At 37.3% G+C, this 144,179-nt stretch overlaps 6 protein-coding genes, 3 long non-coding RNA genes and 2 pseudogenes across 10 annotated transcripts; 5 read left to right on the forward strand and 6 right to left on the reverse strand.

Annotated features, from left to right (window-relative positions):
- Positions 1-5,121: 5,121 nt before the first annotated feature.
- LOC105373279 (uncharacterized) lies at positions 5,122-22,428 on the reverse strand. The gene is made up of 3 exons (XR_007067006.1): positions 22,294-22,428; positions 10,390-10,526; positions 5,122-9,051 (listed from the first exon to the last, which is right to left on the reverse strand). It is a non-coding gene; the product is annotated as an uncharacterized LOC105373279 (long non-coding RNA).
- Positions 13,718-14,674, forward strand: OR2T3 (olfactory receptor family 2 subfamily T member 3). Its single transcript, NM_001005495.1, has one exon. The coding sequence runs from the start codon at positions 13,718-13,720 to the stop codon at positions 14,672-14,674; it is 957 nt and encodes a 318-aa protein (NP_001005495.1).
- A 2,559-nt stretch (positions 22,429-24,987) lies between the features above and the next one.
- LOC105373277 (uncharacterized) lies at positions 24,988-77,151 on the reverse strand. Of its 2 annotated transcripts, none has more exons than XR_002958498.2 (3): positions 77,048-77,151; positions 39,598-39,680; positions 24,988-25,851 (listed from the first exon to the last, which is right to left on the reverse strand). It is a non-coding gene; the product is annotated as an uncharacterized LOC105373277 (long non-coding RNA). The 2 variants fall into 2 exon arrangements; XR_001738575.2 differs by lacking the exon at positions 77,048-77,151 and adding an exon at positions 52,833-52,892.
- OR2T5 (olfactory receptor family 2 subfamily T member 5) lies at positions 28,956-31,480 on the forward strand. Its single transcript, NM_001004697.2, has one exon. The coding sequence runs from the start codon at positions 28,956-28,958 to the stop codon at positions 29,901-29,903; it is 948 nt and encodes a 315-aa protein (NP_001004697.1). The 3' UTR covers positions 29,904-31,480.
- On the forward strand, positions 38,678-39,027 carry OR2AS2P (olfactory receptor family 2 subfamily AS member 2 pseudogene; annotated as a pseudogene).
- OR2G6 (olfactory receptor family 2 subfamily G member 6) lies at positions 48,440-67,704 on the forward strand. Its single transcript, NM_001013355.2, has 2 exons — positions 48,440-48,796; positions 61,978-67,704. Exon 2 carries the CDS (start codon positions 62,014-62,016, stop codon positions 62,962-62,964), a length of 951 nt encoding a protein of 316 aa, NP_001013373.1. The 5' UTR covers positions 48,440-48,796; positions 61,978-62,013; the 3' UTR covers positions 62,965-67,704.
- On the reverse strand, positions 89,789-90,270 carry OR2AS1P (olfactory receptor family 2 subfamily AS member 1 pseudogene; annotated as a pseudogene).
- OR2T29 (olfactory receptor family 2 subfamily T member 29) lies at positions 97,279-103,139 on the reverse strand. The gene is made up of 2 exons (NM_001004694.3): positions 103,093-103,139; positions 97,279-99,868 (listed from the first exon to the last, which is right to left on the reverse strand). The coding sequence occupies exon 2, from the start codon at positions 99,856-99,858 to the stop codon at positions 98,911-98,913; it is 948 nt and encodes a 315-aa protein (NP_001004694.2). The 5' UTR covers positions 99,859-99,868; positions 103,093-103,139; the 3' UTR covers positions 97,279-98,910.
- LOC124904576 (uncharacterized) lies at positions 102,971-105,693 on the forward strand. Its single transcript, XR_007067007.1, has 2 exons — positions 102,971-103,282; positions 103,556-105,693. It is a non-coding gene; the product is annotated as an uncharacterized LOC124904576 (long non-coding RNA).
- An 8,474-nt stretch (positions 105,694-114,167) lies between these two features.
- OR2T34 (olfactory receptor family 2 subfamily T member 34) lies at positions 114,168-115,124 on the reverse strand. The gene has a single exon (NM_001001821.1). The coding sequence runs from the start codon at positions 115,122-115,124 to the stop codon at positions 114,168-114,170; it is 957 nt and encodes a 318-aa protein (NP_001001821.1).
- A 15,729-nt stretch (positions 115,125-130,853) lies between these two features.
- OR2T10 (olfactory receptor family 2 subfamily T member 10) lies at positions 130,854-138,067 on the reverse strand. The gene is made up of 2 exons (NM_001004693.2): positions 137,859-138,067; positions 130,854-134,163 (listed from the first exon to the last, which is right to left on the reverse strand). Exon 2 carries the CDS (start codon positions 134,133-134,135, stop codon positions 133,197-133,199), a length of 939 nt encoding a protein of 312 aa, NP_001004693.1. The 5' UTR covers positions 134,136-134,163; positions 137,859-138,067; the 3' UTR covers positions 130,854-133,196.
- Positions 138,068-144,179: the final 6,112 nt, after the last annotated feature.

The following is a 144,179-nucleotide window of genomic DNA, read 5'->3' on the forward strand; positions in this document are numbered from 1 at the left end:
CATCACCATAAGAATATAAAGTCTGACTACACAGTTGGCCCTTCAAATTATCTTTTAAAAAAATCTGTCCATTAGAGGTCTTCAGTACCTAGGAAAATATAGGATACGAGGACAATTATGTTGAAAAATTATCATAATTTAACTCATTGTTTCATTGCTTTGGCTAGGACTTTCAGTACCATGTTAAATAGAACTGGTGACAATGGACATCCTCACTTTGTACCAGACCATAGGAGAAACATTTTCATTTTTTATTAACTGTGGGCTTTTCTTATATGATGTGTTGAACTAAGTTCCTTCTATACCTGTTTTTCAGAGTTTTTACATGAATTGTCAAATGTTTTTGCTGCAAATTTTTTTATTCTCTTAATGTGTTATATCACACTGATTGATTTGCCTATGTTGAAGCATTCTTGCATCCCAGAGATACATTTCAGTTGGCTATGGTTTATTCTCTTTTTAATGGGCTGTTGAATTTGGTTTGTTAGTATTTTGTTGAAGATTTTTACACCTATGTTTATCAGTGATATTGACCTGCAGTTTTATTTGCTTGTGATTATCTTTGTCTGGCTTTGATATAAGTGTATGATGGCCTCATAAAATGAGTTTGGGGCGTTCTCTCCTGGTTTTTGAAAGAGTTTAAGAAGGATTGCTATTCTTCTTTGAATGTTTAGAATTCATCCACGAAGCCATTTGGTTCTGGTCTTTTCTCTGGGAATCTTTTGTTTACTAATTTGTTCTTATTGGTCTGTTCAGGCTTCCTATTTCCTCTTTAGTTTTGGTAGGTTGTATAAATCAAGAAGTTTGATTTCTTATAGATTATCTAATTTATAAGTGCATAATTTTCATAATAGTCTTTTATGATCCTTTTCATTTTGAGGCATTTGTTCTAATGACTCCTCCTATTTCTCATTTTAGTTTAGGATACTTTTTTTCTTAGTCTAGCTAAGGTTTATCACCTTTTAATTTTTAAATAGTTTTGCTGATTTTTCTAGTTTTTCCAGTCTCCTATTTCTACTTTAATATTTTATTCTCTATGATAACTTTGGACTTAGGCTTTCTGTTTCTAGTTTCTTGAGGTAAAAAGTTGGTTAATTTGAATTTTTTCTTTCATGTGGCTATTCGTTGCAATCAACTTTTCTCTTAGTACTGGATTTGGTGCATGTCATAAGTTTTAGTATATTGTATTTTTTGTTTGTCTTGAGATTTTAATTCTCCTTTGATTTTTCCTTTTGCCCAGTCATTGCTCAATTTAATGGTATGTATGTTAACACACCAATATGTGATAGAGCACATAAACCTCCAAATTACTAAAGTTATAAAAGATTTATACAACATACTTAATGGCAACAAAACTTGTAGATATGAATGCTCACAACAATAAGAAAAGTCCACGTTATTTTCTAGTGCACATGGGATTCTCACCAAAATCAATCACAGGTGGGCCTTTGACAGAATAATATAAACACGACATAAAACGTGTAGGATGCAGCTAAACCAGTGGTTACAGAAAAATTTGTCCCCATAGATCATTAAGAAGAAAGGAAGCCTAAATATTGACTAATCTCCTAATTCAAGAAGATAGAATAAAAAAATTCAAATTATATCTATAAAATGTGAAAAAAGGATGAAGTAGACACCATCTATATATAAATGTGTGTAGAAATCATAGATTAATATTCATGTTTCTGATTTCAGTTCCAGATCAAAATGTCTATAATCATTTTTCCACTTTCATGTTCTTTTTGCATTATTTTAAAAAATATTTTTAATTGAAATATTAAAATACATATTTTATGGGGTACAATGTGATATTTTGATACATGTATATTATTTGTAATGATGGAATTAACCTAAAGAACATATCACCAATTTTCATGGTGAGACATTTAAAATGTACCCACTTAGCAATTTTGATATATACAACACATATATTACATATATAATTATAATTTTGTATTATATATAATATACATTATACACATAAACATGTATATATGATATATACAATTATAATATTTTGATACATACAACACAATATCCAACTTTGATACAAATGAACAAGATTTTCTTCTATTTAAAGGCTGAATTACATTTCACTGTGGATATATGTCTTGTTTTCTATATCTATTCACCCATTGATGGATACTTAGGTTGATTCCATATCTTGGCTATTGTGAATAATGTTGCAATGAACATGGGAGTGCAGATATCTCTTTGACATACCCATTTAAATTGGATACATCCTTATTAATGGAATTCCTGAATCATAAGGGGTTCATACTATTAAGGCCTGCATCAAAAAGTCTGAAAGAGCACAAATAGGCAATCTAAGGTCACACCTCAAGGAACTAGAAAAACAAGAACAAACCAAACCCAAACCCAGCAGAAGAAAAGAAATAGCAAAAATCAGCGCAGAACTAAATGAAATTGAAACAAAAAATACAAAAGCTACATGAAACAATGTTGGTTCTTTGAAAAAAATAAGTAAAATTGATACTGTTAGCAAGATTAATCAGGAGAATAGTCAAATAAGCTCAACTAGAAATGAAACAGGTGATATGACAACCAATATCACAGAAATACAAAAGCTTATTGGTGGCTACTATGAACACCTTTATGCGTGTAAAATAGAAAACCTACAGATGATTTAATTTCTGTAAATATACAATGCTCCTAGATTAAACCAGGAAGAAATAGAAACTTTGAAGAGACCAGTAACAAGCAGCAAGATTGGAATGGTAATTAAAAAATGCCAACAAAAAAAGTCTGGGGCCAGATGGATTCACAGCTGAATTAATTGGCATCAATCCTACTGACACTATTCCACAAGATAGAGAGGGAAACCTTCCTAGATCATTCTATGAAGTCAGTATTGCCCTAATACCAAACCCAGGAAAGGACATAACAAAACCATAGACCAATATCCCTGATGAACATACATGCAAAAATTCTCAACAAAATACTATCTAACAGAATCCAACAGCATATCAAAAAGATAAATCATCATGATCAAGTGGGTTTCATAACAGGGATTCAGGGATGGTTTAACATATACAAGTCAATACATGTGATACATCACATAACCATGTGACTTGTGTTTTTAATTGTGTTTATCTCAATAGTTGCAGAAAAAGCATTTGACAAAATCCATCCCTTTATGATTAAAACCCTCAGCACAATCAGCATACAAGGGACATGCTGTAAGGTAATAAAAGTCACCTATGACAAACCCACAGCAAACATTATTCTGAATGGGGAAAAGTTGAAGGCATTCCCTGTGAGAACTGGAACAAGACAAGGATGCCCATTTTTGCCACTTATATTCAATATAGTTCTGGAAGTCCTAGCCAGAGCAATCAGACAAGAGAAAGAAGTAAAGGGCATCCAAATCAGTAAAGAGGAAGTTATGCTATCGGTTTGCTGATAATATGATCGTATACCAAGAAAACCCTAAAGACTCATCCAAAAAGCTCCTGGAACTGGTAAATGAAGTCAGCAAAGTTTCAGAATACAAAATTAATGTACACGACTCAGTAGCTCTGTTAATACAGCAATAGCTACCAAGCTGAGATTCAAATCAAGAGCTCAACCCAATTTACAATAGCTGCAAAATAAAATACTTAGGAATACCTAACCAAGGAGGTAAAAGACCTCTATGAGGAAAACTACAAATCACTGCTGAAAGAGATCGTAGATGACACAAATAAATTGAAACACATCCCATGCTCGTGGGTAGGTAGAATCAATAATTGAAAATGACCATATTGCCAAAGCAATGGACAAATTCAATGCACTTCCCATCAATACACCACCATCATTCTTCACAGAACAACAATCCTAAAATTCATATGGAACCAAAAAGCCCACATAGCCAAAGCAAGACTAGGAAAAAAAGAACGAAACCAGAGGCATCACATTACTCGACTTCAAACTATACTATAAGGCCATAGTCACCAAAATAGCTTGGTACTGGCATAAAAATCAGTATATAGACCAATGGAACAGTATAGAGAACCCAGAAATAAAACCAAATACTATAGCCAACTGATCTTCAACAAAGCAAACAAAAACATAAAAGTGGGGGAAAGGACACCCTATTCAACAAATGGTGCTGAGAAAATTGGCAAGCCACATGTAAAGAATGAAACTGGAACCTCATCTGTAACCTTATAGAAAAAACAACTCAAGATAGATCAGACTTAAACCTAAGACCTGAAATTATTAAAATTCTAGAAGATAACATCAGAAAATGTTATCTTGTAGACATTGGCTTAGGCAAAGACTTCATGACCAAGAACCCAAAAGCAAATGCAATAAAAACAAAAATAAATGAGACTTAATTAAACTAAAAGGCTTGTGCACAGCAAAAGACATAATCATCAGAGTAAACAGACAACCCATGGAGTGGGAGAAAATCTTCAGTCTCTACATCCAACAAAGGACTAATATCTAGAATCTACAAGAAACTCAAATCAGCAAGAACAAAACAAAGCCATTAAAAAGTGGGCTAAGGACACAAATAGACAATTCTCAAGAGAAAATATACAAATGGCCAACAAACATGAAAAAAATGCTCAACATCACTAATTATCAGGGAAATGAAATTCAAAACCACAATGCAATACCATCTCACTCCTGCAAGAATGGCCATAATCAAAAAATCTTTAAAAAATAGACATTGGTATGGATGTGCTGAAAAGAGAACACTTTTATACTGCTGGTGCAAATGTAAACTTGTACAACCACTATGGAAAAGTCTGGAGATTCCTTAAAGATCTAAAAGTATATCTACCATTTGATCCAGCAATCCCACTACTGGGTATCTACCCAAAGGAAAATAAATCATTACACGAAAAAGATACTTGCACACATGTTCACAGCACCACACTTCACAATTGCAAAAATATGGAAGCAGCCCAAATGATCATCAATCAATGAGTAGATAAAATCATATATATTCATATATTCACACATATACTCATATATTCATATATATTCATATATTCACACATATACTCATATATTCATATATACTCATATATTCATATATACTCATATTCATATATACTCATATATTCATATATACTCATATATCTTCATATGTATATAGATGAATGCTACTTAACCATGAAAAGGAATGAAATAATGGCATTTGCAGCAAACTGGATGGAATTAGAGACCGTTATTCTAAGTGAAGCAACTCAGGAATGAAAAACCAAACATTGTATGTTCTCACTCACACGTGGGAGGTAAGCTATGAGGATGCAAAGGGATAATAATGATACAATAGACTTTGGGGACTTGGGGGAAAGGGTGGAAGCAGGTGAGGGATAAAAGACTACACATCAGGTACAGTGTACACTACTTGGGTGATGAGTGCACCAAATTCTCAAATTGCCATGAAAGAACTTATTAATGTAACCAAACACCACCGGTTCCCCAAAAACCTATTGATATAAAAAATATAAATAAATATCATATATATATCATCCAGGGGCAGTAGCTTATGCCTATAATCCCAACACTTTGGAAGGCTGAGGTGGAAGGATTGCTTTAGCCTGGGTATTTGAGACCAGCCTGGGTAACATAGTGAGACCTCATCTCTCCAAAAATTAAATTTTAAAAAATCAGGGAGGCATAGTGGCACGTGTCTATAGTCCTAGCTACTCAGGAGGCTGAGGTGAGAGGATCGCTTGAGCCCGGGAGATTGAAGCTGCAGTGAGCCACAATTGCGAAACTGCACTCCAGCCTGGGTTGACAAAGCAAGACCCTGACTCAAAAACAGGGCGGTATATATTTTACAGATACATCAAAGTCTTATCTGTGCTCTCTTGAATTCCCTCTCTTAGTGTCCTCAGACCAATTTTTTTAAACAGGTGTGTATCTTCCCTATCAATTTTTAATATTTTTATTGCAGATATGTGTCCAAATGTAATATTTTAGTAGGATGTATTTGTTAAATGGTAACACACTGATCATTCTGCAACATATTTTCCTTCAACTTTACTAATTGAAATGTTCACAATAAATTGGTATTAATATTGATCATGTGTGCATTTTCTTTATATTAATATTTAGGTTTACCACTTTTTCATGCTTTATAATGTAAGAGTATCTATCCTTGTATAATCTCCTTGGAAGTCTTAGGTAGTGAAGAAAGAACATCTTCAATGTTATGAGATATTACTGAATTCATCTCTAAAGGAGTTGCACTAATCTCTCTAACCATCATTTTTCCTTCTTCATTTATTTAACAAATAATCAATTTTTACTATTATGTTGGTGCAAAAGTGATATATGCCAGGCATAGTGCTAATGTTAGAAAACAACAGAGAAGAAAATAAATATATTTTGGTCTCCTTGTGCAATAACAAAAACCCAAACAGTGAATAGGTAAAACATACGATGTGGTCATGCCAGATGATGATATGTTATGAACATAAAATAGGGAACACTGTTGCAAATTTTAAATATAATTATGGATCAGTCAGAATGCACAAGGTAATGCCATAGTAACATCTCAAGCTGCATAAAAACATTGTTTATGTGATGTTCACATTGTAAATCTGTCAGATGGTACTCGGGGTCCACTCATCAAAAGTCCCTCAAGGACCTAAGATGATGGATAACTTTGTTGACCATTTTGTCATTTTATGTTCTAGAATATGTTTATATTTGTGGCTATACATGAAGCTTGTACAACTATTGAAGTATATCCATAAAAAAAATAAGTGTACAGCTCATTAAGGATTTCATAGCAGTACCTAAAATGTATCTAGAATTTTGCAATTTTACATATTAATAACCCTCCACCTGCCATTTTTAAATGCTTATTTAGATTTCTAACTTTCATACCTATACAGCATTTGGATAGCCCATTAATTTTTAATTATACATATTCATGTGGAATTTTCATTGAAACTTAGGAATAATTAAAATACAAGAGTGAGTTGAAGCTTGTGTGAAGAGTACAAAAGAAGGATTGTGATGTCTGAGGTGTGAGAGTTCTCACTGATTGAGTAGAGCACGCCTTCATAAAGAAATTGTCATATTATCTGAGCATTTATGACTGGTAGTTTATATAGAAATGCATTTGGTAAATTCACAGCAAAGAAGCAGGATACGAGAAGTTATGAAGGAATATGAAAGTGTGTGGTTTAAAGATACTCTGAGATATTGGAAGAAGCAATGTTGGAAGACAGGGTGGGTACCAGCCAAGGACAGAATATGCTCATTCTGTCTCCTGGTGTCAGTATCTGCTTCTGCAGTTGGGCTTATGAGTTGGATTCTGCATCTGAGGATTCAACCAATCATGGACTTAACCAATCATGGATTGAAAATATAATTAGGCTTATCATGGTCACATTGGTACAGACTTTTCTAAATTTTATTTTTGTTGTGACATAGGTGTATACATTTATGGGGTACATGAGATGTTTTGATACAGGAATGCAATGCATAATAAATGCATGATGAAAAATGGAGTATCCTCTCAAGCATTTATCTTTTGTGTTATAATTTTATTATACCCTTTTAGTTATTTTTAAGTGTACAATTAAATTGTTATTGACGATGTCAGTCTATTATGCTAGTACTTATTCATTCTAACAAATTTGTTGTATCCATTAACCATCCCCACCTACCCCTTCACCACCCCCAGTACCCTTCCCAGTATCTGCTAAGCATATTTCTAATTTATATCTCCATGAGTCCAGTTGTTTCGATTTTAAGGTGCCAGAAATAACTGAGAACATGCAATGTTTGTCTTTCTGTGCCTGGCTTATTTGACTTAGCATAATGGCCTCCAGTTCCATCTATGTTGTTGCAAATGACAGGATCTCATTATGTTTTGTGGCTATATAGTACCTATCATGTATAAGTACCACATTTTCTTTACCCATTCATCTGTTGATGGACACATAGGTTGCTTCCAAATTTTAGCTATTGTGAACAGAGCTGCAACAAACATGGAAGTGTAGATGTCTTTTCAGTATATTGATTTCTTTTCTTTTGGGTATATACCCAGCAGCGGGATTGCTGGATGATACGTTAGCTCTATTCTTAGTTTTTTCGAGGAACCTCCAAACTGTTCTCTGTTGCACCTTTAAATACAACTTTAAATGCAACTTCACATTCCCACAGAGTTTATGAGGGTTCCCTTTTCTCCATGTCCTCACCAGCATTTATTTTTGCATGTCTTTTGTATAAGAGCCATTTTAATTGGGATGAGATGGTATCTCATTGTAGCTTTGATCAGCATTTCTCTGATCAATGTTGAGCACTTTTTATGTGCCTGTTTTTGATTTGTATGTTGTCTTTTGAGAAATGTCTATTCAATCTTTTATCAATATATAAATCAGATTATTAGATTTTTTCCTATAGATTTATTTGAGCTCCCTATGTATTGTGGTTATTAATTCCTTGTCAGGTGTGTAGTTTGAAAACATTTTCTTCCATTTTGTGGGATGTCTCTTCGTTGATTTATTTCCTTCACTGTGCAGAAGCTTTTTAACATAATGTGCTCTCCTTTGTCCATGTTTGCTTTGGTTGCCTGTGTTATGGAGTATTACTCAAGAAATATTTGCCCAGACAAATATCCTGGAGATTTTCTCCAACGTTTTCTTCTGGTAGTTTCATAGTTTGAGTTCTTAAAGTCTTTAGTCCATTTTGACTATATCTTTGTATATGGCGAGAGACGGGACTAGTTTCATTTTTCTTCATATAGATATCCACTTTTCCCAGTACAGCTTATTGAAGAGACGATCTTTTCCCTGGTGTATGTTCCTTGCACCTTTGTAGAAAATGAGTTCACTGTAGGTATGTGGATTTGTTTCTGAGTATTCGGTTTTATTGGTCTATGTATCTGTGTTTATGCCAGAACCATGCTGTTTTGGTTATGGTAGCTCTGTTGTAGTATAATTTGAAGTCAGGCAATGGGATTCCTCCAGTTTTGGTGGGTTGGTTGGTTGGTGGTTTTGCTTAGAATAATTTTGGCTCTTCTGGGTGTTTTGTGCTTTCATACAAATGTTAGGATAGTGTCTTCTATATCTGTAAGAAATGTCATTGGTATTTTGATAAGGATAACATTGAATCTACAGATTGCTTTGAGTACTATGGATATTTTAACAATATTGATTCTTTTGGTTCATGAATCTGGAATATGTTTTCATTTTTAGTGTCCTCTTCAATTATTAATGCTTTATAGTTTATCATTAGAGAACTATTTCACTTCTTTGGTTAATTCCTATTTAATTTTATTTGTGGCTATCATAAATGAGATTACTTTTTAAATTTGTTTTAATCTATTTGCTATTGACATATAGAAATCTGCCTTGTATCCTGCAACTTTCCTGAATTTATTAGTTCTAATAGGTTTTTGGGGAGACTTTAGGTTTTTCCAAGTATAAGGTCCTATCATCTGTGAACGAAGATAATTTTACTTTTCTTTGAAATTTGATGCTATATCTATATCTCTATATCTATATCTATCTATATATATAGATATATTTACATATAGATAGATTTATTTATATTTGTTTCTCTTGTCTGATTGCTCTAGCTAGAACTTCCAGTAATATGTTGAATAACAATGGTAACAATAGTTGCACTAAAGTGCAAGACTAAGTCTCTCTTAATTTTCTTTAATTTTCTGTCCACTTTCCTCAAGCAGAAGGAGTCTTGCCCCATAGCCACCATAGCTGGTAATATGCTGAGTCTCACCCGGAGCCAGCATGCCTCAGAGTTTCACCCAAGGCCCTCATGACTCTAGCTGGTATCCAACCCTGATGTGGCTGAGCTGGTATCCAAGATGCAAGACAAAGTCCTCCTCACTCTTCCCTCTCCTCTCCTAAAGCAGAGGAAAGAGGCCTCTTTTGGAGCCACAAGCCGTGGAGGCTGAGGTTAGGGGATGAGTTTAGCTGCCCTGGCTGGTGTTTTAACAGGTCATGTGTCCCCCGAGTCCACTGGCTCTGGGCCCAGATTAGCATTAGGATTTGCAGCTCTTGTGGCCTAGACTGCCCTTCAGGTTTGTCTGTGGCTCCAGAGCCACTTTAGCCCTTCATGGTGAGGCTTGGGTAACTCAAGTTCCAAACACTGGGATTCGCAATTCCCTTCCAGCAATGGCTGGTTTAAATGCGCCCTTCATGGTGGGTGTCAGCTGAATTTGGTCTGGGTCTTCTTTCTGCTATAAGAAGGGCATCGCTGAGCTCAGTGTCTTAGAATTGCTGGCTCTCCCTCTCCTTAGTGCACAGAGAAGCTCTCCATACCACACCACCGCTGCTGGGGGATGAAGGGGTGGTAGTGTCAGTGATGCAATACTGTTTTTCCAACTTCTTCAATGCCTCATTCAGAAATATGAATTTAACTCCATGTACTGTGAGTGCTCACCTGAGTTTTGGTTCTTGAGAAGGTGTTTTTTGTGTAGATAGTTTTTAAATTGGTGTTCTTGCAGGGGGATGATCAGTGGAACCTTCTATTCTGCCATCTTGCTCCATCCTCCAGACTTTTTTCCTTGTCATTATTTCCTAAAAAATATAGTATAACAGCTATTTACATAGCATTCATATTGCATTAGTTGTTATAAGTAATCTAGACATGATTTCAAGCATACGGGAAGATTTGTGTAGGTTATATAGAAATACTCTGCCATTTCATATTAGGGTCTTTAGCATCATGGATTTTGGTATTTTCACGATGTCCTGGTACTGAGGACAGATAGTGAGGGATGACTGTACACAGGGATGAATACACTACTCAGTACTTGTACGTTTGTCATGCTAGAAAGACTCAGCAAAGTCTCGGAACCTTGCAGGCACTGAGAAAAGTGGCTCCCTTTTCCCATTCTCTTTCATTCCCAAATTATATAATCTAAATTCGATGAGACTAATATTTCAAGGGAAGTCTCTGAGCCTTTAAGGAGAGGGGCGATGTGGGAGAAGGTCACCCTGTCATGGAGAAATCTTAGACCACATTCGGTCATCAGATTCATAGATGTCTTAAGAGTCACAGAAGCATAGCAAGTACATAACACTCCTTTTGATTCTGAGAAAGTGACACTCAGAGCTTTTAGTGTCTTGACTAAGATTACACAATTAATTGGAAGCAAATATAATAAATGGTAAATGTTTTAGAACCTAAAAGGTTGTCAGACTCCGATATTTTCTCCTGAATCTGGGAAAGCCCCAGCTGTGTTAATGGAGAGTGTCTACAGATGCAACTTTTCCCCACGAAAGATGGCTTTGTAGGGCCATTTCAAAATATGTCAAATACATACTTTGGGGTGGAATATTTTGATTTTCCTCAGGGTCTGCTATCTGTCATGTGATGCTATACCAGAGTCAGGTTGGAATTTGGTATCTTATTGCCACTCAGTCTGTTTTGTCAGTCTTAGGAACTCTATTTCAATGTTATTGCTGGTCAGTTGTGCCTAAATTCCAAAAGATGGGTGTAATGAAGTGTGTCTCCCTTCTTATGTCCTGCAATTAAGCTTTTCAGCTTTCCTGAGATTCTCGTGGCCTAGAGGGGGTCTGTTCAGTTGATTAGGGGTCTTAGGATTTTAAATTTAGTTTACAGACTTCTGACACTGGTTTTGCATGATCCTCCCTTTGTGAAATTCAGATTTGCTTTTACAAAGAGAGCTTATTTTAAATGTCTGATATGAAAATATAATTTTAAACTAGAAAAATGAAGTTGTTTAAAAAATGTGCAACGTCATGAGAAAGATGGATTTGCTTTTGGATAGATGCATCGCATAAATGAAAAACATGTTTAATTCCCACGTGGACCGTGAGTGGAAAGTTAGAATATAACCATCAAAAACAAATAGCAAAAGAAAACAAAAATACCAAAATAGTGGATTCTGAGAGGGTCTTAAAGAAAATAGAAGCTCCAGGAAAGAGACAATGCCAAGTACAGGAAAGATGAATAAGAAGGAAAAAAAAAAAAAAAAAGGAAAACAAGGCAAAGAATTAAGCAATAAACACTCATCTCAATTCCCTAATGTGAAGAAACTGACGATGTAATTTTCTCATTTTCATTCTGAATTTAAACCCCTTTGCTTTGGCCTTAGAATGGTGAAAGCAGCTTCACTGAGCTGGCGTGGCTTAGATTTATTGTCTGATGGAACAGAAAAGATGGAGCAAAAGGTTTGTGCTCTATGTGCCGTGTTCGTCTCTTTGTTGAAAGGTGTCTTGATGACCTGTCTCTTCAGTGCTTTATAAAGGGGATAAGTAAGGAACAAAGATACCTGACTCTTGTTGCTAGCTCTTCATAATTCTGACTTTAGGTTTCCTGAAGTCCCAGGGTTTTTTTTTGTTTTGTCTCTTGTTTTGTGTGTGTGCTTTGTTTTTGTTTTGTTTTTTTGTTTTTTTGCCCTAGGAACAGTGCGTTGTATTTCACTTTGCATTTCCACATGCCTCAGTCACTATTAGTTTTTTCCTCAGCATTATTTCTCTAACCTGCAGTACAGCAACCCTGAGGATGACCAAACCTCAGTCATGGAGCTCCTGACTCTTCATTAGTCTAGAAGTTAGTGGGCTTTTTAACTTTGAGACAATTGTATCAAGCATGATTAAAACAATGCAACTGGAAAATTAAAACTGAAATATTCAGACAAAGCAGTCACTGAGCAAAGCTATGAATTTATGGGAGGGGATGGTGATTAGTTTGTTATGCAAAGGAGATGCAGGACAAGAGGATCCCTAGGCTTGGTTGCAGGGCTGCGGTTTTATGAAAGATTCAACACAACTGCCTCATGTGCTTTAACTTCATTTTTCAATCACTATGAACGGAATTTTGGACATTTTAGGCATGATTTTTGGGGGATAAATGGTATCAGCAAAATGAAAATAAATATTTTGTTTATATTTCAACTAAATACTTGATATTTAGGGCATCTGCAGCATTTATTGCTGTGATTTCTTGTAAAAATATTTCTCTGCCTGACAGTTAATAAATTAAATGCCTTAGATTTCACTGGGGACTGGGAGAGGGCTCACTGTGCCTACTGCTGCTCTCCTGCTCGGCACTAGTTCTGCACCCCAAGCTACTCTCCTCAGGCAGGCGGGACTCTCCCTCTGCTCCTCTGCCCCAGTCAGCACTACTTATGGAATGCAACCTTGTGAGGAATAGCAGAATAAATTGAAAAGTTTTCGTGAGGAAAGTGGACTTAAATGGAGATATATAATGGTAGAAGAAATTTAAGGAGATTTCCAGTTTTCAGATTATTTCATGGTATTAGTTATGATATTTGTACCATTAACAATATTAATATTAACCTTATCAGCCGTGATTTCCATCACTGAGTCCTGGATGAGCTACTGTATCCAAAAAGTAGTGAAAATTTCAACCCAACACTAACACTGTGTTACAGACCTAACGTGCATTCCCTACTTCAGTCTCTAACCATCCCACAAGGCCAGTATACTTGTGTTCTTAATTCTGGGGGGAAATAAGACATAGAGTGTACCTGTCTTCACTCTTGACTTAGCTCATGAATAGTCACCTCCCCAGATCTGTTTCGTAGTTCACTTTAGCTTGTGGCCAAGATACAACTTGACCTAAGATTTGAACTTATGATTTTATGTCAGTTTAAATCAATATTTAGAAAAATAATTCAAAGCACATGTCTTACCAGAAAAAGGTCAGGAAAGCCATGTACATAGGAAAGATTTAAAATTAATGACTTTTTTTTCCTCAGGGGGAAACTGAGCCAGTCATGTGCTCAGGGAATCAGACTTCTCAGAATCAAACAGCAAGCACTGATTTCACCCTCACGGGACTCTTTGCTGAGAGCAAGCATGCTGCCCTCCTCTACACCGTGACCTTCCTTCTTTTCTTGATGGCCCTCACTGGGAATGCCCTCCTCATCCTCCTCATCCACTCAGAGCCCCGCCTCCACACCCCCATGTACTTCTTCATCAGCCAGCTCGCGCTCATGGATCTCATGTACCTATGCGTGACTGTGCCCAAGATGCTTGTGGGCCAGGTCACTGGAGATGATACCATTTCCCCGTCAGGCTGTGGGATCCAGATGTTCTTCTACCTGACCCTGGCTGGAGCTGAGGTTTTCCTCCTGGCTGCCATGGCCTATGACCGATATGCTGCTGTTTGCAGACCTCTCCATTACCCACTGCTGATGAACCAGAGGGTGTGCCAGCTCCTGGTGTCAGCCTGCTGGGTTTTGGGAATGGTTGATGGTTTGTTGCTCACCCCCATTACCATGAGCTTCCCCTTTTGCCAGTCTAGGAAAATCCTGAGTTTTTTCTGTGAGACTCCTGCCCTGCTGAAGCTCTCCTGCTCTGACGTCTCCCTCTATAAGACGCTCATGTACCTGTGCTGCATCCTCATGCTTCTCGCCCCCATCATGGTCATCTCCAGCTCATACACCCTCATCCTGCATCTCATCCACAGGATGAATTCTGCCGCCGGCCACAGGAAGGCCTTGGCCACCTGCTCCTCCCACATGATCATAGTGCTGCTGCTCTTCGGTGCTTCCTTCTACACCTACATGCTCCCGAGTTCCTACCACACAGCTGAGCAGGACATGATGGTGTCTGCCTTTTACACCATCTTCACTCCTGTGCTGAACCCCCTCATTTACAGTCTCCGCAACAAAGATGTCACCAGGGCTCTGAGGAGCATGATGCAGTCAAGAATGAACCAAGAAAAGTAGTAAAGGGCAAGCATTGTCCCCTCCTCTTTCTATAATTCCGTTACTCCCTATCTCTCCTCTCTTTTGCCCTCAGGTCTCCGGGTCCCCAGCACAAAGCCCACTCATATTTTCCTTCTTTCTTATACGTGGCGTTTTCCCTCCATACTGCTTATTGCTCCCATTTATCTCATTAGATTTAATATCTTTAGAGTGTTTTTAACTGCACTGCAGTAGCTGACCTATGAAAGACCTTATAGAGTGCCTTTTATCTTATCTCCCATCCCAGGTTCATTGAGCATTTTAGTATGAGACTTGGTCTTAAACACTTTACCCCTCGAAGAGACTCATTGTAAAGACTTAGAATCCTAGCAGAGCCCTAGAGGAGGAGTATTGGCTGCTCCCTCCCTTTGCAATACATTGTAAACCTCGGTTCACATTGGCAGCCACTGGGGTCAGTGTTTCTGCTATTGTATCTCAGTAAGTACAAAGAAACGCATTTTCTCCAAAGGCTGAAGTGAACTTTGTAGTGTAAACACCAGTAGTTTTAGCATTGGCCATTGGAACCACCTAAACCAAAAATGAATCCATTTCAAAATTCAAAGAATAGGTTCATCTATTTCATAGTATGTAAATAAAAGTAGTTCCAGATTTAGTTTCTTTAGGATTTAGTCTATTCCAGACAATGGTCTACTATGTTTACAATAAATATCATAACAGTCGCGTGCGATAATGGAGACTTAGGAAAGCTTAACCCCCTCAGCATGTTTCTTCTGAAACTGGGAAAACCAGCAAAATGGTTATAAACTTGTCACTAACCTTTAGTTTGCCAGATGTATATCATGCTACAAAGGTAACTTCTGTAAATCTATGAGCATCAGATCACTATCATTTTCATTAACAAAATAATTCATGGGTCTAGTATTTCTGGAACGTGAGAAATTAGGAAAGAAATACATTTGTTCTAATATGCAAGAAGCTGAATCTCGAGCTGTATCGTGAAGCTGTTAATTTACTTCCCCTTGGCACAGCCCTGACCTTGCCTGATTTACCGACAATGAATGGAAGCCAGGTGTTCCCATGCCTATCGCATCTTCGAGAGAAATGACAAGTACTTGCTTTACATGACACATCGACCGAACACTTTTGCTTCTCACTGAAAATTATTCCTGCAGTGCATGAAAGGAGTTTGTCTGAGTTTGTGTACAGAGATCTGAATTTGGAAGTAAATTCCACCAAGTGGTGCAGAAATATCACTTGTAAGAGGGGGTTGTTAGAGGTAGGTAAAATTTGGTTTCAGAAATTGCTGTAATTAAATAAATGGGCAAAACTGCTCAAATGGACACCACAGATGACTAATTTAACAATGTTCTTATGTTGTCATTATATTATTTATATAATTATTTACCTCAGGAAGGTGTACAGAGTGGGATTGCTGAATTATAGAGTAGCTCTATTTTTAATCTTTATAGAACTGTCATACAGCTTTCAACACAGGCTGTTGCAACTTACGTTTCTACCAGCAATGCACATGTACAAGTGTTCCATTTCCTACACACACTTGACAGCACTTGCTATGTATTGCCTGGTAATAGCCATCCTAGCAGGTGTGAGCTGATATCTCATTGTGGTTTTGATTTGTGTGGCCCTGATGATTAGTGATGTTGAACATCTTTTCATTCACCTGTTGGCTATTTGTATTGCCTCTTTGGAAAAATGCCTATTCACACTGTCTTTACCATTTTTAAGTTGGGTAATTTGATATTTGCTAATGATTTTGTCAGTTTCTTTTATATTTTGGATGCTAACTCCTTATCCAAAATATGGTTTGCAGATATGTTCTCCCATTGCAGAGATTACCTTTTCATTTTATTGTTTCCTTTTCTGTGCAAAAGTTTTTGCATGTTGATGCAGTCCTACTTGCTTATTTTGCTTTTGTTGCCTTAATTTTTGTGTCATATCAAAAATATCACGGCCAAGATCAATGTCAAAGAGCTGTTTCCCTATGTCATCATCTAGGACTTTTACAAGTCCAGGTCTTCCATTTAAGTCTTCGATCCATTTAGATTTGGTTTTGGGGGAATAGTGTAGGATAAGAGTCCAATTTCGTTCCTCTGCATGTATGTATCTGGTTTTCCCAATGCCATTTATTGAACAGACTATCCTTTCTTCATGCTGCATTTTTGGCACCCTCATCAAAGACTAATTGACCATATAAGCATGGCTTTATTTCTATAATTTGTAATATAGTTTGAAATCGGAGTCTGAAGCCTCCAGCTTTGTTCTTTTTATCAATATTGCTTTGGCTATTTGATATTTTTGTGCATTCACAAAATTTCTAGAATGGTTTTATTCTATTTATGTAAAAAATGCCTGTGGATTTTAGTTGGGGTTATACTGAATCAGACATTTTCTGGAGTAATATGGACATTTAAAGAATATTAGTTATTCTAACCCATTAACATGAGATATCTTCCCACTTATTTATCTCCTCTTTAGTGAACAGATCTTTCACTCCCTCAGCTGTATTTATTCCTATGTATTTTATTCTATTGGATGGTATTGGGAATGGTATTCTTTTCTTAATTACATATTTGGATGGTTCCTTTTTGGTGTATAGAAATACAACTCATTTATATATGTTTATTTTGTATCCTGCAAGTTTCTTGAATTCTTTAACTCTGATGGGATTTTGCTGGAGTCTTGAGTTTTTTATATGTAAAATCATGTCATCTGCAAACAGATGGCAAGATAATTTAACGTCCTCTGATTTGAAAGCCTTTTCTTTCTTTTTATTGCCTAATTGCTCTGGCTAGTTTCTGGTATTATGTTGAATAGAAGCAGTGAGAGTGAGCACTCTTGTCTTGTTCCTGATCTTAGCGGAAAATCTTTCTCTCCATCGAGTATGATTTAGCTGTGAGATTTATTATGTAAAGGCACATTCCTTCTATAACAAATCTGCTGAGTTCTCATCATGAAAAGATGTCGAATTTTATCCAATGCTCTTTCTATGTCTATTGAGATGCACAATTGTTTTTGTCATTTATTCTGTTAATGTGGCATATCATATTTATTGATTGGTGTATGTTGAACCATCTTTGCATCTGTGGGAAAAAAACTTGGGACCCCAATTTACTATGCCAAAAGGAAAAAAGATACTAAGCTGAAAGCTGAGTTATGCAAGAAACTGCATTTCCTTTGGTTTTTGTTTTCTTTTTGTTCCTAATCAGTTAACTACAGATGAAAGGTTAGAGTAACAGGCAGTAACTCCACATTCTCCTTACCTGACGTAAAGCGATGATCCTTCTACTGAGTGTGAAAGGAATACATAAATGACTATTCACCTACCTGCTTCTTTGCTTCTTTTCTTCTTGCAACCTGTGGATTATCATACTCTCCCTCTTTCCCCTCTAGCCTGCTTTCCCCTTTAAATATTAAAGTCCTCAAAATTATCTTTAAAGAAAAGCACAGACCACAGACTGTTTCTGTAATTGTGTTCTTTTTTCCAAGCATGTCCTTTACCTTGGTGAAATAAACTTTCAATCTGATTGAGACCTGTCTCACATACTTTTGGTTTATACATCCTAGGAATAATCCCACTTGATTATGGTGAAGTATCCTTTTAATGCACTGCTTAATTTGGCTTGTTAGTATTTTGTTAGTTTTTACCAAAAATTATGAAAGCTGTTTTTCAGGAATATTGACCTATAATATTTTGGGAGTTAGTGTTCTTATCTGGCTTTGGTTTAAAGGTAATGTTGGCTTCAGTAAATGAATTTGGAAGTGTTTTTGCCCTTCAATGTTTTGAAAAAATCAGAGGAGGATATGTGTTAGTTCTTTAAGTGCTTGGATGAATTCACCATGAAGTCTTCTAGTCCTAGGCTTTTCTTGGGAGATTTTTTTTTTTTTTTTTTTTTTTTTTTTAGACGAAGTCTTACTCTGTTGCCCAGGCTGGAGTGCAGTGGCATGACCTCGGCTCACTGCAACCTCCGCCTCCTGGGTTCAAGTAATCATTTCATGTGCTGAGTACTCTTATACCTACTTTCTTAGCAATTTTCAAGTATATAATTGTTGAAACTGTAGTCAGCATGATGTACCATAAACCTCCTGAACTTATTTCTCCTGCTTAAATAAAATTTTGTATCCTTTGACCCACATCTTCTCTTTTCCTTCCTCACTCCAAACTCTGGTAACCACCATTTTACTCTTTGTTTCTATGTGTTTGACTATTGGACACTTCACATATAAATGAAATTGTGCAATATTTGTCCTATACCAGGCTTATTTTATTTAAAATATTGTCCTCTGGGCTCATCCATATTTTTCCAAATTATAGAATTGTCTTTGACTTTTGACAAACTGATCATAATATGTCTCAGGTATAATGTTTTGGTTTGTTCTTGCTTGGGTTCCTTTGAACTTTATGAATCTGCATGTCTCTATCACTCACAAATTTAGGAAATGTTGTCATTTTAGCTTTGTTTTTTTCTCCTTCTGTGAATGTCATAATACACATATATATTTGCTTGATGTTGTCTTATAGTTCCCAGATGCTTCTACATTTTATTTTTTTTGTTCCTCTAACTGTATGATCTAAATTCAAGTTCATTGCCTCCTTTCACTGTATGATGAAATATGTTGTCAAAGTACTCTGTTGACCTTTTCACTTCCATAATTGTATTCAGAATATTTTACAAGCTTTACACTAAAGTTAACGAGATTTACACACCTCCATTACAGTACTAGAGTGTTCCAAATTTGACTACAAATCTTCTCAGCACAAGAATTCTTTCCTTTTTTGATGTCAATGTCTTTATTATATTTCTCATTTTGTTTATGCATTTTTTTATTAGTTTTAGATCTCTGTTATTTTGAAGCTCTTTGATCCTATTTAATATGATTTTAAAATTCTTAGGCAATTCATAGATTTCCATTTCCTTGGGGTTGCTTAATGAAGCTTTATTACTTTGGTGGTATTTATTACTTTGGTGTCACATTTGCCTGATTTTTTTGTGACTCAAGTAGCTATGCATTGATGTGTGCACATTTGAAGTTGCAAACAGCTCTTCTGGTCTGCATAGACTGGTTTCAGTAGGTAAAGACATTCTCCTGTCATTTCTCTAGGCTAATAAGAATTACCTCCAGGACTGCAGTTGAGCAGGGTTAGAGCCATGTCATGTGGCTACTCCTGAGTCTACAGCAGAATTTTTAGTTGGCAAGCTTGTTACCAGAAGTCGAGTTGAGTATAAATCCTGTCTGGTCTCTTGGTAGAGAAGACTGCCTCTAGTACCTTGGTCAATAGGGCTATCGCTAGGACACTCTGCTTCAGGGTTCACATTTGGTTCTGTAGATGGCATGCCTGTTACCACGTACAGAAATGGGTGTGGATTCTATTGAGTCCCTTGAAGGACTCCCATTATATTGGTGGGAAAGTCTCTGGGCAAGAAGGATTGTCCCCAGACCACAGTTGAGAGGACCTGGAACTGAGTCTCAGGGCTGTGTCATGGACCACAGCTGAGTCTGAGGTCTTCTGTCCTGCATGGATGGGTGTACCTCCTGCATAGTCCCTGTAAATATAAGATATAAGATATCCCCAAGCTGTGGTTGAATGGAAGCTGGAGCTGGATAAGAGGGCTGATTCAGGATCTCCAGCTGACTGATGTCAGCAGTCTTGTTTACAGGGGCATCGATCAATGTGTCACCCAGGAGGTCACTGAGTGGGCAGGACTGCTTTTGAACAATGGAAAAGGGTGCCAAGTAACAGAGCTGCTTCAAGATTGGCAGTCGGACGTAGTTTTGAGAGCCTGCCTCTAGGCACATGAACAGGGTTGCCTCCTGGCAGGTCTCTGTGCAGGAAGGTCTATTCCCAGACCATGGCTGAGGGGGACTGGAGCTGGGTCATGGACTGCTTCAGGGTTCAGAGCTAGAACTAAGGTTAGCAGGCCTGTGACTTGAGGGTACTGGTCAATGTGAGTGCCCCTGGGCCCCTTGGCAGATGGTTCAGGTGGCAGGACCAATGCCAAACAGGGCACTAGCTGAGTCCAGAGGGATGTTAATTCTGTGTCTGTAGCCAGGACCACAGTCAGTGAGCCTGCCACCTGGGTGTGGCCCTGCCTTCTCAAAATAGCTCTCTTCAGTGTTGGGATTCACCAGTTTTGACACTTCCTGTCAAGATCCAGAAGTTCCCACCAAGGGACTTTTGTGCCAGACAGGCTGCTATATTATTGCTGCTTTGAGGGGATACGATTATAGGAGCTCCTCTTCAACCATCTTGCTAATGTTTTTAATCTCTTTGTATTAAGAATATTTCTCTAGCACATTATTCAACTTAGATTTTACTCAATAAGTTAATTTAAAACCTGTGACACCAGACAGCAAGTTATCTGCTGTCAAAATGCAACAGTGACACTCACATATAGGATAGACATTCCTATTCTGAAAAAGAGAAATTGGAAGTTAAATAGAAGTCTTAGAGCCAAAGCAAACTTGAGCCTGGCAGGGCAAGTTTCGTTAGATTTCAGGACTTGAGGTCCTCTTTGGCTTGATATCCTGACCTCCAGTCCATAAAGGTGGTGGCCCCTCTTCCTTTGTTCTGTGCATGTATCTTGCATTTCTTTATATCTCTGATGGTGCCTTCAGGATCATTTACAAAATGTTTGACATGTTTTATATATTTATAGTTTAATTCTTAAAATGTTATTTTTGTTTTTATAAATATTTTCTCAGTTTACATTTAAAATGTAAAAAAAGTAGAACTTTAAGCAGGGTTTCCACCATAAATATTAATGTTGAAAAAATATATATCAATAGCTTTTCTGTCACTGTTAATGCTTTTTAAGTATTTTTAAATGAAAAATATTCTCCAAAAAATTAAATTATAAAAATCTCAGAATCTCAATTATTGTGGAAGAATTTTATTAAAATTACTTTAAAATCCAGACCCGACCTCTAAGTATTTGGATATCTCTGTGAGACCTATTGTGCTTGTTTATAAAAATCTGCAACATTTTAACAATATCAATTCTTCCCAAATGTATTTCATTGTATTCTAATCAATACAATTAGTTAGAACTTTTGAACCTAGCCAAATAGATCAACTGAAAGGAAAAACAAACTTAAAAACTTGCTTATTTTGAACATGAACATACATGAAGACAAGAATTGTTTCACTAGTTGTTTAAAATTATCATGAGGGGACACCCAATAAAACAAGATATTTTAAAGGAATTCAGTGAAAGACCAATGGAAAAGAAGAGATAATGTGGAAACCTAGCCTCCCCTGCACTGGCTTCTGGTATAAGATGTTGACCCTCCTTCCTTGTGTGATCCCGTTGTTTCCTCCACACACCCTGGTTCTCAAAACCATGATTTCAGGACTGCCTTCTCTTATGACCTCTGGATTCGTGTATACACTAGCCTTGCATCATCTTCATGTAGATGTGTACTGGGCAACTGGAGTCCCAAATTTCAGTTTCAGCGTTCCATGCCAACCTGCCCAGCCCCAATATTCCTGTGTGTATAAACGGCAATCCAACTTCACCTCCTCCACCACACCCCTTGCCCAGACACCATATGTCTCATCAGGACTAGCTCAAACCCTTTCCTGCATTCTCGCTCAAGCCTTCTCAGTGATAATCATATACCTGTTCCAAATGTCTTTCCTCTCTGTCCGTCCTCCAGTGATATCTCAGAGTGGGATTCACCGAGAAGCAAGGAGAGTCAAAGCTTTGGGGCCCTTCACTCTCTGGAGATTCTCTGAGTGCTGTCTGTTGCTGGGAGTTGTATGGTGGGGTGGGGTGGGGAGGGGAAGCCAGGCTACAGTCAGAACAGACTGTGAGCATGCCTGGTAAACTTCCTGAAGAGTTCTTAGAAGACAGGGGCCAAACATTGGCTGAGACTTCCTTTCTTTTTCTAAGTGCACATGCACTCTCTTGAGTGCCGTGTATACTTTTGTCTTCCCTTTCTTAAACACACCTCTGCCTGTCCCTGGTCCTTCTCAGGACCATCATGATTTTATAGGACCGGTTCCTTGGTTCCACTTCTAACCCCATTTTCTGTTTTGCCAACTTTCTCACCTCAGTCTGGGGCCACAGATCTTCTTGCTGCTGTTCAAACGTTGCAAGTTACTTTCAGTCTCACAGCTTTTAACTTTCTCTGTTTCCTCTGCTTAAAGCATCTCTGCCCCGTTGTTTACGAGTGACTCCATTGTTTCATTTACGGATCTGATGAAATTTCACCTTCTAAATAAAGGGCTCCTAACTAGCCTGTGTTAAATAGATTCGCTAATCATTCCTATCTCATCTCTCTGCCTTTATTTTTTATTTACTGTGATTATTAATACTTGACATTTCATTACATATTTATTAGTTTATTGCCTGTATTTACCACTAGTATATAAATGCTGTGTGGGAAGAATCTTTGTTTCAAACATCATAAACCTAGATAGTGCCTGGAACAAACAGTTACTAATTATTTTTGAAATTAATGAATAAAAGAAAATACCATTCAACATTGGAATTTAATTTTAACTTAAAAGCAATAATGTTAGCAATTCACTGCATATCACACCCAAATAAATTATTTTTGTATTATAACTCAAAGGTACCAAAAAAACCTCTGAAACTCATTAAAAGTGTAAAGGTAGATGCTTTACATAATCCCCAAATGCATAAAGACTTTGTAAGCACAAAACAGTTAACGAAATTATTAAAGTTAATATATTAAACAAAATACTTTAAAAAATTCTGATGACACAAAATATCAGAATGAAACTGAAATAAAAATATTTTAGTTGATACTATTCACAAAGAGTTACTATTTTTTTTCTTTTCTTTTTGAGACAGAGTTTCACTCTTTTTGCCCAGGCTGGAGTGCAATAGCGTGATCTTGGCTCACTGCAACTTCTGCCTCCTAGGTTTGACTGAGTCTCCTGTCTCAGCCTCCCAAGTAGCTTGGATTACAGGCACGTGCTACCACACCAGCTAATTTTGTAGTTTTAGTAGAGATGGGGTTTCACCATGCTGGCCAGGCTGGTCCCGAACTCCTGACCCCAGGTGATCCACCCACCTCGGCCTCTCAAAGTGCTGGGATTACAGGTGTGAGCCACCGCATCTGGCCAGTTATTATTTTCATACCAAAAACACATTTATATTTATGAAGAAAACATTTCAATAGAAGCAGTAGTTACATGGATAAACATGAAAAGTTATATAAACATATTAATTAAAAAAGACAAATAATGATACACCTATGAAATTGACCAAGAAGGAAAAGCACACATAATTCAGAGCTGGTGCAAGTGAAGTTTAATTCTGCAGCAAAATTTGAAGAGGCTTTTGGAAAAGTAATTCAATGTTGTATATTAAGAAGTGTGAATCACCGTATATCAAATGGTAGATTGTCTCAGGGAAAAACTGACATTCAGAGTGTATTTTTTGTATAATTAGTTTTATTTCTGCATAATTTATAATGTTGAAATTTTTAATGTCACTATTCACTCTTAGGAGAAGATTGCAATTGTGATATAATTACTCTGATAGATATTAACTCCAGTAGATACTGTCCAGTCATATACGAACACTACATATTGCAAACCGAAGAGATGTAACACAGAAGATTGGTTAGAGGTGGCAAAGGGTTACAGGGAAGGCTGGAGAAGTGGGCAGGGGAGTGTTGTCATCCAAGGACCAAGAGTCCTCACCACTGGAGCCCCATGTGCCCCTCACTGCTGAGCTGATGGGAACTCTGCACTCCAGGGCTGCTGAGAGAACCCTGCCCTGGTGATGTGCAGCAACCCAGATGCCTGCATCTCCCCAATACGACTGAAACTGCCTCTCAGGTGCTGAAGTCTGAGGCCCCCCATGGTCCCTGTTGCTTATAGCTGCTGACCCACACCCCCATCAGAAACGGAAAAAAGTAGTTTACTTCTTCCTCTCACCCTGCAGTGTCCACCCACAAGGGCCTGCACTCTCAGAGCCTTACGAAAAGTGAAGTAGCAAAGAAGTCAGGACAAACCACGTGCAGGCTGCAGCACTGTGGGTCAGAGACTCCAGCCCTCAAACGTGCACCTAAAAACAGGACATTGTCTAGACAAAGGTGGTCATGAAAAGACCTCCATGATGTAGGAAAATGATCAACATTTTTCCAGAGCACGTCTTTAGAGAAAAGTTCAGAGGAATTTGGCTGCAAGATCTAAGATGGCGGTGCAGTTTCTTCTGTCTTCTTCCCTGTTTTATTCCAACAGCCTAATACAGGGTATACACTCAATGAATATTTGTAGTTTAAAGGGAAGATATAACATGTAAAGTATCATTTTTGTCTGGTTTATTACATTAGAGTCGATTTTAAAATTTTTATTCAACCAGTTTTACTTTAGATTTTTCTATGACTTTAATGACAGTATTTAAAACAAAAACAAAGATAAAAATCAAATGCAACACTAAAGCAATAAAGATTGCAAGTGAGTGAGAGGGAAACAGACTACAATCGGTCCTAATGAAGAGGGAGAAAGATGAAGATATGAAGATGACTCCAATTTTAGTTTTAATCAAGGTACTGATTTGTGGAGGTATCTTTGACACATCAGTTGACCTCTGAGTTTCAGATTCTATACCTGTGAAATGTTAGAATAAAAATAACAATATCTTACAACATTTACTTGAATATTAAATGAAGATCACACATATATATGGAATATATTTTATAATGTGGAAAAGGCTAAGGCTGTATATGAACTAACTCCTACATTTCATAAATAAGATTTTGATGATGATGAGATTTGAGATTACTATTACTAATATTGGTTAAAAGTTTGCATTTCATAACAGAGGTAAAAATTGTAAAAGCTATTAGAAGAAAACCAGAATTGTTCAGGAGAGATACCTACTGACTTCTTTAGCTCTCTTAATTGCATTCTTCTTCAACTCCCAGAGGTGATGTATCAACCGAAAGCTTTCAACCCCTCCCCTAGTGCACACGGTAAAACCAGGCAGGTCACTTTCTTACTCCTGTTGGTGCTCTTAACCTGGCCACACACCACCAGCCCATCTAGGTGAGGTTCAAGACATCATCTGATGGTGAGTTCAGCCAGACAGACAGGAGGTACTAGCAGGAAGAAAAGGGTCATCACTGCTCTCGACTTGTTCTGCTTCTGAAACGTTCTATTAGTTCTTCACAGCATTTCCTCATTTTTTCTTTATCATCTGTTTTTAATGGAGAAAAGCAAATGTTATTCTTTCTTATAACTTCTATACAACACTTATTTACTGTGACATAATGGTAAATAGATTTTTAATTTCCAATTATTTATGGACATAATAATATATATTCTATAGTTTTAGATTTTCATACAATGATGTATTTATTTTCCTGTCACTGAAGTTTTATAGAGGAAAAGTGACTGATTTTCTTTTGAGAGGGGATGATTTCTGAGGGTTACAAAACACTAGAAACAATGTCTCAATCATTTTATGTTTCTTTGATGAAACCCACAGACAGTGGCCTAAATCCAAAGTGTAGACTGCAGAGGGAGGATGGTGTCCCTGAGAGGAATCAGGCAGAGTTACGTGCGCTGGCTCTCTCTCTCGGGCTGAGACGTGCGTTCTATCTCAGGTTAGGTGTGTGATATTAGGCAGGTACCCTGAGAACCTGCATTTTTTAATATGTAAAGAGAGAAAATAATAGGAAGTAACTCATAGGCTCTTGGGAAAGAAGAAATGTAAAGTATTAATTTTAGTATTAGTATTAGAACAATTCCTGGGATGCTGTATGCTTCAAATAAAGATTTGACTCCATTTATACTTACAATAAATCCCCAAGTTAAACATGCATTAAGCAATTTACATGAAAGTCAAACAAGCGGGTACAGAAGAAGAATGAACAGGGGGCCAGTTCACTGTGTGTGGATAGTGTTCCCTTATCTGTCCCGTGTCCTGGTTGAGCTGTTGATAGTGGCTTAATGATAGTGGCTTAATGATAGTGATGGCCATTTCCTAAAGAGCAGCAGAGATTTCTTAGGAAACCCCGCATCTCCCTGCCCTCCTGCTCCCCCTCAATTTACTGAGCAAACACCTTTTAGGTCTTCACATGTGCTGGTCGCTCCTCTGGTCCTTGCTTCACTTTGGCCACAAATAATGGACGAGGTCAGCAGGTGTGTTTTGCAGTTTATTGGAATGTTTTTAAATTGTACACAGATCTCAGCCACCATTTGCCAGTAGGGGTAGTGTTTGATACACATTATCTATCTATCTATCTATCATCATCATCTATTCATATATATACATATGTACATAAAATGTGTCTCAGATTTGTTGGATATTTATATTAAAGCACCGAAGCATCCCAGAATGTTGGAAGTTTTGGTGAGTTGAATGTCTTAAATACTTTTTGTAATTACTACAAGAATACAAAATATATTTGAAACTTGTAAATTCATTCCAAAATGTCCCTGCATCATAATCACAGCTAAAGTCTTCCCAGAAAGAGGAGTTATTATGTCCTTATTCTTGGCAAGGGCTCTCAAAATTTAACATTTAATATGTCAGAAGTTGAAAAGTTGGAAAGTTTTAATTTCTTTCAGAGAAAATGTGGAAACAGCTATTATGGATTATTTCAGAACGGCCAGATATATTTTGTGTCTATTGCCCTTATTTATTTTGTAACTATTTAAAAATTCAACTTCAAATCACATTTACATAATAGTTGTTCCCTGAATAGACTGACTGTGACCTCCTTAAGTGCACTCAAGTTCAATTTTTCTTTGATTCATCTTCTGCATATAACACAGAGGCTGTGAGTATCATGATAGAGAAGGAAACAGTGAGTTGAAGTCAGAGGCGATTCATCGTCAGTATAACACAGGCTGTGAGTGTCACGGTAGAGGGAGAAACAGTGAGTTGAAGTCAGATGCCTCAGTGTTGTTTGATTTTCCTCCCTGCTTCTCAGTTTGTATGAAAGATTGATTGTGGCAAGTAATAAAGCACATGAGGTTTGCAAAAACAACTAAAGCCTTGTCTGATAAACAGCAGTGACCCTCCAAATTCTAGTTCTTCCTCGCTGAGATTTAATGAGCTTTAAAATGAGAGGAGCTTTAAGGAGATGAGGTTGGAGGACCACATACTAGGCAGGAAGGACATAGGAGTCTCCAAAAAGCTCTGCATAACCAGGGTTAAAATAAGAAATGTTATAGTTATATATTCACCTGTGTATGTTTACATAAATATATTATATATATTTATATAAAACCAGAGTATTTACACATAAACACACAAATATAAAATCCAAATTGTTTTTTTTTAAAGTGGGTCATATGCTTTATTTTGCAGAACTTCTGCCATTTTTATTTTGAAAGTCAGCTTCTTAAATGTATGAATAGGTACTGAATCTGGAGAATGGAAGTAATATATCTTATATAATAATAGTAGCAACAATCTCTTAGGTTGTGCAGAATAGTTAGCTTAAAGAGTTAACATCTACACTAAGAGTATATGTGTTTATTCATCGGAAACTGTACTATTCTAAGCACTTTCATTACATTTCCTCATTTTACCCTCACCACACCTGAGCTCAAACATGATTTTTATCCTTTTTGATGTAGATTGGAGAAAGGAATGGCAGACAGAGAAAAAGGTGGACCCATAGCTGGAGTCTACTGTGTGTGGGCTCCTCACTTCACGTCTCTCGATGTCTAAAGGGTCAGCTGTGTGTGAGGACCCTTCCCTGCTCATGAGAATGTGAGGCTCGCTCCACGCAATCACAGAGCCTCACAGCATGGCCTGATCCTATGGGAGGAGGAGGTTCAAACATCTGGCATAATTTTTTTTCCAAGTTACGCTTTAGTTACTTGCTAAATCTTTCTTATATCATATATACCTCTGAGTATTTTGAAGATGCCTATTGTTTCTTAAACCAGCGATGTTGATTCAATTCAGCTGTCTATGACAAAAACTCTACAATAAGGAGTTTGCTTTATCTTTCTTTCAATGAGTCACTGTTTGTGTTAGCAGAGGAGGGAGGTTCTGCAAATTTTCAGTACTTGTTGATAAATGGCATTATCATCAGGAAAGTTTATGAATTTGAACCGTGACAACCTTACTATCAGTTACCAATTCTTCTGGCCTATAGTTGTGAATTCTTAGTTTGTTTTGTGAATTTGTTATATGTCATTTATATACTCAAATCCCCAGACCCACGGGACTCAGGTTAGCACAATGAGCATACACAAATGTGAGTACTCACGAAACACTCATTACAAAGGGACGCGTTACACTGACTCCAAAACTCTCCTTGGTGGCCTAGGTGAAACCTCATGGCCAACATCACCAGGATGGCCAACCACACTGGAAAGTTGGATTTCATCCTCATGGGACTCTTCAGACGATCCAAACATCCAGCTCTACTTAGTGTGGTCATCTTTGTGGTTTTCCTGAAGGCGTTGTCTGGAAATGCTGTCCTGATCCTTCTGATACACTGTGACGCCCACCTCCACAGCCCCATGTACTTTTTCATCAGTCAATTGTCTCTCATGGACATGGCGTACATTTCTGTCACTGTGCCCAAGATGCTCCTGGACCAGGTCATGGGTGTGAATAAGGTCTCAGCCCCTGAGTGTGGGATGCAGATGTTCCTCTATCTGACACTAGCAGGTTCGGAATTTTTCCTTCTAGCCACCATGGCCTATGACCGCTACGTGGCCATCTGCCATCCTCTCCGTTACCCTGTCCTCATGAACCATAGGGTCTGTCTTTTCCTGGCATCGGGCTGCTGGTTCCTGGGCTCAGTGGATGGCTTCATGCTCACTCCCATCACCATGAGCTTCCCCTTCTGCAGATCCTGGGAGATTCATCATTTCTTCTGTGAAGTCCCTGCTGTAACGATCCTGTCCTGCTCAGACACCTCACTCTATGAGACCCTCATGTACCTATGCTGTGTCCTCATGCTCCTCATCCCTGTGACGATCATTTCAAGCTCCTATTTACTCATCCTCCTCACCGTCCACAGGATGAACTCAGCAGAGGGCCGGAAAAAGGCCTTTGCCACCTGCTCCTCCCACCTGACTGTGGTCATCCTCTTCTATGGGGCTGCCGTCTACACCTACATGCTCCCCAGCTCCTACCACACCCCTGAGAAGGACATGATGGTATCTGTCTTCTATACCATCCTCACTCCGGTGCTGAACCCTTTAATCTATAGTCTTAGGAATAAGGATGTCATGGGGGCTCTGAAGAAAATGTTAACTGTGAGATTCGTCCTTTAGGAAATTATAAAGTAGGAAATTTGGATATAAAGATTTATTTTCCTTTTCTCTACCCATCAGATACTTAGGATTTTATCCCTGTTATTCCTTAGACTCTCATACAATGATGCCTCATCTCATATTCATCTCATTTTGAGGAATTCTTTCACTGTGTGGAAACTCTATTTTATAGTCTTTGTCCATCCAAAATTCTTTTACAATTGTGTTATACTAATGTAACATTTTTGGAAGTTGATAACTGTTCTCTAATTTTGTGAAAAAATATTCTTAACCTCAGGAAATACTTAATATTTAGAGACAAAAAGGTCATGAGGTGTTCAAATGATGAGAGGGAAAGAGGGAGGGAGATAGAGAGGGGCAATGAAACAAACTGAGTTCAATGTTGCTGCCACACATGAGTATGGGTAAAGGGTATATAGGTATTAATTGTACTATTGTTTTTTAATGATTTTTGTGAAGTTGAAATCATTTACAAATAATTAAATACCAGGCTTTTCTCCCTTTTTGAAAATATTCTCCTTTCTGCTTGGTGGCAGTGTGACATCTTAGAAATCATGCTCATTTCATTATATCTAATCATTACCAAGAAAATCCAGTCATCGCCCCTTCTTTATTGAGGGCTACATTTTTCTGCATGGTCCAATTCTGATGGCGTCTAGTGGATTTATCTCTCCGAAATAATTACTGCCATGTGGTGTATTGAGGATGTAGGACCACATAAGTGACTGCAGAAAAAATATGACACCTGAGTGGAAGGAGTTTTAAGGAAGGTTACCTGCCCAGGGTGATTCCTGAGCTGAGATTTCAAACATGTAACTTGTTATACAAACAAGCAGAGGGATGGCATCAACATTCAATCCTTCATTTATTTAACAAGCATTTTGTACTATTTTATAATTAAAAATAGTTAAATAAGATTAAATTTTGAATAGCACATGGCTTTTACCAAGGAGTTTGAAAAATACATGTAGTTGTTTATGCAAACAAATGTAAGAAAATAAATAAGCTGTTTTGATACTCGTGTGAAGGGTGCAGCTCATAAGGACACACTAATTCTATCTGTGACATCTGAGTTCAAACAAGGAGCTGAGAGGAGACTCCGGGGCTCAGTGCTGAATAGTGACGAAAAGTTACCCTCAGATGAGTGTGTGATGTTGGAGCCAGGGGAACTTGCTGAGACACGCTGCAAGGGAAAAGGCACAGCATGAGCAAAGACAGGGCTGAGCAAGCGAGAGAGATCAATGCCCAGTAGATCTTTCTTATTTCATGTTAGGCTTATTTCTTGCCCTTGTGTGGCCCAGGGTTTTACAAACAATAGTGAAATGATCAGATTTGTATTTTAGAAATGTTATTTGTGTGGTGATCAATTGGAGATGTGCAAGACCAAAAACATAGAGACCAGGTACATGAGAATGGTAATCTAAATGATGTTGATCTAAGTGGAGTCGACCATGCCTTTACCCGAGAATAGGCTGATAGGAGGGCATTTGAGGTGGGGCCTGCTGAACCTGTTACCTAAAAGCATACATGTGGTAGCTGCATGCTATAACTTCCTAATTGGCTATGTACAACTTGCGAATAATCAGGTGTTTTCAACAGTACACATTCTTCTTTTCTCTCACCACACTCAATTATTTTATGACTATAATATAAAGATTCTGTAGTGCTTTGGAAAAATATGAGAGAACTAGTTTTTAATATTTTTCCTGAACTCAGACAATATAAAATGCATACTCTAACTTTGTATGAATTAAAGAGCATTTGTCAACTCTCAATTTGCTGGATTATAATTATAGACACATTTGATGGTTATCTTTAAAACATCCTTGTGAAAGGAAATGTAGCAAAATTTCATGAAAAATGATTTTTGTAGAGCTTTATTGTGCTAAAAATTGTTAGCTGCCTAAAATAACCTGTTATAATATGTTGGTAAGTCTCGTGGTAACTACAAAGCAAAAACCTGTAGTAGACATACAAAAATTTTTAAAAAACAAGGAATCAATGCATACCACTAGAAAAAACATCATTTAACCGTAAAAGAAGATAGTAAGAATGGAAGAAAAGAACAAAGTCTCTAGAAAACAACTGGAAAACTAACAAAATTGTAGCATTAAGTCCCTATGTATCAAAAATTATCTTAAATGTAAATGTATTAAATTATCCAATCAAAAGATATCTGGTGGCAGAATGTATAAAAAATGCCAACTACAACAGGTTACTTTAACCTGCAAGGACATATGCAGACGAAGTGAAGTGGTTGAAAAGGATATCCCATGCAAGTCGTAACCAGAAAAGAGCAGGAGTAGCTATGCTTATATCAGATAAAATAGACTGAAGTCCAGAACTGTAGAAAGAGACAAAGAAGATCATATATAATGATTAAAAAGTCAATTCAACAAAAAGTATATAATAATTGTGACTATGTATGAAACATTAACCTAAATACATAAAGTATTAATAGATCTAAGGGGATAGATAGCAATAAAATAATACTAAGAAACTTCAACACCCCTCTTTCAGCCATGGAAAGACTATCCAGACAGGAGGTAAACAATGAAATAACAGCTTCAAGTTGCACTCTAGGGCAATGGACCTAAAAAGCATATGCAAAACATTTTATTCAGTAGCTGCAGAATACACATTATACTCGATTGCACATGAAACATTTTCTAGGTTAGATCACATGTTTGACCACAAAAAAGTCTTAAAGATAAGAAGTTCAAAATAATATCAATCATCTTTTCTGATCACAGCAGTTTATAAACGAATGCAAGAATTCTCAGAAAGTTTACAAATAAATGGTGATTAAATAATATGCTCCTAAACAATAGATGGGTCAATGAAAAAATTAAAAGGGAAAATAAAAGGTTGTTTGAGACAAATAAAAATGGAAAACTCAACATACCAAAACCTACAGGACACAGCAAAAGCAGTTCAAAGAGGAAGTTTATAGTTTATAGCAATGAATGGCTACATCAATAAAGAAGAAAGACTTCAAATAAGGAAAGGTAATATTGTACCTTAATTAACTAGAAAAACAAGAATAAGCTAAACTCAAAATTAGTAGATACATTAATATTGATTAGAGGAGAAATAAAAAAATGATAAAAACAATGCAAAACATCAGATGAGTTGTTTTGTGAAAAAACAAAATAAACTAGACTAAGAAGGTTCAAATCAGAAATTTACAAAGGATATATTACAACTGAGGCCACAGAAATACAAAAGATTATGAAAGTATAATGAATAATTGCATGTCAAAAATTAGATAAGCTGGAAGACATGAATTGACTGATACATAAATCCTACGATAGTAAATCTTAGCAAACCAATAATGAATAATGCAGTGAAGTAGTAATAAAAGTCTCCCACCAGAAAAAAAAAAAAAAAAGCCCAGGACAATATGGACTCATTGCAAAATTCTATCAAAAATTTAAAGAACTAATACCAATTATTCTCAAACACTTCCAAAAAATTGAAGAAGTGGGAATACTTTCAAATTCATTATACAAGGCCAGAATTATCCTAATACCAAAGCCAGAGAAGGACATGGGAATGAAAAAGGAACTACAGGTCAATATCATTTGGGAACATGGATGTAAAATTCCTCAAAAAATGCTAGAAAACTGAATTTAAAAGCACATTTCAAAAAGCATTCATCATGATAAAATGGGATTCATCCCAGGGATGCAAGGATGCTTCAACAGATGCCAATTAATAAACATCACATAGCACAGTAACAGAATGAATGATACAATTTTATGATTATTTAGGTGGAGAGAAGCATTTGACAAAATTCCAAAACTCTCAACAAATTAGGTATACAAGGAATGTATCTCACCATAACAAAGGCCATATATGATAAGCCTACAGCTGACATAATACTTAATGATGAAATGTTGAAAGCTTTTTCTCTAAGATCCAGCAAAAGACCAGAACGGTCACTCTTGCCACTTTTATGTAACATAGCACTGAAAGTCCCAGCTAAAGCAATTAGGGAAGAAAAATAAATAGAAATGTAAATAGGAAAGGAAGAAGTGACATGTTTCTGTTTGTTAATAAAGTAATATTACATATAAAAAAACATAAAGCCTTCAACAAAAACTATTCCCTAACAAATTCAGGAAAGTTTCAGGAAATCAACAGACAGAAATTGGAGTTTCTATACTCTAACAGCAAACTGTATCTTTAAAAAGTTAAGAAAGACTCATAGAGAGGAGTTATAGCAACAAGATAGATGAATAGAAGATCCTCCAGCATCATTCATCCACACCCACAAAAATAGAACTGGAAACTATTCAAAAACAATAACATCCTGAATTCCCATGAATTCAGGAGAGAAAAAAGAGAAGCTGTGTCTGGTCTTAGAGCAATTAGGTAAAAGAAGGAAACAAAGGCCTCCAAATTGGAAAGAAGGAACTGAAATTTTCCCTGTTTACAGATGACATGGTCATATATTAAAAAAATCCTAATGACACCAGCAAAAACTGTGAGAACTGATAAATGAATTCAGTAAATTTGCAAGATACAAAATCAACATACAAAATTAGCATTTATATATGCCAACAGTGAGCAATCTGAAAGAGAAATAAGGCAATCCCATTTACAAAAACTAAAGTAAATACAAAATAACTAGGAATAAATTTAGCCAAAGTAAAAGATCTCTTCAAGAAAAACTATACAACTCTAATGAAAGAAATTGAAGAGATCACAAATAAATGGAAAGATTCCCCATGTTCGTGGATTAGAAGAATTGATATCATTAAAATGTCCATCTACCAAAAGAGAGCTACAGAATTAAGGCAATCACTATCCGAATACAAAAGATATTCTTCAGAGATAGAAAAAAACAATCCTAAAGTTCATATGGAAGCAAAAAAGACTCCAAATAGCCAATGCAATTCTGAGCAAAATGAATGAATATGTAGGCATCATACTACCCGATATACTACAAGCTATTAAACATCAAAAGAGAATGGTACTGGCATAAAAGCAGACACACAAACAGAAGAGAACCCCTGAGAGTCCAGATATAAATTCACTCATTTATAGTCAACTGATGTTTGACCAAGTTGAAAAGAACATACACCAAGAAAAGCACTACTTCCTCAATAAATGGTGATGCAAAAAATGCATATCCAAATACAGAATGAAACTAGACACTTATTTCACTATTTTAAACTCAAATTGGATTAAAGACTTTAATATCAGATCTTAAACTGTAAAACTTCTGGTAGAAAACACAGGCAGAATGCATCATCACTACATTGATCTGGGCAAGAATTTTTAAAGTAGAACCTCAAAATCACAGGGAAAAATTAAAAAATTAAAAAATGAGATTACATCATACTGAAAGGTTCTTCACAATAACGAAAACAATTCACAGAGTGAATAGATAACATACGAGTGGGAGAAAAGATTTGCCAACAATGCATTTGACAAGGGGTTCATATCCAGAATATATAAAGAACTCAAGTAACTGAGTACCAAAATTATCCCACAAATAATTTGATTTAAAAAATGGGCAAAAGACATCAAAAAACATATTTCAAAAGAAGACATACAAATGGCTAGCACGTATATGACAAAGTGCTCAACATCACTAATCATCAGGGAAAGGCAAACTGCAATGTCTTGGATGGACATGGTATCTTTCACTTTGAAACTGGAGTCCTGCAGGCCATTTTGAATATTGTTCATGTTTCCTAACACACCCAAGTTGGCAGAAGACCCCCTATTTAGGTCTAATACCTGCTGTTTATGCTCAAATAGGCCCAGGCAATACAAGTTTTGGCTATGACTCCAGTTATGTATATTTCTGGAAGAAACAATAGATGGGTATAAAATAAAGTATGGTAGAGTGAAATCATCATACCTGTACAGGAATGTAAATTTGGAGGTCATTTTTCTTATCAGGACACATCACACGGGGAATGTGTTTCTTTAGTAAATGTTGTGTACTCCTTTAGATATACTTATAACAAACCAACGATGCATGGCATCAGGATAAGTTTAGAAATAATTACTAAACGAGATTCCATAGGGTAGAGACAAGAAATTAGATTTTGCCTATGTTCAAGTGGGAGAATACCCATTTCAAATACCCAAGATTATAGAAGAAGGAATGAAAAAGTTTCAACTTTAAGCTGCTGAGGGAAGCTTGAAAAGAATTTAGTCTGACATTTGATATTCTTTATAACCATGTGACTAATTACTCAGATGGTACTTAGGAATTAAGAAAAGTCATTAACCTACAAAAAGCCCGAAGTATAAGAAAACACAGTTAAAGGTGTGTTTTTTAATTGTCTTTGCTGGATTCGGTTAGTTCAATAGCCTTGTCTTCAAGCTCTGAACTTGTTTCTTCTACTTGTTTGATTCTATTTCTGAGATTTTCCAGTGTATTTTGCATTTTTCTAGTGTGTTCTTGATTTCCAGCAGTTGTGATTGTTTTTTATTTATGCTATCTGTTTCTCCGGAGATTTTTCCATTCATGTCCTGTAACACATTTTTAAATTTAAGTTGGTATTCACCTTTCTCTGGTACTTTGTTGAGTAGCTTAATAATTGACCTTCTTAATTCTTTTTCTGGCAATTCAGAAATTTCTCCTTTGTTTGAATCCATTGCTGGTGAGCTAGTGTGATCTTTGGGGGTGTCAGAAAACCTTGTTTTGTCATATTTTCAGAATGGTTTTCCTGGATTTTTCTCATTTGGGTAGACTATGTGAGAGGGAAGTTCTGGGGCTAAAGGGCTGCTGTTGAGATTCTTTTGTCCCATGGGGTGCTCCCTTGATGTGGTGCTCTACCCCTTCTTCTAGGGATGGGGGTTCCTGAGAAACAAAGTGCAGAGATTGTTATTTCTCTTCCACATCTAACCACCCAGCGAAGCTACTGTGCTCTGGTACTGGCTGGTACCGGAGAGTGTCTGCAAAGAGTCTTGTGGTATGATCTGTCTTCAGGTCTCTCAGCCATGGATACCAGCACATGCTGTGGTGGAGGGAGCAGGGGAGTGAAGTGGACTCTGTGAGGGTCCTTGGCTGTATTTTTGATAAGTTTGCTGGTTGGTCTCCAGCCAGCAGTTGATTCTTTCAAGAGTTGCATCAGCTGCAGTAGTGTAGGGAAGATACGAGCTTGCCTTAGGGTTACCTGGATAAGTATCCAGATTTCTCAGGCAATGGGCCGGGCCTCAGAGCTCCCATGAGATTATGTCCTTTGTCTTTGGCTCCCAGGGTGGGTAGAGAAAGGCCAAGAGGTGGGGGCAGTGTTAGGCGTGTCTGAGCTGAGACTCTCCTTGGGCGGGGCTTGCTGTGTGGCTGCTGTGTGGGATTGGGGTGTGGTCCTCAGACTGATGGAGTTATGTTTCCACGGGGATTATGAGTGCCTCTGCTGGGTCATGCAGGTCACCAGAGAAGGGGGGGAACGGGCAGTTACATGCTTCACTCAGCTCCCAGGCAGCCCAAAAGGCCAGTCTCACTCCCACCTTGTGCCCCCAGTAGCACTGAGTTTTTTCCAGGCAGCTGGTGAGCAGGGCTGAGAACTTGCCCCAGGCTACAAGCCCCTCATGAAGAAAGCAAGCAGGGCTTTTAGGTTTCATGCCTCTCTGCCTGCCTCAGCTTCTGAGCTTGTATCTGCACTCCCAGTTTGCCCCCTCCCCCAGGTTCTGTCCAGGAAGCTTCACGTTAGTCAAGATTATTACAAAATTCATCTGAAAGCTTGCTTCTCCTTGTAGTCTTTCCCCAATTCCACTGGCAGCCCTCCCAAAGGACCCCTGCAAGACAAAGTCCGAAATGGTTTCCCACAGGGCTCTTCTTGTTGTTTCCTCTACTCGAATATTTTGCTTGGCTCTCTAAATTCCTCTTAGCTCCGCGTAAGATTAAATCCTTTTCCCACCATGTGGACCGTCAGGTTCCCCAGTGAGGATCTGTGCTTGGGGGTGGAGCATCCCCCTTTTACACTTTCACACATTTTGGCACTCAGTCTTTGGCACGGAGCCTACAGTGGCCGCCACCTCCTTCAAAGGGTCTTTGGATTCTCTTGGCTTTCCTGGTATGTCCTATGGTAGTTCTTGGAGCAAAAGTTCACAGCGTGAATCTCCACATGCTGCTCTGTCCATCCAAGTGGGAGCTGCAAGTTAGTCCTGCCTCCTATCTGCCATCTTCCTCTTCTGGAGTCCACGAAAAGGATTATAAACAAACTATTTTGTTGGGAGTAATAATGTGGTCCTGGCCTAGTGTGAAGTGAAGCTCACTCCAGGCCATTTCTCTCAAGCTGTGTTAATTTGTACCCTTCAGCAGTTTATGAGAGGTTCATTTCCATAGGCCCCCACATCTACAACTAGGGGATTTCATATATCTAATCTGAGCAGGGACATTGGTTCTACATGGAGACAGTGCAGAGATGAGCTGTGCTTGAGGCCTCACCTGTAGGTGGTAGGGTCTAGACCGGGAGACAGGCATTGGCCAACAGAAATAAAGGACACAAAGTGATGTCCTTCTCCACTCACTTCAGCTTTTCTTCAACACTATTTCAGATGCTTCCTTCCTGGCTTAGCTCTTCATTCAAGGTGAGATATTATGGGAACAGGATTGTGGGGGCAGGTGGCCCCAGGTATGGAGACTAAGGGGAGGTGTACATGGCAAGAGAGAAGCCAGAATATGGGGATGAGAAAGGAACAAGCTGTCTGTGGTAGTCATCCATGATTGAGATGATGTGTGGACCCTGAGTCAGACTACCTGGTTCAAATGCAGGCTCTCTACTTTTTACCCATTTGATCTTGGCCTGTGGCTCTCTACTTCTTATCCATTTCATCTTGGACTTGTGGCCTCTCATACCTCATCTTCCTTACAGTCCTCCATATGAAATCCCCCTAAAGTAGGAACAAAGCTTTGGCCAACTGCTCCTCCCATCTTTCCGTGGTCTTTACTTAGGAACTGTGTGTTTAATATACGTGACACAGGGTTTCTCCCACATCCCTGAGCAGAAACAAGCTGTGTCTGTATTTTGCACTGTACTCACCCCCATGCTAAACCCCCTCATCTACATCCTGAGAAACAAGGATGTGGTGGGGCTCTTCAGAAAGTTCTGGGAACACATCAAGTCTCTAAACAGAACACATAAATATCAATGTGGAAAACAACGGTAGAGGGCCAAGATGCAAAGACTTCAGGAGCATCTCATTTTCCAGCATGAGGAATGTTGCTCCATCGTATGAGAAAACCATTTGGTTCAATTTAATTTGAAATATTAATTTGCTCATAAAAAGCTTAAGGGCTGGGTGCGGGGGCTCATGCCTGTAATCCCAGCACTTTGAGAGGCCTAGGCTGGCAGATCATTTAAGGTCAGGAGTTTGAAACCAGCCTGGCCAACATCGTGAAGCCCTTTCTCTACTAAAAATAGAAAACTTAGCCAGGCACGGTGGTAGGTACCTGCAACCCCAGCTACTTGGGAGGCTGATGTGGGAGAATCACTTGAGCCCGGGAGGCGGAGGTTGCAGTGAGCAGAGATCTCACCACTGCACTGCAGCCTGGGACACAGAGCAAGACTCTGTCTCAAAAATAAATAAATAAATAAATAATGAAAAGCTTAAGAACTTTTTATCTAGTTTCTAACCATTGTTTCAAAATGGCTGAACTCAACTGTGTTTCTCCTTGAAGCTAGATGATAAGCATAGACAAAGTTCCAGTCTTCTCTCTTTTTACCTGCTTTAGCCATTTCTCAGTATCCTTTGAAGCTCAACTCTGTCCAGGTATTGCTAATCTCCATTGTTGTAAGCATCAGCTTCCTAGGAAAGACAAAAGTGTGATTTCTCAGGGGCAATAATAACACAATAGATTTTCTTTTCTCTTGATTGCTCTGGAAATCCCAACATGTTGGCTCTATTCTCTTATCCTGTCTCGGGTGGAAACTTCTGGTGATTCTCAGATAAGCAATAACTCAGCTGATATATAATACAAGAAGATTTTCTCTTCTATAATAAATACAGCAAGCCTTGAGTAATAGTACGTAATCTGTGGGTGAGCAAGGAACAATAGGCTTCTCTCTTGACTTTGTAAGTTCCTCCCATTCTCACTAGCTCTAGATGCTTACTCTTCCTCGAGTCAGTGCAGGTGGAACTCAGGGGATAGAGTGGAAGTAGGGGCTAGAAAAGCCCTACCTACCTTCCACCAATACAGAGAAGCTTCCCTTCAATTTTTGGTGGTTTGATTATAATATGTCTTAGGGGTAGTTTTGTTTGGATTGAATCTGATTGGTTACTTTTTACCTCACTGTACCTGGTTATTTATATCTTTTTCCAGGTTTGAAAAGTTTTCTATTATTTCTTCATATAAGCTTTCTACTCCTTTATCATTTCAACTCCCTTATCTCCAATGACTCAAAAATTTGCTGTTTTGTTGCTGTCCAGTAAATCTCATGTTTCCTTTATTATTTTTCATTCTTTTCTCTTCTCTATTTTCATATAACCTGTATTTGAGTTCACAGATTCATTGGCTTGATCCATTCTGCTGTTGATGGTCTCAACTGCAGTTTACATTTTGTTCATTATATTTTGCAGCTTTAGAATTTGTTTGATTTTTAAGTTATTCCAATATTTGCTAAGTTTATCATTGTGGTCATATTATTTTTATCGTTTGTTTGAATAGTTTCTGTGTATTTTCTTGAAGTTTGCTGAGCTTCCCTAAGACTGTTATTTCAAATGCTTTGTCAGGTAGTTTATGCATCTCCATTTGTTTGCTTGGTGATGTATGCTTCCTTGATTTCTCTTGCGTCTGCAGTCATGCATCTAATATAATAGGTACTTATTCCAGTCTTTGCAGACTTGTTTTATCCTGAAACATTCTTCAATAGTAAGCCTGTCTAGAGATTCTGAGCAGGTTGTCTGGTGTGGTCCCTAAGCTCTAGTTTGCTGTGGTGGGGGCAGCCCTAGGTGGTGCCCTAAGCCTGGGACTGCCACGACTGGTGCAGTGCAGTGCTGTAATCCCATGGCCACTGGAACTGGTGTGGGTCCCAGATGATATCCTGTGGCCACTGGGGCTGGTGCAGCACTGATGCAAGTCTGAAGCCCATGTTCACTGAGGCCTGCCTGCCAGTGGATACTTTCCAGAGCTTAAGGCCACTCTGGGTGGGTGGCAGTGATGATGACTGCAAATTAATTCTGCTTTGCATGGTTTCTGCCTAGTGTTGGTGTAGATCTGGAGGCTCGGTCTTTGTGTACTGGCCTGGAGTCAGTGGTTGTGGGGGCTGCCTGGTTTTCAGTTTTTCTGTAGTGGGCCTAGTGTTGGGCACCAAGACCAAGTCCCACACTTACTTCCCTTTTTATTCCCCAAGTGTTTGGTATCTCTCCCTGCACTGTGCTGTCTGAGGTTGGGGATAAGAAATGCAGGTAATCAGAACTCTCCTTCCTGCCCTCTTCAATGTTTATTATTTTATCACAAGAAGAAAATAGTATAACTAGGTACAATGATCTCTCACATGGCTTTACTAGCTTTTGTGAAGGTATGTAGTGTAAGAATAGTTATTAAAATTGATGTTTCTATGGGGATACAATTGTTAAAGAATTCCGTTCTGCCAGCTTTCCCACTCTCCTCTCTTTTCACTTTTTTGATTGAGACCTTTGAAGCACAAAAATTTTGAAGTTAGATGAGGTCCAATTATTTATTTTCTTATTGCTCGTTCTTTCGGTATCATGCTAAAAAAAATGCTAAACTTAAGGTCTTGAATATTTAACTTCATCTTTTCTCATATTTTTATAATTTTACTTCTTATGTTTAGGTCCCTGATCAATTTGAGTTTAAGTATGATTTGTAATGCCACTTCATTCTTTTGTTTGTGGATATCTTCTTGTCTGAGCACAATTTGTTAAAGTGAGTATTCTTTTCCCATTGAATGGACGTGGCACACTTGTCAGATGATTATTGACCATAGACACATGCGTGTATTTCTCATTAGATTCTCAATTGTCTTCTATTTATTTATGCATATATCCTTATTCTGTTATCAGGCTTTTAAAATTAGTGTATCTTTTTGGCAAATTTTGTACTCAGGAAGTGTAAATCTTCCAACTTTGTTTTTCTATTCAAGGTTGTTTTGGATTTTGCAGTCGCTCGTAATTTCATATGATTTTTAGTGTTTTCTACTCTTGCAAAAAAAAAAAAAAGGCATGGAATTTTTATAGGCATTGTATTGAACCTGTGGATATATTTTGGTTGTATTATCTTAACCACAAGTCTCCCAATCCATTAACATGCGATGTTGTTTCATCAGTTTATGTTTTATTTGCTATTAGCAGTGCTTTGTAATTTTCAGTGTGTTGTTTAACACTACTTTAAGTTTCTTCTTGAGTAAGTGTTGGTAGTTTCTGTGTTTCCAGGATTTGGTTTTCATCTCACTGAAGGTATCTAGTTAGTATTCAATTATTTGTAATATTCTCTTATAATTGCTTGTGTTTCTGAAAGGCTAGTTGTTATGTACCCATGTTATATTCATATTTATGTATTCATGATGTAAGACTTCTCTCTTTCTCTCTTTGGTAAGTTTACCTAAAGTTTTCTATATTTTGTTGATCTTTTGAAAGCTCGAAATAGTCAAATTGTTTTTTCTATTCTGCATTTTATTAATCTCTATTCCAATACTTTTTTTTCCTTCTGTTTGCTTTGTATTGAGTCTGCTCTTCTTTTTCTAGTTCCTTAAGGTGTAAAAATATATTATTGTTTTTAGATGTTTCTTCTTTTTTTGAGTATAGGCAATCTAGCTAAAATTTTCCTTCTAAGAGTTGCTTTAGCTGCATCCTATATGTTTTGTTATGTTTTAAGTCATCTGAATATATTTTCTAACTTCATTTCCAATTTCTTTTTTGACCCACCGGTGCTTCACAGTGTGGTGTTTAATCCCCACATATGTGTAACTTTTGTAGTTCTCCCTCTATTTCAGATTTCCAGTTTTATTTCATTGATTGGAAAAGATACTTTGAATTAAATCTTTTAAAATTTAGTCTTATTTGTTTTTGGCAATTTATCCTGGAGAATGTGTTATTAGTACTTGAGAAGCATCTATACTCTGCTATTTCAGTATTCTCCACATATATATTAGGTCATTTGGTTTATAGTGCTGTTCTAGTCACTTACTACTATATTAACATTCTGTCTAAGTGCACTATGCATTATTGAAAATGGACATTTAAGTATTGAACTATAAGTACAGAACTGTTTATTTCTTCCTTTAATTCTGTCCACCTTGGCTTCATATATTTTGGGTCTCTGTTACATTCATTCATGTTTACAATTTTTATATCTAAAGATCTATATTACATTCTCCAAGGAAGATACACAAATGATCCCAAACAGTATACGATTTTTTTTTTACTTATAAAAATTTTTGTCATAAACTCACTTTGTCTCACATTAACATAGCCACTCTGGCTATCTTTCGGTTACCAACTGCACGAAGTATCTGTTTATCTTCATGTATAGTATATGATAAAATGTTATATTCACAGATAAAACAATTTAAAGTATAAAATTATGATTCAATATGCTTTTTAATTTCCTTGAACACTTTCTTTTCTTCTAAATCTATTTTCTTTATTCCTTTATAGTTTATTATTTTCATATGCTTAATAAATTCAGGAATGACAAAGTTGAAATACAACCAACTACATAGAAGTACAAAAAACCCTAAGGGACTATTATGAACACCTCTCTGCAGACAAACTAGAAAACCTAGAAGAAATATATAAATCCCTCGAAACAAGGAATTTATCTATTTCTCCACCCAAGATTATTTAACCTCCTGACATTAAGCCAGGAAGAAATTGAAATCCTGAACAGACCAATAATGGGTTCTGAAATTAAGTCAGTGATTAAAAAAAACCTACCAACCAAAACAAGCCCTGGACCAGACGGATTAACAACCAACTCCTACCAGACATATAAATAAGAGTTGGTACAAAATCTTCTGAAATTATTTTAAAAATTGAGAAGGGAATACTCTCTAAGTCATTCTGTGAAGCCAGCATCATTCTGATACCAAAATTAGGCACAAATACGACAAAAAAAAGTAAAGTTCGGGCCAACATTCCTGAGGAATATAGACACACAATCCTCCACGAAATACCAGCAAACCAAATCCAGCAGCACATCAAAAAGTGAATTCACCACGATCAAGTAGGCTTTATTTCTGGGATGCAAGGTTGGTTCAACAAGTGCAAATCAGTAAATGTGATTCACCACATAAACATAATTAAATACAAAAATCACATGATCATCTCAATAGAAGCAAAATGATTTTTCATAACATTCAGCATCCTTTCTTCTTAAAAACCCTCAATATACTGGGCACCAAATGAACTTATCTCAAAAAAATAAGAGCCATCTATGACACACCCACAGCCACCATCATACTAAACAAGTAAAATCTGGAAGCATTCCTCTTGAGAACTGGAACAATTTGAACAATTCAGTTTTCAATTTCTCATCAAAAATTGTGTTGACATGATTGATTGAAGTATTTTATCCCCCTTTCTCCCAAATACCAGGCCACAGACAGCATGAAATATTTTAAATAAACATTAAAATAAATAAGTCCAGATTGGTCATTAAATCGAGTATTTTTTTTTTATTGTATAAACTCAAGATGTACAACATGTTTTGATGTAGATATCTATAGTGAAATAATTACCACATGCTAGCAAATTAACACATCCATCACTGTCTGCAGTTTACTTTTTTGTGATAAAAACACATATAATCTAGTTATTCTCTTAGCAAATTTGTAATGTATAATAAAATAGAACTATAGTCCTTCTGTTGTACATTAGATCTCTAAATATCTTTATGTTACATAACTGTAATTTTGTCTTCTTTTACCTACATTATCCCAATTTGTCTACTTCCCTGACTCTGGCAACTGCCCTTCAACTCCCTATTTATCTTACTCAATTTCCATTTATTTTACACATAAATGAGCTCATGCTGCATTTTTCTTTCTGTGCCTGACTTGTTTCACTTGGCATATTGTACTCCATACTTTAAAATTTATTAAGCTTAAAGAATTAAACAAGTAAGCTCTAGTTGCCTAAGAAGTTAATGTACCCAGAAATATAAATTTCTCAACAATCATGGAAAATGTGTTACAACTATATCTTCTTTCAAGTAGGTCTTGTAAATATTTTCTGTATTAATACTGACTATGCTCTCGTTTGGTTGTCATTCTATTCTGAGTTTTTAACCCTCTTGTTTAACCCAATCTCTCCTCCTCAAAAATGAATAAATGCATTGACTCAAGAAACATTTATTTTTGAGCGTCTGTTTTGGAATAGGTGCTATATTTTAGGCATTGGAAAGACACTAGTGATAAAAATGGTAAAATGCTTTATCTCCTGGATCTTACATTCTATGGTAGAGAAGAGATAATAATCGCAAAAAAACTATCAGGAATGATAAACATTATAAAGAAGAGTAAAATAGGGTGTGTAGGAGATAATTACTGTTTTATATTCACTGCTCAGAGATGTCTTCTCTGATAATCAAGAGAGCAGAGAAGAGAGACCTAAATCAGTTGAAGAAATGGGTCACAACGTATCGGAAAAGAGACCACCAGGCAGAGAGAATAGTAATCTTTTTTTCTTTATTCAGTGTATTAAATGCATTGTGTTTATTGATATACCCCATTAGTTTAATCATATTCCCTCACACTTTGTTATTACCTTTATTTTAATTGCCATTTTTAAATTTTTGTGATGAACAAATAAAATTGTATATATTTATCATGTACAATGTGATATTTTAAAATATGTATATTGTGTGGAATGGGTAAATTGAGGTAATTAACATATGCATCACCTCACATACTTATAATTCTTTGCAGTAAGAAGACAAAATCAACTCTTTGCCTTTATTTCAAAATTATTTCATTGTGTGGTATTTAATATTTTCTATTTAACAAAATGTGTATATTATGTACAAATACCTATGCATAAAACATATTTTATAAGACTAAAATATCCTTAATTTCCCTCTCTTTACACAGTATCTACTAGTTTCCTAGCATAAGGAAGAACAGAAAATATTTCAGAAGATATGTCTATTCTCCTTTCCTTCATCATTCAATTGTAGCCAATATGTTTACACTAGTGCTTATCACTATTTCTTTACACTTGCTTTTATATTTTCTCCATCATCTTTATTATTTTACAATCACTCACAAGCCACGGAGCAGCCATTCAGCTTCGTCCCCATCACTCCCTTTAAATTCTCTCCTGACTCAGGGTGATTCCCATTTCACATCTTTCTGTTGGCCGATTGTCGTCTCTTTTTAGTGGGTCATCAGTTCTCTGAACCGTCATATTTCTGTTTTAAAATGTTTTCTCATTTATAAAACTGCTTTATTAAGGATTTGGGGTTGTAGAGTATTTGAAGTTTATATCAGTATTTAGCTCCGATTTAAGGCAATAATTTTGGGGTAGATTTATTTTTTTTCTATAGTATTTTTGGAAAGACGTTGCATTTTCTAATTTCATTTTTAAGAATTTGATTTGCCTTTCCAGTTGTTACCAGGTGGATTGCATAGGGCTTGCAGGCATTGGGGAATATTCTTGTTTCTCAAGCCCTACAGCTTCATTGTATGCATTCCTGCTGTCTTCTCCATGTTCATTTCTACCACCTTCCTATTCGTGGTTATGCCTGGGATGGTGACCCCCTTAGTTTAGGCAAGATTGTCCTGTTATCTCCACCACTTCTTTCCCAGGTATACTCCCTGCATCTATCTCTTCAATAATCCTCAGATTGCTACCTGGCTCCGTGTTCATCAGGCTTGGGTATAGCAGTTTACACTTGTGAGAGGACCCTCTCCTTCTTGGGGAATAATATTTCCTGGTATTTTTTATCATTACCACCACCAGTGACCTTGACTGGGTCTCTTCTCTGCCGGACTTCCTGCTTCCAATATGGAGTTTCTGTACCAATTCTGATGAGTGTCCGTGACTTTCTTCCCCTTCCTTACATGTAATTTATAGTTGATGGATTGCCTTTGTCTCCTGATTTCAGTGAAGGAATCATTTGTGCTTTTTTCATTTTTTTTGTCTTGGATGTTTATTATATCATTGGAGAATTAAAGTAGGATAAAAAGATTGGAAGACTATCTAAAAGTTTGTATCAGCAACTAGGACTCCCTTATGTATGTTTGAACAGTTTTGTTCTGTTTGCTTTTGTGAGAAATGAGATGAATTGATGTGCAAAGTGTTATTAGTTAGGGTGCCTCAATATAGGCCCAGGAAACATTGGAACACCAAAATGGATGGAGCAGACATGAGCAGAACACAAAAAAGAAATAAACAGCAATATGATAATAGTAGGGGATTATAATACCCCACTCTCAACACTCATAAACAACAAATGGACCCAAAAATAAAGACAATTTAAAAATATCCTGAGACAAACAAAAATGGACAAATAACATACCAAATCATGGGGTACAGCAAAAGTAGTTCTGATAGCTACTGAGACAGAGAGAGAAATGATCCCAAATAAGCAACCTAACTTGGCACTCTGGGAATTAGAAAAGAAGAAAAAAGCCAAAAGTTAGAAGAAAGAAGAAAGTTATAAAGGTTAGAGCAGAATTAAACAGATAAGAAAGACAAAAGAAAAGATCAGTAACACGAGGAGTTGGTTCTGTAAAAACGTGAGGAAAATTGGCAAACCTTTAGGTAGACAAACCAAGAAAACTAAGAGAGATGACTCAAATAAAACTATAAGTAAAGCAGGAGAAATTAGTCAATACTACCAAAATACAAAGGGTCATAAGAGATTATCATGACCAATTATGTCAATAAATTGAGTAACGTAGAAGAAATGGATAAATTCTTAGACATGTATGTCCTGAAGAAAGAATAAACCTGAACAAATTAATAACTAGTACAGAGATTAAATCACCAATAATAATAATAATAAACTTAAAAGTTCAGGACTTGATGCTTTTACTGGTGATTGCTACCAAATATCTAAAGACAGATTAATGCTATTCTCAAACTTTTCCAAACAATTAAAAAGGGTGCACTTTCCAACACATTTTTTCATGCATTACCCTAACACCAATGTCAGACAAGGACGGTATAAGAAAATTACAGGCCAATTTATTTTATGATCATGGATGTAAAGATTCTCAACACTAGCAAACTGAATTCAATATGTTCAAAAGATCATTTAGTTGAATGTTTTCTTTCTTCTGAAATTCTTCATTTTGCTTCCAAATGTCATTTTTCCTTATATTTTATTTTTTCATTAATCAAATTTAATTTTAAAATTTCCAACTAAAAAAATCTGTGGGTTTAATAAACATATTTTTAATTAACATTTAAAAAAAGCACAAGTTTGTAAATTGTATATTTTCTGTCCATTAGATTTTGGTTTGAGTATTGGGCCAATTGCACGGTAAGCTTTTTAATTTTTTTCCAGAAGTAATCCCAGGACCTTAAATCTCCACTGAAACTCTCGAAGTTTAATTGGTCAGCTGGGATTGTAGTCCCTGGGGTGTTGAAAGCATAAATAAGCCATACCTTAAGTCTGGACCATTTATCCCTGTAGGGAGTCCCTCTTCTCCTCTGTTCTCTTTCAGAACTACTTATTACTTTAGGTTCAGTGTATGTAGCATATGGTGACTCTATGGGTTTCAGTTTTCTGAACCCCAAATATGCAAAAATATAGAAAAAGCAGACCAGGCATCCCACCTTCTGTGTGCCACTAAGGGAGCATCTCTTCCTCTTTCTCCCCTAATAAGTTGTATATTATTTTCTCAGTATTTTAATTTTTTGCTATTTATATTATCTGAGATTTATCATTGGAATCATACAAATATTAAACCAGGAAAGATCACCCAGGAAGAAATTGAGATCACCCACAATATCAGGTATTCTAAAACATGTTATATGAAAATTGTAATAATTAAAACATGAATCACAAATCTTGCAGGTAGAAATGTCAACATATTAATTTTTTTGAGGAAGAGCAACTTGGATGAATATATGGATGTAAACTTGCTGATCAACTACAGCCAAAAATTACATTGTAATTGTAACGTGTCCCTAAACTTGACCCATTACCAATCCTGATAAGTCTGTGCTTAGGATTATGTAGATTTTCAAAGGATTGAAATGTAGTTGCCTTTTCCAAATCTTGACTAGCTTGTCTGACAAGGTAGGATCATGTCAAGTAGATTGGACTGAGGTGATCCCTTTATTTTAAAGAGCAGTCTTTGGCAAACACTGATACTAGAAACTGATATGATTTTGCTCTTGTTGAAGAATTTTACTTATTATAAATGTTTTTTAAAAACAAGGGAAGGAAACATAATCTTAAAACCACTCATTTGTGTCCATCCACATTATACTGTAGAGAAGACTGACTTTTTTTTCCAGGTGATTATTGTAGCAAAACATTTTAAGTTTTATTGAGATCGTTTGTCATGTCTAAATTTGTTCATCATAATATATCCTGAGCTTAGTTCAGTGCCTGGCTCATGATAAATTTTATTTATTTAGTGTGGTGAGAGCACTTAACAGGAAATTTACCCTCTTACACTTTTTCAGTGCACGATTCAGTACTGTGAACTCCAGGCACGGTGCTGCACAGCCAATCTCTAGGACTTCATCTTGTGTCACTGAAACCTTATACCCATTGCACAGTAGATCAAGAGAAGAAATACTTGATACACGGCACAAGACCTATAGAACACGCAGGGAAAACTTCTTCTGGCATCAGAAAACCTGTTCATTGCTGAGTTCATTCATTATATTCACCTCCTTACACCACAATGCTAACCCATGAATCTAACTGGCTGTGACAAAACTGTCTTTCATAAACCTACAGACTTTAAGATTTATGGAAAGAGAAAGACCTGTGGCATCCTAGAATTCTAACATCCACTCTTGGATCATCATGACCACTTAGCAGAGCTTTGCATTGAATTCCAGATAAAGAATATCAAACTCAAGGATATAGCAGCTCTTGAATAATGGGAAAGATAAATGAAGTGTTTGGCAAGTAGAAAGATAATCATGAAGTTCAGTCATTAAAGTCTCGCCCTGAACAAATGCCATGGACTTGACATCATAAAAAACATAAAATAGGTATAAGTCAAAAATGTTTATTTTGGGAAATTATATTTAAATCAAAATCAAAAATATACTCATCTGAAAGACAACAGAAAGTTCTGTCACCAAGGGAAATAAAACTCTAATTACCAAAACAAAATGTAAACAAAATAAAACTTACATAAATATATACATTCATGCATTCAAAAGAAGTTGCATAGAATTTTATTTAGCCATATCTCAGTATTTTGGAATTTTGCAAACACCAAGAGTCGCAATAATAATACATAATCTTCGTCTCTCACTCTGTTATTTTTTCCTCAAGCTTGGGAAAGATAATGTGTGAGTGGATAGAGTGATTCTGGGGATCGGGATGAGACAATTCTGCTTAAGGCAACTTCTCTTAGGATGGCAGGAGGTAGCAAGAGAAGAAAGGGCAGAATAACCATTACAGTTTACACCATATTTATAGCTATAATGCCTTAATATAATATGAAGTAATTACTTTCAATTACTTTTTAATAACAGAGATATATACAATATATATTCTTTAAAATGGTTATCTAAAAGTTTAAGAAATTAAAAAACCTTAATCTTAGAAATTATCTAGAAATTTAAATTTCTGAATTATAGGTAAATGTGTTATGATTTTCTTTTTTCAAATAAGCCTTACAAATATTTTCAATATTGATACTGTTTCATTTTAAATGTGCCACTAACATGATGCTGTCATTTCATTGTCATTCTAGCAGTAAGGATTCTGAGTCCTTAGCACTCTGTTTGACCCAGCCTCTCCTTCCAGGAAATGACTAAATATACTCATTCAGAGCATATTTATTTTTGAGCATCTACTTTGGGGCTACCACTGTGTTAGGCTTTCAGCACACAGCAGTGATAAAAATGAGCAAAATGTCTCATCTTATTAATATGACACTATATTGTGGAAAAGAGAAACAATTGTAAAAAATATGTTCAAGATTGTTAATTTTATGAAGAAAAATAAGACAGCATAAGGGACAGATCAGTCATTTTTATTCATTGGTCATTGAAATCTTTTCTGATAATCGAATAGCACAGAAGAGACCTAAAAGAACTGAAATAATGGGTTCTAGTGTATCTGGGGAAAACGACTCAAGGTAAAGGGAACCATCATCTTTTTCAGATGGCACTCAGAGCCATAAGAGGTTCAGATAGATCCACCCAGCAGTGAGTGCAGTGGGTTTTTCTAGGCAGAAAACACAGAAGAAACATCAAGAAATCACATGATTGGCTTGCCATGTCCAAGTCCTTTTCTAATTTTGTTTTTCTTTTTAAAGCATATTTTTTGCCTGCTACCATGACTTGTAATTTTTGATGATGTTGTTGAAAGCTGATGTATTCATTTGCTATGCGTACCATAGCATTCTGGTAGTTTGATGACAACCTTTGGCATTCCTTGGCTTGAAGTAGCATTACTTCAATCTATTCCTTTATCTTCAAAAGATAATATTCCTGGGTGCATGTCCAACTTTTTTTAAATAAGGACACCAGTTTCAAAGGTAAAGCCCAGACACTGGTTAAGGTAGTGAGGACAGATTTTAATTAGTAACATATTTTGGGGTATTTGTGGGTTTTTCACCTAAAATGTAATCTTACACAGGCTGTAGATTATATCTCTGTTTCCAGGAAGCCCCGTGTGTTGCTTTGTGTGTGCATCAGTCTCTCGAGAACCCCCTGTGAATCAGGAGGCATACGTTCCAGTGACTATAGGGAGTCGAGGGGCTAAAGAGGTAAGTGAAACATCTGGTAGGGGTAAAAGGATGGGTATATATCAAAAGTCAGGGGTGTTTAATGGAAAAGAGGTGCATATCAAAGTGTCAGGGGAGTTCAATGGAAAAAGTTAAGATGGTAAAAGAAAGAAGGAAAAAAGAAGGAAATGGGAAGGGAGCAGTCCTATAAGAGCCACTTTAGGCAGATCTTAAGATTTTCAAATAAACCATTGCAGTTCCGAATTATCCACAGTAAAGTCATTTTGCCTAAAATAGAAGCAGACATGGTTAGTGTCATAGTATATATAGAGAGTAGGAACCCAAAAGGGGTTTAACTGTGGAGTTCCTGTGGGAAGAGTAAGTTCAAATAGAATGAAGAGGTCTCACAAGAAGCCAGAGTGAACATTCCAGCACAGGAGTTAGGAAGTGAATTCCCACTGAAAACAGGGAGCCAGGAAGATAAACAGCCAGCCCAGGAGATGTCTTTCAAAAGCAGCCTGGAATTATAACCCAGCCTTAGAGACTACAGCCAGAAACATAGGAAGAAAATATGTCCTCGCCATGCCTCAGTGCAAATTTCTACACAGTGTTAGGCCAGAAGTTGAACTCGCCACCAAATACCCAAAAAAGTAAGTCAACTGAAGATCAGACAAAGGTTTCTACGCATGCAGAAAGGATTGACTGTTTTGTCCAAGGGCCAGATAAGGGTTCCAATCTGGATTTGAGTTCCAGTGCCAGATAACTGTCAAGACAAACAAAATGGAAAACTGGTTAAAGAGGTAAGAACGTGCTTTAACTAGTCATATACTATTGAAACAGGCAAGAGTTCAGCATGAACTTAACTTTGATGTATCCAGGTTGAGGAAAATGTTAAAGGGAGTTTGAGGAAAGAGAAATGGGAGTTAGTGGGGGCTCAGGAGGGTCAGGGATGTGAGAAATTACAAATCGTGAGAAGGGGGGAGTTGGTTCCTGTGAAACCCATTTGCTTTGTTAACTGATACTTGCTGATGTTGGGCTTCTACCCTCCCACAGAGGTCAGGAGACACCAGGCCTATCTTCAAGTCTTGGCTGGGACAAGCATGCTATAGATTGTCTGTGTACTTACATAAGTTATATGTTGAAATCTTAAACCCCAATGTGATGATATTGGGAGAGGAAGTCTTTGGGGGTTGATTAGATCATGAGTGATGAACTCATGAATGGCCTTAGTGACCTCATAAAAGAGACTCCAGAGAGCTTTCTTGCCTCTTCTGCCATGTGAGGGCACAGCAAGAAGACCATGCTCTATAAATCAGAAAATGGGTCCTTACAGACCAAACTGGCTGGCACCTTTATTGTGGACTTTCCAATCTGTGGAAATGTGAGAAATAAGTGTTGTGTAAGGCCATGGTATTTTTGTTATAGGAACCATGAAGACAGGCAGGTTTCAGTTTTCTCAGACAGTTCACTTTAAGGGAGACTGGGTCGTTCGTTCTAGAGATGTAGACTTGAACTGTTACCAACTATGTTCCTGTCTTTTTCAAGTTTTTATAGACCAAAGTTAAGGCTGAATTGAGAAGGCTCAGAAGACCCTGGCTAGAGTTTCGTCAAGTTTAAAATGATCGTCAACTCTGTATACATCAAAATTGAGTTCAGTGCGTGCTGGACTGTTTTCTCTGTTTCAATAGTATATGACTCATTAAAATATGTTGTTACTACTTTTTCTTCAATCATATTGGATTAGGGACACTTTCTACTAGAGTATGTTCTCATCTTCAATTAACTAATTACATCTGCAATGGTCCTATTTCCAAATAAGGGTACATTCTGAGATAGTTGGGGGTATGACTTCAATATATGAGTCTGTGGGGATACAATTCTTACCATAATTTACATGATGTGTTAGGTAAAGATAAACAGGCGTTTAGTGTGAAGTTTATGTTTATGTGTTAGGCTATGTTTATCGCTAGTTTTACCTCTGATGTCAGAGGCCATAATTTGCTCTAGTGTTCTTATTTTTGTGTCCTCTGTTATCTTTGGCTTTTCTACAGATTCATTGTTAAACAGGATTTGAGGCTTGTCATCCTTCCATGTGCATCCTCTGTTATCATACATGAGATATTTTAATGTGTTTGTCAGTGTGGAAGGGAGAGAAATCATTCTATAGTCCTACAAATTGGTCTGAATCTATTTGCCAGCATGTGTTCTTGGACTGCAACCTTCAAAGAGCTTCTTAACATCCCCTGCCCACCCCCACATAGGTGTGACACAGGTTAGAAGGACCTGGAGTTGGGTATTTTCCTTCTAGCATATTGGTTAGCCTGTGGTAAAACCCCAGTAATACGGCAGCCTCTGTTAAATAGTTTATTTTTTTTAATTATACTTTAAGTTCTAGGGTACATGTACACAACGTGCAGGTTTGTTACATATGTATACATGTGCCATGTTGGTGTGCTACACCCATTAACTCGTCATTTACATTAGGTATATGTCCTAATGCTATCCCTCCCTCCTCCCCCCACCCCACAACAGGCCCTGGTGTGTGATGTCCCCCTTCCTGTGTCCAGGTGTTCTTATTGTTCAATTCCCACCTATAAGTGAGAACATGCGATGTTTGGTTTTTTGTTTTGCAATAGTTTGCTGAGAATGATGGTTTCCAGCTTCATCCATCTCCCTACAAAGGACAAGAACTCATCATTTTTTAAGGCTGCAGAGTATTCCATGGTGTATATGTGCCACATTTTCTTTTGTGTGTGTGTTTTTTTTTTTGTTTTGTTTAAGTTTTTCTTTTATTATTATACTTTAAGTTTTAGGGTACATGTGCACATTGTGCAGATTAGTTACATACGTATACATGTGCCATGCTGGTGCGCTGCACCCACTAACTCGTCATCTAGCATTAGGTATATCTCCCAATGCTATCCCTCCCCCCACCCCACAACAGTCCCCAGAGTGTGATGTTCCCCTTCCTGTGTCCATGTGATCTCATTGTTCAATTCCCACCTATGAGTGAGATTATGCGGTGTTTGGTTTTTTGTTCTTGCGATAGTTTACTGAGAATGATGATTTCCAATTTCATCCATGTCCCTACAAAGGACATGAACTCATCCTTTTTTATGGCTGCATAGTATTCCATGGTGTATATGTGCCACATTTTCTTAATCCAGTCTATCATTGTTGGACATTTGGGTTGGTTCCAAGTCTTTGCTATTGTGAATAATGCCGCAATAAACATACGTGTGCATGGGTCTTATAGCAGCATGATTTATAGTCCTTTGGGTATATACCCAGTAATGGGATGGCTGAGTCAAATGGTATTTCTAGTTCTAGATCCCTGAGGAATCGCCACACTGACTTCCACAATGGTTGAACTAGTTTACAGTCCCACCAACAGTGTAAAAATGTTTCTATTTCTCCACATCCTCTCCAGCACCTGTTGTTTCCTGACTTTTTAATGTTTGCCATTCTAACTGGTGTGAGATGGTATCTCATTGTGGTTTTGATTTGCATTTCTCTGATGGCCGGTGATGATGAGCATTTTTCATGTGTTTTTTGGCTGCATAAATATCTTCTTTTGAGAAGTGTCTGTTCATATCCTTCACCCACTTTTTGATGGGGTTGTTTTTTTCTTGTAAATTTGTTTGAGTTCATTGTAGATTCTGGATATTAGCCCTTTGTCAGATGAGTAGGTTGCGAAAATTTCCTCCCATTTTGTAGGTTGCCTGTTCAGTCTGATGGTAGTTTCTTTTGCTGTGCAGAAGCTCTTTAGTTTAATTAGATCCCATTTGTCAATTTTGGCTTTTGCTGCCATTGCTTTTGGTGTTTTAGACATGAAGTCCTTGCCCATGCCTATGTCCTGAATGGTACTGCCTAGGTTTTCTTCTAGGGCTTTTATGGTTTTAGGTCTAACGTTTAAGTCTTTAATCCATCTTGAATTGATTTTTGTATAAGGTGTAAGGAAGGGATCCAGTTTCAGCTTTCTACATATTGCTAGCCAATTTTCCCAGCACCATTTATTAAATAGGGAATCCTTTCCCCATTGCTTTTCTCAGGTTTGTCAAAGATCAGATAGTTGTAGATATGCGGCGTTATTTCTGAGGGCTCTGTTCTGTTCCATTGATCTATATTTCTGTTTTGGTACCAGTACCATGCTGTTTTGGTTACTGTAGCCTTGTAGTATAGTTTGAATTCAGGTAGTGTGATGCCTCGAGGTTTGTTCTTTTGGCTTAGGATTGACTTGGTGATGTGGGCTCTTTTTTGGTTCCATATGAACTTTAAAGTAGTTTTTTCCAATTCTGTGAAGAAAGGCATTGGTAGCTTGATGGGGATGGCATTGAATCTGTAAATTACCTTGGGCAGTATGGCCATTTTCATGATATTGATTCTTCCTACCCATGAGCATAGAATGTTCTTCCATTTGTTTGTATCCTCTTTTATTTCCTTGAGCAGTGGTTTGTAGTTCTCCTTGAAGATGTCCTTCACATCCCTTGTAAGTTGGATTCCTAGGTATTTTATTCTCTTTGAAGCAATTGTGAATGGGAGTTCACTCATGATTTGGCTCTCTGTCTATTGTTGGTGTATAAGAATGCTTATGATTTTTGTACACTGATTTTGTATCCTGAGATTTTGCTGAAGTTGCTTATCAGCTTAAGGAGATTTTGGGCTGAGACAATGGGGTTTTCTAGATATACAATCATGTCATCTGCAAACAGGGACAATTTGACTTCCTCTTTTCCTAATTGAATACCCTTTATTTCCTTCTCCTGCCTAATTGCCCTGGCCAGAACTTCCAACACTATGTTGAATAGGAGTGGTGAGAGAGGGCATCCTGTCTTGTGCCAGTTTTCAAAGGGAATGCTTCCAGTTTATGCCCATTCAGTATGATATTGGCTGTGGCTTTGTCATAGATAGCTCTTATGATTTTGAAATACATCCCATCAATACCTAATTTATTGAGAGTTTTTAGCATGAAGGGTTGTTGAATTTTGTCAAAGGCCTTTTCTGCATCTATTGAGATAATCATGTGGTTTTTGTCTTTGGCTCTGTTTATATGCTGGATTACATTGATTGATTTGCTTATATTGAACCAGCCTTGCATCCCAGGGATGAAGCCCACTCGATCATGGTGGATAAGCTTTTTGATGTGCTGCTGGATTCGGTTTGCCAGTATTTTATTGAGGATTTTTGCATCAATGTTCATCAAGGATATTGGTCTAAAATTCTCTTTTTTGGTTGTGTCTCTGCCCAGCTTTGGTATCAGGATGATGCTGGCCTCATAAAATGAGTTAGGGAGGATTCCTTCTTTTTCTATTGATTGGAATAGTTTCAGAAGGAATGGTACCAGTTCCTCCTTGTACCTCTGGCAGAATTCGGCTGTGAATCCGTCTGGTCCTGGACTCTTTTTGGTTGGTAAGCTATTGATTATTGCCACAATTTCAAATCCTGTTATTGGTCTATTCAGAGATTCAACTTCTTCCTGGTTTAGTCTTGGGAGAGTGTATGTGTCGAGGAATTTATCCATTTCTTCTAGATTTTCTAGTTTATTTGCGTAGAGGTGTTTGTAGTATTCTCTGATGGTAGTTTGTATTTCTGTGGGATAGGTGGTGATATCCCCTTTATCATTTTTTATTGCTTCTATTTGATTCTTCTCTCTTTTTTTATTAGTCTTGCTAGCGGTCTATTTTGTTGATCCTTTCAAAAAACCAGCTCCTGGATTCATTAATTTTTTGATGGGTTTTTTGTGTGTCTATTTCCTTCAGTTCTGCTCTGATTTTAGTTATTTCTTGCCTTCTGCTAGCTTTTGAATGTGTTTGCTCTTGCTTTTCTACTTCTTTTAATTGTGATGTTAGGGTGTCAATTTTGGATCTTTCCTGCTTTCTCTTGTGGGCATTTAGTGCTATAAATTTCCCTCTACACACTGCTTTGAATGTGTCCCAGAGATTCTGGTATGTTGTGTCTTTGTTCTCATTGGTTTCAAAGAACATCTTTATTTCTGCCTTCATTTTGTTATATACCCAGTAGTCATTCAGGAGCAGGTTGTTCAGTTTCCATGTAGTTGAGTGGTTTTGAGTGAGATTCTTAATCCTTAGTTCTAGTTTGATTGCACTGTGGTCTGAGAGATAGTTTGTTATAATTTCTGTTCTTTTACATTTGCTGAGGAGAGCTTTACTTCCAAGTATGTGGTCAATTTTGGAATAGGTGTGGTGTGGTGCTGAAAAAAATGTATATTCTGTTGATTTGGGATGGAGAGTTCTGTAGATGTCTATTAGGTCTGCTTGGTGCAGAGCTGAGTTCAATTCCTGGGTATCCTTGTTGACTTTCTGTCTTGTTGATCTGTCTAATGTTGACAGTGGGGTGTTAAAGTCTCCCATTATTAATGTGTGGGAGTCTAAGTCTCTTTGTAGGTCACTCAGGACTTGCTTTATGAATCTGAGTGCTCCTCTGTTGGGTGCATATATATTTAGGATAGTTGGCTCTTCTTGTTGAATTGATCCCTTTACCATTATGTAATGGCCTTCTTTGTCTCTTTTGATCTTTGTTGGTTTAAAGTCTGTTTTATCAGACTAGGATTGCAACCCCTGCCTTTTTTTGTTTTCCATTTGCTTGGTATATTTTCCTCCATCCTTTTATTTTGAGCCTATGTGTGTCTCTGCACGTGAGATGGGTTTCCTGAATACAGCACACTGATGGGTCTTGACTGTTTATCCAATTTGCCAGTCTGTGTCTTTTAATTGGAACATTTAGTCCATTTACATTTAAAGTTAATATTGTTATGTGTGAATCTGATCCTGTCATTATGATGTCAGCTGGTTATTTTGCTCGTTAGTTGATGCAGTTTCTTCCTAGTCTCAATGGTCTTTACATTTTGGCATGATTTTGCAGCGGCTGGTACCGGTTGTTCCTTTCCATGTTTAGTGCTTCCTTCAGGAGCTCTTTTAGGGCAGGCCTGGTGGTGACAAAATCTCTCAGCATTTGCTTGTCTGTAAAGTATTTTATTTCTCCTTCATTTAGGAAGCTTAGTTTGGCTGGATATGAAATTCTGGGTTGAAAATTCTTTTCTTTAGAATGTTGAATATTGGCCCCCACTCTCTTCTGGCTTGTAGGGTTTCTGCCAAGAGATCCGCTGTTAGTCTGATGGGCTTCCCTTTGAGGGTAACCTGACCTTTCTCTCTGGCTGCCCTTAACATTTTTTCCTTCATTTCAACTTTGGTGAATCTGACAATTATGTTTCTTGGAGTTGCTCTTCTCGAGGAGTATCTTTGTGGCATTCTCTGTATTTCCTGAACCTGAATTTTGGCCTGCCTTGCTAGATTGGGGAAGTTCTCCTGGATAATATCCTGCAGAGTGTTTTCCAACTTGGTTCCATTCTCACCATCACTTTCAGGTACACCAATCAGATGTAGATTTGGTCTTTTCACATAGTCCCATATTTCTTGGAGGCTTTGCTCTTTTTATTCTTTTTTCTCTAAACTTCCCTTCTCACTTCATTTGATTCATTTCATCTTCCATCACTGATAGCCTTTCTCCAGTTGATTGCATTGCCTCCTGAGGCTTCTGCATTCTTCATGTAGTTCTCAAGCCTTGGTTTTCAGCTCCATCAGCTCCTTTAAGCATTTCTCTGTATTGGTTATTCTAGTTATACATTCTTCTAAATTTTTTTCAAAGTTTTCAACTTCTTTGCCTTTAGTTTGAATGTCCTCCCGTAGCTCAGAGTAATTTGATCGTCTGAAGCCTTCTTCTCTCAGCTCGTCAAAGTCATTCTCCATCCAGCTTTGTTCCGTTGCTGGTGAGGAACTGCGTTCCTTTGGAAGAGGAGAGGCGCTCTGCTTTTTAGAGTTTCCAGTTTTTCTGTTCTGTTTTTTCCCATCTTTGTGGTTTTATCTACTTTTGGTCTTCGATGATGGTGATGTACAGAAGGGTTTTTGGTTTTCTCCCATTCTATAGCTTGCCTGTTCACTATGATGATAGTTTCCTTTGCTGCACAGAAGCTCTTTAATTAGATCCCATTTGTCAACTTTGGCTTTTGTTGCCATTGCTTTTGGTGTTTTAGTCATGAAGTCTTTACCCACGTCTATGTCCTGAATGGTATTGCCTAGGTTTTCTTCTAGGGTTTTTATTGTTTTAGGTCTAACATTTAAGTCTTTAATCTATCTTGAGTTAATTTTTTATAAGATGTAAGGAAGAAGTCCAGTTTCAGTTTTCTGCATATGGCTAGCCAGTTTTCCCAGCACCATTTATTAAACAGGGAATTTTTTTTCCCATTGCTTGTTTTTGTCAGTTTTGTCAAAGATCAGATGGTTGTAGATGTGCGGTGTTATTTCCGAGGCCTCTGTTCTGTTCCATTGGTCTATATATCTGTTTTGGTACCACTACCATGCTGTTTTGGTTACTGTAGCCTTGTAGTATAGTTCGAAGTCAGGTAGTGTGATGCCTCCAGCTTTGTCCTTTTTGCTTAGGATTGTCTTGGCTATATGGCCTTTTTTTGGTTCCATATGAAATTTAAAGTAGTTTTTTCTAATTCTGTGAAGAAGGTCAAGCTAGCTTGATGGGGATAGCATTGAATCTATAACTTACTTTGGGCAGTGTGGCATATATATCCAAAGGATTATAAATCATTCTATAAAGTCACATGGACACATGTTTATTGTGGCACTATTCACAACAGCAAAGACTTGGAATCAACCTAAATGCCCATCAATGATAGACTGGATAAAGAAAGTGTGGCACATATACACCATGGAATACTATGCAGCCATAGAAAAGGATGCATTCATGTCCTTTGCAGGGACATGGATGAAGGTGGAAACCATCATTTTCAGCAAACTAACACAAGAACAGAAAAGCAAACATCGCATGTTCTCATTCATAAATGGGAGTTGAACAATAAGAACACATGGACACAGGGAGGGGAACATCACACACCAGGGCCTGTTGGTGGGTTGGGGGGCTAGGAAGGAGGGATAGCATTAGGAGAAATACCTAACATAGATGACAATTTGATGGCTGCAGGAAACCACCATGGCATGTGTATACTTATGTAACGTGCACGTTCTGCACATGTACCCTAGAACTTATAGTTTAAAAAAAAGTTTGCTTTGGCTTTCGATGTAATTCTACTTAGACAACTCTTATACATATAGAGTAACATGTACACACATTTCATTTTACAAATTCTCCCTTTTATTTTGACTTGGCATTTGACAATATCACTTTGATAGTAGCTTGTGAATATTAGTCAAGATTTGTATAGAGGTCGGGCACAGTGACTCATGCCTGTAACCCCAGCACTTTGGGAGGCTGAGTCAGGTGGATCACTTGAGGTCAGTTGTTCAAGAGCACCCTAGCCAACATGGTGAAACACCATTTGTACTAAAATTACAAAAATTAGGCCAGGCACAGTGGCTCACGCCTATAATCCCAGCACTTTGGGAGGCTGAGGTAGTTAGGTCACCTGAGGTCAGGAGTTCCAGACCAGCCTGGCCAACATGGTGAAACCCCCATCTCTACTAAAAAAAAATATATATATATATAAAAATATATATATATACACACAAAAATTAGCGGGCATGGGGCCTGTGCCTGTAATCCCAGCTACTTGGGAGGCTAAGGCAGGAGAATTGCTTGAACGTGGGAGGTGGTTTGCAGTGAGCAGAGATTGTGCCACTGCACTCCACCCTGGGAGACAGAGTGAGATTCCATCTAAAAAAAAAAAAAAAAAAAAAAAAATACAACAATTAGCTGGGAGTGGTGGCACACGCCTGTAGTCTCAGCTACTCTTGAGGCTGAGGCAAGAGAATTACTTGAACCCAGGAAGCAGAGGTTGAAGGGAACAGAGATCACGGCACTGTACTCTAGTCCAGGCGACAGAACGACTCCATCTCAAAAAATATATATATTTGTATACATATAACAAAATATTTGCATCAAAAGGACATTGGGTCAGTTGCTTTACCTGCATAAATACATCATTTGAACATATAAATATATCGGTGTAAAAATGGGCAAAGTACAAGAATAAGCAAAGAGTGAATAAATACAAATATCAAATAAAACAAATGTTAATACAATACTTTTGTTGTTTGAGTAAAACTTTATTCAATAAAAATAGAAGGAAGTGGCATTTCCCGCCCATGGATTTATGTTGAGGAAAGTTCTATAGGTCTTCACAACATGTTTTAGGTGATATATAAGGAAGATAATTATACTGTAAACGACTGTGGATTACCATTCTTGACCTCATTACTTTCTATCCCCAAATATTAATCACTTAGTATTTGAAGCTGAAGAGTCCTGAAGCTGCAGGAAAAATGGAGGAAACCAACAACAGCTCTGAAAAGGGATTTCTTCTCCTGGGATTTTCAGATCAGCCTCAGCTAGAGAGGTTTCTTTTTGCCATCATTTTGTACTTCTACGTCTTGAGCCTTCTGGGGAACACTGCCCTCATACTAGTATGTTGTCTGGACTCCAGACTCCACACTCCAATGTACTTCTTCCTCAGCAACCTCTCGTGTGTGGACATCTGCTTTACCACCAGTGTTGCCCCACAGTTGCTGGTTACCATGAATAAGAAAGACAAAACCATGAGCTACGGTGGCTGTGTGGCCCAGCTCTATGTGGCCATGGGGTTGGGCTCGTCTGAGTGTATTCTCTTGGCCGTCATGGCTTATGACCGCTATGCTGCTGTCTGCCGGCCACTGCGCTACATAGCCATTATGCACCCCAGGTTCTGTGCGTCTCTGGCCGGTGGAGCATGGCTCAGCGGCCTCATCACCTCCCTAATTCAGTGCTCCCTCACTGTGCAGCTGCCCCTCTGTGGTCATCGCACACTGGATCATATTTTCTGTGAGGTGCCAGTGCTCATCAAACTGGCCTGTGTGGATACGACTTTCAACGAGGCAGAACTCTTTGTGGCCAGTGTAGTCTTTCTAATTGTCCCGGTGTTACTCATCTTAGTCTCCTATGGCTTTATCACTCAAGCTGTGTTAAGGATAAAATCAGCTGCGGGCCGCCAAAAGGCCTTTGGGACCTGTTCGTCTCACCTGGTTGTGGTCATCATTTTCTATGGGACCATCATATTCATGTACCTTCAACCGGCCAATAGGAGATCCAAAAACCAGGGAAAGTTTGTTTCTCTTTTCTATACCATAGTCACCCCACTTTTAAACCCCATTATCTACACTCTGAGAAACAAAGATGTGAAAGGGGCCTTGAGGACCCTGATACTGGGTAGTGCTGCTGGACAAAGCCACAAGGACTAGGAAACACCTGGAATTCTAAACAAGGGAAACACCTCAAGGCAGAGTGAGGGTTCATCCTCCCCAGACATTCCTCTTGTCAATCCCAAAGCCACAGGGACTAGGAAGCATTGGAATTCTAAAGAAGGGAAACACCTCAAGGCAGCGTGAGGATTCATCCTCCCCAGACATTCCTCTTGTCAATCCCAAAGCCACAGGGACTAGGAAGCATTGGAATTCTAAAGAAGAGAAACACACCAAAGCAGCATGAGGGTTCATCCTCCCAGACATTCCTCTTGTCAATCCAAGACCCTGTGTTCTATCTGGAAAAAAATGTTTGTCCTTCATCCACCTGCCATCAAGGTTCATGTATCCATTATTTCCTTCTAATGTGCCAGCCCATCTGATAGACTTCTACTAATGCTTCAAAACTCAGCTGAAATGTCACCTGCACTCACTAGCTGTCCTGAAACACCATCCTTCTCATCCTTGTGCAGAATTAACTGTTTCATAATATGTTTCCATAGCACTTGATCCACACTACCATTTCTACATTTCACATTTGAGATATATGTATACATATATCTCTAACTAGGCAAAGCAATGTATATAACAGACTGAAAAAATACATGACCATTTTCCCAGAATATGTCACTTTTAACTGGAGAATGGAACCATCCCACTCTATTGGCTTATTTACAACACGAGAAACACAAATATTAAGAGTTGTGATGCTTTGGTTCCACAGAATTGTGGGATGCAAATAATGACTAATATTTTATTAAAGGAATCAAATAAGCAAACTTGAATTAAGGAGATTGATTAAAAGTTGAGTAAAATTGCCATATACTAAAATGTGTTTTAACATTTATACAAAATTCATAAAATAAGTTATTGTTTTTGGCCTTAAACTCTGGAAAACAGTTACTTATGTAATTTTATACTTCAAAAATTTGAAATATGAATCCCACACACTGTCTCACGTTAACGATCATAGTTATATGTTTGGTTTCCAAAACAGCAAAAAAAATGAAATATTTAGAAGCATTTTAATAAATGTATTCTTATATTTGACCAAACTTTTACTTTCTGATTTAATTCTGTCTCTATCTCTCTGTGTATCTTTGTGTGTCTCAGCCTCTTTCTTGCTTTCTTTTCCCAAAACGATTGAACTTCATCAATTCGTCAACCTCAAGTATTTTAAGAGAACTGTGCAATTATAGAAAAAAGTGATTTAATCTGTGGTTGTAATTTTACTTCATATTCTCATTATGATACACATGAAAAAAGCATGAAAACATCAATGCAAATGAAGAGTAAAATGCAGGCAGAATCTGGGGTGGAAGTGGAATTTTCAAGTGATTTAGACTTTTCTTTTTTGGACAGGGTCTTGCTCTGTTGCCCAGGCTGGAGTGCAGTGGCTCAATCATGGCTCACTGCAGCCTTGACCTCCTGGGTTTAAGTGATCCCTCTGCCTCAGCCTTCCAACATTCAGATTTATAATAATTCATCCTGGTGTGAGAATATTGTAGCCTGTCTACGAATGTTAAGGATAACGTTTGGACCTGCCTCTCCTACCAAAGCCTGGACTGAAGGCAAAATGGCTGCGCACACAAGAACAAAAAGGCATCAGGAGAATTCACTAATGACTCAGGCTGCCTCTTCACAAATACCCTGTCCAGCTGGCACCTCTTCAATATACTTTTAGCAAACAAAATGATGAATATCCAATTTAACAAAAACGAGGGAAAAGAAGCCTGGTTAAATTTGTCTTCTAGGATATTCTTATGTGATTTTCCTCCTCCAGTAATGGAGAGGAGAGTTGGGAACTGAGCAGAACATGCTGAGGAGCACATGTTTTTATTTACAATATGCAAGTAGAGAAGTAGTTCTACAGGAAGCGTCACATGTACAAATGCATTATTCCTGATAACCCGAGCAACACAGCATAGGAAAGAATGTACCTGTGTCAGAGTCTCAATCAATTTACATGGAATATGGCCCCAGGGCAAAAGATGTGGCATTTAAAGGAAAGAAATAGCTCCAGGTGAAAAGACAACCATGTGTAAAGCAATGATATGAACACAATATGTAGAAAAACCTACATATGAATTGTGAAGCAACCATTTTCAAAGACAAACTCACATCCATTTAAGGTAATATGGAATACAAATCCCACTGAAAATAAAATCAAATTATTACTGTATACAATAAATTCAAACATAATTCAGAAAAAAATAGAATATCTGCTTATTGCTGAAATTAGCATCTTTAGCTGTAAGTTATTTGCACCCAAAAGGAAACCAGAAAATAATAGATATAACATAGGCAAAGCAACCTAAAAAAACTACTTAACTGCAGATGAAAATGGGAACACATTTGAAAATAAAATCCTGTTACTACTTTCTTGAATTTAGAGCTTTCCTATGATATGGATATGTTTATACTGCTTTTATAATCATCATACATGTATAATTTCATACTATTTTTATTTATAATGTGAGCATTTTTCTGATTAATCTAAAAAATATCCACCATTTATTAAAAATCTTCCCTATAATTGAATAACATGAGTAGTTTCTCTTTTTTAAATACCTACATTGAGCATACTTTTGTTTGTGAATGCTTATAATTATGTACTTATAATGTATTTTATAAATACAATTAGTAAATCTAAAACAGGTACACATCAGTCAATTTGCACACATTACTAGCTTGATCTGCAGAACACGTTTTCAAAGGATGCGCCAAGAAAAAAACTATCACTTAGTTAAATGACCATTCAGTATTGCAATTATTTAAAAACTATACAATGAGAATGCTGTAATAAGTATATGGTTCCACCACTCCAAACACCATGAATTTTTTTTAAAAGATATTTTTAAGAAAAAATAAAATGATTTTACATAACAAATATTAATGAATTCATGAAAAACAAAAACCATATAGGACCACAGCTCAGAGAAGAAAAATGGGAGGCACTTACTATTTAAACCCTAACCCAAATGGTCAGTAAAAAGACAAGTACCAGCTACTACAAAAAAACACCAAAATATAAAGACCAATGATACTGTGAAGAAACTGCATTACCTAATGTGCAAAATAACCAGCTAGCATCACGATGACAAGATCAAATTCACACATAAAAATATTAATCTTAGGCAGGGCACAGTGGCTCACACTTGTAATCATAGCACTTTGGGAGGCTGAGTCAGGTGGATCATGAGGTCAGGAGTTCAAGCTCAGCCTGGCCAGCATGGTGAAACCCCATGTCTCCTAAAAAAAATACAAAAAATTAGCCAGGCACAGTGGTGCATGCCTATAATCCCAGTTACTCAGGAGGCTGAGGCAGGAGAATTGCTTGAACCTAGGAGGCAGAGGTTGCAGTGAGCCAAGATCGTGCCACTGTACTCCAGCCTGGGCAACAGAGCAAGACTCCATCTCAAAAAAAAAAGAAAAAAATGTATATGTTATCACTTTGGTCTCATTTGAGTATGAATGATCAGACAGGGAAAATAAAAGTACCAAGAAAAATAAACAAGGGTCTTATAATAAAAGCAACACAGAATGGCCAAAGCTATCCTGAGCAAAAAGAGGAAAAAAGCTGGAGCCATCACATTACTAGACTTCAAAATATACTACCAAGTTATAGTTACCAAAACAGCCTGGTATTGGCATAAAAACAGACACATGGGCCAATAGAACAGAATGGAGAACCTAGAAATAGATTCATGTATTTACAGCCAACTGATTTTTGACAAAGGTGCCAAGAACATACACTGGGGAAAGGAGAGTTTCTTCAATAAATGTCCTGGAACAGTAATCAGCAGCTGGGGCTGGTACCATAGGGATACTTAAAGTTGAATTTATCAATTGCTGGAAGCTCATGTGAACTAACTTGACAAATAAAAAAAATGTTGAGCCCCAGTCTTAGGAAATCCTCCCTATACTCATGATTTTTACCTTCAGGAGTCTCAACAGCTTCTCACTGTGCAAAGTAGAGAGAAATTCCCTTTTGCTTTGGCAGAGAGAGGAGAAAATAAACATTTGAAATATGCCCAGAGCTCTCTGTTCACCATAACCTGATCTCAGTAGTAACTATTTAATGATTGCCATTCTAACTGGTGTGAGATGATATCTCATTGTGGTTTTGATTTGCATTTCTCTGATGGCCAGTGATAATGAGCATTTTTTCATGTGGCTGTGGGCTGCATAAATATCTTTTGAGAAGTGTCTGTTCATATCTTTCGCCCACTTTTTGATGGGTTTTTTTTTTCTTGTAAATTTGTTTGAGTTCTTTGTAGATTCTGGATATTATCCCTTTGTCAGATGAGTAGACTGCAAAAATTTTCTCCCATTCTCTAGGTTGCCTGTACACTCTGATGGTAGTTTCTTTTGCTGTGCAGAAGCTCTTTAGTTTAATTAGATCCCATTTGTCAATTTTGGCTTTTGTTGCCATTGCTTTTGGTGTTTTAGACATGAAGTCCTTATCCATGCCTATGTCCTGAATGGAATTGCCTAGGTTTTCTTCTAGGGTTTTTATGGTTTTAGGTCTAACATTTACGTCTTTAATCCATCTTGAATTAATTTTTGTATAAGGTGTAAGGAAGGGATCCAGTTTCAGCTTTCTACATATGGCTAGTCAGTTTTCCCAGCACCATTTGTTAAATAGGGAATCCTTTCCCTATTTCTTGTTTTGTCAGGTTTGTCAAAGATCAGATAGTTGAAGATGTGTGGTATTATTTCGGAGGGTTCTGTTCTGTTCCATTGGTCTATCTCTCTGTTTTGGTACCAGTGCCATGCTATTTTGGTTACTGTAGCCTTGTAGTATAGTTTAAAGTTAGGTAGCATGATGCCTCCAGCTTTGTTCTTTTGGCTTAGGATTGACTTGGCGATGCAGGCTCTTTTTTGGTTCCATATGAACTTTAGTTTTTTCCAATTCTGTGAAGAAAGTCATTGGTAGCTTGATGGGGATGGCATTGAATCTATAAATTACCTTGGGCAGTATGGCCATTTTCATGGTATTTCTTCTTCCTATCCATGAGCATGGAATGTTCTTCCATTTGTTTGTATCCTCTTTTATTTCATTGAGCAAACAGGTGCTGGAGAGGATGTGGAGAAATAGGAACACTTTTACACTGTTGGTGGGACTGTAAACTGGTTCAACCATTGTGGAAAACAGTGTGGTGATTCCTCAGGTATCTAGAACTAGAAATACCATTTGACCCAGCCATCCCATTACTGGGTATATACCCAAAGGATTATAAATCATGCTGCTATAAAGACACATGCACATGTATGTTTATTGCAGCAGTATTCACAATAGCAAAGACCTGGAACCAACCCAAATGTCCAACAATGATAAAGTGGATTAAGAAAATGTGGCGAAGATGGCCGAATAGGAACAGCTCCGGTCTACAGCTCCCAGCGTGAGCGACGCAGAAGACAGGTGATTTCTGCTTTTCCATCTGAGGTACCGGGTTCGTCTCACTAGGGAGTGCCAGACAGTGGGTGCAGGTCAGTGGGTGCGCGCACCATGTGCAAGCCAAAGCAGGGCGAGGCACTGCCTCACTCGGGAAGCGCAAGGGGTCAGGGAGTTCCCTTTCCTAGTCAAAGAAAGGGGTGACGGAGGGCACGTGGAAAATTGGGTCACTCCCACCCAAATACTGCACTTTTCCGACGTGCTTAAAAAACAGCGCACCACGAGATTATATCCCGCACCTGGCTCGGAGGGTCGTACTCCCACGGAGTCGGAGTCTCGCTGATTGCTAGCACAGCAGTCTGAGATCAAACTGCAAGGCGGCAGCAAGGCTGGGGGAGGGGCACCCGCCATTGCCCAGGCTTGCTTAGGTAAACAAAGCAGCCAGGAAGCTCGAACTGGGTGGAGCCCACCACAGCTCAAGGAGGCCTGCCTGCCTCTGTAGGCTCCACCTCTGAGGGCAGGGCACAGACAAAGACAGCAGTAACCTCTGCAGACTTAAATGTCCCTGTCTGACAGCTTTGAAGAGAGCACTGGTTCTCCCAGCACGCAGCTGGAGATCTGAGAACGGGCAGACTGCCTCCTCAAGTGGGTCCCTGACCCCTGACCCCTGAGCAGCCTAACTGGGAGGCACCCCCCAGCAGGGGCAGACTGACACCTCACACGGCAGGGTACTCCAACAGACCTGCAGCTGAGGGTCCTGTCTGTTAGAAGGAAAACTGACAAACAGAAAGGACATCCACACCAAAAACCCTTCTGTACATCACCATCATCGAAGACCAAAAGTAGATAAAACCACAAAGATGGGAAAAAACAGAACAGAAAAACTGGAAACTCTAAAAAGCAGAGCGCCTCTCCTCTTCCAAAGGAACGCAGTTCCTCACCAGCAACGGAACAAAGCTGGATGGAGAATGACTTTGACGAGCTGAGAGAAGAAGGCTTCAGACGATCAAATTACTCTGAGCTACGGGAGGACATTCAAACTAAAGGCAAAGAAGTTGAAAACTTTGAAAAAAATTTAGAAGAATGTATAACTAGAATAACCAATACAGAGAAATGCTTAAAGGAGCTGATGGAGCTGAAAACCAAGGCTTGAGAACTACATGAAGAATGCAGAAGCCTCAGGAGGCAATGCAATCAACTGGAGAAAGGCTATCAGTGATGGAAGATGAAATGAATCAAATGAAGTGAGAAGGGAAGTTTAGAGAAAAAAGAATAAAAAGAGCAAAGCCTCCAAGAAATATGGGACTATGTGAAAAGACCAAATCTACATCTGATTGGTGTACCTGAAAGTGATGGTGAGAATGGAACCAAGTTGGAAAACACTCTGCAGGATATTATCCAGGAGAACTTCCCCAATCTAGCAAGGCAGGCCAAAATTCAGGTTCAGGAAATACAGAGAATGCCACAAAGATACTCCTCGAGAAGAGCAACTCCAAGAAACATAATTGTCAGATTCACCAAAGTTGAAATGAAGGAAAAAATGTTAAGGGCAGCCAGAGAGAAAGGTCAGGTTACCCTCAAAGGGAAGCCCATCAGACTAACAGCGGATCTCTTGGCAGAAACCCTACAAGCCAGAAGAGAGTGGGGGCCAATATTCAACATTCTAAAGAAAAGAATTTTCAACCCAGAATTTCATATCCAGCCAAACTAAGCTTCCTAAATGAAGGAGAAATAAAATACTTTACAGACAAGCAAATGCTGAGAGATTTTGTCACCACCAGGCCTGCCCTAAAAGAGCTCCTGAAGGAAGCACTAAACATGGAAAGGAACAACCGGTACCAGCCGCTGCAAAATCATGCCAAAATGTAAAGACCATTGAGACTAGGAAGAAACTGCATCAACTAACGAGCAAAATAACCAGCTGACATCATAATGACAGGATCAGATTCACACATAACAATATTAACTTTAAATGTAAATGGACTAAATGTTCCAATTAAAAGACACAGACTGGCAAATTGGATAAACAGTCAAGACCCATCAGTGTGCTGTATTCAGGAAACCCATCTCACGTGCAGAGACACACATAGGCTCAAAATAAAAGGATGGAGGAAAATATACCAAGCAAATGGAAAACAAAAAAAGGCAGGGGTTGCAATCCTAGTCTGATAAAACAGACTTTAAACCAACAAAGATCAAAAGAGACAAAGAAGGCCATTACATAATGGTAAAGGGATCAATTCAACAAGAAGAGCCAACTATCCTAAATATATATGCACCCAACAGAGGAGCACTCAGATTCATAAAGCAAGTCCTGAGTGACCTACAAAGAGACTTAGACTCCCACACATTAATAATGGGAGACTTTAACACCCCACTGTCAACATTAGACAGATCAACAAGACAGAAAGTCAACAAGGATACCCAGGAATTGAACTCAGCTCTGCACCAAGCAGACCTAATAGACATCTACAGAACTCTCCATCCCAAATCAACAGAATATACATTTTTTTCAGCACCACACCACACCTATTCCAAAATTGACCACATACTTGGAAGTAAAGCTCTCCTCAGCAAATGTAAAAGAACAGAAATTATAACAAACTATCTCTCAGACCACAGTGCAATCAAACTAGAACTAAGGATTAAGAATCTCACTCAAAACCACTCAACTACATGGAAACTGAACAACCTGCTCCTGAATGACTACTGGGTATATAACAAAATGAAGGCAGAAATAAAGATGTTCTTTGAAACCAATGAGAACAAAGACACAACATACCAGAATCTCTGGGACACATTCAAAGCAGTGTGTAGAGGGAAATTTATAGCACTAAATGCCCACAAGAGAAAGCAGGAAAGATCCAAAATTGACACCCTAACATCACAATTAAAAGAAGTAGAAAAGCAAGAGCAAACACATTCAAAAGCTAGCAGAAGGCAAGAAATAACTAAAATCAGAGCAGAACTGAAGGAAATAGACACACAAAAAACCCATCAAAAAATTAATGAATCCAGGAGCTGGTTTTTTGAAAGGATCAACAAAATAGACCGCTAGCAAGACTAATAAAAAAAGAGAGAAGAATCAAATAGAAGCAATAAAAAATGATAAAGGGGATATCACCACCTATCCCACAGAAATACAAACTACCATCAGAGAATACTACAAACACCTCTACGCAAATAAACTAGAAAATCTAGAAGAAATGGATAAATTCCTCGACACATACACTCTCCCAAGACTAAACCAGGAAGAAGTTGAATCTCTGAATAGACCAATAACAGGATTTGAAATTGTGGCAATAATCAATAGCTTACCAACCAAAAAGAGTCCAGGACCAGACGGATTCACAGCCGAATTCTGCCAGAGGTACAAGGAGGAACTGGTACCATTCCTTCTGAAACTATTCCAATCAATAGAAAAAGAAGGAATCCTCCCTAACTCATTTTATGAGGCCAGCATCATCCTGATACCAAAGCTGGGCAGAGACACAACCAAAAAAGAGAATTTTAGACCAATATCCTTGATGAACATTGATGCAAAAATCCTCAATAAAATACTGGCAAACCGAATCCAGCAGCACATCAAAAAGCTTATCCACCATGATCGAGTGGGCTTCATCCCTGGGATGCAAGGCTGGTTCAATATAAGCAAATCAATCAATGTAATCCAGCATATAAACAGAGCCAAAGACAAAAACCACATGATTATCTCAATAGATGCAGAAAAGGCCTTTGACAAAATTCAACAACCCTTCATGCTAAAAACTCTCAATAAATTAGGTATTGATGGGATGTATTTCAAAATCATAAGAGCTATCTATGACAAAGCCACAGCCAATATCATACTGAATGGGCATAAACTGGAAGCATTCCCTTTGAAAACTGGCACAAGACAGGATGCCCTCTCTCACCACTCCTATTCAACATAGTGTTGGAAGTTCTGGCCAGGGCAATTAGGCAGGAGAAGGAAATAAAGGGTATTCAATTAGGAAAAGAGGAAGTCAAATTGTCCCTGTTTGCAGATGACATGATTGTATATCTAGAAAACCCCATTGTCTCAGCCCAAAATCTCCTTAAGCTGATAAGCAACTTCAGCAAAATCTCAGGATACAAAATCAGTGTACAAAAATCATAAGCATTCTTATACACCAACAATAGACAGAGAGCCAAATCATGAGTGAACTCCCATTCACAATTGCTTCAAAGAGAATAAAATACCTAGGAATCCAACTTACAAGGGATGTGAAGGACATCTTCAAGGAGAACTACAAACCACTGCTCAAGGAAATAAAAGAGGATACAAACAAATGGAAGAACATTCTATGCTCATGGGTAGGAAGAATCAATATCATGAAAATGGCCATACTGCCCAAGGTAATTTACAGATTCAATGCCATCCCCATCAAGCTACCAATGCCTTTCTTCACAGAATTGGAAAAAACTACTTTAAAGTTCATATGGAACCAAAAAAGAGCCCACATCACCAAGTCAATCCTAAGCCAAAAGAACAAACCTCGAGGCATCACACTACCTGAATTCAAACTATACTACAAGGCTACAGTAACCAAAACAGCATGGTACTGGTACCAAAACAGAAATATAGATCAATGGAACAGAACAGAGCCCTCAGAAATAACGCCGCATATCTACAACTATCTGATCTTTGACAAACCTGAGAAAAGCAATGGGGAAAGGATTCCCTATTTAATAAATGGTGCTGGGAAAATTGGCTAGCAATATGTAGAAAGCTGAAACTGGATCCCTTCCTTACACCTTATACAAAAATCAATTCAAGATGGATTAAAGACTTAAACGTTAGACCTAAAACCATAAAAGCCCTAGAAGAAAACCTAGGCAGTACCATTCAGGACATAGGCATGGGCAAGGACTTCATGTCTAAAACACCAAAAGCAATGGCAGCAAAAGCCAAAATTGACAAATGGGATCTAATTAAACTAAAGAGCTTCTGCACAGCAAAAGAAACTACCATCAGACTGAACAGGCAACCTACAAAATGGGAGGAAATTTTCGCAACCTACTCATCTGACAAAGGGCTAATATCCAGAATCTACAATGAACTCAAACAAATTTACAAGAAAAAAACAACCCCATCAAAAAGTGGGTGAAGGATATGAACAGACACTTCTCAAAAGAAGATATTTATGCAGCCAAAAAACACATGAAAAATGCTCATCATCACCGGCCATCAGAGAAATGCAAATCAAAACCACAATGAGATACCATCTCACACCAGTTAGAATGGCAAACATTAAAAAGTCAGGAAACAACAGGTGCTGGAGAGGATGTGGAGAAATAGAAACATTTTTACACTGTTGGTGGGACTGTAAACTAGTTCAACCATTGTGGAAGTCAGTGTGGCGATTCCTCAGGGATCTAGAACTAGAAATACCATTTGACTCAGCCATCCCATTACTGGGTATATACCCAAAGGACTATAAATCATGCTGCTATAAGACCCATGCACACGTATGTTTATTGCGGCATTATTCACAATAGCAAAGACTTGGAACCAACCCAAATGTCCAACAATGATAGACTGGATTAAGAAAATGTGGCACATATACACCATGGAATACTATGCAGCCATAAAAAAGGATGAGTTCATGTCCTTTGTAGGGACATGGATGAAATTGGAAATCATCATTCTCAGTAAACTATCGCAAGAACAAAAAACCAAACACCGCATAATCTCACTCATAGGTGGGAATTGAACAATGAGATCACATGGACACAGGAAGGGGAACATCACACTCTGGGGACTGTTGTGGGGTGGGGGGAGGGATAGCATTGGGAGATATACCTAATGCTAGATGACGAGTTAGTGGGTGCAGCGCACCAGCATGGCACATGTATACGTATGTAACTAATCTGCACAATGTGCACATGTACCCTAAAACTTAAAGTATAATAATAAAAGAAAAACTTAAACAAAACAAAAAAAAAAACACACACACAAAAGAAAATGTGGCACATATACACCATGGAATACTCTGCAGCCTTAAAAAATGATGAGTTCTTGTCCTTTGTAGGGAGATGGATGAAGCTGGAAACCATCATTCTCAGCAAACTATTGCAAAACAAAAAACCAAACATCGCATGTTCTCACTTATAGGTGGGAATTGAACAATAAGAACACCTGGACACAGGAAGGGGGACATCACACACCAGGGCCTGTTGTGGGGTGGGGGGAGGAGGGAGGGATAGCATTAGGACATATACCTAATGTAAATGACGAGTTAATGGGTGTAGCACACCAACATGGCACATGTATACATATGTAACAAACCTGCACGTTGTGTACATGTACCCTAGAACTTAAAGTATAATTAAAAAAAATAAACTATTTAACAGAGGCTGCCGTATTACTGGGGTTTTACCACAGGCTAACCAATATGCTAGAAGGAAAATACCCAACTCCAGGTCCTTCTAACCTGTGTCACACCTATGTGGGGGTGGGCAGGGGATGTTAAGAAGCTCTTTGAAGGTTGCAGTCCAAGAACACATGCTGGCAAATAGATTCAGACCAATTTGTAGGACTATAGAATGATTTCTCTCCCTTCCACACTGACAAACACATTAAAATATCTCATGTATGATAACAGAGGATGCACATGGAAGGATGACAAGCCTCAAATCCTGTTTAACAATGAATCTGTAGAAAAGCCAAAGATAACAGAGGACACAAAAATAAGAACACTAGAGCAAATTATGGCCTCTGACATCAGAGGTAAAACTAGCGATAAACATAGCCTAACACATAAACATAAACTTCACACTAAACGCCTGTTTATCTTTACCTAACACATCATGTAAATTATGGTAAGAATTGTATCCCCACAGACTCATATATTGAAGTCATACCCCCAACTATCTCAGAATGTACCCTTATTTGGAAATAGGACCATTGCAGATGTAATTAGTTAATTGAAGATGAGAACATACTCTAGTAGAAAGTGTCCCTAATCCAATATGATTGAAGAAAAAGTAGTAACAACATATTTTAATGAGTCATATACTATTGAAACAGAGAAAACAGTCCAGCACGCACTGAACTCAATTTTGATGTATACAGAGTTGACGATCATTTTAAACTTGACGAAACTCTAGCCAGGGTCTTCTGAGCCTTCTCAATTCAGCCTTAACTTTGGTCTATAAAAACTTGAAAAAGACAGGAACATAGTTGGTAACAGTTCAAGTCTACATCTCTAGAACGAACGACCCAGTCTCCCTTAAAGTGAACTGTCTGAGAAAACTGAAACCTGCCTGTCTTCATGGTTCCTATAACAAAAATACCATGGCCTTACACAACACTTATTTCTCACATTTCCACAGATTGGAAAGTCCACAATAAAGGTGCCAGCCAGTTTGGTCTGTAAGGACCCATTTTCTGATTTATAGAGCATGGTCTTCTTGCTGTGCCCTCACATGGCAGAAGAGGCAAGAAAGCTCTCTGGAGTCTCTTTTATGAGGTCACTAAGGCCATTCATGAGTTCATCACTCATGATCTAATCAACCCCCAAAGACTTCCTCTCCCAATATCATCACATTGGGGTTTAAGATTTCAACATATAACTTATGTAAGTACACAGACAATCTATAGCATGCTTGTCCCAGCCAAGACTTGAAGATAGGCCTGGTGTCTCCTGACCTCTGTGGGAGGGTAGAAGCCCAACATCAGCAAGTATCAGTTAACAAAGCAAATGGGTTTCACAGGAACCAACTCCCCCCTTCTCACGATTTGTAATTTCTCACATCCCTGACCCTCCTGAGCCCCCACTAACTCCCATTTCTCTTTCCTCAAACTCCCTTTAACATTTTCCTCAACCTGGATACATCAAAGTTAAGTTCATGCTGAACTCTTGCCTGTTTCAATAGTATATGACTAGTTAAAGCACGTTCTTACCTCTTTAACCAGTTTTCCATTTTGTTTGTCTTGACAGTTATCTGGCACTGGAACTCAAATCCAGATTGGAACCCTTATCTGGCCCTTGGACAAAACAGTCAATCCTTTCTGCATGCGTAGAAACCTTTGTCTGATCTTCAGTTGACTTACTTTTTTGGGTATTTGGTGGCGAGTTCAACTTCTGGCCTAACACTGTGTAGAAATTTGCACTGAGGCATGGCGAGGACATATTTTCTTCCTATGTTTCTGGCTGTAGTCTCTAAGGCTGGGTTATAATTCCAGGCTGCTTTTGAAAGACATCTCCTGGGCTGGCTGTTTATCTTCCTGGCTCCCTGTTTTCAGTGGGAATTCACTTCCTAACTCCTGTGCTGGAATGTTCACTCTGGCTTCTTGTGAGACCTCTTCATTCTATTTGAACTTACTCTTCCCACAGGAACTCCACAGTTAAACCCCTTTTGGGTTCCTACTCTCTATATATACTATGACACTAACCATGTCTGCTTCTATTTTAGGCAAAATGACTTTACTGTGGATAATTCGGAACTGCAATGGTTTATTTGAAAATCTTAAGATCTGCCTAAAGTGGCTCTTATAGGACTGCTCCCTTCCCATTTCCTTCTTTTTTCCTTCTTTCTTTTACCATCTTAACTTTTTCCATTGAACTCCCCTGACACTTTGATATGCACCTCTTTTCCATTAAACACCCCTGACTTTTGATATATACCCATCCTTTTACCCCTACCAGATGTTTCACTTACCTCTTTAGCCCCTCGACTCCCTATAGTCACTGGAACGTATGCCTCCTGATTCACAGGGGGTTCTCGAGAGACTGATGCACACACAAAGCAACACACGGGGCTTCCTGGAAACAGAGATATAATCTACAGCCTGTGTAAGATTACATTTTAGGTGAAAAACCCACAAATACCCCAAAATATGTTACTAATTAAAATCTGTCCTCACTACCTTAACCAGTGTCTGGGCTTTACCTTTGAAACTGGTGTCCTTATTTAAAAAAAGTTGGACATGCACCCAGGAATATTATCTTTTGAAGATAAAGGAATAGATTGAAGTAATGCTACTTCAAGCCAAGGAATGCCAAAGGTTGTCATCAAACTACCAGAATGCTATGGTACGCATAGCAAATGAATACATCAGCTTTCAACAACATCATCAAAAATTACAAGTCATGGTAGCAGGCAAAAAATATGCTTTAAAAAGAAAAACAAAATTAGAAAAGGACTTGGACATGGCAAGCCAATCATGTGATTTCTTGATGTTTCTTCTGTGTTTTCTGCCTAGAAAAACCCACTGCACTCACTGCTGGGTGGATCTATCTGAACCTCTTATGGCTCTGAGTGCCATCTGAAAAAGATGATGGTTCCCTTTACCTTGAGTCGTTTTCCCCAGATACACTAGAACCCATTATTTCAGTTCTTTTAGGTCTCTTCTGTGCTATTCGATTATCAGAAAAGATTTCAATGACCAATGAATAAAAATGACTGATCTGTCCCTTATGCTGTCTTATTTTTCTTCATAAAATTAACAATCTTGAACATATTTTTTACAATTGTTTCTCTTTTCCACAATATAGTGTCATATTAATAAGATGAGACATTTTGCTCATTTTTATCACTGCTGTGTGCTGAAAGCCTAACACAGTGGTAGCCCCAAAGTAGATGCTCAAAAATAAATATGCTCTGAATGAGTATATTTAGTCATTTCCTGGAAGGAGAGGCTGGGTCAAACAGAGTGCTAAGGACTCAGAATCCTTACTGCTAGAATGACAATGAAATGACAGCATCATGTTAGTGGCACATTTAAAATGAAACAATATCAATATTGAAAATATTTGTAAGGCTTATTTGAAAAAAGAAAATCATAACACATTTACCTATAATTCAGAAATTTAAATTTCTAGATAATTTCTAAGATTAAGGTTTTTTAATTTCTTAAACTTTTAGATAACCATTTTAAAGAATATATATTGTATATATCTCTGTTATTAAAAAGTAATTGAAAGTAATTACTTCATATTATATTAAGGCATTATAGCTATAAATATGGTGTAAACTGTAATGGTTATTCTGCCCTTTCTTCTCTTGCTACCTCCTGCCATCCTAAGAGAAGTTGCCTTAAGCAGAATTGTCTCATCCCGATCCCCAGAATCACTCTATCCACTCACACATTATCTTTCCCAAGCTTGAGGAAAAAATAACAGAGTGAGAGACGAAGATTATGTATTATTATTGCGACTCTTGGTGTTTGCAAAATTCCAAAATACTGAGATATGGCTAAATAAAATTCTATGCAACTTCTTTTGAATGCATGAATGTATATATTTATGTAAGTTTTATTTTGTTTACATTTTGTTTTGGTAATTAGAGTTTTATTTCCCTTGGTGACAGAACTTTCTGTTGTCTTTCAGATGAGTATATTTTTGATTTTGATTTAAATATAATTTCCCAAAATAAACATTTTTGACTTATACCTATTTTATGTTTTTTATGATGTCAAGTCCATGGCATTTGTTCAGGGCGAGACTTTAATGACTGAACTTCATGATTATCTTTCTACTTGCCAAACACTTCATTTATCTTTCCCATTATTCAAGAGCTGCTATATCCTTGAGTTTGATATTCTTTATCTGGAATTCAATGCAAAGCTCTGCTAAGTGGTCATGATGATCCAAGAGTGGATGTTAGAATTCTAGGATGCCACAGGTCTTTCTCTTTCCATAAATCTTAAAGTCTGTAGGTTTATGAAAGACAGTTTTGTCACAGCCAGTTAGATTCATGGGTTAGCATTGTGGTGTAAGGAGGTGAATATAATGAATGAACTCAGCAATGAACAGGTTTTCTGATGCCAGAAGAAGTTTTCCCTGCGTGTTCTATAGGTCTTGTGCCGTGTATCAAGTATTTCTTCTCTTGATCTACTGTGCAATGGGTATAAGGTTTCAGTGACACAAGATGAAGTCCTAGAGATTGGCTGTGCAGCACCGTGCCTGGAGTTCACAGTACTGAATCGTGCACTGAAAAAGTGTAAGAGGGTAAATTTCCTGTTAAGTGCTCTCACCACACTAAATAAATAAAATTTATCATGAGCCAGGCACTGAACTAAGCTCAGGATATATTATGATGAACAAATTTAGACATGACAAACGATCTCAATAAAACTTAAAATGTTTTGCTACAATAATCACCTGAAAAAAAAGTCAGTCTTCTCTACAGTATAATGTGGATGGACACAAATGAGTGGTTTTAAGATTATGTTTCCTTCCCTTGTTTTTAAAAAACATTTATAATAAGTAAAATTCTTCAACAAGAGCAAAATCATATCAGTTTCTAGTATCAGTGTTTGCCAAAGACTGCTCTTTAAAATAAAGGGATCACCTCAGTCCAATCTACTTGACATGATCCTACCTTGTCAGACAAGCTAGTCAAGATTTGGAAAAGGCAACTACATTTCAATCCTTTGAAAATCTACATAATCCTAAGCACAGACTTATCAGGATTGGTAATGGGTCAAGTTTAGGGACACGTTACAATTACAATGTAATTTTTGGCTGTAGTTGATCAGCAAGTTTACATCCATATATTCATCCAAGTTGCTCTTCCTCAAAAAAATTAATATGTTGACATTTCTACCTGCAAGATTTGTGATTCATGTTTTAATTATTACAATTTTCATATAACATGTTTTAGAATACCTGATATTGTGGGTGATCTCAATTTCTTCCTGGGTGATCTTTCCTGGTTTAATATTTGTATGATTCCAATGATAAATCTCAGATAATATAAATAGCAAAAAATTAAAATACTGAGAAAATAATATACAACTTATTAGGGGAGAAAGAGGAAGAGATGCTCCCTTAGTGGCACACAGAAGGTGGGATGCCTGGTCTGCTTTTTCTATATTTTTGCATATTTGGGGTTCAGAAAACTGAAACCCATAGAGTCACCATATGCTACATACACTGAACCTAAAGTAATAAGTAGTTCTGAAAGAGAACAGAGGAGAAGAGGGACTCCCTACAGGGATAAATGGTCCAGACTTAAGGTATGGCTTATTTATGCTTTCAACACCCCAGGGACTACAATCCCAGCTGACCAATTAAACTTCGAGAGTTTCAGTGGAGATTTAAGGTCCTGGGATTACTTCTGGAAAAAAATTAAAAAGCTTACCGTGCAATTGGCCCAATACTCAAACCAAAATCTAATGGACAGAAAATATACAATTTACAAACTTGTGCTTTTTTTAAATGTTAATTAAAAATATGTTTATTAAACCCACAGATTTTTTTAGTTGGAAATTTTAAAATTAAATTTGATTAATGAAAAAATAAAATATAAGGAAAAATGACATTTGGAAGCAAAATGAAGAATTTCAGAAGAAAGAAAACATTCAACTAAATGATCTTTTGAACATATTGAATTCAGTTTGCTAGTGTTGAGAATCTTTACATCCATGATCATAAAATAAATTGGCCTGTAATTTTCTTATACCGTCCTTGTCTGACATTGGTGTTAGGGTAATGCATGAAAAAATGTGTTGGAAAGTGCACCCTTTTTAATTGTTTGGAAAAGTTTGAGAATAGCATTAATCTGTCTTTAGATATTTGGTAGCAATCACCAGTAAAAGCATCAAGTCCTGAACTTTTAAGTTTATTATTATTATTATTGGTGATTTAATCTCTGTACTAGTTATTAATTTGTTCAGGTTTATTCTTTCTTCAGGACATACATGTCTAAGAATTTATCCATTTCTTCTACGTTACTCAATTTATTGACATAATTGGTCATGATAATCTCTTATGACCCTTTGTATTTTGGTAGTATTGACTAATTTCTCCTGCTTTACTTATAGTTTTATTTGAGTCATCTCTCTTAGTTTTCTTGGTTTGTCTACCTAAAGGTTTGCCAATTTTCCTCACGTTTTTACAGAACCAACTCCTCGTGTTACTGATCTTTTCTTTTGTCTTTCTTATCTGTTTAATTCTGCTCTAACCTTTATAACTTTCTTCTTTCTTCTAACTTTTGGCTTTTTTCTTCTTTTCTAATTCCCAGAGTGCCAAGTTAGGTTGCTTATTTGGGATCATTTCTCTCTCTGTCTCAGTAGCTATCAGAACTACTTTTGCTGTACCCCATGATTTGGTATGTTATTTGTCCATTTTTGTTTGTCTCAGGATATTTTTAAATTGTCTTTATTTTTGGGTCCATTTGTTGTTTATGAGTGTTGAGAGTGGGGTATTATAATCCCCTACTATTATCATATTGCTGTTTATTTCTTTTTTGTGTTCTGCTCATGTCTGCTCCATCCATTTTGGTGTTCCAATGTTTCCTGGGCCTATATTGAGGCACCCTAACTAATAACACTTTGCACATCAATTCATCTCATTTCTCACAAAAGCAAACAGAACAAAACTGTTCAAACATACATAAGGGAGTCCTAGTTGCTGATACAAACTTTTAGATAGTCTTCCAATCTTTTTATCCTACTTTAATTCTCCAATGATATAATAAACATCCAAGACAAAAAAAATGAAAAAAGCACAAATGATTCCTTCACTGAAATCAGGAGACAAAGGCAATCCATCAACTATAAATTACACGTAAGGAAGGGGAAGAAAGTCACGGACACTCATCAGAATTGGTACAGAAACTCCATATTGGAAGCAGGAAGTCCGGCAGAGAAGAGACCCAGTCAAGGTCACTGGTGGTGGTAATGATAAAAAATACCAGGAAATATTATTCCCCAAGAAGGAGAGGGTCCTCTCACAAGTGTAAACTGCTATACCCAAGCCTGATGAACACGGAGCCAGGTAGCAATCTGAGGATTATTGAAGAGATAGATGCAGGGAGTATACCTGGGAAAGAAGTGGTGGAGATAACAGGACAATCTTGCCTAAACTAAGGGGGTCACCATCCCAGGCATAACCACGAATAGGAAGGTGGTAGAAATGAACATGGAGAAGACAGCAGGAATGCATACAATGAAGCTGTAGGGCTTGAGAAACAAGAATATTCCCCAATGCCTGCAAGCCCTATGCAATCCACCTGGTAACAACTGGAAAGGCAAATCAAATTCTGAAAAATGAAATTAGAAAATGCAACGTCTTTCCAAAAATACTATAGAAAAAAAATAAATCTACCCCAAAATTATTGCCTTAAATCGGAGCTAAATACTGATATAAACTTCAAATACTCTACAACCCCAAATCCTTAATAAAGCAGTTTTATAAATGAGAAAACATTTTAAAACAGAAATATGACGGTTCAGAGAACTGATGACCCACTAAAAAGAGACGACAATCGGCCAACAGAAAGATGTGAAATGGGAATCACCCTGAGTCAGGAGAGAATTTAAAGGGAGTGATGGGGACGAAGCTGAATGGCTGCTCCGTGGCTTGTGAGTGATTGTAAAATAATAAAGATGATGGAGAAAATATAAAAGCAAGTGTAAAGAAATAGTGATAAGCACTAGTGTAAACATATTGGCTACAATTGAATGATGAAGGAAAGGAGAATAGACATATCTTCTGAAATATTTTCTGTTCTTCCTTATGCTAGGAAACTAGTAGATACTGTGTAAAGAGAGGGAAATTAAGGATATTTTAGTCTTATAAAATATGTTTTATGCATAGGTATTTGTACATAATATACACATTTTGTTAAATAGAAAATATTAAATACCACACAATGAAATAATTTTGAAATAAAGGCAAAGAGTTGATTTTGTCTTCTTACTGCAAAGAATTATAAGTATGTGAGGTGATGCATATGTTAATTACCTCAATTTACCCATTCCACACAATATACATATTTTAAAATATCACATTGTACATGATAAATATATACAATTTTATTTGTTCATCACAAAAATTTAAAAATGGCAATTAAAATAAAGGTAATAACAAAGTGTGAGGGAATATGATTAAACTAATGGGGTATATCAATAAACACAATGCATTTAATACACTGAATAAAGAAAAAAAGATTACTATTCTCTCTGCCTGGTGGTCTCTTTTCCGATACGTTGTGACCCATTTCTTCAACTGATTTAGGTCTCTCTTCTCTGCTCTCTTGATTATCAGAGAAGACATCTCTGAGCAGTGAATATAAAACAGTAATTATCTCCTACACACCCTATTTTACTCTTCTTTATAATGTTTATCATTCCTGATAGTTTTTTTGCGATTATTATCTCTTCTCTACCATAGAATGTAAGATCCAGGAGATAAAGCATTTTACCATTTTTATCACTAGTGTCTTTCCAATGCCTAAAATATAGCACCTATTCCAAAACAGACGCTCAAAAATAAGTGTTTCTTGAGTCAATGCATTTATTCATTTTTGAGGAGGAGAGATTGGGTTAAACAAGAGGGTTAAAAACTCAGAATAGAATGACAACCAAACGAGAGCATAGTCAGTATTAATACAGAAAATATTTACAAGACCTACTTGAAAGAAGATATAGTTGTAACACATTTTCCATGATTGTTCAGAAATTTATATTTCTGGGTACATTAACTTCTTAGGCAACTAGAGCTTACTTGTTTAATTCTTTAAGCTTAATAAATTTTAAAGTATGGAGTACAATATGCCAAGTGAAACAAGTCAGGCACAGAAAGAAAAATGCAGCATGAGCTCATTTATGTGTAAAATAAATGGAAATTGAGTAAGATAAATAGGGAGTTGAAGGGCAGTTGCCAGAGTCAGGGAAGTAGACAAATTGGGATAATGTAGGTAAAAGAAGACAAAATTACAGTTATGTAACATAAAGATATTTAGAGATCTAATGTACAACAGAAGGACTATAGTTCTATTTTATTATACATTACAAATTTGCTAAGAGAATAACTAGATTATATGTGTTTTTATCACAAAAAAGTAAACTGCAGACAGTGATGGATGTGTTAATTTGCTAGCATGTGGTAATTATTTCACTATAGATATCTACATCAAAACATGTTGTACATCTTGAGTTTATACAATAAAAAAAAATACTCGATTTAATGACCAATCTGGACTTATTTATTTTAATGTTTATTTAAAATATTTCATGCTGTCTGTGGCCTGGTATTTGGGAGAAAGGGGGATAAAATACTTCAATCAATCATGTCAACACAATTTTTGATGAGAAATTGAAAACTGAATTGTTCAAATTGTTCCAGTTCTCAAGAGGAATGCTTCCAGATTTTACTTGTTTAGTATGATGGTGGCTGTGGGTGTGTCATAGATGGCTCTTATTTTTTTGAGATAAGTTCATTTGGTGCCCAGTATATTGAGGGTTTTTAACAAGAAAGGATGCTGAATGTTATGAAAAATCATTTTGCTTCTATTGAGATGATCATGTGGTTTTTGTATTTAATTATGTTTATGTGGTGAATCACATTTACTGATTTGCACTTGTTGAACCAACCTTGCATCCCAGAAATAAAGCCTACTTGATCGTGGTGAATTCACTTTTTGATGTGCTGCTGGATTTGGTTTGCTGGTATTTCGTGGAGGATTGTGTGTCTATATTCCTCAGGAATGTTGGCCCGAACTTTACTTTTTTTTGTCGTATTTGTGCCTAATTTTGGTATCAGAATGATGCTGGCTTCACAGAATGACTTAGAGAGTATTCCCTTCTCAATTTTTAAAATAATTTCAGAAGATTTTGTACCAACTCTTATTTATATGTCTGGTAGGAGTTGGTTGTTAATCCATCTGGTCCAGGGCTTGTTTTGGTTGGTAGGTTTTTTTTAATCACTGACTTAATTTCAGAACCCATTATTGGTCTGTTCAGGATTTCAATTTCTTCCTGGCTTAATGTCAGGAGGTTAAATAATCTTGGGTGGAGAAATAGATAAATTCCTTGTTTCGAGGGATTTATATATTTCTTCTAGGTTTTCTAGTTTGTCTGCAGAGAGGTGTTCATAATAGTCCCTTAGGGTTTTTTGTACTTCTATGTAGTTGGTTGTATTTCAACTTTGTCATTCCTGAATTTATTAAGCATATGAAAATAATAAACTATAAAGGAATAAAGAAAATAGATTTAGAAGAAAAGAAAGTGTTCAAGGAAATTAAAAAGCATATTGAATCATAATTTTATACTTTAAATTGTTTTATCTGTGAATATAACATTTTATCATATACTATACATGAAGATAAACAGATACTTCGTGCAGTTGGTAACCGAAAGATAGCCAGAGTGGCTATGTTAATGTGAGACAAAGTGAGTTTATGACAAAAATTTTTATAAGTAAAAAAAAAATCGTATACTGTTTGGGATCATTTGTGTATCTTCCTTGGAGAATGTAATATAGATCTTTAGATATAAAAATTGTAAACATGAATGAATGTAACAGAGACCCAAAATATATGAAGCCAAGGTGGACAGAATTAAAGGAAGAAATAAACAGTTCTGTACTTATAGTTCAATACTTAAATGTCCATTTTCAATAATGCATAGTGCACTTAGACAGAATGTTAATATAGTAGTAAGTGACTAGAACAGCACTATAAACCAAATGACCTAATATATATGTGGAGAATACTGAAATAGCAGAGTATAGATGCTTCTCAAGTACTAATAACACATTCTCCAGGATAAATTGCCAAAAACAAATAAGACTAAATTTTAAAAGATTTAATTCAAAGTATCTTTTCCAATCAATGAAATAAAACTGGAAATCTGAAATAGAGGGAGAACTACAAAAGTTACACATATGTGGGGATTAAACACCACACTGTGAAGCACCGGTGGGTCAAAAAAGAAATTGGAAATGAAGTTAGAAAATATATTCAGATGACTTAAAACATAACAAAACATATAGGATGCAGCTAAAGCAACTCTTAGAAGGAAAATTTTAGCTAGATTGCCTATACTCAAAAAAAGAAGAAACATCTAAAAACAATAATATATTTTTACACCTTAAGGAACTAGAAAAAGAAGAGCAGACTCAATACAAAGCAAACAGAAGGAAAAAAAAGTATTGGAATAGAGATTAATAAAATGCAGAATAGAAAAAACAATTTGACTATTTCGAGCTTTCAAAAGATCAACAAAATATAGAAAACTTTAGGTAAACTTACCAAAGAGAGAAAGAGAGAAGTCTTACATCATGAATACATAAATATGAATATAACATGGGTACATAACAACTAGCCTTTCAGAAACACAAGCAATTATAAGAGAATATTACAAATAATTGAATACTAACTAGATACCTTCAGTGAGATGAAAACCAAATCCTGGAAACACAGAAACTACCAACACTTACTCAAGAAGAAACTTAAAGTAGTGTTAAACAACTAACACACTGAAAATTACAAAGTACTGCTAATAGCAAATAAAACATAAACCGATGAAACAACATCGCATGTTAATGGATTGGGAGACTTGTGGTTAAGATAATACAACCAAAATATATCCACAGGTTCAATACAATGCCTATAAAAATTCCATGGCTTTTTTTTTTTGCAAGAGTAGAAAACACTAAAAATCATATGAAATTACGAGCGACTGCAAAATCCAAAACAACCTTGAATAGAAAAACAAAGTTGGAAGATTTACACTTCCTGAGTACAAAATTTGCCAAAAAGATACACTAATTTTAAAAGCCTGATAACAGAATAAGGATATATGCATAAATAAATAGAAGACAATTGAGAATCTAATGAGAAATACACGCATGTGTCTATGGTCAATAATCATCTGACAAGCATGCCACGTCCATTCAATGGGAAAAGAATACTCACTTTAACAAATTGTGCTCAGACAAGAAGATATCCACAAACAAAAGAATGAAGTGGCATTACAAATCATACTTAAACTCAAATTGATCAGGGACCTAAACATAAGAAGTAAAATTATAAAAATATGAGAAAAGATAAGGTTAAATATTCAAGACCTTAAGTTTAGCATTTTTTTTAGCATGATACCGAAAGAACGAGCAATAAGAAAATAAATAATTGGACCTCATCTAACTTCAAAATTTTTGTGCTTCAAAGGTCTCAATCAAAAAAGTGAAAAGAGAGGAGAGTGGGAAAGCTGGCAGAACGGAATTCTTTAACAATTGTATCCCCATAGAAACATCAATTTTAATAACTATTCTTACACAACATACCTTCACAAAAGCTAGTAAAGGCATGTGAGAGATCATAGAACCTGGTGATACAATTTTCATCTTGTTATAAAATAATAAGATTAGAAGCATTGAAGAGGGCAGGAAGGAGAGTTTTGATTACCTGCATTTTTTATCCCCAACCTCAGACAGCACAGTGCAGGGAGAAATACCAAACACTTGGAGAATAAAAACGGAAGTAAGTGTGGGACTTGGTCTTGGTGCCCAACACTAGGCCCACCACAGAAGAACTGAAAACCAGGCAGCCCCCACAACCACTGACTCCAGGCCAGTACACAAAGACCGAGCCTCCAGATCTACACCAACACTAGGCAGAAACCTGCAGCCCATGCAAAGCAGAATTAATTTGCAGTCATCATCACTGCCACCCACCCAGAGTGGCCTTAAGCTCTGGAAAGTATCCACTGGCAGGCAGGCCTCAGTGAACATGGGCTTCAGACTTGCATCAGTGCTGCACCAGCCCCAGTGGCCACAGGATATCATCTGGGACCCACACCAGTTCCAGTGGCCATGGGATTACAGCACTGCACTGCACCAGTCGTGGCAGTCCCAGGCTTAGGGCACCACCTAGGGCTGCCCCCACCACAGCAAACTAGAGCTTAGGGACCACACCAGACAACCTGCTCAGAATCTCTAGACAGGCTTACTATTGAAGAATGTTTCAGGATAAAACAAGTCTGCAAAGACTGGAATAAGTACCTATTATATTAGATGCATGACTGCAGACGCAAGAGAAATCAAGGAAGCATACATCACCAAGCAAACAAATGGAGATGCATAAACTACCTGACAAAGCATTTGAAATAACAGTCTTAGGGAAGCTCAGCAAACTTCAAGAAAATACACAGAAACTATTCAAACAAACGATAAAAATAATATGACCACAATGATAAACTTAGCAAATATTGGAATAACTTAAAAATCAAACAAATTCTAAAGCTGCAAAATATAATGAACAAAATGTAAACTGCAGTTGAGACCATCAACAGCAGAATGGATCAAGCCAATGAATCTGTGAACTCAAATACAGGTTATATGAAAATAGAGAAGAGAAAAGAATGAAAAATAATAAAGGAAACATGAGATTTACTGGACAGCAACAAAACAGCAAATTTTTGAGTCATTGGAGATAAGGGAGTTGAAATGATAAAGGAGTAGAAAGCTTATATGAAGAAATAATAGAAAACTTTTCAAACCTGGAAAAAGATATAAATAACCAGGTACAGTGAGGTAAAAAGTAACCAATCAGATTCAATCCAAACAAAACTACCCCTAAGACATATTATAATCAAACCACCAAAAATTGAAGGGAAGCTTCTCTGTATTGGTGGAAGGTAGGTAGGGCTTTTCTAGCCCCTACTTCCACTCTATCCCCTGAGTTCCACCTGCACTGACTCAAGGAAGAGTAAGCATCTAGAGCTAGTGAGAATGGGAGGAACTTACAAAGTCAAGAGAGAAGCCTATTGTTCCTTGCTCACCCACAGATTACGTACTATTACTCAAGGCTTGCTGTATTTATTATAGAAGAGAAAATCTTCTTGTATTATATATCAGCTGAGTTATTGCTTATCTGAGAATCACCAGAAGTTTCCACCCGAGACAGGATAAGAGAATAGAACCAACATGTTGGGATTTCCAGAGCAATCAAGAGAAAAGAAAATCTATTGTGTTATTATTGCCCCTGAGAAATCACACTTTTGTCTTTCCTAGGAAGCTGATGCTTACAACAATGGAGATTAGCAATACCTGGACAGAGTTGAGCTTCAAAGGATACTGAGAAATAGCTAAAGCAGGTAAAAAGAGAGAAGACTGGAACTTTGTCTATGCTTATCATCTAGCTTCAAGGAGAAACACAGTTGAGTTCAGCCATTTTGAAACAATGGTTAGAAACTAGATAAAAAGTTCTTAAGCTTTTCATTATTTATTTATTTATTTATTTATTTTTGAGACAGAGTCTTGCTCTGTGTCCCAGGCTGCAGTGCAGTGGTGAGATCTCTGCTCACTGCAACCTCCGCCTCCCGGGCTCAAGTGATTCTCCCACATCAGCCTCCCAAGTAGCTGGGGTTGCAGGTACCTACCACCGTGCCTGGCTAAGTTTTCTATTTTTAGTAGAGAAAGGGCTTCATGATGTTGGCCAGGCTGGTTTCAAACTCCTGACCTTAAATGATCTGCCAGCCTAGACCTCTCAAAGTGCTGGGATTACAGGCATGAGCCCCCGCACCCAGCCCTTAAGCTTTTTATGAGCAAATTAATATTTCAAATTAAATTGAACCAAATGGTTTTCTCATACGATGGAGCAACATTCCTCATGCTGGAAAATGAGATGCTCCTGAAGTCTTTGCATCTTGGTCCTCTACCGTTGTTTTCCACATTGATATTTATGTGTTCTGTTTAGAGACTTGATGTGTTCCCAGAACTTTCTGAAGAGCCCCACCACATCCTTGTTTCTCAGGATGTAGATGAGGGGGTTTAGCATGGGGGTGAGTACAGTGCAAAATACAGACACAGCTTGTTTCTGCTCAGGGATGTGGGAGAAACCCTGTGTCACGTATATTAAACACACAGTTCCTAAGTAAAGACCACGGAAAGATGGGAGGAGCAGTTGGCCAAAGCTTTGTTCCTACTTTAGGGGGATTTCATATGGAGGACTGTAAGGAAGATGAGGTATGAGAGGCCACAAGTCCAAGATGAAATGGATAAGAAGTAGAGAGCCACAGGCCAAGATCAAATGGGTAAAAAGTAGAGAGCCTGCATTTGAACCAGGTAGTCTGACTCAGGGTCCACACATCATCTCAATCATGGATGACTACCACAGACAGCTTGTTCCTTTCTCATCCCCATATTCTGGCTTCTCTCTTGCCATGTACACCTCCCCTTAGTCTCCATACCTGGGGCCACCTGCCCCCACAATCCTGTTCCCATAATATCTCACCTTGAATGAAGAGCTAAGCCAGGAAGGAAGCATCTGAAATAGTGTTGAAGAAAAGCTGAAGTGAGTGGAGAAGGACATCACTTTGTGTCCTTTACTTTCTGTTGGCCAATGCCTGTCTCCCGGTCTAGACCCTACCACCTACAGGTGAGGCCTCAAGCACAGCTCATCTCTGGACTGTCTCCATGTAGAACCAATGTCCCTGCTCAGATTAGATATATGAAATCCCCTAGTTGTAGATGTGGGGGCCTATGGAAATGAACCTCTCATAAACTGCTGAAGGGTACAAATTAACACAGCTTGAGAGAAGTGGCCTGGAGTGAGCTTCACTTCACACTAGGCCAGGACCACATTATTACTCCCAACAAAATAGTTTGTTTATAATCCTTTTCGTGGACTCCAGAAGAGGAAGATGGCAGATAGGAGGCAGGACTAACGTGCAGCTCCCACTTGGATGGACAGAGCAGCATGTGGAGATTCACGCTGTGAACTTTTGCTCCAAGAACTACCATAGGACATACCAGGAAAGCCAAGAGAATCCAAAGACCCTTTGAAGGAGGTGGCGGCCACTGTAGGCTCCGTGCCAAAAACTGAGTGCCAAAATGTGTGAAAGTGTAAAAGGGGGATGCTCCACCCCCAAACACAGATCCTCACTGGGGAACCTGACGGTCCACATGGTGGGAAAAGGATTTAATCTTACGCGGAGCTAAGAGGAATTTAGAGAGCCAAGCAAAATATTCGAGTAGAGGAAACAACAAGAAGAGCCCTGTGGGAAACCATTTCGGACTTTGTCTTGCAGGGGTCCTTTGGGAGGGCTGCCAGTGGAATTGGGGAAAGACTACAAGGAGAAGCAAGCTTTCAGATGAATTTTGTAATAATCTTGACTAACGTGAAGCTTCCTGGACAGAACCTGGGGGAGGGGGCAAACTGGGAGTGCAGATACAAGCTCAGAAGCTGAGGCAGGCAGAGAGGCATGAAACCTAAAAGCCCTGCTTGCTTTCTTCATGAGGGGCTTGTAGCCTGGGGCAAGTTCTCAGCCCTGCTCACCAGCTGCCTGGAAAAAACTCAGTGCTACTGGGGGCACAAGGTGGGAGTGAGACTGGCCTTTTGGGCTGCCTGGGAGCTGAGTGAAGCATGTAACTGCCCGTTCCCCCCCTTCTCTGGTGACCTGCATGACCCAGCAGAGGCACTCATAATCCCCGTGGAAACATAACTCCATCAGTCTGAGGACCACACCCCAATCCCACACAGCAGCCACACAGCAAGCCCCGCCCAAGGAGAGTCTCAGCTCAGACACGCCTAACACTGCCCCCACCTCTTGGCCTTTCTCTACCCACCCTGGGAGCCAAAGACAAAGGACATAATCTCATGGGAGCTCTGAGGCCCGGCCCATTGCCTGAGAAATCTGGATACTTATCCAGGTAACCCTAAGGCAAGCTCGTATCTTCCCTACACTACTGCAGCTGATGCAACTCTTGAAAGAATCAACTGCTGGCTGGAGACCAACCAGCAAACTTATCAAAAATACAGCCAAGGACCCTCACAGAGTCCACTTCACTCCCCTGCTCCCTCCACCACAGCATGTGCTGGTATCCATGGCTGAGAGACCTGAAGACAGATCATACCACAAGACTCTTTGCAGACACTCTCCGGTACCAGCCAGTACCAGAGCACAGTAGCTTCGCTGGGTGGTTAGATGTGGAAGAGAAATAACAATCTCTGCACTTTGTTTCTCAGGAACCCCCATCCCTAGAAGAAGGGGTAGAGCACCACATCAAGGGAGCACCCCATGGGACAAAAGAATCTCAACAGCAGCCCTTTAGCCCCAGAACTTCCCTCTCACATAGTCTACCCAAATGAGAAAAATCCAGGAAAACCATTCTGAAAATATGACAAAACAAGATTTTCTGACACCCCCAAAAGATCACACTAGCTCACCAGCAATGGATTCAAACAAAGGAGAAATTTCTGAATTGCCAGAAAAAGAATTAAGAAGGTCAATTATTAAGCTACTCAACAAAGTACCAGAGAAAGGTGAATACCAACTTAAATTTAAAAATGTGTTACAGGACATGAATGGAAAAATCTCCGGAGAAACAGATAGCATAAATAAAAAACAATCACAACTGCTGGAAATCAAGAACACACTAGAAAAATGCAAAATACACTGGAAAATCTCAGAAATAGAATCAAACAAGTAGAAGAAACAAGTTCAGAGCTTGAAGACAAGGCTATTGAACTAACCGAATCCAGCAAAGACAATTAAAAAACACACCTTTAACTGTGTTTTCTTATACTTCGGGCTTTTTGTAGGTTAATGACTTTTCTTAATTCCTAAGTACCATCTGAGTAATTAGTCACATGGTTATAAAGAATATCAAATGTCAGACTAAATTCTTTTCAAGCTTCCCTCAGCAGCTTAAAGTTGAAACCTTTTCATTCCTTCTTCTATAATCTTGGGTATTTGAAATGGGTATTCTCCCACTTGAACATAGGCAAAATCTAATTTCTTGTCTCTACCCTATGGAATCTCATTTAGTAATTATTTCTAAACTTATCCTGATGCCATGCATCATTGGTTTGTTATAAATATATCTAAAGGAGTACACAACATTTACTAAAGAAACACATTCCCCGTGTGATGTGTCCTGATAAGAAAAATGACCTCCAAATTTACATTCCTGTACAGGTATGATGATTTCACTCTACCATACTTTATTTTATACCCATCTATTGTTTCTTCCACAAATATACATAACTGGAGTCATAGCCAAAACTTGTATTGCCTGGGCCTATTTGAGCATAAACAGCAGGTATTAGCCCTAAATAGGGGGTCTTCTGCCAACTTGGGTGTGTTAGGAAACATGGACAATATTCAAAATGGCCTGCAGGACTCCAGTTTCAAAGTGAAAGATACCATGCCCATCCAAGACATTGCAGTTTGCCTTTCCCTGATGATTAGTGATGTTGAGCACTTTGTCATATACGTGCTAGCCATTTGTATGTCTTCTTTTGAAATATGTTTTTCGATGTCTTTTGCCCATTTTTAAAATCAAATTATTTGTGAGATAATTTTGGTACTCAGTTACTTGAGTTCTTTATATATTCTGGATATGAACCCCTTGTCAAATGCATTGTTGGCAAATCTTTTCTCCCACTCGTATGTTATCTATTCACTCTGTGAATTGTTTTCGTTATTGTGCAGAACCTTTCAGTATGATGTAATCTCATTTTTTAATTTTTTATTTTTTCCCTGTGATTTTGAGGTTCTACTTTAAAAATTCTTGCCCAGATCAATGTAGTGATGATGCATTCTGCCTGTGTTTTCTACCAGAAGTTTTACAGTTTAAGATCTGATATTAAAGTCTTTAATCCAATTTGAGTTTAAAATAGTGAAATAAGTGTCTAGTTTCATTCTGTATTTGGATATGCATTTTTTGCATCACCATTTATTGAGGAAGTAGTGCTTTTCTTGGTGTATGTTCTTTTCAACTTGGTCAAACATCAGTTGACTATAAATGAGTGAATTTATATCTGGGCTCTCAGGGGTTCTCTTCTGTTTGTGTGTCTGCTTTTATGCCAGTACCATTCTCTTTTGATGTTTAATAGCTTGTAGTATATCGGGTAGTATGATGCCTACATATTCATTCATTTTGCTCAGAATTGCATTGGCTATTTGGAGTCTTTTTTGCTTCCATATGAACTTTAGGATTGTTTTTTTCTATCTCTGAAGAATATCTTTTGTATTCGGATAGTGATTGCTTTAATTCTGTAGCTCTCTTTTGGTAGATGGACATTTTAATGATATCAATTCTTCTAATCCACGAACATGGGGAATCTTTCCATTTATTTGTGATCTCTTCAATTTCTTTCATTAGAGTTGTATAGTTTTTCTTGAAGAGATCTTTTACTTTGGCTAAATTTATTCCTAGTTATTTTGTATTTACTTTAGTTTTTGTAAATGGGATTGCCTTATTTCTCTTTCAGATTGCTCACTGTTGGCCTATATAAATGCTAATTTTGTATGTTGATTTTGTATCTTGCAAATTTACTGAATTCATTTATCAGTTCTCACAGTTTTTGCTGGTGTCGTTAGGATTTTTTTAATATATGACCATGTCATCTGTAAACAGGGAAAATTTCAGTTCCTTCTTTCCAATTTGGAGGCCTTTGTTTCCTTCTTTTACCTAATTGCTCTAAGACCAGACACAGCTTCTCTTTTTTCTCTCCTGAATTCATGGGAATTCAGGATGTTATTGTTTTTGAATAGTTTCCAGTTCTATTTTTGTGGGTGTGGATGAATGATGCTGGAGGATCTTCTATTCATCTATCTTGTTGCTATAACTCCTCTCTATGAGTCTTTCTTAACTTTTTAAAGATACAGTTTGCTGTTAGAGTATAGAAACTCCAATTTCTGTCTGTTGATTTCCTGAAACTTTCCTGAATTTGTTAGGGAATAGTTTTTGTTGAAGGCTTTATGTTTTTTTATATGTAATATTACTTTATTAACAAACAGAAACATGTCACTTCTTCCTTTCCTATTTACATTTCTATTTATTTTTCTTCCCTAATTGCTTTAGCTGGGACTTTCAGTGCTATGTTACATAAAAGTGGCAAGAGTGACCGTTCTGGTCTTTTGCTGGATCTTAGAGAAAAAGCTTTCAACATTTCATCATTAAGTATTATGTCAGCTGTAGGCTTATCATATATGGCCTTTGTTATGGTGAGATACATTCCTTGTATACCTAATTTGTTGAGAGTTTTGGAATTTTGTCAAATGCTTCTCTCCACCTAAATAATCATAAAATTGTATCATTCATTCTGTTAATGTGCTATGTGATGTTTATTAATTGGCATCTGTTGAAGCATCCTTGCATCCCTGGGATGAATCCCATTTTATCATGATGAATGCTTTTTGAAATGTGCTTTTAAATTCAGTTTGCTAGCATTTTTTGAGGAATTTTACATCCATGTTCCCAAATGATATTGACCTGTAGTTCCTTTTTCATTCCCATGTCCTTCTCTGGCTTTGGTATTAGGATAATTCTGGCCTTGTATAATGAATTTGGAAGTATTCCCACTTCTTCAATTTTTTGGAAGTGTTTGAGAATAATTGGTATTAGTTCTTTAAATTTTTGATAGAATTTTGCAATGAGTCCATATTGTCCTGGGCTTTTTTTTTTTTCTGGTGGGAGACTTTTATTACTACTTCACTGCATTATTCATTATTGGTTTGCTAAGATTTACTATCGTAGGATTTATGTATCAGTCAATTCATGTCTTCCAGCTTATCTAATTTTTGACATGCAATTATTCATTATACTTTCATAATCTTTTGTATTTCTGTGGCCTCAGTTGTAATATTTCCTTTGTAAATTTCTGATTTGAACCTTCTTAGTCTAGTTTATTTTGTTTTTTCACAAAACAACTCATCTGATGTTTTGCATTGTTTTTATCATTTTTTTATTTCTCCTCTAATCAATATTAATGTATCTACTAATTTTGAGTTTAGCTTATTCTTGTTTTTCTAGTTAATTAAGGTACAATATTACCTTTCCTTATTTGAAGTCTTTCTTCTTTATTGATGTAGCCATTCATTGCTATAAACTATAAACTTCCTCTTTGAACTGCTTTTGCTGTGTCCTGTAGGTTTTGGTATGTTGAGTTTTCCATTTTTATTTGTCTCAAACAACCTTTTATTTTCCCTTTTAATTTTTTCATTGACCCATCTATTGTTTAGGAGCATATTATTTAATCACCATTTATTTGTAAACTTTCTGAGAATTCTTGCATTCGTTTATAAACTGCTGTGATCAGAAAAGATGATTGATATTATTTTGAACTTCTTATCTTTAAGACTTTTTTGTGGTCAAACATGTGATCTAACCTAGAAAATGTTTCATGTGCAATCGAGTATAATGTGTATTCTGCAGCTACTGAATAAAATGTTTTGCATATGCTTTTTAGGTCCATTGCCCTAGAGTGCAACTTGAAGCTGTTATTTCATTGTTTACCTCCTGTCTGGATAGTCTTTCCATGGCTGAAAGAGGGGTGTTGAAGTTTCTTAGTATTATTTTATTGCTATCTATCCCCTTAGATCTATTAATACTTTATTGTATTTAGGTTAATGTTTCATACATAGTCACAATTATTATATACTTTTTGTTGAATTGACTTTTTAATCATTATATATGATCTTCTTTGTCTCTTTCTACAGTTCTGGACTTCAGTCTATTTTATCTGATATAAGCATAGCTACTCCTGCTCTTTTCTGGTTACGACTTGCATGGGATATCCTTTTCAACCACTTCACTTCGTCTGCATATGTCCTTGCAGGTTAAAGTAACCTGTTGTAGTTGGCATTTTTTATACATTCTGCCACCAGATATCTTTTGATTGGATAATTTAATACATTTACATTTAAGATAATTTTTGATACATAGGGACTTAATGCTACAATTTTGTTAGTTTTCCAGTTGTTTTCTAGAGACTTTGTTCTTTTCTTCCATTCTTACTATCTTCTTTTAAGGTTAAATGATGTTTTTTCTAGTGGTATGCATTGATTCCTTGTTTTTTAAAAATTTTTGTATGTCTACTACAGGTTTTTGCTTTGTAGTTACCACGAGACTTACCAACATATTATAACAGGTTATTTTAGGCAGCTAACAATTTTTAGCACAATAAAGCTCTACAAAAATCATTTTTCATGAAATTTTGCTACATTTCCTTTCACAAGGATGTTTTAAAGATAACCATCAAATGTGTCTATAATTATAATCCAGCAAATTGAGAGTTGACAAATGCTCTTTAATTCATACAAAGTTAGAGTATGCATTTTATATTGTCTGAGTTCAGGAAAAATATTAAAAACTAGTTCTCTCATATTTTTCCAAAGCACTACAGAATCTTTATATTATAGTCATAAAATAATTGAGTGTGGTGAGAGAAAAGAAGAATGTGTACTGTTGAAAACACCTGATTATTCGCAAGTTGTACATAGCCAATTAGGAAGTTATAGCATGCAGCTACCACATGTATGCTTTTAGGTAACAGGTTCAGCAGGCCCCACCTCAAATGCCCTCCTATCAGCCTATTCTCGGGTAAAGGCATGGTCGACTCCACTTAGATCAACATCATTTAGATCACCATTCTCATGTACCTGGTCTCTATGTTTTTGGTCTTGCACATCTCCAATTGATCACCACACAAATAACATTTCTAAAATACAAATCTGATCATTTCACTATTGTTTGTAAAACCCTGGGCCACACAAGGGCAAGAAATAAGCCTAACATGAAATAAGAAAGATCTACTGGGCATTGATCTCTCTCGCTTGCTCAGCCCTGTCTTTGCTCATGCTGTGCCTTTTCCCTTGCAGCGTGTCTCAGCAAGTTCCCCTGGCTCCAACATCACACACTCATCTGAGGGTAACTTTTCGTCACTATTCAGCACTGAGCCCCGGAGTCTCCTCTCAGCTCCTTGTTTGAACTCAGATGTCACAGATAGAATTAGTGTGTCCTTATGAGCTGCACCCTTCACACGAGTATCAAAACAGCTTATTTATTTTCTTACATTTGTTTGCATAAACAACTACATGTATTTTTCAAACTCCTTGGTAAAAGCCATGTGCTATTCAAAATTTAATCTTATTTAACTATTTTTAATTATAAAATAGTACAAAATGCTTGTTAAATAAATGAAGGATTGAATGTTGATGCCATCCCTCTGCTTGTTTGTATAACAAGTTACATGTTTGAAATCTCAGCTCAGGAATCACCCTGGGCAGGTAACCTTCCTTAAAACTCCTTCCACTCAGGTGTCATATTTTTTCTGCAGTCACTTATGTGGTCCTACATCCTCAATACACCACATGGCAGTAATTATTTCGGAGAGATAAATCCACTAGACGCCATCAGAATTGGACCATGCAGAAAAATGTAGCCCTCAATAAAGAAGGGGCGATGACTGGATTTTCTCGGTAATGATTAGATATAATGAAATGAGCATGATTTCTAAGATGTCACACTGCCACCAAGCAGAAAGGAGAATATTTTCAAAAAGGGAGAAAAGCCTGGTATTTAATTATTTGTAAATGATTTCAACTTCACAAAAATCATTAAAAAACAATAGTACAATTAATACCTATATACCCTTTACCCATACTCATGTGTGGCAGCAACATTGAACTCAGTTTGTTTCATTGCCCCTCTCTATCTCCCTCCCTCTTTCCCTCTCATCATTTGAACACCTCATGACCTTTTTGTCTCTAAATATTAAGTATTTCCTGAGGTTAAGAATATTTTTTCACAAAATTAGAGAACAGTTATCAACTTCCAAAAATGTTACATTAGTATAACACAATTGTAAAAGAATTTTGGATGGACAAAGACTATAAAATAGAGTTTCCACACAGTGAAAGAATTCCTCAAAATGAGATGAATATGAGATGAGGCATCATTGTATGAGAGTCTAAGGAATAACAGGGATAAAATCCTAAGTATCTGATGGGTAGAGAAAAGGAAAATAAATCTTTATATCCAAATTTCCTACTTTATAATTTCCTAAAGGACGAATCTCACAGTTAACATTTTCTTCAGAGCCCCCATGACATCCTTATTCCTAAGACTATAGATTAAAGGGTTCAGCACCGGAGTGAGGATGGTATAGAAGACAGATACCATCATGTCCTTCTCAGGGGTGTGGTAGGAGCTGGGGAGCATGTAGGTGTAGACGGCAGCCCCATAGAAGAGGATGACCACAGTCAGGTGGGAGGAGCAGGTGGCAAAGGCCTTTTTCCGGCCCTCTGCTGAGTTCATCCTGTGGACGGTGAGGAGGATGAGTAAATAGGAGCTTGAAATGATCGTCACAGGGATGAGGAGCATGAGGACACAGCATAGGTACATGAGGGTCTCATAGAGTGAGGTGTCTGAGCAGGACAGGATCGTTACAGCAGGGACTTCACAGAAGAAATGATGAATCTCCCAGGATCTGCAGAAGGGGAAGCTCATGGTGATGGGAGTGAGCATGAAGCCATCCACTGAGCCCAGGAACCAGCAGCCCGATGCCAGGAAAAGACAGACCCTATGGTTCATGAGGACAGGGTAACGGAGAGGATGGCAGATGGCCACGTAGCGGTCATAGGCCATGGTGGCTAGAAGGAAAAATTCCGAACCTGCTAGTGTCAGATAGAGGAACATCTGCATCCCACACTCAGGGGCTGAGACCTTATTCACACCCATGACCTGGTCCAGGAGCATCTTGGGCACAGTGACAGAAATGTACGCCATGTCCATGAGAGACAATTGACTGATGAAAAAGTACATGGGGCTGTGGAGGTGGGCGTCACAGTGTATCAGAAGGATCAGGACAGCATTTCCAGACAACGCCTTCAGGAAAACCACAAAGATGACCACACTAAGTAGAGCTGGATGTTTGGATTGTCTGAAGAGTCCCATGAGGATGAAATCCAACCTTCCAGTGTGGTTGGCCATCCTGGTGATGTTGGCCATGAGGTTTCACCTAGGCCACCAAGGAGAGTTTTGGAGTCAGTGTAACGCGTCCCTTTGTAATGAGTGTTTAGTGAGTACTCACATTTGTGTATGCTCATTGTGCTAACCTGAGTCCCGTGGGTCTGGGGATTTGAGTATATAAATGACATATAACAAATTCACAAAACAAACTAAGAATTCACAACTATAGGCCAGAAGAATTGGTAACTGATAGTAAGGTTGTCACGGTTCAAATTCATAAACTTTCCTGATGATAATGCCATTTATCAACAAGTACTGAAAATTTGCAGAACCTCCCTCCTCTGCTAACACAAACAGTGACTCATTGAAAGAAAGATAAAGCAAACTCCTTATTGTAGAGTTTTTGTCATAGACAGCTGAATTGAATCAACATCGCTGGTTTAAGAAACAATAGGCATCTTCAAAATACTCAGAGGTATATATGATATAAGAAAGATTTAGCAAGTAACTAAAGCGTAACTTGGAAAAAAAATTATGCCAGATGTTTGAACCTCCTCCTCCCATAGGATCAGGCCATGCTGTGAGGCTCTGTGATTGCGTGGAGCGAGCCTCACATTCTCATGAGCAGGGAAGGGTCCTCACACACAGCTGACCCTTTAGACATCGAGAGACGTGAAGTGAGGAGCCCACACACAGTAGACTCCAGCTATGGGTCCACCTTTTTCTCTGTCTGCCATTCCTTTCTCCAATCTACATCAAAAAGGATAAAAATCATGTTTGAGCTCAGGTGTGGTGAGGGTAAAATGAGGAAATGTAATGAAAGTGCTTAGAATAGTACAGTTTCCGATGAATAAACACATATACTCTTAGTGTAGATGTTAACTCTTTAAGCTAACTATTCTGCACAACCTACCTAAGAGATTGTTGCTACTATTATTATATAAGATATATTACTTCCATTCTCCAGATTCAGTACCTATTCATACATTTAAGAAGCTGACTTTCAAAATAAAAATGGCAGAAGTTCTGCAAAATAAAGCATATGACCCACTTTAAAAAAAAACAATTTGGATTTTATATTTGTGTGTTTATGTGTAAATACTCTGGTTTTATATAAATATATATAATATATTTATGTAAACATACACAGGTGAATATATAACTATAACATTTCTTATTTTAACCCTGGTTATGCAGAGCTTTTTGGAGACTCCTATGTCCTTCCTGCCTAGTATGTGGTCCTCCAACCTCATCTCCTTAAAGCTCCTCTCATTTTAAAGCTCATTAAATCTCAGCGAGGAAGAACTAGAATTTGGAGGGTCACTGCTGTTTATCAGACAAGGCTTTAGTTGTTTTTGCAAACCTCATGTGCTTTATTACTTGCCACAATCAATCTTTCATACAAACTGAGAAGCAGGGAGGAAAATCAAACAACACTGAGGCATCTGACTTCAACTCACTGTTTCTCCCTCTACCGTGACACTCACAGCCTGTGTTATACTGACGATGAATCGCCTCTGACTTCAACTCACTGTTTCCTTCTCTATCATGATACTCACAGCCTCTGTGTTATATGCAGAAGATGAATCAAAGAAAAATTGAACTTGAGTGCACTTAAGGAGGTCACAGTCAGTCTATTCAGGGAACAACTATTATGTAAATGTGATTTGAAGTTGAATTTTTAAATAGTTACAAAATAAATAAGGGCAATAGACACAAAATATATCTGGCCGTTCTGAAATAATCCATAATAGCTGTTTCCACATTTTCTCTGAAAGAAATTAAAACTTTCCAACTTTTCAACTTCTGACATATTAAATGTTAAATTTTGAGAGCCCTTGCCAAGAATAAGGACATAATAACTCCTCTTTCTGGGAAGACTTTAGCTGTGATTATGATGCAGGGACATTTTGGAATGAATTTACAAGTTTCAAATATATTTTGTATTCTTGTAGTAATTACAAAAAGTATTTAAGACATTCAACTCACCAAAACTTCCAACATTCTGGGATGCTTCGGTGCTTTAATATAAATATCCAACAAATCTGAGACACATTTTATGTACATATGTATATATATGAATAGATGATGATGATAGATAGATAGATAGATAATGTGTATCAAACACTACCCCTACTGGCAAATGGTGGCTGAGATCTGTGTACAATTTAAAAACATTCCAATAAACTGCAAAACACACCTGCTGACCTCGTCCATTATTTGTGGCCAAAGTGAAGCAAGGACCAGAGGAGCGACCAGCACATGTGAAGACCTAAAAGGTGTTTGCTCAGTAAATTGAGGGGGAGCAGGAGGGCAGGGAGATGCGGGGTTTCCTAAGAAATCTCTGCTGCTCTTTAGGAAATGGCCATCACTATCATTAAGCCACTATCATTAAGCCACTATCAACAGCTCAACCAGGACACGGGACAGATAAGGGAACACTATCCACACACAGTGAACTGGCCCCCTGTTCATTCTTCTTCTGTACCCGCTTGTTTGACTTTCATGTAAATTGCTTAATGCATGTTTAACTTGGGGATTTATTATAAGTATAAATGGAGTCAAACCTTTATTTGAAGCATACAGCATCCCAGGAATTGTTCTAATACTAATACTAAAATTAATACTTTACATTTCTTCTTTCCCAAGAGCCTATGAGTTACTTCCTATTATTTTCTCTCTTTACATATTAAAAAATGCAGGTTCTCAGGGTACCTGCCTAATATCACACACCTAACCTGAGATAGAACGCACGTCTCAGCCCGAGAGTGAGAGCCAGCGCACGTAACTCTGCCTGATTCCTCTCAGGGACACCATCCTCCCTCTGCAGTCTACACTTTGGATTTAGGCCACTGTCTGTGGGTTTCATCAAGGAAACATAAAATGATTGAGACATTGTTTCTAGTGTTTTGTAACCCTCAGAAATAATCCCCTCTCAAAAGAAAATCAGTCACTTTTCCTCTATAAAACTTCAGTGACAGGAAAATAAATACATCATTGTATGAAAATCTAAAACTATAGAATATATATTATTATGTCCATAAATAATTGGAAATTAAAAATCCATTTACCATTATGTCACAGTAAATAAGTGTTGTATAGAAGTTATAAGAAAGAATAACATTTGCTTTTCTCCATTAAAAACAGATGATAAAGAAAAAATGAGGAAATGCTGTGAAGAACTAATAGAACGTTTCAGAAGCAGAACAAGTCGAGAGCAGTGATGACCCTTTTGTTCCTGCTAGTACCTCCTGTCTGTCTGGCCGAACTCACCATCAGATGATGTCTTGAACCTCACCTAGATGGGCTGGTGGTGTGTGGCCAGGTTAAGAGCACCAACAGGAGTAAGAAAGTGACCTGCCTGGTTTTACCGTGTGTACTAGGGGAGGGGTTGAAAGCTTTCGGTTGATACATCACCTCTGGGAGTTGAAGAAGAATGCAATTAAGAGAGCTAAAGAAGTCAGTAGGTATCTCTCCTGAACAATTCTGGTTTTCTTCTAATAGCTTTTACAATTTTTACCTCTGTTATGAAATGCAAACTTTTAACCAATATTAGTAATAGTAATCTCAAATCTCATCATCATCAAAATCTTATTTATGAAATATAGGAGTTAGTTCATATACAGCCTTAGCCTTTTCCACATTATAAAATATATTCCATATATATGTGTGATCTTCATTTAATATTCAAGTAAATGTTGTAAGATATTGTTATTTTTATTCTAACATTTCACAGGTATAGAATCTGAAACTCAGAGGTCAACTGATGTGTCAAAGATACCTCCACAAATCAGTACCTTGATTAAAACTAAAATTGGAGTCATCTTCATATCTCCATCTTTCTCCCTCTTCATTAGGACCGATTGTAGTCTGTTTCCCTCTCACTCACTTGCAATCTTTATTGCTTTAGTGTTGCATTTGATTTTTATCTTTGTTTTTGTTTTAAATACTGTCATTAAAGTCATAGAAAAATCTAAAATAAAACTGGTTGAATAAAAATTTTAAAATCGACTCTAATGTAATAAACCAGACAAAAATGATACTTTAAATGTTATATCTTCCCTTTAAACTACAAATATTCATTGAGTGTATACCCTGTATTAGGCTGTTGGAATAAAACAGGGAAGAAGACAGAAGAAACTGCACCGCCATCTTAGATCTTGCAGCCAAATTCCTCTGAACTTTTCTCTAAAGACGTGCTCTGGAAAAATGTTGATCATTTTCCTACATCATGGAGGTCTTTTCATGACCACCTTTGTCTAGACAATGTCCTGTTTTTAGGTGCACGTTTGAGGGCTGGAGTCTCTGACCCACAGTGCTGCAGCCTGCACGTGGTTTGTCCTGACTTCTTTGCTACTTCACTTTTCGTAAGGCTCTGAGAGTGCAGGCCCTTGTGGGTGGACACTGCAGGGTGAGAGGAAGAAGTAAACTACTTTTTTCCGTTTCTGATGGGGGTGTGGGTCAGCAGCTATAAGCAACAGGGACCATGGGGGGCCTCAGACTTCAGCACCTGAGAGGCAGTTTCAGTCGTATTGGGGAGATGCAGGCATCTGGGTTGCTGCACATCACCAGGGCAGGGTTCTCTCAGCAGCCCTGGAGTGCAGAGTTCCCATCAGCTCAGCAGTGAGGGGCACATGGGGCTCCAGTGGTGAGGACTCTTGGTCCTTGGATGACAACACTCCCCTGCCCACTTCTCCAGCCTTCCCTGTAACCCTTTGCCACCTCTAACCAATCTTCTGTGTTACATCTCTTCGGTTTGCAATATGTAGTGTTCGTATATGACTGGACAGTATCTACTGGAGTTAATATCTATCAGAGTAATTATATCACAATTGCAATCTTCTCCTAAGAGTGAATAGTGACATTAAAAATTTCAACATTATAAATTATGCAGAAATAAAACTAATTATACAAAAAATACACTCTGAATGTCAGTTTTTCCCTGAGACAATCTACCATTTGATATACGGTGATTCACACTTCTTAATATACAACATTGAATTACTTTTCCAAAAGCCTCTTCAAATTTTGCTGCAGAATTAAACTTCACTTGCACCAGCTCTGAATTATGTGTGCTTTTCCTTCTTGGTCAATTTCATAGGTGTATCATTATTTGTCTTTTTTAATTAATATGTTTATATAACTTTTCATGTTTATCCATGTAACTACTGCTTTTGTGAAACGTGTGTTTTTATCCTTTTCACATTTTTTTCTATTGAAATGTTTTCTTTATAAATATAAATGTGTTTTTGGTATGAAAATAATAACTGGCCAGATGCGGTGGCTCACACCTGTAATCCCAGCACTTTGAGAGGCCGAGGTGGGTGGATCACCTGGCCTCAGGAGTTCGGGACCAGCCTGGCCAGCATAGTGAAACCCCATCTCTACTAAAACTACAAAATTAGCTGGCGTGGTAGCACGTGCCCTGTAATCCAAGCTACTTGGGAGGCTGAGACAGGAGACTCAGTCGAACCTAGGAGGCAGAAGTTGCAGCAAGCCAAGATCACGCTATTGCACTCCAGCCTGGGCAAAAAGAGCGAAACTCTGTCTCAAAAAGAAGAAAAAAAATAGTAACTCTTTGTGAATAGTATCAACTAAAATATTTATATTTCAGTTTTCATTCTGATATTTTGTTTCATCAGAATTTTTTAAAGTATTTTGTTTAATATATTAACTTTAATAATTTCATTAACTGTCTCGTGCTTACAAAGTCTTTATGCATTTGGGGATTATGTAAAGCATCTACCTTTACACTTTTAATGAGTTTCAGAGGTTTTTTGGTACCTTTGAGTTATAATACAAAAATAATTTATTTGGGTGTGATATGCAGTGAATTGCTAACATTATTGCTTTTAATTAAAGATTAAATTCCAATGTTGAATGATATTTTCTTTAATTTCAAAAATAATTAGTAACTGTTCCAGGCACTATCTAGGTTTATGATGTTTGAAACAAAGATTCTTCCCACACAGCATTTATATACTAGTGGTAAATACAGGCAATAAACTAATAAATATGTAATGAAATATCAAGTATTAATAATCACAGTGAATAAAAAATAAAGGCAGAGAGATGAGATAGGAATGATTAGCGAATCTATTTAACACAGGCTAGTTAGGAGCCCTTTATTTAGAAGGTGAAATTTCATCAGATCCGTAAATGAAGCAATGGAGTCACTCGTAAACAACGGGGCAGAGATGTTTAAGCAGAGGAAACAGAGAAAGTTAAAAGCTGTGAGACTGAAAGTAACTTGCAACGTTTGAACAGCAGCAAGAAGATCTGTGGCCCCAGATTGAGGTGAGAAAGTTGGCAAAACAGAAAATGGGGTTAGAAATGGAGCCAAGAACAGGTCGTATAATATCATGATGGTCCTGGGAAGGACCAGGGACAGGCAGAGGTGTGTTTAAGAAAGGGAAGACAAAAGTATACACGGCACTCAAGAGAGTGCATGTGCACTTAGAAAAAGAAAGGAAGTCTCAGCCAATGTTTGGCCCCTGTCTTCTAAGAACTCTTCAGGAAGTTTACCAGGCATGCTCACAGTCTGTTCTGACTGTAGCCTGGCTTCCCCTCCCCACCCCACCCCACCATACAACTCCCAGCAACAGACAGCACTCAGAGAATCTCCAGAGAGTGAAGGGCCCCAAAGCTTTGACTCTCCTTGCTTCTTGGTTAATCCCACTCTGAGATATCACTGGAGGACGGACAGAGAGGAAAGACATTTGGAACAGGTATATGATTATCACTGAGAAGGCTTGAGCGAGAATGCAGGAAAGGGTTTGAGCTAGTCCTGATGAGACATATGGTGTCTGGGCAAGGGGTGTGGTGGAGGAGGAGAAGTTGGATTGCCGTTTATACACACAGGAATATTGGGGCTGGGCAGGTTGGCATGGAACGCTGAAACTGAAATTTGGGACTCCAGTTGCCCAGTACACATCTACATGAAGATGATGCAAGGCTAGTGTATACACGAATCCAGAGTTCATAAGAGAAGGCAGTCCTAAAATCATGGTTTTGAGAACCAGTGTGTGTGGAGGAAACAACGGGATCGCACAAGGAAGGAGGGTCAACATCTTATACCAGAAGCCAGTGCAGGGGAGGCTAAGTTTCCACATTATCTCTTCTTTTCCATTGGTCTTTCACTGAATTCCTTTAAAATATCTTGTTTTATTGGGTGTCCCCTCATGATAATTTTAAACAACTAGTGAAACAATTCTTGTCTTCATGTATGTTCATGTTCAAAATAAGCAAGTTTTTGTTTTTCCTTTCAGTTGATCTATTTGGCTAGGTTCAAAAGATCTAACTAATTGTATTGATTAGAATACAATGAAATACATTTGGGAAGAATTGATATTGTTAAAATGTTGCAGATTTTTATAAACAAGCACAATAGGTCTCACAGAGATATCCAAATACTTAGAGGTCGGGTCTGGATTTTGAAGTAATTTTAATAAAATTCTTCCACAATAATTGAGATTCTGAGATATTTTTATAATTTAATTTTTTGGAGAATATTTTTCATTTAAAAATACTTAAAAAGCATTAACAGTGACAGAAAAGCTATTGATATATATTTTTTCAACATTAATATTTATGGTGGAAACCCTGCTTAAAGTTCTACTTTTTTTTTACATTTTAAATGTAAACTGAGAAAATATTTATAAAAACAAAAATAACATTTTAAGAATTAAACTATAAATATATAAAACATGTCAAACATTTTGTAAATGATCCTGAAGGCACCATCAGAGATATAAAGAAATGCAAGATACATGCACAGAACAAAGGAAGAGGGGCCACCACCTTTATGGACTGGAGGTCAGGATATCAAGCCAAAGAGGACCTCAAGTCCTGAAATCTAACGAAACTTGCCCTGCCAGGCTTCAAGTTTGCTTTGGCTCTAAGACTTCTATTTAACTTCCAATTTCTCTTTTTCAGAATAGGAATGTCTATCCTATATGTGAGTGTCACTGTTGCATTTTGACAGCAGATAACTTGCTGTCTGGTTTCACAGGTTTTAAATTAACTTATTGAGTAAAATCTAAGTTGAATAATGTGCTAGAGAAATATTCTTAATACAAAGAGATTAAAAACATTAGCAAGATGTTTGAAGAGGAGCTCCTATAATCGTATCCCCTCAAAGCAGCAATAATATAGCAGCCTGTCTGGCACAAAAGTCCCTTGGTGGGAACTTCTGGATCTTGACAGGAAGTGTCAAAACTGGTGAATCCCAACACTGAAGAGAGCTATTTTGAGAAGGCAGGGCCACACCCAGGTGGCAGGCTCACTGACTGTGGTCCTGGCTACAGACACAGAATTAACATCCCTCTGGACTCAGCTAGTGCCCTGTTTGGCATTGGTCCTGCCACCTGAACCATCTGCCAAGGGGCCCAGGGGCACTCACATTGACCAGTACCCTCAAGTAACAGGCCTGCTAACCTTAGTTCTAGCTCTGAACCCTGAAGCAGTCCATGACCCAGCTCCAGTCCCCCTCAGCCATGGTCTGGGAATAGACCTTCCTGCACAGAGACCTGCCAGGAGGCAACCCTGTTCATGTGCCTAGAGGCAGGCTCTCAAAACTACGTCCGACTGCCAATCTTGAAGCAGCTCTGTTACTTGGCACCCTTTTCCATTGTTCAAAAGCAGTCCTGCCCACTCAGTGACCTCCTGGGTGACACATTGATCGATGCCCCTGTAAACAAGACTGCTGACATCAGTCAGCTGGAGATCCTGAATCAGCCCTCTTATCCAGCTCCAGCTTCCATTCAACCACAGCTTGGGGATATCTTATATCTTATATTTACAGGGACTATGCAGGAGGTACACCCATCCATGCAGGACAGAAGACCTCAGACTCAGCTGTGGTCCATGACACAGCCCTGAGACTCAGTTCCAGGTCCTCTCAACTGTGGTCTGGGGACAATCCTTCTTGCCCAGAGACTTTCCCACCAATATAATGGGAGTCCTTCAAGGGACTCAATAGAATCCACACCCATTTCTGTACCTCGTAAGAGGCATGCCATCTACAGAACCAAATGTGAACCCTGAAGCAGAGTGTCCTAGCGATAGCCCTATTGACCAAGGTACTAGAGGCAGTCTTCTCTACCAAGAGACCAGACAGGATTTATACTCAACTCGACTTCTGGTAACAAGCTTGCCAACTAAAAATTCTGCTGTAGACTCAGGAGTAGCCACATGACATGGCTCTAACCCTGCTCAACTGCAGTCCTGGAGGTAATTCTTATTAGCCTAGAGAAATGACAGGAGAATGTCTTTACCTACCGAAACCAGTCTATGCAGACCAGAAGAGCTGTTTGCAACTTCAAATGTGCACACATCAATGCATAGCTACTTGAGTCACAAAAAATCAGGCAAATGTGACACCAAAGTAATAAATAAATACCACCAAAGTAATAAAGCTTCATTAAGCAACCCCAAGGAAATGGAAATCTATGAATTGCCTAAGAATTTTAAAATCATATTAAATAGGATCAAAGAGCTTCAAAATAGCAGAGATCTAAAACTAATAAAAAAATGCATAAACAAAATGAGAAATATAATAAAGACATTGACATCATAAAAGGAAAGAATTCTTGTGCTGAGAAGATTTGTAGTCAAATTTGGAACACTCTAGTACTGTAATGGAGGTGTGTAAATCTCGTTAACTTTAGTGTAAAGCTTGTAAAATATTCTGAATACAATTATGGAAGTGAGAAGGTCAACAGAGTACTTTAATAACATATTTCATCATACAGCGAAAGGAAGCAATGAACTTGAGTTTAGATCATACAGTTAGAGGAACAAAAAAAATAAAATGCAGAAGCATCTGGGAACTATAAGACAACATCAAGCAAATATATATGTGTATTATGACATTCACAGAAGGAGAAGAGAGAAAAACAGAAAGCTAAAATGACAACATTTCCTAAATTTGTGAGGGATAGGGACATGCAGATTCATAAAGTTCAAAGGAACCCAAGCAAGAACAAACCAAAACATTATACCTGAGACATATTATGATCAGTTTGTCAAAAGTCAAAGACAATTCTATAATTTGGAAAAATATGGATGAGCCCAGAGGACAATATTTTAAATAAAATAAGCCTGGTATAGGACAAATATTGCACAATTTCATTTATATGTGAAGTGTCCAATAGTCAAACACATAGAAACAAAGAATAAAATGGTGGTTACCAGAGTTTGGAGTGAGGAAGGAAAAGAGAAGATGTGGGTCAAAGGATACAAAATTTTATTTAAGCAGGAGAAATAAGTTCAGGAGGTTTATGGTACATCATGCTGACTACAGTTTCAACAATTATGTACTTGAAAATTGCTAAGAAAGTAGGTATAAGAGTACTCAGCACATGAAATGATTACTTGAACCCAGGAGGCGGAGGTTGCAGTGAGCCGAGGTCATGCCACTGCACTCCAGCCTGGGCAACAGAGTAAGACTTTGTCTTAAAAAAAAAAAAAAAAAAAAACTCCCAAGAAAAGCCTAGGACTAGAAGACTTCATGATGAATTCATCCAAGCACTTAAAGAACTAACACATATCCTCCTCTGATTTTTTCAAAACATTGAAGGGCAAAAACACTTCCAAATTCATTTACTGAAGCCAACATTACCTTTAAACCAAAGCCAGATAAGAACACTAACTCCCAAAATATTATAGGTCAATATTCCTGACAAACAGCTTTCATAATTTTTGGTAAAAATTAACAAAATACTAACAAACCAAAGCAGTGCATTAAAAGGATACTTCACCTTAATCAAGTGGGATTATTCCTAGGATGTATAAACCAAAAGTATGTCAGACAGGTCTCAATCAGATTGAAAGTTTATTTCACCAAGGTAAAGGACATGCTTGGAAAAAAGAACACAATTACAGAAACAGTCTGTGGTCTGTGCTTTTCTTTAAAGATAATTTTGAGGACTTTAATATTTAAAGGGGAAAGCAGGCTAGAGGGGAAAGAGGGAGAGTATGATAATCCACAGGTTGCAAGAAGAAAAGAAGCAAAGAAGCAGGTAGGTGAATAGTCATTTATGTATTCCTTTCACACTCAGTAGAAGGATCATCGCTTTACGTCAGGTAAGGAGAATGTGGAGTTACTGCCTGTTACTCTAACATTTTATCAGTAGTTAACTGATTAGGAACAAAAAACAAAAACCAAAGGAAATGCAGTTTCTTGCATAACTCAGCTTTCAGCTTAGTATCTTTTTTCCTTTTGGCATAGTAAATTGGGGTCCCAAGTTTTTTTCCCACAGATGCAAAGATGGTTCAACATACACCAATCAATAAATATGATATGCCACATTAACAGAATAAATGACAAAAACAATTGTGCATCTCAATAGACATAGAAAAAGCATTGGATAAAATTCAACATCTTTTCATGATAAAAACTCAGCAGATTTGTTATAGAAGGAATGTGCCTTTACATAATAAATCTCACAGCTAAATCATACTCGATGGAGAGAAACAGATTTTCCGCTAAGATCAGGAAGAAGACAAGAGTGCTCACTCTCACTGCTTCTATTCAACATAATACCGGAAACTAGCCAGAGCAATTAGGCAATAAAAAGAAAGAAAAGGCTTTCAAATCAGAGGAAGTTAAATTATCTTGCCATCTGTTTGCAGATGACATGATTTTACATATAAAAAACTCTAAAGACTCCACCAAAATCCCATCAGAGTTAAAGAATTCAAGAAACTTGCAGGATACAAAATAAACATATATAAATGAGTTGTATTTCTATACACCAAAAAGGAACCATCCAAATATGTAATTAAGAAAAGAATACCATTCCCAATACCATCCAATAGAATAAAATACATAGGAATAAATACAGCTGAGGGAGTGAAAGATCTGTTCACTAAAGAGGAGATAAATAAGTGGGAGGATATCTCATGTTAATGGGTTAGAATAACTAATATTCTTTAAATGTCCATATTACTCCAGAAAATGTCTGATTCAGTATAACCCCAACTAAAATTCCACAGGCATTTTTTACATAAATAGAATAAAACAACTCTAGAAATTTTGTGAATGCACAAAAATATCAAATAGCCAAAGCAATATTGATAAAAAGAACAAAGCTGGAGGCTTGACTCCGATTTCAAACTATATTACAAATTATAGAAATAAAGCCATGCTTATATGGTCAATTAGTCTTTGATGAGGGTGCCAAAAATGCAGCATGAAGAAAGGATAGTCTGTTCAATAAATGGCATTGGGAAAACCAGATACATACATGCAGAGGAACGAAATTGGACTCTTATCCTACACTATTCCCCCAAAACCAAATCTAAATGGATCGAAGACTTAAATGGAAGACCTGGACTTGTAAAAGTCCTAGATGATGACATAGGGAAACAGCTCTTTGACATTGATCTTGGCCGTGATATTTTTGATATGACACAAAAATTAAGGCAACAAAAGCAAAATAAGCAAGTAGGACTGCATCAACATGCAAAAACTTTTGCACAGAAAAGGAAACAATAAAATGAAAAGGTAATCTCTGCAATGGGAGAACATATCTGCAAACCATATTTTGGATAAGGAGTTAGCATCCAAAATATAAAAGAAACTGACAAAATCATTAGCAAATATCAAATTACCCAACTTAAAAATGGTAAAGACAGTGTGAATAGGCATTTTTCCAAAGAGGCAATACAAATAGCCAACAGGTGAATGAAAAGATGTTCAACATCACTAATCATCAGGGCCACACAAATCAAAACCACAATGAGATATCAGCTCACACCTGCTAGGATGGCTATTACCAGGCAATACATAGCAAGTGCTGTCAAGTGTGTGTAGGAAATGGAACACTTGTACATGTGCATTGCTGGTAGAAACGTAAGTTGCAACAGCCTGTGTTGAAAGCTGTATGACAGTTCTATAAAGATTAAAAATAGAGCTACTCTATAATTCAGCAATCCCACTCTGTACACCTTCCTGAGGTAAATAATTATATAAATAATATAATGACAACATAAGAACATTGTTAAATTAGTCATCTGTGGTGTCCATTTGAGCAGTTTTGCCCATTTATTTAATTACAGCAATTTCTGAAACCAAATTTTACCTACCTCTAACAACCCCCTCTTACAAGTGATATTTCTGCACCACTTGGTGGAATTTACTTCCAAATTCAGATCTCTGTACACAAACTCAGACAAACTCCTTTCATGCACTGCAGGAATAATTTTCAGTGAGAAGCAAAAGTGTTCGGTCGATGTGTCATGTAAAGCAAGTACTTGTCATTTCTCTCGAAGATGCGATAGGCATGGGAACACCTGGCTTCCATTCATTGTCGGTAAATCAGGCATGGTCAGGGCTGTGCCAAGGGGAAGTAAATTAACAGCTTCACGATACAGCTCGAGATTCAGCTTCTTGCATATTAATTAGAACAAATGTATTTCTTTCCTAATTTCTCACGTTCCAGAAATACTACACCCATGAATTATTTTGTTAATGAAAATGATAGTGATCTGATGCTCATAGATTTACAGAAGTTACGTTTGTAGCATGATATACATCTGGCAAACTAAAGGTTAGTGACAAGTTTATAACCATTTTGCTGGTTTTCCCAGTTTCAGAAGAAACATGCCGAGGGGGTTAAGCTTTCCTAAGTCTCCATTATCGCACGCGACTGTTATGATATTTATTGTAAACATAGTAGACCATTGTCTGGAATAGACTAAATCCTAAAGAAACTAAATCTGGAACTACTTTTATTTACATACTATGAAATAGATGAACCTATTCTTTGAATTTTGAAATGGATTCATTTTTGGTTTAGGTGGTTCCAATGGCCAATGCTAAAACTACTGGTGTTTACACTACAAAGTTCACTTCAGCCTTTGGAGAAAATGCGTTTCTTTGTACTTACTGAGATACAATAGCAGAAACACTGACCCCAGTGGCTGCCAATGTGAACCGAGGTTTACAATGTATTGCAAAGGGAGGGAGCAGCCAATACTCCTCCTCTAGGGCTCTGCTAGGATTCTAAGTCTTTACAATGAGTCTCTTCGAGGGGTAAAGTGTTTAAGACCAAGTCTCATACTAAAATGCTCAATGAACCTGGGATGGGAGATAAGATAAAAGGCACTCTATAAGGTCTTTCATAGGTCAGCTACTGCAGTGCAGTTAAAAACACTCTAAAGATATTAAATCTAATGAGATAAATGGGAGCAATAAGCAGTATGGAGGGAAAACGCCACGTATAAGAAAGAAGGAAAATATGAGTGGGCTTTGTGCTGGGGACCCGGAGACCTGAGGGCAAAAGAGAGGAGAGATAGGGAGTAACGGAATTATAGAAAGAGGAGGGGACAATGCTTGTCCTTTACTACTTTTCTTGGTTCATTCTTGACTGCATCATGCTCCTCAGAGCCCTGGTGACATCTTTGTTGCGGAGACTGTAAATGAGGGGGTTCAGCACAGGAGTGAAGATGGTGTAAAAGGCAGACACCATCATGTCCTGCTCAGCTGTGTGGTAGGAACTCCGGAGCATGTAGGTGTAGAAGGAAGCACCGAAGAGCAGCAGCACTATGATCATGTGGGAGGAGCAGGTGGCCAAGGCCTTCCTGCGGCCGGCGGCAGAATTCATCCTGTGGATGAGATGCAGGATGAGGGTGTATGAGCTGGAGATGACCATGATGGGGGTGAGAAGCATGAGGATGCAGCACAGGTACGTGAGCATCTTATAGAGGGAGACGTCAGAGCAGGAGAGCTTCAGCAGGGCAGGAGTCTCACAGAAAAAACTCAGGATTTTCCTAGACTGGCAAAAGGGGAAGCTCATGGTAATGGGGGTGAGCAACAAACCATCAACCATTCCCAAAACCCAGCAGGCTGACACCAGGAGCTGGCACACCCTCTGGTTCATCAGCAGTGGGTAATGGAGAGGTCTGCAAACAGCAGCATATCGGTCATAGGCCATGGCAGCCAGGAGGAAAACCTCAGCTCCAGCCAGGGTCAGGTGGAAGAACATCTGGATCCCACAGCCTGACGGGGAAATGGTATCATCTCCAGTGACCTGGCCCACAAGCATCTTGGGCACAGTCACGCATAGGTACATGAGATCCATGAGCGCGAGCTGGCTGATGAAGAAGTACATGGGGGTGTGGAGGCGGGGCTCTGAGTGGATGAGGAGGATGAGGAGGGCATTCCCAGTGAGGGCCATCAAGAAAAGAAGGAAGGTCACGGTGTAGAGGAGGGCAGCATGCTTGCTCTCAGCAAAGAGTCCCGTGAGGGTGAAATCAGTGCTTGCTGTTTGATTCTGAGAAGTCTGATTCCCTGAGCACATGACTGGCTCACAGTTTCCCCCTGAGGAAAAAAAAGTCATTAATTTTAAATCTTTCCTATGTACATGGCTTTCCTAACCTTTTTCTGGTAAGACATGTGCTTTGAATTATTTTTCTAAATATTGAGTTAAACTGACATAAAATCATAAGTTCAAATCTTAGGTCAAGTCGCATGTTGGCCACAAGCTAAAGTGAACTACGAAACAGATCTGGGGAGGTGACTATTCCTGAGCTAAGTCAAGAGTGAAGACAGGTACACTCTATGTCTTATTTCCCCCCAGAATTAAGAACACAAGTATACTGGCCTTGTGGGATGGTTAGAGACTGAAGTAGGGAATGCACGTTAGGTCTGTAACACAGTGTTAGTGTTGGGTTGAGATTTTCACTACTTTTTGGATACAGTAGCTCATCCAGGACTCAGTGATGGAAATCATGGCTGATAAGGTTAATATTAATATTGTTAATGGTACAAATATCATAACTAATACCATGAAATAATCTGAAAACTGGAAATCTCCTTAAATTTCTTCTACCATTATATATCTCCATTTAAGTCCACTTTCCTCATGAAAACTTTTCAATTTATTCTGCTATTCCTCACAAGGTTGCATTCCATAAGTAGTGCTGACTGGGGCAGAGGAGCAGAGGGAGAGTCCCGCCTGCCTGAGGAGAGTAGCTTGGAGTGCAGAACGAGTGCCGAGCAGGAGAGCAGCAGTAGGCACAGTGAGCCCTCTTCCCAGTCCCCAGTGAAATCTAAGGCATTTAATTTATTAACTGTCAGGCAGAGAAATATTTTTACAAGAAATCACAGCAATAAATGCTGCAGATGCCCTAAATATCAAGTATTTATTTGAAATATAAACAAAATATTTATTTTCAAAATGCCATATTTATCCCCCAAAATCATGCCTAAAATGTCCAAAATTCCGTGCATGGTGATTGAAAAATGAAGTTAAAGCACATGAGGCAGTTGTGTTGAATCTTTCATAAAACCGCAGCCCTGCAACCAAGCCTAGGGATCCTCTTGTCCTGCATCTCCTTTGCATAACAAACTAATCACCACCCCCTCCCATAAATTCATAGCTTTGCTCAGTGACTGCTTTGTCTGAATATTTCAGTTTTAATTTTCCAGTTGAATTGTTTCAATCATGCTTGATACAATTGTCTCAAAGTTAAAAAGCCCACTAACTTCTAGACTAATGAAGAGTCAGGAGCTCCATGACTGAGGTTTGGTCATCCTCAGGGTTGCTGTACTGCAGGTTAGAGAAATAATGCTGAGGAAAAAACTAACAGTGACTGAGGCACGTGGAAATGCAAAGTGAAATACAACGCACTGTTCCTAGGGCAAAAAAAAAAAAAAAAAAAAAAAAAAAAACAACAACAAAAACAAAACCATACACACAAAACAAGAGACCAAAAAAAAAAAACAAAACCTGGGACTTCAGGAAACCTAAAGTCAGAATTACAAAGAGCTAGCAACAAGAGTCAGGTATCTTTGTTCCTTACTTATCCCCTTTATAAAGCACTGAAGAAACGGGTTATCAAGACACCTTTCCACAAAGAGACGAACATTGCACATAGAGCACAAACCATTTGCTCCACCTCTTCTGCTCCATCAGAGAATAAATCTAAGCCACGCCAGCTCAGTGAAGCTGCTTTCACCATTCTAAGGCCAAAGCAAAGGGGTTTAAATTCAGAATGAAAATGAGAAAATTACATCATCAGTTTCTTCACATTAGGGAATTGAGATGAGTGTTTATTGCTTAATTCTTTGCACCGTTTTCCCTTTTTTTTTTCTGCTTATTCATCTTCCCTGTACTTGGCATTGTCTCTTCCCTGGAGCTTCTACTTTCTTTAAGACCATCTCAGAATCCATTATTTTGGTATTTTTGTTTTGTTTTGCTATTTGTTTTTGATAGTTATATTCTAACTTTCCAGTTACAGTCCACGTGGTAATTAAACATGTTTTTCATTTATGCGATGCGTCTATCCAAAAGCAAATCCATCTTTTTCATGACATTGCACATTTTTAAACAACTTCATTTTTCTAGTTTAAAATTATATTTTCGTATCGGACATTTAAAGTAAGCTCTTTGTAAAAGCAAATCTGAATTTCACAAAGGGAGGATCATGGAAAACCAGTGTCAGAAATCTGTAAACTAAATATAAAATCCTAAGACCCCTAATCAACTGAACAGACCCCCTTCTAGGACAAGAGAATCTCAGGAAAGCTGAAAAGCTTAATTGCAGGACATAACAAGAAGGGAGACACACTTCATTATACCCCTGTCTGTTGGAATTTAGGCACAACTGACCAGCAATAACATTGAAATAGAGTTCCTAAGACTGACAAAACAGACTCTGAGTGGCAATAAGATACCAAATTCCAACCTGACTCTAGTATAGCATCACATGACAGATAGCAGACCCTGAGGAAAATCAAAATATTCCACCCCAAAGTATGTCTTTGACATATTTTGAAATGGCCCTACAAAGCCATCTTTCGTGGGGAAAAGTTGCATCTATAGAGACTTTCCATTAACACAGCAGGGGCTTTCCCAGATTCAGGAGAAAATATCGGAGTCTGACAACATTTAAGGTTCTAAAAGAAACATTTACCATTTATTATATTTGCTTCCAATTAATTGTGTAATCTTAGTCAAGACCCTAAAAGCTCTGAGTGTCACTTCCTCAATCAAATAAAAGGAGGAGTGTTATGTACTTGCTATGCTTCTGTGACTCTTAAGACATCTATGAATCTGATGACCGAATGTGGTCTAAGATTTCTCCATGACAGGGTGACCTTCTCCCACATCGCCCCTCTCCTTAAAGGCTCAGAGACTTCCCTTGAAATATTAGTCTCATCGAATTTAGATTATATAATTTGGGAATGAAAAAGAATGGAAAAAGGGAGCCACTTTTCTCAGTGCCTGCAAGGTTCCGAGACTTTGCTGAGTCTTTCTAGCATGACAAACGTACAAATACTGAGTAGTGTATTCATCCCTGTGTACAGTCATCCCTCACTATCTGTCCTCAGTACCAGGACATCGTGAAAATACCAAAATCCATGATGCTAAAGACCCTAATATGAAATGGCAGAGTATTTCTATATAACCTACACCAATCTTCTCGTATGCTTGAAATCATGTCTAGATTACTTATAACAACTAATGCAATATGAATGCTATGTAAATAGCCGTTATACTATTTTTTTTTTACGAAATAATGACAAGGAAAAAAAGTCTGGAGGATGGAACAAGATGACAGAATAGAAGTTTCCACTGATCATCCCCCTGCAAGAACACCAATTTAAAAACTACCTACACAAAAAACACCTTTACAAGAACCAAAAATCGGGTGAGCACTCACAGTACATGGAGTTAAATTCATATTTCTGAATGAGGCATTGAAGAAGTTAGAAAAACAGTATTGCATCACTGACACTACCACTCCTTCATCCCCCAGCAGTGGAGGTGTGGTATGGAGAGCTTCTCTGTGCACTGGGGAGAGGGAGAGCCAGCAATTCTAAGACACTGAACTCAGCAATGCCCTTGTTATAGCAGAAAGAAGACCCAGACCAAATTCAGCTGACACCCACCATGAAGGGTGCATTTAAATCAGCCATTGCTGGAAGGGAATTGCGAATCCCAGTGTTTGGAACTTGAGTTACCCAAGCCTCACCATGAAGGGCTAAAGTGGCTCTGGAGCCACAGACAAACCTGAAGGGCAGTCTAGGCCACAAGAGCTGCAAATCCTAATGCTAATCTGGGCCCAGAGCCAGTGGACTCAGGGGACACATGACCTGTTAAAACACCAGCCAGGGCAGCTAAACTCATCCCCTAACCTCAGCCTCCACGGCTTGTGGCTCCAAAAGAGGCCTCTTTCCTCTGCTTTAGGAGAGGAGAGGGAAGAGTGAGGAGGACTTTGTCTTGCATCTTGGATACCAGCTCAGCCACATCAGGGTTGGATACCAGCCAGAGTCATGAGGGCCTTGGGTGAGACTCTGAGACATGCTGGCTTCAGGTGAGACTCAGCATATTACCAGCTATGGTGGCTATGGGGCAAGACTCCTTCTGCTTGAGGAAAGTGGACAGAAAATTAAAGGAGATTTTGTCTTGCACTTTAGTGCAACTATTGTTACCATTGTTATTCAACATATTACTGGAAGTTCTAGCTAGAGCAATCAGACAAGAGAAACAAACATATATATATATATATATATATATATATATATATATATATATACACACACACACACACACACACACACACACACACACACACACACATGCATACGGCATCAAACGTCAAAGAAAAGTAAAATTATCTTTGTTCACAGATGATAGGACCTTATGCTTGGAAAAACCTAAAGTCTCCCCAAAAACCTATTAGAACTAATAAACAAATTCAGGAAAGTTGCAGGATACAAAATCAACATACAAAAGGCAGATTTCTATAAGTCAATAGCAAATAGATTAAAACAAATTTAAAAAGTAATGGCATTTATGATAGCCACAAATAAAATTAAAGAGGAATTAACCAAAGAAGTGAAAGAGTTCTATAATGATAACTATAAAACAGTAATAATTGAAGAGGACACTAAAAAATGAAAAGATATTCCAGGTTCATGAACCAAAAGAATCAATATTGTTAAAATATCCATAGTACTCAAAGCAATCTATAGATTCAATGTTATCCTTATCAAAATACCAATGACATTTCTTACAGATATAGAAGACACTATCCTATCATTTGTATGAAGGCACAAAACACCCAGAGGAGCCAAAATTATTCTAAGCAAAACCGCCAACCAACCAACCCACCAAAACTGGAGGAATCCCATTGCCTGACTTCAAATTATACTACAGAGCTACCATAACCAAAACAGCATGGTGCTGGCATAAATGCAGATACATAGACCAATGAAACAGAATAGAGAACTCAGAAACAAATCCACACACCTACAGTGAACTCATTTTCTACAAAGGTGCAAGGAACATACACCAGGGAAAAGATCATCTCTTCAATAAGCAGCACTGGGAAAAGTGGATATCTATATGAAGAAAAATGAAACTAGTCCCGTCTCTCGCCATATACAAAGATATAGTCAAAATGGACTAAAGACTTTAAGACCTCAAACTATGAAACTACCAGAAGAAAACATTGGAGAAAATCTCCAGGATATTTGTCTGGGCAAATATTTCTTGAGTAATACTCCATAACACAGACAACCAAAGCAAACATGGACAAATGAGAGCACATTTTGTTAAAAAGCTTCTGCACAGTGAAGGAAATAAATCAACAAAGAGACATCCCACAAAATGGAAGAAAATGTTTTCAAACTACCCACCTGACAAGGAATTAATAACCGCAATACATAGGGAGCTCAAACAAATCTATAGGAAAAAATATAATAATCTGATTTATATACTGATAAAAGATTGAATACACATTTCTCAAAAGACAACATACAAATCAAAAACAGGCACATAAAAAGTGCTCAACATTGATCAGAGAAATGCAGATCAAAGCTACAATGAGATACCATCTCATCCCAATTAAAATGGCTCTTATACAAAAGACATGCAAAAATAAATGCTGGTGAGGACATGGAGAAAAGGGAACCCTCATAAACTCTGTGGGAATGTGAAGTTGCATTTAAAGTTGTATTTAAAGGTGCAACAGAGAACAGTTTGGAGGTTCCTCAAAAAACTAAGAATAGAGCTAACGTATTATCCAGCAATCCCACTGCTGGGTATATAGCCAAAAGAAAAGAAATCAATATACTGAAGAGACATCTACACTTCCATGTTTGTTGCAGCTCTGTTCACAATAGCTACAATTTGGAAGCAACCTATGTGTTCGTCAACAGATGAATGGGTAAAGAAAATGTGGTACTTATACATGATAGTGTACTATATAGCCACAAAACAATGAAATCCTGTCATTTGCAACAACATAGATGGAATTGGAGGTCATTATGCTAAGTCAAATAAGCCAGGCACAGAAAGACAAACATTGCATGTTCTCAGTTATTTGTGGCACCTTAAAATCAAAACAATTGGACTTATGGAGATATAAATTAGAAATATGCTTAGCAGATACTGGGAAGGGTACTGGGGGGGGGTGAAGGGGTAGGTGGGGATGGTTAATGGATACAACAAAGTTGTTAGAATGAATAAGTACTAGCATAATAGACTGACATTGTCAATAACAATCGTACATTTAAAAATAACTAAAAGGATATAGTAATATTGTAACACAAAAGATAAATGCTTGAGAGGATACTCCATTTTTCATCATGCATTTATTATACATTGCATTCCTGTATCAAAACATCTCATGTACCCCGTAAATGTATACACCTATGTCACAACAAAAATAAAATTTAGAAAAGTCTGTACCAATGTGACCATGATAAGCCTAATTATATTTTCAATCCATGATTGGTTAAGTCCATGATTGGTTGAATCTTCAGATGCAGAATCCAACTCATAAGCCCAACTGCAGAAGCAGATACTGACACCAGGAGACAGAATGAGCATATTCTGTCCTTGGCTGGTACCCACCCTATCTTCCAACATTGCTTCTTCCAATATCTCAGAGTATCCTTAAACCACACACTTTCATATTCCTTCATAACTTCTTGTATCCTGCTTCCTTGCTGTGAATTTACCAAATGCATTTCTGTATAAACTCTACCAGTCATAAACACTTAGATAATATGACAATTTCTTTATGAAGGCGTGCTCTACTCAATCAGTGAGAACTCTCACACCTCAGACATAACAATCCTTCTTTTATACCCTTCACACAAGCCTCAACTCACTCTTGTATTTTAATTATTTCTAAGTTTCAATGAAAATTCCACATGAATATGTATAATTAGAAATTACTTTAATGAGCTGTATAGGTATGAAAGTTAAAAAACTAAATAAGTGTTTAAAAATCGCAGGTGGAGGGTTGATAATACGTAAAATTGCAAAATTCTAGATACATTTTAGGTACTGCTATGAAATCCTTAATGAGCTGTACACTTATTTTTTTTATGGATATACTTCAATAGTTGTACAAGCTTCATGTATAGCCACAAATATAAACATATTCAAGAACATAAAATGACAAAATGGTCAACAAATTTATCATCTTAGGTCCTTGAGGGACTTTTGATGAGTGGACCCTGAGTACCATCTGACAGATTTACAATGTGAACATCACATAAACAATGTTTTTGTGCAGCTTGAGATGTTACTATGGCATTACCTTGTGCATTCTGACTGATCCATAATTATATTTAAAATTTGCAACAGTGCTCCCTATTTTATGTTCATAACATATATCATCATCTGGCATGACCACATCATATGTTTTACCTATTCACTGTTTGGGTTTTTGTTATTGCACAAGGAGACCAAAATATATTCATTTTCTTCTCTGTTGCTTTCTAACATTAGCACTATGCCTGGCATATATCACTTTCGCACCAACATAATAGTAAAAATTGATTATTTGTTAAATAAATGAAGAAGGGAAAATGATGGTTAGAGAGATTAGTGCAACTCCTTTAGAGATGAATTTAGTAATATCTCATAACATTGAAGATGTTCTTTCTTCACTACCTAAGACTTCCAAGGAGATTATACGAGGATAGACACTCTGTTACACTATAAAGCATGAAAAAAGTGGTAAACCTAAATATTCATATAAAGAAAATGCACACATGACCAATATTAATACCAATTTATTGTGAACATTTCAATAAGTAAAGTTGAAGGAAAATATATGTGGCAGAATGATCAGTGTGTTACCATTTAACAAATACATCCTGCTAAAATATTACATTTGGACACATATCTGCAATAAAAACATTAAAAATTGATAGGGAAGATACACACCTACTGTTTAAAAAAATTGGTCTGAGGACACTAAGAGAGGGAATTCAGGAGAGCACAGATAAGACTTTGATGTACCTGTAAAATATATACCCCCATTTTTGAGTCAGGGTCTTGCTCTGTCACCCAGGCTGGAGTGCAGTGTCACAGTTGTGGCTCACTGCAGCTTCAATCTCCCAGGCTCAAGTGATCCTCTCACCTCAGCCTCCTGAGTAGCTAGGACTATAGACACGTGCCACTATGCCTCCCTAATTTTTTTAAATTTAATTTTTGGAGAGATGAGGTCTCACTATGTTACCCAGGCTGGTCTCAAATACTTAGGCTCAAGCAATCTTCCCACCTCAGCCTTCCAAAGTGTTGGGATTATAGGGCATAAGCCACTGCCCCTGGATGATGTACCTATGATATATATATATTTTTTTATTTCAATAGGTTTTTGGGGAACAGTTGGTGTTTGGTTACATTAAGTTCTTTAGTGGCAATTTGAGAATTTGGTGCACTCATCACCCAAGTAGTGTACACTGTACCCGATGTGTAGTCTTTTATCCCTCACCTGCTCCCACCCTTTCCCCCAAGTCCCCAAAGTCTATTGTATCATTATTATCCCTTTGTATCCTCATAGCTTAGCTCCCAGGTGTGAGTGAGAACAATGTTTGGTTTTTCATTCCTGAGTTGCTTCACTTGGAATAATGGTCTCTAATTACATCTAGTTTGCTGCAAATGCCATTATTTCATTCCTTTTCATGGCTAAGTAATATTCATATATATATATATATATGCATATATAGGAATATATGTATATATGTGTATATATGTATATATAAATATATGTATATGAATATATGTATGTGAATATATGAATATATATGAATATATGAATATATACGAATATGAGAATATATGAATATATATGATTTTCTTTATCCACTCATTGATTGATGATCATTTGGGCTGCTTCCATATTTTTGCAATTGTGAAGTGTGGTGCTGTAAACATGTGTAAGTATCTTTTGAATACAATGACTTATTTTCCTCTGGGTACACACCAAGTAGTGGGATTGCTGGATCAAATGGTAGATATACTTTTAGATCTTTAAGGAATCTCCAGACTTTTCCATAGTGGTTGTACAAGTTTACATTTGCACCAGCAGTGTAAAAGAGTTCCCTTTTCAGCACATCCACACCAATGTCTATTTTTAAAAAATTTTTTGATTATGGCCATTCTTGCAGGAGTGAGATGGTATTGCATTGCGGTTTTGAATTTCATTTCCCTGATAATTAGTGATGTTGAGCATTTTTTTCATGTTTGTTGGCCATTTGTATATTTTCTCTTGAGAATTGTCTATTTGTGTCCTTAGCCCACTTTTTAATGGCTTTGTTTTGTTCTTGCTGATTTGAGTTTCTTGTAGATTCTAGATATTAGTCCTTTGTTGGATGTAGAGACTGAAGATTTTCTCCCACTCCATGGGTTGTCTGTTTACTCTGATGATTATGTCTTTTGCTGTGCACAAGCTTTTTAGTTTAATTAAGTCCCATTTATTTTTGTTTTTATTGCATTTGCTTTTGGGTTCTTGGTCATGAAGTCTTTGCCTAAGCCAATGTCTACAAGTTAACATTTTCTGACGTTATTTTCCAGATTTTTAATAATTTCAGGTCTTAGGTTTAAGTCTTTGATCTATCCTGAGTTGTTTTTTCTATAAGGTTAGAGATGAGGTTCCAGTTTCATTCTTTACATGTGGCTTGCCAATTTTCTCAGCACCATTTGTTGAATAGGGTGTCCTTTCCCCACTTTTATGTTTTTGTTTGCTTTGTTGAAGATCAGTTGGCTGTAGTATTTGGTTTTATTTCTGGGTTCTCTATACTGTTCCATTGGTCTATATACTGATTTTTATGCCAGTACCAAGCTATTTTGGTGACTATGGCCTTATAGTATAGTTTGAAGTCGAGTAATGTGATGCCTCTGGTTTCGTTCTCTTTTCCTAGTCTTGCTTTGGCTATGTGGGCTTTTTGGTTCCATATGAATTTTAGGATTGTTTAGGATTGTTTTTCTGTGAAGAATGATGGTGGTGTTTTGATGGGAAGTGCATTGAATTTGTCCATTGCTTTGGCAATATGGTCATTTTCAATTATTGATTCTACTCACCCATAAGCATGGGATGTGTTTCAATTTATTTGTGTCATCTATGATCTCTTTCAGCAGTGATTTGTAGTTTTCCTCATAGAGGTCTTTTACCTCCTTGGTTAGGTATTCCTAAGTATTTTATTTTGCAGCTATTGTAAATTGGGTTGAGCTCTTGATTTGCATCTCAGCTTGGTGGCTATTGCTGTATTAACAGAGCTACTGAGTCGTGTACATTAATTTTGTATTCTGAAACTTTGCTGACTTCATTTACCAGTTCCAGGAGCTTTTTGGATGAGTCTTTAGGGTTTTCTTGGTATACGATCATATTATCAGCAAACCGACAGCATAACTTCCTCTTTACTGATTTAGATGCCCTTTACTTCTTTCTCTTGTCTGATTGCTCTGGCTAGGACTTCCAGAACTATATTGAATATAAGTGGCCAAAATGGGCATCCTTGCCTTGTTCCAGTTCTCAGAGGGAATGCCTTCAACTTTTCCCCATTCAGAATAATGTTTGCTGTGGATTTGTCATAGGTGACTTTTATTACCTTACAGTGTGTCCCTTGTATGCTGATTTTGCTGAGGGTTTTAATCATAAAGGGATGGATTTTGTCAAATGCTTTTTCTGCAACTATTGAGATACACAGAATTAAAAACAAAAGTCACATGGTTATGCGATGTATCACGAGTTGACTCATATATGTTAAATCAACCCTGCATCCCTGTTACGAAACCCACTTGATCATGATGATTTATCTTTTTGATATGTTGTTGGATTCTGTTAGACAGTATTTTGTTGAGAATTTTTGCATGTATGTTCATCAGGGATATTGGTCTATAGTTTTGTTATGTCCTTTCCTGGGTTTGGTATTAGGGTGATACTGGCTTCATAGAATGATGTAGGAAGTTTTCCCTCTATCTTGTGGAATAGTGTCAGTAGGATTGATGCCAATTAATTCAGCTGTGAATCCATCTGGTCCCAGACTTTTTTTGCTGGCATTTTTTAATTACCATTCCAATCTTGCTGCTTGTTACTGGTCTCTTCAGAGTTTCTATTTCTTCTTTGTTTAATCTAGGAGCATTGTATATTTCCAGAAATTAATTCATCTCCTGTAGGTTTTCTACTTTACACGCATAAAGCTGTTCATAGTAGCCACGAATAAGCTTTTGTATTTCTGTGATATTGGTTGTCATATCACCTGTTTCATTTCTAATTGAGCTTATTTGGCTATTCTCTTGATTAATCTTGCTAACAGTATCAATTTTACTTATTTTTTCAAAGAACCTACGTTGTTTCATATAGCTTTTGTATTTTTTATTTCAATTTCATTTAGTTCTGCTCTGATGTTTGTTATTTCTTTTCTTCTGCTGGGTTTGGGTTTGGTTTGTTCTTGTTTCTCTAGTTCCTTGAGGTGTGACCTTAGATTGCCTATTTGTGCTCTTTCAGACTTTTTGATGTGGGCATTAATAGTATGAACCCCATGTGATTCAGGAATTCCATTACTAAGGATGTATCCAATTTAATTGGGCATGTCAAAGAGATATCTGCACTCCCATGTTCATTGCAACATTATTCACAATAGTCAAGATATGGAATCAACCTAAGTATCCATCAATGGATGAATAGATATAGAAAACAAGACATATATCCACAGTGAAATGTAATTCAGCCTTTAAATAGAAGAAAATCTTGTTCATGTGTCAATGTTCTATATTGTGTTGTATATATCAAAACATTATAATTGTATATATAATACATATGTGTATATAATGTATATTATATATAATACATAATTACAATTATATGTGTAATATATATGTGTTGTATATATCAAAATTGCTAAGTGGGTACATTTTAAATGTCTCACCATGAAAATTGGTGATAATATGTTCATTAGGTTAATTTCATCATTACAAATAATATTCGTATATTAAAATATCACATTCTACCCCATAAAAATCTATATTTTAATATTTCAATTAAAAATATTTTTAAAAATAATGCAATAAGAACATGAAAGTAGAAAAATGATTATAGACCTTTGGTGTGGAACTGAAATCAGAAACACAAATATTAACCTATGATTTCTACATACATTTATAAATAATTGATGGTGTCTACTTCATTCTTTACTCGTTTTCTTTCCACATTTTGTAGATATAATTTGAGATTTTTTTATTCTATCTTCTTGAAATAGGAGATTAGTCAATATTTAACCTTTCTTCTTAATGATCTACAGGGATAAATTTTTCTGTAACCACTGCGTTAGCTGCATCCTACACGTTTTATGTCATGTTTATATTATTGTTCTGTCAAAGGCCCACCTGTGTTTGATTTTGGTGAGAATCCCACGTGAACTAGAAAAGAACTTGACTTTTCTTATTGTTGTGAGCATTGTTCCATATGTACAAAGTTTTGTTACCATTAAGTATGTTGTATAAATCTTCTATAACTTTAGTAATTTGGAGGTTTCTGTGCTCTATCACATATTGGCATGTTAACATATATACTATTAAATTGAGCAATGACTGGGCAAAAGGAAAAATCAAAAGAGAATTAAAATCTCAAGACAGACAAAAAATACACTATACTAAAACTTATGAGATGCACCAAACCCAGTACTAAGAGAAAAGTTGATTGCAATGAATAGCTACATGAAAAAAAGAATTCAAATTAACCAACTAACTTTATATATCAAGAAACTAGAAATAGAGAGCCTAAGTCCAAAGTTATAATACAGAAGAAAACATTAAAGTAGAAATGAGACTAGAAAAACTAAAGAAAAATCAGCAAATCTAAATTGTTTTTTAAAAATTTAAAGGTGATAAACCTTAGCTAGACTAAGAAAAAGAGTATCCTCAACTAAAATGAGAAATAGGAGGAGTCATTAGAACAAATGCCTCAAAATGAAAAGGATCATAAAAGACTATTATGAAAACTATGCACTTATAAATTAGATAATCTATAAGAAATCAAACTTGATTTATGCAACCTACCAAAACTAAATCAAGAGGAAATAGGAAGCCTGAACAGAGGAAGAAGATCAAATTAGTAAACAAAAACTTCCCAAAGAAAAGACCGAACCAAATGGCTTCGTGGATGAATTCTAAACATTCAAAGAACTAATAGCAATCCTTCTTAAACTCTTTCAAAAACCAGGAGAATGCCCCAAACTCATTTTATGAGGCCATCAAACACTTATATCAAAGCCAGACAAAGATAATCAAAAGAAAATAAAACTACAGGTCAATATCACTGATAAACATAGGTGTAAAAATCTTCAACAAAATACTAACAAACCAAATTCAACAGCCCATTAAAAAGAGAATAAACCATAGCCAACTGAAATGTATCTCTGGGATGCAAGAATGCTTCAACATAGGCAAATCACTCAGTGTGATATAACACATTAAGAGAATAAAAAAAAATTGCAGCAAAAGCATTTGACAGTTCATGTCAAAACTCTGAAAAACAGGTATAGAAGGAACTTATTTCAACACAACATATCATATATGAAAAGCCCACAGTTAACATAATAAAAAATGAAAATGTTTCTCCTATGGTCTGGTACAAAGCAAGGATGTTCATTGTCACCACTTTTATTTAACATGGTACTGAAAGTCCTATCCAAAGCAATTAGACAAAAAAGCATCAAAATTAGAAAAATATTAAAATAATCTCTGTGCAGGTGACATGGCCATATATATAAAAACCCTAAGACTACACCAAAAAACTATTCGAATAAACAAATTCAGTAAAGTTGCAGAACATAAAATAGCACACAAAAATCAGTGACATTTCTGCACACAAACGATGAGCTATTTGAAGGAAAATAAGAAAGCAATCCCATTTAAAATAGCAAAAAATAATATATTTAGGAATACTTATCCAATAGGGCAGAAGACTCCTACACTAAAAATCATAATACCTTAGTCAAAGATATTGAAGGAGACACAAATAAATGGAAAGACACTGTATTCATTCATTTGAATAATTAACAAATCTTCAAATTTGTAGATTTGAATAATTAACATTGTTTAAAATGTCCTTATTAAGCAAAACAATCTATAAATTGCAATTTCTATAAAATATCACCGGTATTTCTTTACAGAAATAAAAAAACAATAAGTAACTACATCTAGAACCATAAAAGATCTCAAATAGCCAAATCAACCTTGAACAAAACTAGAGGCATCACATTGATTTCAAAATATATTACAAAGGTATGGGAATTATCACTGTAAAGAACTGTCATAAAAAAGAAAAATGGACATATAGACTAATGAAACACAATACGGAGAACAGAAAGCAACCCGAGCATATTTGGCCAACTGATCAACAAAGTGAGAAGGCAACCTACAGAATGGGAGAAAATATCTGCAAACCATATATCTGTAAAGAGGGTAATATCCAGAACTTATAAGGAGCTCAAACAACTCAATAGCAAAAACCAATTACCTTGATTAAAAATAAGCAAAGGGCCTGGGTAGGCATTTCTCAAAAGACGACATAAAAATGGCCACCAGGTAAATAAAAAGAGCTGAACATCACTAAGCATCAGGCAAATGCAAACTAAAACCACAACGAGGTATCACCTCCCACCGGTTAGAATAGCCATCATTACAGATCAAACAAAAGAGAGGGAAAGTGGAGAAAAAGAAACCTTTGAATATTGTTGGTGAGAATGAAAATTGGCACAGCAATTATAAGCAAACAGTACAGAGTTTCTTCAAAAAGTTAAAAATAGTACTATCATATGGTCTAGCAGTCATGCTTCTAGGTAATGGTTCACCCAAAGAAGTGAAAGCGGGATTTCAAAGAGGTATCAGCACACCAGTGTTTATTGCAGCATTATTCACAATAGCAAAAATAGAAAAATAACTGTAAATGAATGAAAATGTAATGAAAATATAAATACACATACTTGCACAATGAAATATTCTTTATTTTTTAGCCCAAAGTAAATCCTGCCATTTGGCACAACATGAATGAACCTGAACTATATTATGCTAAGTGAAAAATACACAGAAAGACAAATACCATATATTCTCACTTATCTAAAATAGTAGACTAGCTCATAGAAACAGTAGCATGTTGGTCCCCCGTGAGGAGTTTAGGGAAACGAATAAAGACTGGTCAAATGCTACAAAGTTCAGTCATGCAAAAGTGAATAATTTCTAGAGGGCTAATATACAGCATGGTGACTATAGTTAGCAATATTGTCTTGTATACTTGACATCTGTTAAGAGAATAAATCTTGTATACTTGACATTTGTTAAGAGGATATCTTAAGTGTTCTAACCACACCAAAAAAAAAATAACTGTGAGGTGATGGAAATGTTAACGAGCTTGATGGTGGTCATGATTTCATAATGTATGAAATATATGTACATAATGTATGAAATAATGTCGGAAGACACCGACACGCCGCGCCGCCGGAGCCCCAGTGCATGCTGGTTGCGCTGAAGGCGACCCCGCCCCAGAATGCACGGAGCCTCCGCCCAGGCCCCGGAAGGACAATGTGCCCGACAACTGGCGATGGCTGTAGGAAGCCATGGTGAGGCGGGGGATGGATGGAACCACCCTGGGCCCAGCAGCTGTGATTGGCAGGAGGAGCCACATCTTTCATTCTTACAGCCTCAGTCTCTCTGCATCCTTATACTTAAGGTGTCTGTAATCATAATATTGTATAATCTGATAATCTCAGTATTTTACTTGGAACATTTAGTATATTACATATTTTATTGATACATAATATTTCTACATACTTATGGGGCACATGTGATATTTTGATACATGCATGCAATGTGTAATAATTACTGATATAATTGGGGTTCTATGTGAGCTATAACTTCTAACCATATTCTATTTGGCCCATCTGTTTCACGTCTCTTTTTCATTCTTTCGTTGCTTCTTTTAGAAATATAAAAATCTATCATTTTTTCATTTTATAAACTTGTTTTGGCGTTTACTATAAACATTACAGCATGTACTCTTGATTTACTAAAGTTTAACACAAATTACTACCTCTACTACATCAATATTGATATATCTTCAACATGATTTTTCATACATTTAAGTTTTGCACAAATCTAAACTGTATATTACATTAAAATTATTGCTAAGTCAATATTGATTATGACTCATTTACATATTACTCTTTGGGGTTGATGTTTGTCATTTTTGCTTATATTTCTGAGTTTACTTTTGAGATAATTTTTCTATGGCTGAAGAATTTTATCCACTTTTGTTTGTTGGAAAAATTTATTTTACTATCATTTTTTATAATTGGAGTTAGACTCAATCTACATCTAGTTCATCCCTATTACTGAGACATGGTCCTACTGGACTCTTGATTGACAGGCTGGTAGATGTCCCTATGCTCTGTCTTGAAAGCATTTCTCCCAATATCAATGTGGCTCATTAACTTGTAAACTCCACATCTTTGCTCAACTATAACCAGTGAGGATTAGCCTAAATCCCTACATAAAACGTGACCCCTACACACTCCAAGACCCCTCTCCTGCTCAAGATTTTCCAACACTTTTCTTCTGATAATACTCCATGTCTTCTTCTCAATTACCAAATTTATTTTCTGTATACACCCTTTAAGTGCTAAAAAAGATGAAGATTTTTATTTGTTTTGCTCACTGATGTATCCTCAGTTTGTAGAACGGGGCCTGGCAAACTATAGGGGCTCAGTAGTTATTTGTTGAATGAATGAATGACTTGGGGCCTAAAGGAAGATTATGTAGTCATGGAAAGTTATCTTCGTATCCTTGTACTTACAGATAAAAAAACATTCCGAAGAGAGGGAAAGCCACGTGAAAACATTGGGTATGGAAAGAACTATAGTGTTTCCAAGGTTGGAGTATGGCCCTCCCAGAGGGAGAGGCAATGCAGTGTGGAAAAGGCCACAGACTCCACAAGACGTGGCACATGCAGTGGTCAGGGGCAGGGACTCCGGCCTGCCTGCCTGGGCTTAAATCCCTGTTGAGCACTTTATAAGCTGCACACCCTTTTGTTCATGTTACTCAAACCCATGGGTTTCAGTTAAATCAACTGTAGAATAAGGCTAATAATAGGCTGTGAAAATAAAAGTGTTCCATACATGTCACGCACTAAAAATGGTGCCAGATCATAATAATCACACAAGACGTTATAATTATTATGTTATTTGTTAAATACAAATACAACCATGCACATACGTAAAACTGTGATTTGAAATTATATTCTAAGTATGTGTCACCATTGGCTTGAACAGGGAGAAGTGTGCGAAACTTCCATATTTCTCTGGTTAAGTCTATGAATAAACCAATTATACTCCAAACATGTTGTAGCCCATGTCTACTGGATAGCCCATGTCTCTGCTCTAATTTTGGGAGGTTTGACTTCTTATATGCTCACAGAAAATAAGAATTTGATTGAGAACACATTCTAGAAATTCTGATGGAAGAAAAATCTCAACTGTACATTTAGCATCTCTGAGGTCTTGAATGTGTTTATCTCCAAATGCCTATGGATGAATGAACCCCCTTGTCCCTGAGGATCCCCTGCTTGGGGCAAGTCAGGGGAAGCCTCAAAGGCTGTTTTGTCATTTGTGAAATGTGGGTGACCTTAGCCTCAGCCACAGAGGGTGAAGGTCGAATGAGGTGGTGAACGAAAAGCGTTTAGCACAGAGTGGATGCTGAGGAACACTCTGAATATGGTGTTATTTCATACTCATCAATGGGCCCATGATAGCAAAACAAATTTTCTCTGTGGTGGAAGGTGCTCAAGGGTCATAAACACATTTATTTTCATATTTCTCCACTGTAATCTAAAAAAAGGACCATTGGCCCCGAAGGACTGGACTAGAGATCAATGCTACGAGGGAAGGGGGGGATAAGTGAACATCATCTCAAGTGTGATTATAGGAGGGAAGAACACTGGGCTGAATCCCCCTGAAGGACAACTCAGGGAGTCAGACACTACCACAATATGCTGATTGTTTGGTGGAAGGACACCTAAAGTGAAGAGAGACTCTAAGAAGAGAGGACCAACTTAAGTTCTTTCACACTTTAATATGGAGGTTTCTGCACGCTCAGCATTTTTTTCAAAGCCCTTGTGACATCCTTATTCCTGAAACTGTAAATGATAGGATTCAAGACAGGTGTAAGGATAGTGTAGAAAAAGGATGACATCATATCTTTCTCAGGAGTTTGGTAGGAGCTGGGGAGCATGTAGTTGTAAATAGCAGCTCCATAGAAGAGGCTGACCACTGTAATGTGGGAGGAGCAGGTGGTGAAGGCCTTTTTCCGACCCTCAACTGAGTTCATCTTATGGATGGTGAGGATGATATAGTAGTAAGACACTGAAATGACCGTCACAGGTATCAGGAGCATGATGACACAGCACAAGTACATGAAAATCTTGTAAAGTGAGGTGTCTGAGCAAGAGAGCTTCAAAACAGCAGGGACCTCACAGAAGAAGTGCTGAATCTCATGGGATCTGCAGAAGGGGAAGCTCATGGCGATGGGAGTGAGCATGAAGCCATCCACTGAGCCCACAAACCAGCAGCCTGATGCCAGGAGGAGACATACCCTATGGCTCATGAGCACAGAGTAACGGAGAGGATGGCAGATAGCCACATAGCGGTCATAGGCCATGGCGGCTAGAAGGCAGCACTCTGCACCTCCCAACTGCAGGTAGAAGTACATCTGGGTGCCACACCCAAGGACCGAGATGGTCTTGTCTTTGGCCAGCTGGTTCACCAGCATTTTGGGGACAGTGACAGAAATATATGTCAAGTCTATGAGTGAGAGCTGGTTTATAAAGAAGTACATGGGAGTATGCAGAGAGGAGTCAATGTGGATCAGAAGTATCAATGTAATATTCCAAGACACAGCCATCAAAAATATACTGAAGATAAGCAAGCAGAGGCGGCCAGGGTGTGAGATCTGGCTGAAGATTCCCAACAGGAAAAAGTCACCACCCAGGGTCTGGTTGGCCAGCCGCATGCTGTATGATCGGCTGAAGTGGCTTTACCTGGAGGACAAAAGTAAACTTTATTTATAATCATGTGTGTACCACGTAAAAGTATGTTTGCTTCACTTTACCTTTTAAAAATCAATGTGAAAATCAGAGTGTATTTCCAACATGAACTGTGAATTTGCACTAAAAAGAGACAGCACATTAGATTGTGAATCTGATTCCCCATCTAGAATGGGAATGAAATATTTATATTCTCAATGAAGAGGTCCATACAACTGAAATTAAATTATTTCCTATAGATTATATAGTCACTAATAGTTATTTTTACTTATATATGTTCACATTTTGTGTGTGTTAGTATCTTATAGTTGCATGTTCCTGTATTGCCCAAATCCCATTCCCATGGGATTTTACAGAGCTAATAACCAATATAGATATTTCTATATATTTGACCCTCAAGAGTCATGTCTGCAAAAAAGGATTAGTAATACTTGTGTTTCTTAAATCTCGTTACAAATCTACGAACATACAATTTTTCAATACTTAAAAGCAATATATTAAGCCACCAGTAATTGTAAACATTTTAAACATAAAATTCCAAACCCTTATATAACGTTACAAATTTAGTCAAATTTCTTTAAATGTATTAAAGACACTAGTACAACTTGTAAATTTCTCTAAAATGATTTACTTTTACACATATGTGATTTATAAAATGTATTTTTATACTTCCACTTAACCTATTACAAAGACATTAATCTTGTGAGTTATTTATTCATATTTTCATAATTTCCATCAAGATGTTCTAATCCGTTGTGTTTCTGCCAATCTTTCAAGATATCAAAAAAAAATTATGGCTATCTCAGATCAATGATGCTTTAGGAATCAGCATTATCATCCAATCAGTTTATTCTGAGGTGATTGGTCTGAACCTCACTTGGAATTTCTTGATGTGAACCTTCTTTATAAAATTAAAGTAAAATGTAATTGGATTTTACAAGCCCACATCTTTTCTTCCAATCTCCCCATTTTGCCTGTAGAATTTTGGTGAGAGAAAGTTTGCCTCAATTTATACTTATCTTATCGTGACATCCAACATATTTATTGTATGCAGGTAGGTCATCCTAAGGTTTCTTCTCCCAGTGGTTCAAGCATGGGGGTCTCTGAAGTTGCAATTTTTTTTAAAGACTACTCAAGTGCACTAGTGAGAAGGGAGGAAAATGTAGAACAAGGAATTCTATCTGTAACTGGCTGTGAACAATCAATTGAGATAACTATCTTCAGATCATCCAAGTTCCAATTTCTTCTCAGAGCATCTAGTCAATTAATCACCTTGTAATAGGCTGTAGGACTCTTCTTCTACCTGGCTATTTTGGGGGGTCAGTGGTGCTGGTCAGCCCTTTCCCGTTGATAGCACTATCTTTCTCTTGTTCAGAATTCTGTGATTTACATATGGATGCTCATTATTATTATTCTCTACTTAAAGAAAATGCATATCCTTTATAAAATGAATAGTTTTAGATATCATTAATGTTCAATATATTAATAACGTGTCAAATGTTTATTTAAATCAGACACATATTCATCCTTTTTATATTGCAGCTTTTCTTATGTAACCTTTTACATTGTAATGTACACTTTATATTTTTTATCATTAACTTAAAATTTATAAATAAGAATTATTGCAATTGGTCATATTATTTCCTTTTTTATTTCAAATATCTTGCCCTGGCCAAGACTAAACTCGTGGGTTTTCATTTTGTTTTAGAAATACTTAGCAAAGGACACAGAAAGCATAAGAGTAAAGTAATGCCAGTTTTTAACAAATTGCTTTCTTATGTTAAGAGACTTAAAACCAAAGGGGACTTAATGTATTTTCAGTAAATAAACATGTCATTGGCCATAACAAATGGTAGATTTTAGTCAATTAATAAATTACTAGACTAATAAACTATATTTTCCTGGAGCAGAAAGTAATTTTCTAAGTATAAAGGCAAAATAAATAATTCCCAATAAACTTCAAAAATTCAGTGGAATTATTTAGTAGATTCCAAAAGACAATGAAGCAACATCATCTAGAAAAATTTGAAAAAAAAATTATGGTCCAAGAATGAAGCATATATCCAGCAGTGAAACAGCATAGAGGCCCTGTCTCTCAGATATCCAAGAACTCAGAAAGCAGAGAATCAGGTAAACCGTTTCAGAAATTCACTATCAGCCCTGCTCCAGCCACTGTCAGTCAATGTCTGTCCCGTCAAATAAAACAACTGCAAAATGTGAGAGTCATGGTACGCCTGGACCAAAGGCGAAACCTGAGACAAATAAAACACACATGTGCCAAATTGAATGATCATCGTCCATCTGTATCACATAATGTCTCAAAGAAAAATCAGGAAGTAGGCGCAAAAGGGGTAAGGAAAAGTAGACTTAACGGAATTTCCACAATTTATAGGAGATAAGCATTTTCACTTGCTGCCCAGCTTCTCAGTGAAATAAGTGTATTTAATGTCCGCTCCCAAAAATGGAGTCCATTTAGGGACAGTGTCCAGGATAAGACTGGTGCCTGTCAGAGCTAATTAACTCTAGGTCTATGTAAGGAGGCCCCTTCCCAAGTTGAACAGGTGGTTTACAATGAGTATAATTATGCAAATCAGCAGTGAGATGGACATGAGCTAGTCAGGGTGAGCATATCTCAGGTTTATTCAGGAGAACAAAAGTGAGAGTGGATATTGCATTTCTTGGCCATGTAGTTCAAGCTACCGTTCTTCCACAGACACTGAAACAAGGGGACTGAGTCCATAAGGCTGCAGAACAAAACTCCCCTTAACCAAATCAATTAATTTATCCACTTCTAGGAAACAAATGACACCAGCACAGACGGCCACGCAAGGCAAAAGAACAGCAATTAGGTTCATTCAAAAGCAATAAAATATTTTAAAGATGAACTGCTATTTCCAAAATGAAACCTTTATGACAAAGCAAGCAAACCAGTTGTGACAGGCTTCACAGTAGTAACATCTGCACTGTAGGAAGGAGAGCACCCCTCCTTCTTGAGTGGGTATTTATACTCCAAAGTGATGTGTCATGCTTCACCCAGGAAGTAGAATTATGTTGCTCACCATGAGGCTGAAACCTCTATCAACCATCTCCCACTCATCCACATCTTCCTGTTTTGGAGTCTGGGAGATCAGTTATTTAAAAACAAGGGGAAAAAAGGAGGAAAGGAAGGGAGGGAGGAAGAAGAGAGGAAAAGAAAACTAATATTCAACATTGCTCCGATTTTCAGAGGAAAAAATGTTTATAATTTAAGTCAGATTTGCCTGGAAAAATATACCACCAGGAGGAAAAGGCTCAAGATCTGAAATCAGTTATTTTTTTAGTTTAGTTCTCTTCTTTTCCGAGGTACGTTGCAAGTCACCTAAAACTTTTGAGTATCTTTTTTTTCCATTTATACCTGTAGGGGTACACACTACTTATTTCTACAGCCTAATTAATAGGATTGCAGAGAGTTTCAGATATAATATGCACAGCAAGTACTTTCTAAATTATAGCTTTGTATTAGGTTAAATATGCTTATGAGTTATTTTATGTGATCTATAATATAACAATGTTAGTATAATTTTACCAATTATATTTGCTGTATTAAATATATATTAACTGTTACATTGGTGATTAATATCAATTGATAATATAATTCTATAATACATATATTATTAAAAGTTAATAACAATAAATTATTCCTTTCTTACTGGAACAAAGGAAGAAATGTAATACCCTGAGGAATTTTATTTCCAATAAGATACTTCCAGTATAGTCGTCCCGATGAATGACAGCCTTGTCATTTTCGTTGTGATCAATCTGCTCTGTGATCAGTGAAACACCAGCCTGCTTTTCTGCGAAAGGGTTTCAGATGATGAAACACTTATGAACTTGATGACTCTCCCTGAAGAGCAGCTGATGCTGCCGAGTCTAACACGTGCGGTCCTGGGACGACAAACTTGAAGAATGATGCTGTCCACAGGGACCCCTCACAGGGCTGTGGTGGCCTCCATGGGAGCAGTCCTGGGGGAGTCTCTCTGGCCTTTGTTGAATGGTAGGGCCTGATTCTATAGACTTTTCCAATTGCCTAACTCCTCTAACCCTCCAAATGAAAACAAGCATCTACTAATGGCAAACAGACTTCACCAGACTGTTTCCTTGAAGACAACTTCGCTCACAGGTCAAACCATTGCATCATCTTGCCATGAGGGAAAAGAGTGAAACGAACCTGAATTAGACAATTGATAACACATTTAATAGAGTATATTCTTCCATTTATTTATTGGTTTTCTTAGTAATAACTGTAGAAAATTTTAAAACTAAGTATTATTATAAAAAGGAGAAATAACAACACATACTATAAAAAGCCAAAGATAACTAGAGTTTGAATTTTTCTTGCTTTTAGGCAGGCATTTTCATGTGATTTTCTTTATAGAATTTTGTATCCATTTGTCTTTGAAAATATGACATTTTAAACCAAAGTGTTTGCATTTGAGTGTCCATAAAATGTAAAACTTATTTGTTATTTCTAATTTCTTATTTATCTCAAACAATTGTGCATAGGAAACTTTTTAATTATGAAAATGGACATTCGTGATTGATATCGCTTTGTTAAATGTATAAACCCTTTTAACTGAAATTTTCATCAGAAGATAGGGTTATTGCTGAAAATTTGAAAAGCATTGAATAATGTAAATAATACAAAATAACATTTTTTACTTTTAACCCTTAGAAGCACCAATTTAGGAATAATGTAACATTTCCCTCCAGGATGTGTTTGGAGACAACTGATATATCCAAAAATTTGGTTTTTGCATTTCAAACAGAAGATTATAGAATGGCCTTTACACTGTAGCATATGACTTTGAAATAATTAATGTAGAACATTGGCTGAGTAAACACATTATATGACCTCCCTGTGTCTTAAGTCTTCAGGGTGTTTTTCACGTTTTGTAACATGAGTGATATTTCAATAAACAGTTCTCTGTTCAATGTGTTTATTTTGGTGGAATTACAAATTTGAAATTCCAGGTGTGATGGTCAGAGGATCTATACCTCTTAGAACATTCCACTAAATGACTTTCCAAAATGTAACCACTATTAAAAGTTTTATAGTTATGGCCGGGAGCGGTAGCTCACGCCTGTAATCCCAGCACTTTGGGAGGCCAAGGCGGGTGGATCACGAGGTCAGGAGATCGAGACCATCCTGGGTAACACAGTGAAACACCGTCTCTACTAAAAATATTAAAAAATTAAAAATTAGCTGGGCGTAGTGGCGGGCGCCTGTAATCCCAACTACTCAGGAGGCTGAGGCAGGAGAATGGTGTGAACCTGGGAGGCGAGGCCTGCAGTGAGCCGAGATGGCACCACTGCACTCCAGCCTGGGCGACAGAGCGAGACTCTGTCTGGAAAAGAAAAAAAATTATAGTTATTTATGGTCCCAAAACAACACATTCGTTATAAAAAATTTACAAATACAAACTTCAAGGAAGGAATAATCTACAGAAATTGAATGTGCCATTGAATATTCTAGTGTTTTATACTAAAAAGTGTATCAAACGTACTTTACCATGTGAGTGTTATTAACATCAGTCCACCTCCAAAAAGTGTGTGCATGTCACATGAGGATACGTTCCAAGCACACGGAAAGTGTTCAGTGATTGATCCAATCAGTAGTCATGCAGAGTAGGTGCTAATAAACACTACCCCGAGTGAGGATGCAGACACGGAGACGCAAAGGGCATAGGGGAATTTCCCCAAGTCAGACAGATGAGTAACAGGGCAGCTGGACTCAAGACAGACTGATAAGTAACAGGACAGCTGGACTCAAGAACGTGCTTCTAGAACCACAATGCTGCACTAACTCCTAATTGCAATTCCTGGTAACAGCTGAAGGATCTTCTGATTATATTGTAGTCCGTATTTAGTAGACTTTTTAGAAAATAAACAGACAAAAAATGCAAAAGTCATTAGCGTACAGCTCAAGTAGTCTTTGGAAACTGAACTCACCACAGCCTGCCCACAGATGCACAATCAGAAGTGAGTTAGCCCCCACGTAGACCCCCAGCCTGCATCCCAATACCCTCCCCAAAGAAACTGTGACTCTGCCTTCCTATAAAGTAGTTTTGCCTGGATTTGAAATTTATGTAAATAGAGTCACAAAACATGCACTCTTTCATGCCTACCTTCTTTTACTAAACATTATGTAAGATTCAAGCACATTTACAGGTAGTTATGTTGGTGGTTTTTTCATTCTTACTCTGTATTGTATGCTCTAAGAACAAAGAACAATTTGTTTATTTTGTTGTTCATGGCAACTTGTTTTCTATCTATGGCTATTATAAATAATACCCTGTGATCATTTTTAATTTGAAATTCACAACTTAAGAAGAGATAATCAGCACACCTTTACATCCACTAATAACACACAGATTGCATAGTACAAGCTAAAAGGATAACGCAAAAAAACAATACCACAGCTAAACTGACCATTTTGACTTTTATTAATTGGAGAAATTTATTGTAAATCATTTAAGTTTTATAAAACTATATACTTTTAAAAATATATATTAACCACTACAAAAAATTTATTCAGTAAAATATTTCACCTACATTTTAAAACATGTATTTTGGTAAACACATGTTTGCATTTCTGTTGCATATATAACCAGGAGTGGGATATCTGGGTCATAGATGGGCACATATTCAGCTCTATCAGATACTATCAAACTGTTTTCCAGAGGTTTTATCAATTTATAGTCTCATTAGCAGTTATTTTAATCATCATAACCACACTGACAGATGTGCTATTTCATTGTGGTTTTAAAGTGTCATTTTTTGACAACTAGCCAAGTTGAAAACCTTTTCATACATTTATTGGAATGTACATTTTGTACATTTATTGGAATAATTTATTGGAATCATGGCTATCATATTTGTAAATTCCCATTCTAGTCTTTTGCCATTTTTAAGTGGATTTTCTGCTTCTTTATTGATTTGTAGGAATTTCTTCTATGTGTTCTATATGAATCCTTCATACATATATCTATTTATAAATATTTCCTTGTTTTCTATGGGTTGCTTTTTTACAATATTAATTTTTTAAAATAAATTTTAATTTAATGAAGTCCAACTTACTATGTTTTCCTTTAGTGTTAGCACTTTTGTTTTCTGTTTAAGAAATACTTGCTTACCTCATCATTATAATGTGTTGTTCTATATTTTCTTCTAAGAGATTATTTTACCTTTTATATTTCAATCTATACAGCCCATCTGAAATATATTTTCTTATCCTGTAGTGTAGGGATCAATATTCATTTTTTCCATGTGGATTGTGCAGTGGAGTCAGAACTATTAAAAGCATCCTGCATTTCCCACTCTGAGTGGTTGCCCTGGTCATAAATCCAATGTACATGTAGGTGTTGATCCATTTCTAGGCTTTATTTTCTGTTCCATCTGTTCATTTGACAATTTGCACAGATACCATGCCGTATAAATTGGTATAGTTTTAAAGTAAAGCACATGGAAATTGGCTGCCACCAGCAAGGAATGGTGGTATCTGTGAGAGGAGTTGACATTTGAAGAGTAACTCCCAGGGCTTTGTTTGAGAGTGCTAATTTAGAAGAGTACAAAGAATGGCTGGAAATAATGTGTTAATATCCACCACTGGGAGCACTAACTTGGCTGACTCTTCCATTTTCAATGCTAAAATTTACTGAAACCTCCAAGGAAAACTCATACTTCACATTTTGAAGAATAAATGCCTCAGATGGAAGAGAGTGATATTGATTCAAGAACCTGGAAAACAAAAACTTATAAGAGGCATGAAGACTATTAATATAATGGAAGTCTTTGTTATGAAGATAAAGTTGTCTTGGAAAATCACATGAAACAATAAAAAGTGTTATTAATATGGAAATTAAAATGTGCTGTGTGAAGGAGTCAGTGGATGAATTTGAAGGTTTGGATTCTCCGGAATTTGAAAATTTATTCATGGTCTTGAACTTTAGGGTTTCACTTTTAATGACCTGTGCAAGGCTGAGTGTAGAGTTAGTGCAGCACCAGTTGTATTCAATTGTTCACATAAAGGAATGAATGTTCTAAAAGCAGTGACAACCCAGTAGCAATGAATGAGCACACGGAGTGCCTAGATCTTGGTTTCTAAATGCTAATGGTAGTTTGTATTTCTGTGGGATCAGTGGTGATATCCCGTTTATCATTTTTCATTGTGTCTATTTGACTCTTCTCTCTTCTTTATTAGTCTAGCTAGTGGTCCATCTATTTTGTTAATCTTTTAAAAAAAAAACCCAGTTCCTGGATTCATTGATTTTCTGAAGGGATTTTCGTGTTTCTATTTCATTCAGTCTTGCTCTCATCTTAGTCATTTCTTGTCTTCTGCTAGCTTTTGAGTTTGCTCTTGCTCCTCTAGTTCTATTAATTGTGATGTTAGGGTGTCAATTTTAGATCTTTCCAGCTTTCTGTTATGGGCCTTTAGTGTTATAAATTTCCCTCTTAACAGTGCTTGAGCTGTGTGTCCTAGAGATTCTGGTATGTTGTGTTTTGTGCTCATTTGGTTTCAGATAAATTATTTCTGCCTTAATTTTGTTACTCAGTCATTCAAGAACAGGTTGTTCAGTTTCCATGTAGTTGTGCGGTTTTGAGTGAGTTTCTTAATCCTGAGTTCTAATTTGATAGTACTGCGATTTGAGAGACGGTTACGGTTTCCATTCTTTTGGAATTGCTGGGGAGTGTTTTACATCCAGTTATGTGGCCAATTTTAGCATACATGCTATGTGGCACTGAGAATGTATGTTCTGTTCATTTGGGGTGGAGAGTCCTGTAGGTGTCTGTTCAGTCCGCTTGGTCCAGCCTCTCTTACCACTCCTATTCAACATAGTATTGGATGTTCTGGCCAGAGCAATCACGCAAGAGAAATAAAGGTATTCAAATAGGAAGAGAGAAAGTCAAATTTTCTGTTTGCAGAGGACATGATTGTATATTTAGAAAACCCCATCGACTCACCCCCAGAACTCAAGCTGATAAGCAACTTCAGCAAAGTCTCAGGATACAAAATCAATGTGCAAAAATCACAAGCAATCCTGTACACCAACAATAGACAAGCCAAGAACAAAATCATGAGTGAACCCCATTCACAATTGCTACAAAGAATAAAATACCTAGCAATACAATTTACAAGGGATATGAAGGGCCTCTTCAAGGAGAACTACAAACCACTACTTAAGGAAATAAGAGACAACACAAACAAATGGAAAAACATTCCATGCTCATGGATAGGAACAATTAATATCGTGAAAATGGCCATACTGCCCAAAGTAATTTTAGATCCAATGCAATTCCCATCAAGCTACTAATGACTTTCTTCACAGAATTAGGAAACTATTTGAAATTTCATATAGAACCAAAAAAGAGCCAGTAGAGCCAAAACAATCCTAAGCAAAAAGAAGCTGGGGGCATCACACTACCTAAATTCAAACTATACTACAAGGCTACAGTGACCAAAACAGCATGGTACCTGTACCAAAAACAGATATATAGACCAATGGAACAGAACAGAGACCTCAGCAATAACACCACATATCTACTACCATCTGTTCTTTGATAAACCTGATACAAACAAGCAATGGGACAAGGATTCCCTATTTAGTAAGTGGTGCTGGGAAAACTGGCTAGCCATATGCAGAAAACTGAAACTGGACCCATTCCTTACACATTATACAAAAATTAACTCAAGATACATTTAAATCTTTAACTTAAAACCCAAAACCATAAAAACCCTAGAAGAAAACCTAGTAATACCATTCAGGACACAGGGATGGACAAGGACTTCATGACTAAAACACCAAAAGCAATTGCAACAAAGCCAAAATCAACAAATGGGATTTAATTAAACTAAAGAGCTTCTGCACAGCAAAAGAAACTATCACCAGAGTGAACAAGAGACCTACAGAATGGGGGAAAATTTTTGCAAGCTACCCATCTGACAAAGGTCTTGTATCCAGAATCTACAAGAA

Source organism: Homo sapiens, chromosome 1, assembly GCF_000001405.40.
Source record: "Homo sapiens chromosome 1, GRCh38.p14 Primary Assembly".
Taxonomy (NCBI): domain Eukaryota; kingdom Metazoa; phylum Chordata; class Mammalia; order Primates; family Hominidae; genus Homo; species Homo sapiens.

Excerpts from the sequence above, each read along its gene's own strand:
- OR2T3 (NM_001005495.1), top strand. The coding sequence starts at position 13,718 with ATGTGCTCAGGGAATCAGACTTCTCAGAATCAAACAGCAAGCACTGAT.
- OR2T5 (NM_001004697.2), top strand. The coding sequence starts at position 28,956 with ATGGCCAACATCACCAGGATGGCCAACCACACTGGAAAGTTGGATTTC.
- OR2G6 (NM_001013355.2), top strand. The coding sequence starts at position 62,014 with ATGGAGGAAACCAACAACAGCTCTGAAAAGGGATTTCTTCTCCTGGGA.
- OR2T29 (NM_001004694.3), bottom strand. The coding sequence starts at position 99,858 with ATGGCCAACATCACCAGGATGGCCAACCACACTGGAAGGTTGGATTTC.
- OR2T34 (NM_001001821.1), bottom strand. The coding sequence starts at position 115,124 with ATGTGCTCAGGGAATCAGACTTCTCAGAATCAAACAGCAAGCACTGAT.
- OR2T10 (NM_001004693.2), bottom strand. The coding sequence starts at position 134,135 with ATGCGGCTGGCCAACCAGACCCTGGGTGGTGACTTTTTCCTGTTGGGA.